The sequence below is a fragment of the Apodemus sylvaticus genome, chromosome 14, assembly GCF_947179515.1.
Source record: "Apodemus sylvaticus chromosome 14, mApoSyl1.1, whole genome shotgun sequence".
NCBI classification, from domain to species: domain Eukaryota; kingdom Metazoa; phylum Chordata; class Mammalia; order Rodentia; family Muridae; genus Apodemus; species Apodemus sylvaticus.
The window spans coordinates 12,904,920-13,045,782 of record NC_067485.1 but is presented as its reverse complement, the minus strand read 5'-3'; the positions used below and the strand labels follow the sequence as shown (position 1 = coordinate 13,045,782).

Genomic DNA, 140,863 nt, shown 5'->3' with positions numbered 1-140,863 from the left:
ATTGGTTGAGCTCCATTTGTCAGGACTCCATAGAGAAGCACACCAAAAAGCTTCTGGTGGTGTGCTGTGGCTTCCAAGGACGTGGGCCCTTTGTCAGAATGATGTCAGTTGATAACAGACTCCCGTGCTGAGGCAAGACCCATGGAGGACGCATGATGTCTGGAGGGAGTATAAACAGGACTCAACAGGAGAGGTGCCTAGTTGTAGAGCATGCCAGTTCTGCTAGCCTAGCTGTCTCTGCTAGGTGGTGCCACCACTGCTAATTCATGCTATCCCGATTCTACTGAACTAGACTACTGATATATTCAGGAAGTATTAACGAGTGGATCGAGCTGCCGCTGCTGCTGACCTGTAAACTGAACGGCTGATTTCCTGACCACACAGATGGGATTTACTCCAAAGAACAATTTCTAAAAAGGTCCACTTCCCCCGTACCCTTTCTTCTCCACTACCCCTGGTGAGTAGTAGCTAAAGGGAGGCTAAAGCATTTAAGAACCATCATTAAAAGTAGGCTTTGAAAAATTAAAAGCTGCAGGACTCACAGCAAACGTCATCCTCTCCACCAAAGAAGCAATGGCCATCTGTCCCACACTACTCACTGGCACAGCAGGAAGCATGGCCTCGTGGCCCTCAATCTTAATTTTACATTTTCATTTATTTACACAACAAATACTTACTGAGATCCCACTATTAAGACCGGCACTAGGTTAGGCATTAGCAATTCAATGGAAAACAATACAAACACAGTCCTCTCTACCATGAAATTGCTAGTGCAACTAGAAACAGAGATAAAGTGCACATTATAAAACAGAATTAAGAAATGCTTCCTGGGGCTGGAGAGATGGCTTGGCTATTAAGAGCACAGGCTGCTTGCTCTTCCAAAGAACCTGGGTTCAATTCCCAGCAACCACATGGCAGCTCACAACTACCTCTAACTCCAGTTTCAGGAAACCTGACCCTCCTATCCACCAGTCAGCAAGCACACAAATGGTGCATGGTCATACATGGCAGGCAAAACACCCATACATATAAATTTAGAAAAAGAAAAAAGAAGAACTAGGAAGGGCGTAAGGTACACTAAAACCTTCTAGTCTTGGAGAAGAGAGTAGAGGATGGAGTGACTCTGCTAGAGGGAAAGTGATATTTGAGCTGAAACTTTAAAACAGTGAATTAGCCACAGTTCAAGGTGCGTCAAGTCCCTGGGCGGGCTGTTTGATAACTGAACCTTTACAGCCTCGATAACAGGAAAATGTAATCAGTATCAGTACAAACTCAAAATCCAGAATGCCTAGGAGAAGGTAAGCTTTGTTTTTTGGGGGGTTTTTTTGTTTTGTTTTTAATATTCTCTATCTTTCAAGCCTTTTGGGAGAGGCTCCCAGCCAACTCCTCTCTGCACTTGGCAGGGCAGCCCATGCAGGGGTCACACAGAGGTCGTGCAGAGGCCCACCCACCCGCACCTGAGGATGTTGATGCAGCCGTTGCCGTTGGTGAGGAAGAACATGTTGTTGTCGTTGTTCCACGAGATCTCATTGACCTCAAACTTGAACTGCTCCTCCGCTTTGGAGCGGTGCGTCTTGGCATCGATGAAGGTCACGACATCGTCCTTGTTGCCCACGGCGATGGTCTGCCCATCGGGACTCCAGCAGATGTTGATGTTCTCCCCTGGGAACCCAGATATAATCCATCAGCAAGTTCCCCTCTGCCCATCAGCCTCCACAGCTTATTCTGCTCTCCTGGAAAGAACATCAGAGTGACCTTCAGCACGCATCCGTCGCCAAGTCAGTGCAAGGAAGCTCCCACGGACCAGGAGGCAACCGTGAGTCTAAACACTGGTCAAAAGCACCCCACCATTCCACCCTCCCACCCACGGTACCAGTCTCATCAAAGTCACGAGTGTCCATACTGAACACAGAAGTTAAATTTTCAACTTCATTAAACCAAAAACACCAATTTTTTTTCTTTTTTTGCATTTTACTGTCTGTATCTATCAGAAAGTGTATCAAGAATTCTTTTGTGGGAGCTTGGTGGTGGTAATACACACCTTTAAACCCAGCACTTGGGAGGCAGAGGCAGGTGGATCTCTTGAGTTCACAAGTCTACCATGGTTGACAGAGTGAGTTCTAGGATAGCCAGGGCCACACAAAGAAACCCTGTCTCCTTCTCATAAAAAATTGTTGCTGTTGTTGTTGTTGTTGTTGTTGTTAGCTGTTGGGTTAAAGATGGCTCAGTTGTTAAGAGCACTTGGGTTTTTTCCCAGGAGACCCAAGTTCAATTCCCTGCATCCACAATTCACAATTACCTATAACTACATTTATAGAGGGTAAGACACCTTCTTCTGGCACCTATACACATGTGGTACACACACACATACACACACACAAATAAAATAAAAAAATCTAAAATCAACAAAACTGCCTGCCCTTAGTCAGGGTCTTACTGCTGTGAAGAGACACCGTGACTGAGGCAACTCTCATAAAGACAACATTTAATTGGGGCTGGCTTACAGGTTCAGAGGTTCAGTCCATTATCATCAAGGCAGGAACATGGCAGCATCCAGGCAGATGTGGGGCTGGAGGAGCTGAGAGTTCTACATCTTAACCCAAAGGCAGGTAGAAGACTGGCTTCTAGGCAGCTAGGATGAGGGTTTTAAAACCCATGTCCACAGTGACACACTTCCTCCAACAAGGCCACATCTCCTAATAGTGCCACTCCCCGGGCCAAGCATACTCAAACTACCACGCTGCTTCTTTGAACACAGACTTTAAATATACCGCACAACTAAGCCGGGCGGTGGTGGCGCACACCTGTAATCCCAGCACTCTGGGAGGCAGAGGCAGGCGGATTTCTGAGTTCGAGGCCAGCCTGGTCTACAGAGTGAGTTCCAAGACAGCCAGGGCTACACAGAGAAACCCTGTCTTAAAAAAACCAAATCAAAAAAAAAAAGAAAAAACCACACAACTTTCCAGATCACCCAGGGTTTCTTAGCCATTGTAACCTGCCGGAATCTCCCAAATTCTCCATGCCTCTGCACACACTACTGTATGGCTTCTACTGCTCACCTATACATCTATAGCCTGTCAGAAAAGTGCCTGAATTCTGTTCTTGTCTTCTCCAGGAAGACATATACAGCCCATCCTGATAAACTGCACTAGCTACAGACAACACAATGGTTGCTGGAAAAAACAAAAACAAAAAACAAAACAAAATAAAACAAAAAACAAATCACATAACTTTTCTTCCTGAACACCCTCTCTCTGAAGTTACCTTTCGTGTTTACAGTGGCGATGCATTTTGTAGTCCTCACGTCCCAGATGCGAATGGTTTTATCTCCGGATGCGGTGACGAAGAGGTCAGGGTTGCTTGGATGCCAGCAAAGCTGATCCACGCTATCCCCATGGCCCCGGTAATTGTTTTCTTTGACCTTGGAAGAACAGAATCCACATGGCACTTTTACCCAAACAGTGGTGCCTTGAAACCAGCAAAGATCTGGATAATTCAAAACAGAAATCCAGCCCTTTCCCCAAAAGGTCAACTCCTGAGAACTCCTCTGAACTCCAACATTGGCCCTTCCTGGCCTCCCTCCTTTCTTTTTCCACCACCACTACAACCCACCTGTCCACTTCCAAAAGATGAGCTATGATTTTCAAATAAAACCCTCCTCTCCACCCTAGGGACTCTACCACCCCATCAGTCCCTATAGCCACTCCTCGCTGGGGATTCCTACCCAGAGCTCTTCTAGACCCTCACCACTCTACCACCTGACTTAAACGTCCCCTGGACGGCAGCCACGTCGCCACACCTCTTTACTACCACTAAATTCACTCTCTGCTCTCCGCCAGGCGATCTCACCATATTTGTCACCCCAACTTTTCCAGCACCCCAAACCCCTTCCTCATCACTGCCAACAACAAGCCATGACCCTCTCCATTCCTCCACCCCTCCTGCTTTCTCTCCCTCCACACAGGGCCCTCTTCCCAGCCAGGCCCGTGCACTACAAGCTCACCAGCCGGTCCTTCTCCAGCAAGAACACGCTGGCAGTCTTGTCGAAGGACCCCGAGGCCAAGCGACGGCCATCGCAGCTCCAGGCCACCGAGTGCACCTTGGCACTGTGCGCCGGGAACTCGCGCGTCTTGCTGTGGCCTCGGAACAGCTCCTGCATCCCGAGCACGTAACGAGACGGTCCGCTGCTCACAGAGCACCAGGGAGCCATCGACCCGGGGCCACTCTGGCCTAGGGCCGAGGGCCCCAGGACCGCGGCGGGCGCCGCCATACCTGCCTCCACTAGGACCGCGCGCCGGAAGCTGGAGACTCTGAGTCTGGCGCCGTCGCCGCGCGCAGGCACGGAAAAAGTGCCGCGTCGCTCCGCGCAGGCGCGTCTCACCCGCCCGGACTACAAATCCCGGCATGCAGAGCGCGTCTACCTTTATCTTGAAATTGGAATGAGTCCTCCTTAAATTCGCTTCTTCTTCTTTTTTTATTTATTTATTTTTCTTTTTATTTATTTTTTTAAGAGTTCAACTTTTATTTTAGTGGTCTTCTTACATGCTTTTTGGTAGCCTTGTTTATTCGAAAAAGAGAATCAAGATAGATCCTTCAGTTTACTTATAAGTAAAATACTTTTTTTAGAGTTGTTTTTCACTGCAAGGTCCTCATCGGGGCCCTTAAAGCAAACGGCCATAGCAAGTTCTCGCTCCAGAAGAAAGGTTAGTTGTTTGTGGAATGGAGGAATTGATAACAAGTGTGGATTTGTCGGTTGGAGTTGGGAAAGGTTGTTTGGTTAGTTTGAGATTTGATTTGTTTGTAGGTTTTTTGGTTTTTAGTTTTTGAAGACAGGGTTTCTCAGTGTAGCCCTGTCTGTCCTGGAACTCCAGGGTCACCACCATCCGATTGATTTTTGTTTGGTTGGGTTTTCCTGGCTTTTGGTTTTTTCGAGACAAAGTCTCTGTGTATCCCTGGCTGCCCTGGAACACACTCTATAGACCAGGCTGTCCTCGAAAACACAGAGATCTGCTTGCCTCTACCTTCCGAGACGTTTTGTCTTTTGATCTTGGTTGCTAAAAGATATTGCATATGCATGACAGTAAACTAAAAGAAATAGCGGGAAGTAAAATGACCATTTATGTATGACACTCACACATCTCAGATCCTCCCACTTCTTATGCCTCTCTTAAACCAAAAGATAACCAGATAGATAAAAAACAAAAACAAAAAACAAAAAAGCCAATGGTGCACTGCCAGGATGAGCCAAGAACTGGAGAAGAGCTGTGCAGGGACAGGGGACACCGGGGGAATATATTCAACATATATACTTGTGTGAAAATGTCCTTATGAAGCCAGCTGTGATGTCGCTGGCTTATAATAACCCCATCACTGGGGACATGGACGGACAGATCTCTAGGACTCACTGGCCAGATGTCTAATTTCCTTGGCAAGTCCCAAGTTAATGAGCGACCCTGTCTCAAAACAAGGAATGGTTCCTCTTGACCCACGCCCAGTCCTCTGGCCTCCACATACAGACGTGTACTCACACATGCGTATACATAAAATCATTTTAAATGGCTCTATCCCTGAATACCATGTTCTGTACTCAGCCTGGGACTGGAATTCTTCTGTACTTTTCCTGAGTATTCTCTTCTGTTACTTTCATTAACGGCTATCTCCCTACCTGAATATAATTCCTTGATATCAGTCAGTCATTCCATCGGTTTTTATAGCCCAGCAGTCTTGGCCCCCTCCACTGGTATTTTGCACATAGTAGGCACCCAATATTTACTAATAAAATTTAAAAAGTGAAAGAAAGAAATCCTTATATAACAGTACCATACACAATGAATATTCACAAGATGTGAACACATCATAGTTTGGAGAATTTAATGTTAGGGCCCTTTGCATTTATCCTGTTGGGATTGGGATTTTTCTGATTGGGGTGGGGGATACAAAGGGGTAGACACCGACATCCACAGGTGAGCATCAGGATGCATAAAACAAAAAGACAGAGAAAAATATAAGCACCGGCCCTACCCAAGTAAAATTTGTTAACCATGAAGTGAGCTATCCAATCAAATCTCAGCCCCACCTTGAGGCTGCAAGCTTTTGTAACTCTGATGTTTTGTTCCTATTAATTGAGTTGCTGATGTCAGAGAGATTGAAACAACACGTTCGCCAGACGTGGTGGTGCACACTTGTGATCCCAGCACTTGGGAGGCAGAGGCAGGCAGATTTCTGAGTTCGAGGCCAGCCTGGTCTACAGAGTGAGCTCCAGGACAGCCAGGACTCCACAGAGAAACCCTGTCTCGGAAAAACCAAAGAAAGAAAGAAAGAAAGAAAGAAAGAAAGAAAGAGAGAGAGAGAGAGAGAGAGAGAGAGAGAGAGAGAGAGAGAGAGAGAGAGAGAGAGAAAGAAAGAAAGAAAGAAAGAAAGAAAAAGAAAGAAAGAGCGTGTTCCCTAAGTTGGTATCCTTGATGATGCAGTAACCGTAGGCAATCAATAGCGGCCCTGTTATATGGTATAGCCTGTCAGGTTTTTTTGCTTTTTATTTAATAATGCAATGGCCACAGAGGGATAGTGTAAACCTTTAAATGTTACAGGCCCTCCGGGTAAGCTGATCATCAATGCACACAGCCATTGCAGAGAATGTGATGGCCACAGCCTCAGGTCTTGAGAAGAGGGCTATGTTATCACAGTCTCCAGGTAGAGGCTTGCTCTGCCTCTGACACTGGTGTCTTATCGGACTTTTTCGTCCTGGACTGTAGGAAAAATTATAGCCAGTCTGCTTAAACAACAATAAGTATTATGAGACAAATTAACAGGAATGTTATTCTAAATGTAGTGTTTAAAAGTAAAAAACCTGCCAGGCAGTGGTGGTGCACACCTTTAATCCCAGCACTTGGGAGGCAGAGGCAGGCAGATTTCTACGTTCAAGGCCAGCCTGGTCTACACAGTGAGTTCCAGGACAGCTAGGGCTATACAGAGAAACCGTGTCTCAGAAAAAAAAAAAAAAAAGGTAAAAAAAACATCCTTCAGGCAAAGGAATGTGGCCTGTCCCATTGAGGATGCCCTCAGTGTGGGGACAATTTATTTGTCCTTTGGGGGTGCGTTGGCATTTCTGGGTGCAGTTTTGTAATTTTAGTACATCATTAAGATGTGCTATAACAGAATTATGGAGTAATCATCTGGCGCTTTGTTATTAGAAGCCCATTCCCAATTGTAAGATTCTTTATAACTGATAGGCTTAGGGAAACCCATCTTAGGATTTCTATGGCTGCAATGAAACACCACGACCAAAAATCAAGTTGGAGAGGAAAGGTTACATCTCACTATTTATCACTAAAGGAAGTCAGGACAGAAATGTTGCAGGAAATATATATATATTTTTAAAAAGGCACCCTCCCACAATTACACCAGCCCTAGTGGTCTTGCTGCCCCCATAGCTAGCCCCATGGCAGCAACCGCCCATCTTGAGGGTCTCTTGGTAAAATCCAAATTCTTGAGGCTTATAATTTATCAGTCAGGTTTATTTTAGTAAATTCTCAACCCACAAAACGCCTACCCGATGAACTCAAAACTCAACTGATACAAACAGGAGGTACACACCTCGATGGGGCAAACGCACCCCTCTTAATATTTAATCATAGTTCTAAGAAATCCCCAATACTATGGCTCCCAGGACTGTGTGGTTCTGGCTTCTCTTCCTCTCCTATAGGTTCCATCTATCTCCTCCTCTCTGTCTCCCCCTCTGTCTCTCTGTCCCTCTCTCCAGCCCGCCTTCTTTTTCCACTGCCCAATCACGCGCTCTAGCCTTATCTCTCACCTGCCTTCACCTGCTTATGGACAGCAATCTACACAGAAACTCAGAGCAAACAGCTGAAGGCAGGAACTGATGCAGAGGCCATGAAGGGGAGCTGCTTACTGGCTTGTTCAACCTGTTTTCTTACAGACACGCCCGGGGATGGCACAGACACAACAGGCTGAGCCCTCCCCCATCAATCCCTAGTTAGAAAAATGCCCCATGGGCCTTGCCTACGGCCTGATCTTATGGCGGCATTCTCTTAACTTATGTTCCCTCCTCTTGGGTAACTTTAGCCTGTGTCAAGTTGACATAAAACTAGCCAGGACTGCTGCGGGGCAGTGGTGGCACACGCCTGTAATCCTAGCACTCTGGGAGGCAGAGGCAGGCGGTTTCTGAGTTTGAGGCCAGCCTGGTCTACAGAGTGAGTTCCAGGACAGCCAGGGCTACACAGAGAAACCCTGTCTTGAAAAAAACCAGATCCAAAAAACAAAACAAACAAACAAACAAAATAAAAAACTAGCCAGGACAGTAGTCAGTGCAGGAAAAAAAAAAAAAAAACATAGTAGAAAGGGGAACCAGGGTTGATAGTGCTTGGGAATTTTTATGTTTTATCTGGAAGTTGTAGACCTGGGTGCCCCTCTGCAGTCCTACCAGGTGAATTTAACCTTTAAAGGGTGCTCTGAATGAGTGATGGTCAGAAATGTCTGTTATCCACTTGAGCTGAGTGTGATGAATCCAGGGGTTGATCCCAACAATCTTAATAGCAATGGGTGTGGTGAGAGCCACAGGATATGGTCCAGGGAGGCTCGGTGTCTTTAGATGATGTCTCCTAACCCAAGCATCAAAGCATCATTGGCTTGGTAAAGATGGGGAGTCCAGTCTCTTGGCTGAGGCTCTCTCACAGTTTGGGGGACTGCAGAAGGGAATGGCTAGGAATTTCAGCTCAGTGTACATTTTATGCTCTAGGTAGAAGAGGAAGAGGTCAGCCAAAATGAATTTAAAATGGAGAAACACCCTTCAATAAGAAGTACATGGCAGAAAAGAAGATAAAAGTGAGCCAAGTGGTGGTGGCACATGCCTTTAATCCCAGCACTCAAGAGGCAGAGGTGGGTAGAGCTCTGTGAGTTCGATACTAGCCTGGTCTATATAGCTAGTCCCAGGACAGCCAGAGCAACACAGAGGGAAAAAAGTATGTTGGGCCCATAAGAGGACAAAGGGAAAGAGACATCCACCAACCCTTCACTGGTCTCTATTGCTGATTTTGTTAGAGGTTCCTTTAGGGTTCGATTCATCATTTCTACCTGTGCCAAGCTCTGAGGTCTGTAGGCAAGTTATTCCTAAGAATAACTTAGCCAGTAATTGAGAGATGTGAGCTATGAAAGCCAGGCCATTGCTGGACCTCGTTGCCAATAGGATGTCAAATCAGGGAACAAATTCCTGTACAGGCTTCTTCACAGTAACCTGTGCCCTTTGCAAGCTGCTAGGAAGAGCCTCTACTCAGCCTGATCAGGGGTCCACAAATATCAGGAAGTACTTAGACTCATTTTGACCTGGTTTCACCTCTGTGAAGTCCACCTCCCGGTGTTCTCCAGGAATCTCACCTCACTTCCTGATTCCTGTGGGTACCTTGGATGGTGGCTCAGTGGTTGTGTGGGTACAACGTGTATACCACCTGATGATGTCCCAGGTCATCATTACATCATTACGTGTGGCATGAAAAATTTGTTAATTCTGCTTCCCAAGAGGATTCTCATGATGGAGCTGGTGACAGGTTAATTCCCAGTATTTTGAGAAAGAAAAGGGATTCACCTGGGAGGGGCTCCCTTCTGGCCTCACCTTCAGTGGCCTGGTGCTGGGGAGCTGGCTCTTGTTCCTTTTTCTGCATATGTAGGCCAAGGAAATCAGACTTAGGCATGGGCACAATTATTTGCAGAGTCCCTACTTCTAAGGGAAACATCCTTAGCTGTCTAATCAGCAAAACCGCACCCTATGGCCTTGGGAGGATCAGCCTTTTAAAGTCCTTTATGGTGTATTATAGCCACTTTTTTTTCTGGTGGCTCTAATAGTAATTCTGGGATTTCTAGGATTTTTTTTTTTTTATTTCTTTTCCGCCTGATGTGTTAGGATAATCTCCTGTTCACTATGTAAATGTTGTCTTTGTATTATTCAAATGCTGATTTCTATACCAGAAGAGATTGGAGTACAAGCCAGACTTTGGTATTGTTATTTTTCTGAAGCATCACCAGAATCAGTGTTTTGTAAACATCTTCTCCATCACCTTCTGATTGCTGATTGGCTTAAAGGAAGGCAAGAGGCGATAGACAGAACTTCTGGGCAGAGAGAGATAGGAACCCAGGGAAAGAGCTAGAGGTGGGGAGTTTGCCAGTCAGACACAGAGGAAAAAGCATGTGCAGAGACGGAAGGAAAAGTAACAAGCCACATGGAAGAACATAGAATAGATGGGTTAGTTAGGTTATACGGGCCAGTTGGGAAATAGCCTAAACTAAGGCCTGAGCTATAATAAACAATTATCTGTGTCATTATTCAAGAGCTGTTGGTCAGAGACAGTCTGGTGATAATCATGTGAGGAGTTGGTCTCTCCTTACAGATATTTCCATGAACATGGCCTGTGGTAAAAGCATAACAGCTATCCATGCAGATGTTTTGTACTGCTCGCCTAGTCAGTATGAAGTCAAATAGTCCTCTGAGGGGGCAGTGAGGGTGATTATAGCAAAAACAGAAAAAAGATGCTATAACCAAGACAGCTCAGTCAGCCAGCGGGGTCTTAAGGGAGGGAGTGAGGATTAAAGAAAGAAAAGACAATTAGCATTATAATATGACCACAGCAAATGCTGATGTGGGTTTAATTTATTTCAGTTTACTTTTATACCAATCTAGGTACATGAAAAGAATACGGTCAGTTCTAGGTCAAAGACAAAGTAGTCAAGGAACAAACAACACATAAGCAAAGTAGTTACTTGCCCTAGCCCAATATCAAAATCTTGCCTGGGCCTACTCCCTTGTCCGAGCCCAAAGTAAATATTCTTGTCAATATCCTTGAAGCAGCACCAAGAGCTCTCCACAATGCAAGAGACAGATAATGGGAGGGCTGTGGGTCATTACACAGCCCCGAATGTATTACTCATGGCCTTTCTATACTTCAGTTCTGTGAGAAGCAAAGCCACAAGCTAACAGAAACAATTTGCTGAAATTTACACATAAGACATTTGTTGCCATCCAAAAGCCTCTCTGTTCCTTCCACCAAGGTCAATAGAATCTTCAGCCTCTTGTCTTAAACCCCAAGTGCACCTCCTCTTATCCTTCCATGCCTCAGCAGGCTGGGGAATCTGCCAACAGACACTGACCTGCCTTAACTCTGCCTGCCAGGCAGACTTTTCTCTTTGTCTTTTCCCTCTGCTTCAGAGAATCGGCAAACAGCTCCTCACAATGTTTACAGTCTTTCCTTGCCCATAGTGGATGGCCTGGGTCAAAGTCCTCTGAGCAGATACAATGCCTGAGCCCAAATGACCTTATATTGGTTTGCCAGGCTATGCCAGCATCCCATATCTCACCAGATACCCCCATCAGTGTACAGTACCTCATGGGGCTGAAGCCCAGGGGATGTTGGAGAGTCCTGGTCAAAACCTTTGGATACAGTGGGACTTTCTAGAACCCAGTGGTATAAATAGTGACACAGAGACTGCTGATGGCATTTGAAGCTGTTGTGGACTTTTACTTGGCCAGTTTCCCAGCTCACTCACCTAACTTAATCCAACTATATTTCTTATCTACAGCCTGCCACATGGCCAGCTCTATACCTCCTTGCTCTGCTCTGTTTCCGTACAAGTTCACTCTCAAATCTCTCACTTTTGCTTTCCTCTCCCTGCTGAACTCTCCCTTCTCATAAGTCCCGGCCTCTACTTCCTGCCCAAGCTATTGGCTGTCACCTTTTCGTGACAACCAGTCAGTATCGAGACAACCTTTATTACTGTTCCAGATTGCCCTTAGGCTGGTGGGGAAGAATGAACACGTACTATGTAGGAAATCCGGTGATGGGCCATAGAAATGATAATATCAAAATCCTGCCAGCACTTAGCTCTCTGCATACAGAATTAGCAGTTGAAAATACAGACAGGCCTTCACATGATGTAAAGGACACTTGGATGGCATGGGCCACTTCAAGGCAGTCACGGGGGTGACCCATTAGGGTCATCATCTGGGAGGATTGTGACTTGGATGAGAGCAGTGGTCTTCCCAAACTGGATGTGGGGCTGGTCAAGGATAAAGGTCTAGTACTGGGTGTCTATTGGTCAGGGGTGGTACAAAGGAGGGCCTCCACCACATGTGGAGAAGTCAGACTGAGATTCTGGCCTATTGTCCATTTGTCAGCCTCCTTGAAAAGGGCTGCTCCCTCTCCTTGGGTACCAGTCAGCAGCTACCAAGTTGAATCTGTTGGATATGTCAGTGTTAGGTCATCACTGGGGTCCGAAAGTTTGGGTTAGGACTCTCTTTGCTATTCCTGAGGTCTCATTTAAGAGCGGATGCAATGATATGGTTATGTCAGAGAGAGTCGGTGCTGGGGTGAAGACCTATTTTAAGATCTCAAAGGCCTCTTGTTCCTTTTCACCCCATGAGAGGAAAACAGCCTCTCAGTCAAAACAGGATAATGGTTTTGTAATTTCAGCAAAACTTGGAATCCTTAGTCAATAACATCGCACCATCCTGAAGAATTCTCAGGTTTGCCTCTTGGTCTCTAGCTGAGGGATTTCTAGGATTCCTAATGAATCTCTGGACAGAGTGTTTTCCTGTTTCCTACCTGTTAACCCAAGTAGCTAAGTTCTTTGGTACATAATTGGACTTTCTTGGCAGAGCCTTTTTAGCCACAGCCTTGAAACTTTCTCAATAGGCCTTCTTTGGCATGTTTATAATTGGCCACAACGTTAGAGGCCAGTAGTTGATCATCTACCTACTGTAAGAGCGTAATCTCTGAGTAATTCTGCCTAAAGACCAAACTGAAAGCCTTGTCAGACAATGTGGGCAAATTTTTAAATCCTTGTGGCAATCTAGCCCCAGTACATTTTCCATTAAACTCCCTCTTCCAGGTCCATCCATTTAAAAGCAAAATTAGGTCGGCTTACCCTAGCCAGCCACAGGCCAAAGGAAGCCTCCTTTAGGTCCAGAACAGTGTAGACTTATTTTTCTCAGGACAAGAGACTGAGGAGGGATGAATAATCTCTACCCATTTATTTTCCTCCCACAAGACTAAGACTGGCCTGTAATCATTAGGGTTGGGTTTAGGGTTCAGAGGACGCAGGTGTTCCAAGACGATTGGAACTTAAAGGCTGGTTCCGAGTCTCTGGATGTGCAGCTCCTTTCTATGCTTCTGTCCCCATAGGTCACTGTTCCACTAATACTGGGGTGACAGTAGTAGTCAGCTGAACTACTATTGGGGCTTAAAGCTTTGCCAGTCTGAATGGTTTGTTTCTGTCCCCTGGAATCTCTGCTTGTAATTCAGCCAGATGTGAGGTGGATCAGAGCTACACCAGGCATGGTTCAGACAATAACTGGTATTCTCTCACAATCAGACAAGTAACTAGTGAGGAAATTGTAGGCGAATTCTGTCTTATCTTCCTTGAAGGTGATAGTGGCCTGTAGTTTGTGTTTTAGGTCTCAGTCTAGTAGGGGATAGAGGCAGGCTGGCATAATCAGGAACATGTAGATGACTGTACTGTCCAGAATCTGATCAGTTGTCCAGGAACAGTCACTGGATTCCCCCATTGCACCTCGGACTTCGGTCTCTTTTTGCCAGGGGTCTATCAGGTTTCTTTAGGAAGTTGCCCCAGTGTCTACTGGGAAACTGACTGGCCTGCCCACCGCTTTCAGGGTTGACTTGGGCTTAATGGTCAAGCTCTGACCCTGTCAGGCAGCTTCAGTTTCTGATTGGAGGACTTTTACCTTGGGCTAATTTGAACATCATTCTTCCAATGTCTTCTTTACAATGTGCACACTGATCTTGGGCTAGAGGGGCTCTGAGTGGTCTTAATGCCTTGGTCACTTCTGGAGGCTTTGTCCATTACCTTCTTCTAGTGGATCTTCCATTTCTGTTCCTCCCAGTGTTAGCACAGTTGCCTTTCCATACATTCTGCCTGTCTATCTTCTGACAGGTCTCTATTTCTTTATTATTATTTTGTGTTTGTTTGTTTTCTCAAGAAAGGATTTCTCTGTATGTAGCCTAGGCTATCCTGAAACTCTTTGTAGACCAGGCTGGTATGGGACTCAAAGATCCAGCTGCCTCTGCCTCCTGAGTGCTTAAAGGCATGCACCACACCTGGCTAAATCTGTTTATTAAAGACTCTCTAAGCCAATTCTGAGGACTCTGACACCTTTCCCTCAAAGCCTTCTAGCTTGTTGAAATTCTTTTAATATCCAGGGCTGACCGGACCAGGTGAGAGCGGCTGTGCTAATCCGGTCTGTTCTCTGGGGCTTCCATCTCAGTGGGTTATAGGTCCAGTAGGCTTCTACCAGCCTTTCCAGAAGTGCGACAGGAGTTCCTGCTGGTCCATGTAACAGTTCACTAGCCTTAGTCAAATCTGTGGCCTGCCAAGCAGCCTTGCAGAGACCATTATCAGAGTCAGGCAATAAGTATCAAGAGCTCCCTCAATGGGGCTGGAGCAATGGCTCAGGGTTTAAGGAGCATTGGCTGCCCTTCCAGAGGTCATGGGTTTGCTTCCCAGCAACTACATGGTGGCTCACAACTATCTGTAATTGGATCCAATGCCCTCTTCACATAAAATAAATAATTTTTTTTTTTTAAAAAGAGCTCCCTCTCCTGGTTCAGTGCCTGGGTCCCACAGAAGTCTGATAAAAGGAAAACTAGCTTCCAGGATGGGAGGGGTTTCCTTAGAGACTGTGGTCTTCCTTGACTCCCACCGATCCCTTTTCCCTTCTGAGGTGAGGAGAATTTGTTTGAGCTGTGGCAGTCCTCCCAGGTAGGCTGGTGAGGATAAAACAGTCTTGAGAAGAGACGTTACACCTTGAGGTTTGCCTTGAGAAGGAAAGTTTGACTCTTCCGGTTATAAAATCGCTGGTGGAAATAGGAACATAGACCATAAATGGAGCTATAGGACGAATGTCATCATTCATCATTGCCTGAGGCTTTCTTTGGGGAAGGTGACCAAGGCGCTGAAAGGGTAACTGGTCTGGAGGTCAGGCTATACATGGGTCCTGTAAGGACAAGCCAGCGGGGAGGAAGCCTTGGATAAACTGAGAGCAGGAGGCAGGACACAGAAGGCTCCCCTGGGGTGCGGACTAAGGGTACAGTTGGGAGCAGTAGGTTCAGGAGGCTTCAGCAGGGGAGAGGGTGACAGCAGAAACTAGGGTCAGGGTTTTCTAGCAGTACAGGAGGCCTTTTCTCCCTCATGGCTAAGACCTTCTGGAGTCTTAGCAGCAATTGTGGTACTCCAGCAGCCAAGAAGACTGTGTTCCCAGGATTGGGAAACTGATCCAGGTATCTAGAACAATAGACCTAACCCTGGCAGCAACTTTGATTTTGAGTAACCAGGTTGACAGTGCCCGTGCAGCCACAGTACCAAGTATCGGGCGTAGGCCGGGAGGGGGGGGGGGAACTGACAGAAAACACAGACTAGGGTCATTCTCTAAGGAGAATGCCAAAGGTTTACTGAGGGACCAGCAATATATACTAGAGGCCAGGAAACCAACACGAAAAAACAATCATAGCCATAGGTCAGGCACTGGGAAGTCCCTGCCACACAGAGAAAATGGGAACCAAGCTAAGCTGCAGGATGTTTTGCTCTCAGGAAAACAGCTCAGCTGGGGGTGTTGAGCTCAGGTACCAGGCCAGCATACACTGAAAGCTGGCTGATGGGATTCCCTTGGTGAATAGAGCCTTATTGAGGTGCCTTGCTACCTGGCAGGAACTTGACATGGACCAATGTGAAGTTTCTTTCCCAGCCTTTGAGCGGGAACTCCTGTGTCAGCCATAACCCCCTCCACCTAGGGTGGAGTACTCAGACAAAGGTGAAGCCTATTGTTCTTGAAGGACCTGCAGTCTCCTGAAAAACACTAGCTACCTATGGAGCAACTGGACTGATTCTGCTGAGAAGCTTCCAGACTTTCCCCCTGCCTATATATACTGGGAGTTCTTCATTAAACGTTGAGACCTTGAATAGCAGGTGTTATCTTGGTCTCCATCTCTTTTTTGCCACCTTCCCACACATCCCCAGCTTCCTTTCCAGGTAACCCATTTGATGTAACTGCGGGCAGTTACACCTTGGAGAAGTGGACTACAAATTCAGATTCCCATGTTTTGAAGCCTGATTTAAAATTTTATAACATGCAATCTCGCAATCTCTCTCTCTCTCTCTCTCTCTCTGTGTGTGTGTGTGTGTGTGTGTGTGTGTGTGTGTAAGCATTGATGAAGTGCAGTTCCCCATGTCTGCCTATAACTGGAAAAGATTTTTGGGGTCACAGAAACACAGATAAGGGCAGAGACAAAAATGAAACCAACAGACACAGGGCACAAATCAGTGGCCACAAGACAGACCCATCCTGGCGGTGTGCAGTGGCATACCATGCCACATCCCAGACTTGGGAATGTTTATGCTGTGTCCAGTTTTTCCACGAGATCCCCTGATTGGCATCCCAGACGGGCCAGAAACACAGGTTTTTCTTTCCTCCAAAGGTCCTAGATACAGATACACAGGTGGACCCTTCAAAAAAGTTTAGGGGATAAGTTGGTGAGGGATAGTCAGCCGATTCCTGGGGTGGGGAATATCCTCACAGTGGCCTTCCCTAGGGCCAACAAGCTTTACCCTGGCCTAGGAGGAGCCCCACCTCTGGGGGTCTCCATGGAACCTCCAGATGTTATGGGACACCTAAAGAGAGACCACATGAGACAACCCTGACATAGCCACGTGACGCAGAGCCTTCATTTTCCACAGCAGGGCTGTCCCGATCAGAGCCATGGGAAGCAGCCCCAGCCTCCAAACTTGCTTGAGCTTCTACAGCAAAACCCGTAATCGTGTCACATATGTATGGCTGTGGACATCTGCAGGAAGCCAGCGAGTGTTGTTTACAGAAGCAGAAAGAAAGCAGTTAAGGGTCAGCCTGCTCTTAACCTTGAGGTCAGGGACACATTGTATAGAAATTTATGACCAATGAATGACAGTTTACCCAAGATAATGTTGGCATTCACAGTTCTTCTTAAGAATGCTTTCGTGAGATGGCCTACGGCAGCCCACGGAAGTTGTGATGGTGAAGTCTGGATTTTCTTGGCGATGGGAAGATGGTAGAGATGCCAGAGCTGCGGGATATCTGCCACGAAAAGCTTCAGACCGGGTGTGGAGCCAGCCCAAGAGAGAGATGTGCACTGCAGTGAGCAAAGCTGAAAAGACAGGAAGTCAGCTAAGCCCGGGTACTGGGCTAGAGCGCCAGGATCCCTGCCGAGCTCTGGCCTGACTGTGCTCCCTTCCCTACATTTTGCAATAATAATGTGTATCCTGTAACATTGTATATTGAAGGAATGTAACTTAATTTTTGCTTTTATAGAGGTCACAGCTGCCTCTAGCTCACAGAGTTCTTCATTTGCGATGTCACCAGCCACATCTGCCTCCGGAGTGCTGGGATTAAAGAGGCACAGCAGTTTTGAGTTACACTCTCCTTGGTCATCACACACAAACCCATTACAGATCCAACAGGCCTTGAGCAAAAAGTACCTCTAACAACATTTCTCCGTGCCACTGGCTGTGTCCGGTGTGGTGGCTCAGTCTTCTCCACAGCACCTCCTGCTGCAGTGATGAGCGTGGCTCATTCCTCTGTGGGCTGAGGAGTGGGAGGACCACCAGCTGAGGGAGAGGAACAAGTGAGTGACAGGCCTCTGCAGCCAGCCCCTGTGCTCTCCCTGGGAGTTGTCCCACCTCTCTCCAGGGATTTACTAAGCATCACTCCTGTGTGAGACCCTTTCATCTCCTCACGACCCATGGGAGCTCACTGATCGGAGTGGGTCTGGTGTGTCACTACTGGTAGGTTCAGAGTTAGAGGTGTCACCTGGACTGTGCCAGTGACAGGAGAAAAGGCAGCAGCTCACCTGCACTGCACCTGAGGCTGCAGTGCCCTCCAGTGGGTGGCAGCTCTGATTCCTACTTTTAGGGATGATGGTTGATATTCCATATAAAAGAATACACCATTGGCGGGGGCTGAAGAGAGGGCTCAGCAGTTGGGAGCACTGGCTGCTCTTCCAGAGGTCCTGGGCTCAGTTCTCAGCAACCACATGGTGACTCATGACCATCCACAAGGATCTGATGCCCTCTTCTGGCATGCAGGTGGACAGGCAGCAGGGCACTCACACATAAAATTAATTTATTAATTAATATGCTGTTGACAATAGAATTTGCCTTTCAGACAGTGAAGCAACTCAAAGACATTTTTTTTGTTGTTTCTTTTGAGACAGGGTTTCTCTCTGTATAGCCCTGGCTGTCCTGGAACTCACTCGGTAGATCAGGCTAGCCTCGAACTCAGAAATCTGCCCTGCCTCTGCCTCCCAGAATGCTGGGATTACAGGCGTGCGCCACCACACCCGGTTCAAAGACAACTTTTTAAATTGCTATTTTTTGGGTTTTGGGATTTTTGAAACAGGCTTTCTCTGTGTAGCCCTGGCTGTCCTGGAACTCACTTTTTAGACCAGTCTCGCCCAGAGCTCCACCTGCCTCTGCCCCTCAGCGTTGGGATTAAGGACGCGTGTCACCACTGCCTGACTCCTCTGTTTGAACTAGATCCATTCACAGCACCCCATCTCCCAACTCTCGACAGACTCCCACATACCCACGTCCTAGAGTTGGCCCCTCCTCTTCCTGCACCACTCCTCGGTCTGTAAAGAGAGCTGAATCTGCACAGAGCCCAAATCCGCCTACCTGTCCTCATGACTTCCTCCTGCTCACTCCTGCTCCCCAGCACAGCGTCCCACCTGGGGCCCAAGGGTCACGGCTTTATTAACACGAACGCTGGGGACTGAATAGCCACCACAAGGCACACGCGTCTGCCTCCTGCACGCTCGCCTCTCACTGTGCTGCACAGACTCCAGAGACACTTAGGCCCTCGCCAAAGATCAACAAGGAAAGGGACCAGCTCAGCCCGCAGGTGTGCTGTTCTTCGGCTTGCACCACTGTCTTGACTGTTTTTCAGAAGGGTTTGTACTTGGTATGGATATTATTTCCCAGTCTGTGTGTTGAAAACATGGTGGAGGAGGAGGAGAAAGGAGAAGCAGAGAAAGAAAACTTGGTGCCCACGTGGCAGTGTTAAGATGGGGTAGACGCTAAAGATGAATGAGGTGACACAAGCCTATAATCCCAGCCTTTAGGAGGTAGAAGCAGGAGGGTCAGAAATTCAAGGTCATCCTGTGCCACACAGAATGTTTGAGGCCAACCTGGGGTATATGTCTCAATCCTCTTTTCCAAAAAAGGGCCCTTAAGCTAGGCAGAGCGACCACAATAATCCCTGCAAAAAATAAAGAAGTCTGTGAATTAGAGGCTACCCCTAGGCTGGAGAGCCAGCTGGTGATGAAAAAACAAAAAACAAAACAAAAAAACGGAATGTGGGGCGTGGTCAAAGGGCACTCCCTCAGAGGAAGCTGAAGTAGCACCCGTTGGTTCTTCCTAGACTCAAAACCGCAGGGGCAGCGCCTGAATCCTTCCAGGGCTTCTTGCTTCGTCACATGGCCCTTCCTTCAGTCGCTCCCCCTCATGCTGACTCTGCAGCGGTGCAATGCATCCATGCAACGTTGCAGGAGCTAGTGCACCACAGCTTGGGCTCTCCGCTTCCCAAGGTGTGAGCTGAAGGCTCTCTTCTTTATGAGCTACTTTTCAAGTCAATATTTCATCATCGCCACGGAAAATGTGCTGATAGAGATCTCACTATAATCCACAGTGGGGCAACTTGGCACTGCCTGGGCTTTGGCCATTCCAGCCCGGTTACTGGCCCGTAAACTGACCTTACTACCCTGCCCTGTTTATTGCCAGTTAAGGAGGACAGCATGCAGATACGCTGGCACTGACAAATTAATAATTGACCAAACAATGAAGTTGTAAGTCTCGATCGCTACATGTCACTTCCCTGGCATAGCTTCAAAGCTCCTTTTCCTGGTCTTTTTCCGCTGGGCCCGATTGGCCAGCACTTCCCAATGGTCCTTGTCCCTTAGTGCCTGTTCCCCTGCACAGGTTGCCGGCATGCCTGGCCACGCTCCGCTTTCTTCCTTCCTTTCTTCCTTCCTTTCTTTCCTTTTTTTTTTTTTTTTTTTTTTTTTTGTTTATTTTCGAGACAGGGTTTTTCTGTGTACCCTGGCTGTCCTGGAACTCACTCTGTAGACCAAGCTGGCCTTGAATTCAGAAATCCACCTGCCTCTGCCTCTGCCTCCCAAGTGCTGGGATTGCAGGTGTGCACCACCACTGCCTGGCCATGCTCAGCTTTCATGTGGGTAGTAGGGATCCTTCCGTCTAAGCCGCAAGCAAGCACTCCTACCCACTCACTGAGCTAAGTCCCCAGCCTGTGTCTCTCTTTTCAAGAAATAGCTGACTGGCCTTGTCTTCACTTTGCTACCGAGAGGGGTTCAGTTTAAGCCTTGCCTTACATCCTGCAAAGGTCTCTTCCGGCTCTTTTCTGCTCCCATTTTTTAGTCTCTATTCTAATTCATATCTAGCCCGCCTTGATTTTTGTCTTGCTTACATATATTTATTTTTCTTGGTGTTTGATCCCTGCATTTCACAGAGCTCTTGATCACTGCATGGATGGTAGAATTATAGTCTTTAAACTACATTGCTGAGATATTTTCCCAATCAAAACTACAATATCTCCTTGTAATTAAATAGGTAGATGGATGGGTGGATAGGTAGAGATAGATAAATAGATAGATAGATAGATAGATAGATAGATAAAATTATGTAATGTTGGGTGGGATATGTGAATTTAATATCAGCTTTCTTCCTGGGATGGTACCGATGGCAAAAAGAGTAACTCATCCTAGCTCATCTTGATGAGTGAAATGGATTTACTTATGGATGCTGGACAACTACAGCCACTTGAATTTTCCCAAAGTCACCGACCTTCTTCCTACCTACCAAACTATCTTGCAACATTATATTAGTCAGGGTTCTCCAGAGGAACAAAAGTTACAGTGTGTGTGTGTGTGTGTGTGTGTGTGTATGTGTGTATGTGTCTGTATGTTGTGTGTCTGTGTGTGTGTGTCTGTGTCTGTGTGTTGTTTATCTGTGTGTGTATGTCTCTGTGTATATATGTGTCTGTGTTTATGTGTATGTGTCTGTGTGTGTCTATGTGGGTGGGTTTATGTGTGTAAACCACTAGTGACTGTCTACTAACAGAAAATCCCAGGATCCAGTAGTTTTGTTCAGTCCACGAGACTGGATGACTCAGCTGGTTTTCAGTATACTCCAAAATCCTGAAGAAGTAGGCTCTAATGCCAGTGAAGGAATGGATTTTCTAGTAAAGCAAGAGCAGGCAGGCAAAGACAGAGCAAGCTTCCTTCTTTTATGTCCTTTGTGTAGGTTGCCAGCAGAAGATGCAGTCCAGATTGAAGAGAGATCTTCCCACCTCAAAAGATAAGGATTAAAGGTCTATCTTCCCACCTCAAAGATACAGATTAGAAGTGGGTCTTCCCACTTCAAATGACTTAATTAATAACAAACAAATAAATAAAACCTCTCACAGGTGTGTCCAATCATTTGGATTTTAGTAAATTCCAGATGTAGTCAGGTTGACAACCAAAAATGGCCATCACAATTTACTCTGAGACTTTGAGGGGGAAGGTAAATAATGACTCAAGAGAGCTACAGGAAGTCCCTGAAACTGACCAGATTCACCAGGACCCACCCTGCTGAGTAAGCAGGAAAGCTGAATGCCTCTCAGGAGAGCAGAGCTGAGTTGCAAGGAAGCCTCCGAGACTAGAGCAGCAGTCGAAGTAGAAGGCAATCACACTGCCTGGAAGAAGTCATTTAGAGCAGCAGTCTGGAAGGAGTAGAAGCCAGTCACACTCACTGCCTGGAAGAAGTCACTTAGAAAACACGCTCCGGCTTTGGGAGCTGTCACCGATGCTGGAGTGGGTCTTGGTAATGCTCCAGTCTGAGTCATTTCTGCTCCTGTAAGTTACCTCTTCCCCATACTCCAGTAAGTAACCCCAATAAAACTCATTGGTTCACCAACTTTGGTGGTATCTGTGCTTTGGTCTGTCCAGGGGTCCCTGTCTGAGGTGAGCAGATGTGTGTTGAGTCTCCCCAGGAAAAGGTTTGTCACATAACACAAGCTCCTACTTACATGGCTCTACATCTACAACGGACTTGATGTAACCTGATAGAACTGGCCTTTACTCTTATTGGGGCTCATGCTGGTCTGGAAAATACTGCAAACATGACTCAGCAAATAAATGGTTCATGAGACAAATAAACAGTAGTTTGCAGTAAGGTGGGATTATTCTGGTAAGATTTGGAAGAGCATCTCCTCTGTGTGTGTGTGTGTGTGTGTGTGTCCCTGTCCATCTGTCTGTCTGTCACTCTCTTTTTCTATTTCTTCCTTCCTCCCTCCCACCTCCTGTGTGTGCACATGTGCACACACACAAGCATATCACAATTATGTATTTGTTTGTTGAGATAGGGTCTCTCTGCATAGCCCTGGCTATTCTGAAACTCACCGTGTAGACCAGGCTAGCCTCAAACTCACAGAGCTCTTCCTGCCTCTGCCTCCTGAGTGCTGAGATTAAAGGCACATACAACACACCCCACCACACAGCTATAAAAGCTCTACAGTCGTGGGACTGGAGAGATGCCCCAGAGGCTAAGTAAAGGCTCTGGCTGCTCTTACAGAAGACCCAGGTTAGAGCCCCAGCACCCACATCGCAGTTCACGCCTCAATTCCAGAGTATCTATCTAATGCTCTCTTCTGGCCTTTGTGAGCATAGCAACCACATGGTGCACAATAATGCAGGCAAAACACTCATACACATAAAAAAAAAAAAAACTAATAAGAAAGCACTGCCCTTTGTAGCAACTCCACTGGAGTTTGGTAGTGCCTCAGGAAGACCAGCAAAGCTTATCAGAAACCCCTTAGCAGAAAGCTGTGACTGGTGTTACCCACAGCTTAGAGCCCTCGTGTGGGCAGGAATGCTTCAGTTGTGATACAGGCTCTCTGGAAAGCAGATGGAACCACAAAGCTTTATACAGATCATAAACTCCTGTGGGAAGAGATTAGAGGAACTAATAAAACCAGTCTCAGAGCCCTGGGGCAAAAAAAAAACAAACAAACAAAAAACCAAACAAACCTCAAAGGCCCTCAAGCGGCCAGCTAATCAATTGCTAAAGCTGTAATAGATTTATGCTGTTACGGTGTGTGTGTGTGTGTGTGTGTGTGTGTGTGTGTTCAGGGTAGAGGGGGGTGGACCAGAACTCCCTCAGCCCTGGGGGTATGGAAGGGTATGGTTTCCTGATGTTGGAAATCACCGACAAGCAGTCAGTTTATAAATGTCTGTGAGGCTCATCAGCTCACAGGAAGCTGGGCTTCTGCCAGGGCCTCCTCTCCCTACATTAGGTCTGCCTACCTCTCCACACCTTCACCGGTTCTGCTTCTGTCATTATCTTATTTGCCATTTCGGTCAGCAGAAGCAGGCACCAACAGAGGTCTTCCGATGTCACAACTCTCGTGCTAAGGTTGGGGACTCACCATGCATCTCTCCAGGTTGTCTTCACAAACACCAAAACTGCTTTCCCTGGAGGAGCCCTCACACGACTATGCTGGACCACAGACCACAGGGAGGAGGCTGTAGCACCAGGCTAGGGTAGGTGCACTCCGTGATGTTTACATGACAGTATCACACGGTGGCACGTGGCTCCATCATTGTACTGTATAAAAGAACCTTAAATGGTGTCACTGGTGAATACTCTCTTTAGACCACTCATTAAGTTCTTGTCTACATTAGCTTAGTTAATCTGCTTAATAACCTGCAAGGAAAAGTACAGACAGCCATTATCCCCCTTGACAGAGAACACTGACGACAGAGCATCTATCACAAGCTAGCACATGCCAAGCTCACAAACCCTGGATTTGATCCCTGGAACAAGCACTCACCATGGAAGGAGATACCCAGCTCCCATGAGATGCTCCCTGGCCTCCACGAGTGTGCATATGCGTGCCTATGCTGTCTCAATTATTAACCTGTTAACAACCTAGAACAATGAACAATTATTGTGTCGTGTAATTTTTTTTATTTTTTTTTATTTATTTATTTTTTTGTGTGTCGTGTAATTTTTAAAGTAAGGAACCTAGGAGTCCTGTGGTTTTGGCTTAGAGTGTCTCACAAGATGCCAGGCAATACTCATCTTCAGAATGGTTGACAGGACTGAAGATGACCAGTCACGGCTGCTTTCCCCCAGAGTAAGAAGTCCAAGACAGAGGCGGAAGCCACCAATGCCCTCGACTACCCAGGCTTGGAAGCTAGACACCATTGGGTTGGGAGCTGAGAGGCGACCTTGGGGTTCTCCAGCTCCAGAGCAGCCAACACAGGGAAGGAAGAGAACCCGCAGCAGTGAGCAGGGGAGTCCTCCCTGTCTTCAACCAGAACATGACAGCAGAAGTTCCTGCCTTCAGAGAAAGGCAGGAGAGGCAGCCATTGCAGTGCCGATAGTAAGAATGAGGCCCACGTCAGTCCGGAAGATAGCACATCTCATCCAGCCCTGGACACAAACTTGCTAAACCGCTGGCCACCCTGTGTGGGAAACAATCCAGCACTCACAGATACAGTAACAAAAAGACTTGTTGGGACATCTCTAGTGATCAAAGTGATAAGCCCCAAGCCCTCAGAAGGGTAATAGTAGCATCTAAGATAAGGGGCCCTAGGGCACACACCATGACTGAGTCTTCTGGAACCTGAGTCAGGGAGAATCCTCAGCCCCCAAAACTTTACCTCCTTTGTGTTCTGATTCTGCTACAATAATCTCAAGGCAAAGAAAGACCTAGAGCTTTGTTCTGATAGGAGAAACAGTAATATATCAGAAACACACACACACACACACACAGGCTTCAAAGTTAGAATGTTTTCCCAGCCATCAAACAAAGGATTCTTTACCTACCTTACAATATTAATGTAATCAGGAGAATTCAGGGTGATAAGTACTAAAAGAGACTTACTTATCACAAAAATGATGGACAAAGGAGTATTGAAATTTTTTTATATTTCACAGCAGAGAAGAAATACAAAACTTAGAAAGTACATCAAAGAGATTCCCTCCCTTGGTGTCTGTCTAAATGAGCAATAAATGATAAACACACCATACACACACACACACAGCACACACCACACACACACACACACACACACACACACACACCACACCACAACCCCCATACACAGCACATACACCACACACACACACACACACACACACCACACCACAACCCCCATACACAGCACATACACCACACACACACACACACACACACACACGCATGCACACGTGAGCGTGTTCTCTCATCATCAGCAGACGAGACTGGTGACCAGGAAAGCTGTGAAGGTTCTGAAGCAAGTGGATCCAGCTTAGCTCAGACACAGAGCGAACATCACCACCACCCCGCCCCCACCTCGGTGCTCAGGAGCCTCGGCTGGCTTTGCTGGCAAGTTACCAAGTCCTCTTGCTAATGCTGGCAAAGCTGGTATGATACAGTGTATGGCAGCTCCCGTTCCTTTATCCCTGACTAGAAAGCAGCACACTGGCTGAAGAAACACAAAAGGTGTGAGGAGAACGGGGAGGCAATACAGCAGAAGAGAGTCGTCACACAACTACTCAAGTAAGTGGGGAGATGTCCCACAGAAGAGAGAAGAAAGAGAGCTGACTTTGAGAAGACTGTTTCAGAGCACGCTGAACGGAAGAGTCAGGGCCTCCCCAAAGGAATAATTGGAAACAGCTTCTATAGGATGTGACCTTGTGCTGGACTTTTCCAAGAGAAGCCAGAGAGTGGGAGGTTATCTGGGGATCAAGAGTTGTCAATAAAGCTGGGCTTGGTGGCACATGCCTGCCTTTAATCTCAATACTCAGGAAACAGAGATGCGCTATGCAGAGGTGGGCTGGTCTCAAAAAAACTAAAAGTGTTGTCAAACTAGGGCAGTTAAGTGTTTGGATATTTTTGTAGTTTTAATGTAGCAAGAGGGTTTCAGAAAGCCTAGAATTGTCATTGGTAAAAGATCTGTGTCACTCAAACAGCAGACCCGAGTGGAGATGGTTTTGTTTGGTGGTTCTTTCTTTCTAGTCAGAGTCACACACTGTTTATATCCCAACACTCTATAAATATTTCTTCTGCTCTGTGGAAAGCACTTCTGCCTGGCTGTCACAAGGGAGGCCATATCCTTTCTCAACAGTGGGTTTCAAATGACAACAGAAAATGCCTCTTAAATATCAGATTGACAAAAATTTAGAAACAGAGCCAGAATGGGGGGCACGCGCCTTTAATCCCAGCACTCGGGAGTCAGAGGCAGGAGGATCTATGTGAGTCTGAGGCTGGCTGGGGTCTACAGAGTAAGTTCCAGAATAACTGGGGCTAGCAGTGAGACCCCACCTCACAAAGGAGAAGGAGGAGGGGAAAGAGGAGCAGAAAGAGCCTGTGCTAAGGGGAACGTAATAGAACAACAGGTCTTCAAGTACACCAAAGACACAGGGTGACTTGTGATAGCTTCTTAAATAGATTGTTAAGAGAATAGGCATAGAAACACTCACCTACAACCCCAACTACTTGCAAGGTTGAGACAGGAAATGTGCCATTTCAAAGAAGAATTACTCTTTTTTTTTTGTTTGTTTGTTTTGTTTTTTTTTATTTGTTTTTTTTCGAGACAGGGTTTCCCTGTATAGCCCTGGCTGTCCTGGAGCTCACTCTGTAGACCAGGCTGGCCTCGAACTCAGAAATCCACCTGCCTCTGCCTCCCAGAGTGCTGGGATTACAGGCGTGTGCCACCACCGCCCGGCTACTCTTTTTTTTTTTTTTAAAGATGTATTTATTTATTATATGTAAGTACACTGTAGCTGTTTTCAGACACTCCAGGGATTTGAACTCAAGACCTTTGGGAAAGCAGTGTGTGCTCTTAACCACTGAGCCCCTGAAGAATTATTCTTGTTCTAGGGAATTTAGAGCATAAAGACAGTGGAACAGCAGATCCCATCATAGCAATTCCGGCCACTGCCAGGCTCATCCATGGTTCTATCCACTTCTCTCCCTCCAGTACTCATCTCTTTTTAAAGAATTGTTTATCATTTTATGTTACGAGTATATACCAAATACGTCCTGATGCCTGTGGAAGCCAGGAGAGGAGGGGCATGATGTCCGTAAATGTAGTTACAAATGGAAGTGAGCTACCCACTGGGTACTAGGAACTAAGTCCTGGATCCTCCACAAGATCAGCAAATATCCTAACTACTGAGCCATTTTGCCAGGTCCCTAAATCATAAAGTTTGCCTATTGTCTTAGTAAGGATTTTACTGCTGTGAACAGACACCATAACCAAGGCAACTCTTATAAAGACAATATTTAGTTGAGGCTGGCTCAGGTTCAGAGGTTCAGTCCAGTGTCATCAAGGAGGGACCATTTAGGCAGGCATGGTGCAGGCTGAGCTGAGAGTTCTACATCTTCACCTGAAGGCTGCTAGCAGAATACTGGCTTCCAGGCAGTTAGGATGAGGGTCTTACAGCCAGCCCTCACCCAGAGTGACACATTTCCTCCAACATGGTCACACCTACTCCAACAAGACCACACCTTCTAATAGTGCTACTCCCTGGGCTAAGCATATACAAACCATAACATCTATCAGTGGGGGAAGGGTTAATAAATATAAGTAAGTATGTCAGTACTGAGAAGTCATGTCTATAGAAAGTGTAGAAGGAGCTAGTGGTTGCCCTGACCAATTAAATTACATGAGAAAGGGCATTGTGGGGTGAGAGAGTAATATCCATATGTGTATGTGTGTACACATATATGTACTTTAAAATGTGTAATATATATTATATATATATGTAATATAAATGTGTATACAGAAGAAATATATATATTTCCTTCTGTAAAAGCAAATGACAAATTCACAATCTTTTTTGTATATTGAATATCTGTTTATTCCTATGTGTAAGAACATGCATATCTTTCCCAATGTTTACTTGATTATGGAGATGGGGGTATGAGTTTATAGCATTGAGCAAATGACATGGCTTACATGGTGGTGGTCAAGGAAGAATGGACAAGTGAGAGCATATGGGAAATAAAAACAGAAACAGATAAGCTAAATAGAGAATACAATATCTGTAAAGTGTAACGAATATGAATACATCAAACATCTAGCCATTCTGTTGCTGTCAATCTATTATATCTAATATGCACACAGTAGGGACAGAGAACCCCTTCATTTGTGTGGTAGATTTTTGTTCTGGGAGAAAAAAACAATCAATTGACACTTCACATGGTTTGTTATAAATATAACAAACCAGTTGCCGAATGTTTCTCTACTTCATTTTACCTGTCAGAGATGTGGATGCAGAGGCCACCTATTTGGGGGATTATGTTTGTGAGATGATGTTAATAAATTCAGTTCTTCAGGCACAGCTCATGCCTGGTTCAAACTGCCCTACAGGTTGTTGAATGCAGCGTCATCCTCAATGAATCACGTGAGGTAAAGAGGTTGGCTTCATGGCCACTAATGCAACCCACCAATTCCCACTGAGATCAGACGTGCAACACTGTCTCACTGCGCATTTCCTCCTGTACTTACTGCTGTGGACAGGTTATTAGACACAAAGAAATGTGTGCAGTCCAGCCTGCTCCAAATCTGGTCCTGTGTGCTTTTGGTCTAATGTATTGTTTTTATGCACAGGTTCATTAGAGCTCTGCTCACGACTTGAGTCCAGCAGTGCATTTGCCAAAAGGAATCCTTCTTCTCATTTTTTAGCAAAAGGGACATATGGCTTTCCCACCCACAAGTGACCGCGGTGCTCATCAGCATATCAAGGTCGATGCTAGACAAAAGGCTGCCTTGTCCCTCCTCACAAGTCCTCAAACATTTCAAAGCCCCCAGGGCAGCTCCCAGGTTGCCTTTCTCCCAGGTAGCCATGCCCAGATAGCATTGCCTATTGATTCCCCTCTACCTGCTTTCCTAAGAGGCTCCTGTCTGTGCGACTGGTTTTGGTTTCTTTACTTCCTCCCTCACCATCTAGTCTCAAAACAAACAAACGAAAAGCTGTTCTTGAAACATTATTGGCTATAGTAAAAGATATAAAAGTAAACCAACAAAAACACAGAAGCAAGCAAAGTACTTACCACAGGGAACTGCTTAAATAAATTGAGACACATCCTTTATTAGTAACCTTTGAATGTAGTCATTAAAAAAAAAGAAAGAAAGAAAGAAAGATAGCTCAATTTAAACATTACACAATGAATAATATGTACACTTTGTGTTTTTACCAAGACAGACAGATAAACATGTGGAAGAGCCCAGGGACAACCTATAGAAGCTGATTTTCTCTTTCCTCATGTTTGTTTGGGGGTGTGGGGGTTGAACTCAGGTCACCAGGCAGCAAATATCTACTCATTATCTCCTATGGCCAACTAAATATTTGCAACTTTTTACTATCAGTCTTCCGATTTTGTAACTTTGTGAAGCAATCTTTTCTGATCTCATAGACATGTTCTCTTTAACTTTAATGGCTGTCACATGACCCTCCCTAGGAGACATGAACATATGTGACTTCACACCAGGTATGGAACCAACAGATAGAAGAAACAGTTCTACCAAGTCCAGCTTTGAGTGAACAGTGAGGACCACTGGGGTCACCTACAAGAATATGGGCAACTGAAGAGCAACTATATCACTGAAAAGTCTCTCTCTCTCTCTTCTCTCTCTCTCTCTCTCTCTCTATCACAAACACACACACACACACACACACACACACAGACTGCCCTCCCAGCAACTGTTAAGGGCTTAACTATGCTGAAAAGGGGTGTATTGGCTGGTTTTGTGTGTCAACTTGACACAAGCTGGAGTTATCACAGAGAAAGGAGCCTCCCTTGAGGAAATGCCTCCATGAGGTCCAGCTGGAAGGCATTTTCCCAATTAGTGATCAAGTGGGGAGGGCCCCTTGTGGGTGGTGCCATCACTGGGCTGGTAGTCTTGGGTTCTATAAGAGAGCAGGCTGAACAAGCCAGGGGAAACAAGCCAGTAAGAAGCATCCCTCTGCATCATGGCCTCTGCATCAGCTCCTGCCTCAAAGTTCCTGACCCGCTTGAGTTCCACTCCTGATTTCCTTTGGTGATGACCAGCACTGTGGACGTGTAAGCTGAATAAACCCTTTCCTCCCCAGCTTGCTTTTTGGTCATGATGTTTGTGCAGGAATAGAACCCTGACTAGACACGTGTCAAGGCCTGTCTGCAGCTTTGTTAGTACACCCATCCCCGTCTTCCTTGAGGGAATGTTAGTGGGCCAGAGACCTGTCTTCTAAGGTCTCTGATGTCAAAAATCAACAGCCATATCAGCCTCATGTCAAGACAAACAACAGAGTTCCACAACACTGTTCGATTTCAGATACAGAGGATCAGGGAAATACAGAGGATCAGGGAATATGCTTCCCTCCCCCGCCACCCCCCCCCCCCCAGACAAGGTTTCTCTGTGTAGCCCTGGCTGTCCTGGAACTCACTCTGTAGACCAGGCTGGCCTCAAACTCAGAAATCTGCCTGCCTCTGCCTCCCAAGTGTTGGGATTAAAGGCATTTGCCACCACCGCCCGGGCAGAATACGATCCTTTTATGTGGCTTATTTTGCTTAGCACGATGCCTTCAGAGTTTGTTCGCTCATGTTGTTGCATACATCAGAACTTCAGTACTTCCTACATCAGTACTTCTTACGGCTGTTATCAAATCAAAAAACAAGAATCTTAAAGGATATGAAGTAGTATTTAATTGTGACTTCGCTTTGGATTTTATAAGTTTTTTTCCCAAGTTTAATTTTTAACTTAATTTTTTTTAAGTATTTATTTATTATTCGATGTAAGTACACTGTAGCTGCCTTCAGACACTCCAGAAGAGGGTGTCAGATCTCGTTACAAATGGTTGTGAGCCACCATGTGGTTGCTGGGATTTGAACTCAGGACCTTCAGAAGAGCAGTCAGTGCTATTAACTGCTGAGCCATCTCTCCATCCACCCGCCCCTTTTTTTGAGACAGGGTTTCTCTGTGTAGCCCTGGCTGTCCTGGAACTCACTCTGTAGACCAGGCTGGCCTCGAACTCAGAAATCTGCCTGCCTCTGCCTCCCAAGTGCTGGGATTAAAGGCGTGCCCCACCACCGCCTGGCTAATTTTTAACTTAATTAAGATCTATCTAGGGGGCTGGAGAGATGGCTCAGCAGTTAAGAGCACTGACTGCTCTTCCAAAGGTCCTGAGTTCAATTCCCAGCAACCACATGGTGGCTCACAACCATCTATAATGGGATCTGATTCCCTATTTTGGTGTGTCTGAAGACAGCTACAGTGTACTTATAAATTAACCTTTTTAAAAAAAAAATCTATGGTTTTTCTTCTCTTTTCTTTTTGTTTTTTTTTCTTTCTTTATCTCTTTCTTTCTTTCTTTCTGAGACAGGATTTCTCTGGAGAACAAAATGCACACTCAGAACACTGCTGTACCCCTACAATTATATGACTATTTTCATGCTGGAAAGTCATTCATCAATATTAGTCATCTTATCACAAACTCTTTAGCAAAGCAGTGGGCATTTAAAATTTTCCAATTAGTTAATATGTCCGTGGGTGACTGTTATATATCAGATGAGAAGCCATTACTCCCTCCCAGCTGAAGGAAATTGTGGCTGTCCTGCCTTTTCCATTCACTTCCCACAGAGCAAGGTTAAACAAAGTATTCCTCACTCCTTTTCTCAAGCTAAGAATTTGTCTGACCTATTGACCCATTGACTCTGGTGAGTCTGTGATACTCATGGGAGTAAAGGACTGGCAATGAAGAGAGGTGCTGAGATGGGAGCTTCCTGCTGTCCCTCCTGTCCCTTCCTCCTTGACTTATTTTAGGTTCTCCATCTTTGGGAGTCCCCTGTATAGTTCAAAAGGTGGCTGGCATTTCTCGAGAAGTTCCTCTGAATTCCTCAACAATCAAAGATTGTTAGCTGTCCCTGGAAGACACTGGTGGGAGTATCCAGGAGAAAGAGGCTGAGCCTGCAATCTCTCATCTCGGGAGCCAGAAAGCAACAATGTTCACACAGAGCAGGTGAAAGAGGCCGCCACACAATGGAGAACTGTTGCTGGAGACTGCAGGGTGACTGGCTTCAAGGACAGAAGGGCCCGGAACATTCCCTCTCCTTTGTTTTCTGTGTTTGAGAAAGGTGAGGAGGAGGGGGAAGAGACATCATACACCTTCACCTGAGAGCAATTGTTGGCCCAAACTCACCTGTACTAAAAGGACGGGAAAAGCTATGGATTAAACAGAAGATGAAATATTTTAATGGGTCATGCTGAAGTATTAATACCTGGAACCCCCCTGAGATAAAACCACAAGCTTTAATACCTGAAACCACATGAATGACTCTTGGACTGGGGTTACAGTGGGTTGTCTTCGGGAAAATCACTACCCAGAAAGCAAGAGGATTTCTAGAGAGAGTGGTAGTGATTATTGGTGGAGAAAAATAAAACTGTTCTGTATTTAAGCTTCTTAAGTTGATACCTCTCACCCTGACTGTAGACAACCAGGATTATCTAGTCTGTTCCCTTTAAAGTGGAAGCACGAGAGGTGAATGGAAGAGGCGGGACAGCCTAATTTCCTTCAGCTGGGAGGAAGTCATGGCTTGCCATCTGATATATAGGGTTTTCTAGTCTGTTCCCCTTAAAAGGACAAGCATGGAGAAACCAGGGCGGAGGCAGTTACCTACACTGGCATAGCTTTTCAGTGGGTAAATATAACTCTAGATCTAGATATAGATGTACCTAAATATCTATATGATCCAAAAACACACAGTAAGATATGTCTGTCTTTATATTTAGTTCACAATGTGCTTGGGGACCAAAAGTTTGCATTCCCCTCAAACCTATACGCTGAATACTTAACCTTCAGGGTGCTGGTCTTTGGGGATGGAGCCCCTAGGATGAAGCCTAGTTTGCTTTCTGCTGCTTTGGCAAATACCATGACCCAAAGCAACCCTGGGTGGAAGAAAGGGTTTATTCTATCTTATAACGCCCAGGTAACAGTGCATCACTGAGGGAGTTCATGACAGGAATTCAAAGGAAGCAACCTGGAGGCAGGGACTAAAGGATGAGCATGAAGGGGAACTACTCCAGGAGGCTGGCTCTCTTGGCTCGCTCTCCCCAGCTTTCTCAGCCCACTTTTTTTATATAGCCCAGGACCACGTGGCCAGGGATAGATAGCACCATCCACAGTGAGCTGAGCCCTCCCACAGCAATCATTAAACAAGAGCATGCCCCCCACAGATGTGCCTACAGTAGATACAATTCCTCTGCTGAGGTTTCCTCTTCCTTGGTGACTCTGGTTTGTATCATGTTGTCAAAACGAAGCAGCAAGGAGGTCCACATTAACTGACTTAGTGGGATCGGTGGCTTTGTAAGAGGAAGAGGGGGAGATTTTTCCTATCTCAGGTGACCCAAATAGGCCATGTAAGGACATAGCAATGAGGTAGCTGTGTGTAGCACAAGAGAGAAAATCCTCACTAGGAACCAAATGGACCAGCACCCACCCTTCCTCTAAGACTTGGAGAAATACATGTCTGTTGTTTAAGCCACACAATCTGCAGGGTTTTATTCCGGCAGATGGAGCCAATGGAGCCGACTACAGCAAAGTTAAGAGGCCTAAGGAAAAAAGATACATTCATAATTTTTGTTTGTTTGTTTGCTGTAGGGCCTAAAATGGCCTCAAAAGCCGGATGGCGGTGGCACACGCCTGTAATCCCAGCACTCTGGGAGGCAGAGGCAGGCAGATTTCTGAGTTTGAGGCCAGCCTGGTCTACAGAGTGAGTTCCAGGACAGCCAAGGCTATACAGAGAAACCCTGTCTCAAAAACAAAAAAAGGCCTCAAAATCTGGATTCTGTCTCTACTTCCCCAGGGCTGGAACGTCAAGAATGTGACACTAGCTGCGATTACATACTTTCTTAAAGACCACTTTGGCTAGTGAAGGAAAAAGGAGAGAAGACAAGTAGTTTCAGAAGACTGGGCCAGAGGTGACAGTAACTTAGCTAGAATCACAGCAGCAGAAGATAAAAGAAGTGCAAAAGACAGTCAGGAGGTAAAAAGGGACTTGAAGCAGAAATCAAGCTTGCTTATTTGAATAATTGCTGACTGATGATATTACAGTTCACTAACACTAGAAAATACTAAGAGAGAGCAGCCTGGCTTTTGTTTTTGTTTTTCAAAAGAAGATAGTTTTTGGTGGGGAGAAGAGAGCTGAGTTCAGTTGTAGATAGATGCCTAGAAACATGAATATCCATTTGGAGCTTTAAGAACAGGGCTGGGCTGGAGATAACATTTTGTGCATGGAGAGCATTAAAGAGGGTTGCTGAACCCTCAGTATGGTTGAGATTATATGAAGGGTGACCAAGCCAGTTCAGTCAACAGGTCCTCCAGCGCAGGAGCAAAGATTGAAAAGAAACAGACAATTTAGGGGCTCACTCCCCAAACTCAGTTTCTTGGTCAGAAACACTGGTGTGTGGTCCTGCAATCTTTATTATATACCCTCTGGCTAATTCAGACTTCCACTAAAGATTAAAAAACACTGCATTACACACTGCTTAAATAGCACACAACAGCTATGCCTGTAGGAAACCCCTTTTTGTTAAAGATATTTTAATTTATCATTCTATTTTTTTGAAGTTACTTGAACACAAGCAGCAGGATTTTTTTTTCAAATATCACATTTTTAAAATACCCATGGGCCTTATTTTGATTTAATGTCCCTACCTTACAACAAAGCAACCAAAGAATTCACTATTTACCAACATTTCCCTCTGATGGGGATCCAATTTTATCCTTATATCTTCTGCTTGTTCACAGCATTGGAGTATACAGGCACCCTGGGACCTTATAACTCTCTGCATGTGCCTTTTCAGTGTTTTCTGTCAACTAAGAACTCAACAAACTCTTACATTTGACAGTTTAAATTCCTGCGACACATATTGTTGGTGAAACTGCAAATCGGTACAACTTAGGATAATTTGGTACCATTTGCCAAAATAACAATAAAATATAGATTTGCTCCAATAATCCTGCCTCTGGGAATTTATCTAACTGCACACATAAGAATAGGTATCTATCTCTCTCCCTTATCTCACCCAGAAGCCCCAGTCAATAAAACCCTAGGTTCTGGTTACCCTTCCCAGCCCCTAAGGGTTTCTTTAACCTGAAGGAGTCATTGCTCCTTTTGCCAGGTGCAGGCCCCACTACCGGGTCAATTAAATGCTCTATCAGAGACTCCATCAGCCCACTCCTCTCCTTGTGAATCAAGCTGGTTGGCTAATCAACACCTCCTCACACCTGTAGCCTGGGGCTGGTCACCAGCACCGCCCACTGTGATCAGTTGAGAGCAGTGGTGAACAACCTCTCAACCTCAGCGTTGTTCAAGCCCGCCGATCACACAGCCCAGCCTCACAGTTCTATCCCTCCCTTCCCTTCCCTTCTTTCTCTCTCCTTCTCTGAGAGAAAGGGAGTCCGGCTCCTCCAGGGTTCTGTGACACTGCCCTGACCCGGGCGCGCGGCTGCCCCCGCGGTGGGCGGGGCTCGGGGCGGGACGGGTCCTCTGGGGGCGGGGCGCGGTGGGGGCGGGGTAATGGAGGGGGCGGGGCTGGCGGGGTACTAACCCCGGTGTCGGCGACGCGGTAGCTGCAGTCGCTTCAGCAGCTGGGACCGGAGTCGTGGTCTCCGGGGCCCTCGCCGCTCGCGCGTGGCTCAGCCGGGCCCGTAGCCATGGAGGACTTTATCGTGATTTCCGACGACAGTGGCTCCGAGAGCTCGGCCGGGCCCCGCTCGGGCAGGGCGCGGAGGCTGCGCCGGGCCCTGTCCCGGACCCCCGGCGCGCTGCCCCGCCGAACCGTGGTGAGTGAATCCACTGCCGTTCGCCACGCCCGACGGTAGTCGAGCGTCGCCCCCTCGGGGCCTCGGCGTTGCGTCCCTGGCTCCCCGCCGCCGTGTCTTCCCGCCTTTGGCGGCCTCGGGCCTCGAGGAGCGCGGCGGCGCGGCTGGCAAGGCAGGCCTCGGGTTGGCCAGCGCTGAGCCTTACAGGGCTGTGCCGCGGAGCCGGCCGAGCACATGGGCGACTCACTGAGCACCAGTGCGAGCTGCCAAGCGGTGGCCGGCGGTGGCCTCCGGCCCGAGCTGGCCCCAGAGCTTTGGCAGCGGGAAGAGTGGGGGTCCTGGCCAGGCCGCAGCCGCCACCCGGACCTCGAGGCGGGCGCGCGGGACCGCGTAATTGTTTGGCTTGTGATGGGCACAGATGTGTGCAAGGAGGTAACAGGAGCCCCGGCTGCGAGCGAGGGAAGCGCCGCCCTTGGCACGGTGGCGGCTGCGCTGCAGGGCCTAGTTCCCGAGCCAGGGCCCCGATTTTTGAGTCGTGGAGAAGGACGGTTTATTTTGCATTGCAGATGCGAATCAAATACAAAGCCCGGGGGCGGGGCACTCGCACCTTTGTTTTTTCTCCAGGTTCTTTATCTTTGTCCTTGTTCCTGGAGTGATGGAATAAAATTTTCTGTGGTCTCTGCCTTTCTAGAACTCTCCATAGAAATTTAGTGAACTCCTACCATGATCCAGATGCTGTGGCTTCAATTAGTTCAGGGATCAGTCTCTGTTCTTCTTAATATTTGTCCTAAATCAAGGTCAGCTACTCCATAAGCATGTGAATCACTTTTTGGGTGCTCGCTCATTCATTCTACGTTGCCTTTGGGAAGTTAGAGGGTCTTCCTACATCCAAAAGTAGGTGTCTTAGGATTACATTGCTGTGCTGAAACACCATGACCCAAAGCAACTTGGAGGGAAATTGGTTTATTTAATTTACACTTCGCTGTTCATACTAAAGAAGTCAGGACAAGAATTCAAGCAGGGCAGGAACTTGGAAGCAGAGGCTATGCAGAGGCCACAGAAGTGATGCTTACTGTCTTGCTACCTCTGGCTTGCTCAGCCTGCTTTCTCACAGAAACCAGGACCTCTAGCCCAGGGGTAGCCCCACCCACAATAGGCTGGTTCTTCCCACAGCAGTCACCAGTTAAGGAAATGCCCTACAGGCTTGTTTACAGCTAGGTCTTAGGACATACATTCTCATTGAGGTTCCTTTCTCTCATCTCACTGTAGCTTGTTTCAAGTTGATGTAAAACTAGCAGGTGTTCTCTCTTTCTCAGGAGAGGAACCTAATTTTGCATTTTTGTATTATCTAGCTTGTCAATATACCTTTATGCTAGTTTATCTTTTAACAGTACCTTTATTGTGGTATGATTCATCCATACAATATGATGGGTTGTACAACCATTGTAGCTAATAAATCGTTTGCTTCATCTGAAAGGAAGTCTTATTCTTAAGGTCCACAAACATCTTTGGAAACTTTTTACCACCTTGAATTATAAACATAATTTTAAGTAGAGATAAAAAAAATAGGGTTGTAAGCAATAACTTTACCATTCCCATTGTCTGGAGAGCTGCAGTTTGTGTGTGTGTTAGTGTTAGTGTTACTATAGAAAAATTTCCCTACATGCTCAAATGTATTTAAGTGTCTCTTTTTTTAATGGGGTTGTACTAAAATTTTTTTGAGGCAGGGTCTTCTGTAGTTCAGGCTAGCCTCGAATTTGTTGTGTAGCTGAGGCTGACCTTGATCCTCCTTCCACATCCTGAGTATTGAGATTACAGTTGTACTTGGTTTATGAGGTGCTGGGGATCAAACTTGGGGCCTCAAGTCTTAGGCAGGCATGATACAAACTGAGATGAATCCCCAACCAAGAGATTGTAGTAACTTCTAAAAATCTCTTAATAACTTAAGTGTTTAAATTAAACACCTCTACCATATTTAGATTATAGATTGTTTTGTTGATATTGGTGTTCCATGTATACATGGTAATTTAACAATTTCATGTTCTGACATTAAAGAAAAACTAATTCAACTGAGCCTCTTTGCTCTTGCTATTGATGATTGTGATGAGACTGTCTATAGAGTAAGTTCCTTATAATGGAATATGTGCTACCCCAGTTTTTAATTGGGTTGTTTTCTTGATAACTATTTTTTTGAGTTCTTTATATATTGTGGATAGTAGACTTCTATCAGATATGTAGTTGTTAAAAATCTTTTCCTGCCACACACCTTTTATTCCAGCACTTGGAGGCAGAGGCAGTTGGATCTCTAAGTTCAAGGCAACCCTGTGGTACAGAAAGAATTCCAGGACATCCAGGAATACACAGAGAAACCCTGTCTCAAAAAAAAAAAAATCTTTTCCTCAGTGACTGAGTCCTTTGCCATTCAGAAGGTTCTTGGTTTCCCAGTTATTAATTGCTGATCATAGTGCCTGCACTACCAGTGTTCTGTTCTAAAAGTCTCGTCCTATGCCAAGAAATTGAAGGCTGTTCCCCACTTTCTCTTCTATTATATTCAGTATATCTGGTTTTATGATGAAATCTTTGATCCATTCGGAGTTGACTTTTGTGCAAGGTGGTAAGTAGGAATGGATCTATTTGCATTCTTCTACATGTAGTCGTACAGTTTGACCAGCACCATGTGTTGATGTCTTTTTCTAGTATGTACTTCTAGCTTTATCAAAAGTCAGGTTCCTTAGGTATGTGGCCTTAATGTCTGAGTCTTCAGTTCGATTCCATTGATCAACATGTGTCTATTTTTGTGCCAGTGTCTACTATAGCTCTATAGCACAACTTGATATTAGGAATGGTGAGATCTCCAGCAGTTCTTTTGTTTGGGATTGTTTTAGCTATCCCGTTTTGTTTTTGTTTTTTGTTTTGTTTTGTTTTCTCCATAGGAAGTTGAGGATTGGCCTTTCAAGAATTATGTTAGGAGTTAGAGAGATGGCTCAGCCATCACAACCATCTGTAATGGGATCTGGTGCCCTCTTCTGGTGTGTCTGAAGATAAATAAAATAAATAAAAATTTTGGGGGTTTTTTTTTTTTTTTTTTTTTTTTTTTTTGGTTTTTCCGAGACAGGGTTTCTCTGTGTGGTCCTGGCTGTCCTGGAACTCACTCTGTAGACCAGGCTGGCCTCGAACTCAGAAATCCACCTGCCTCTGCCTCCCAGAGTGCTGGGATTACAGGCGTGTGCCTCTACACCTGGCTAAAATAAATAAATCTTTTGAAAAAAAAAGAATTGTGTAAGATGTTGATGGGAATTGCATTGACTCTGTAGATTACTTTTGCTATTAATCCTACTGATCCTTGAGCATGGGAAATCTTTCTATCCTCTAATACCTTCTAATATCTGCTGGAATTGGGGGCTGCTTCCCTGGATGGAGATGACTGCAGGTTTCCAGGGGATGCCTGCTGGGGTTGGGGGCTCAGATAAAGCAAAGAGTGGTGGGAAGGGGAAATCTGTGTGATCCACAGGAAATGGGGGAGGACGAGGGGGCGCAACAGGTATAACTACCTCATCTGGGGATGGGCTGGAGGACTGGATTCAGAGAAGGAAGAGTGCAAATCTGCCATTAACTAAAGTTTTTTGTTTGTGAGTCAAGGTTTTTCTGTATAACAGTCCCGGCTGCTGTGGAACTCACCTTGTAGACTAGACTGGTATGAAACTTACAGAAATCCTCCTGCCTCTGCCTCCTGAGTACTTGGACTAAAGGTGTGCACCACTACCATCTGGCTCTAAATTTTTTTTCCTGGCCTTTTGTTTTGTTTTTAGTATACTAGATGAGCTTATCAGAAAATTGGAAAACAGTGACAGAAGACAGGGAAGTTCAGGTCAGATCAATAGAAATGACCAAGTTCACCATCAATGAGCAGGAAGATTAAGTAAAACTCAATAACTACATAATTATGTGGGGTGAAGCAATCCAAAATATTTGAAATAGAGTCTTAAAAGAACAGGAATAGATTAGACAACTTAAAAAAAAAAACAGCTGATAAAATTTATCAGATTTGACTGGTGGGGATTAATTTACAGATCTATAAAGAAAAAAATAAGACATATGGAAGAATAAACAATGAAAACTCATTTTGTATCTATACAGAGAAAAATGATGTTACACACAGAAAACAGTGTTTAATCGAAAGAACACTGTATATGACTGGGGATGAGGCTGGGGCAGTAGATTTGGAGGAGAAGGAGAGGTGAAGATCGCCAGTAAAGACATCTTAAAAAATAGACCAAACTTTTCATTAGTACCCCTGCACTATAAGATTATTATGCTGAAAAGAAATGATGTCAAGTGGAAATACATATTTCCACAAAGAAATGAAGAGCACCAGAAATTCTAAATATATGCTGAAAAGCTAACACTTTAAGAAATAGGGGCTGGAGAGATGGATCAATGGACTGGAGTTTAATTTCTAGCACCCACATTGCAGCTTACTACCATCTGGAACCCCAATCCCAGGGGACCTGAGGATACCAGGACACACATACTGACAAAACACCCACACACACATTAAATGTGTGTGTGTGTGTTTTACTTTTTTAAAGAAAAGGACTGAAGAGAAAGGCTTAGCAATTAAGAGCACTGGTTGTTCTTTCAGGTGACCCAGGTTAAATTCCCAGCACCCACATGGCAGCTCACAGCTCTCTGTAACTCCATTTGTAGGGGATTTGACACCATCACACAGACACAAATGCAAGTAAAACATCAATGCACATTAGAAAGAAAAAAGAAATAGTTCCTTTAACAATAACTTGCTTGAAAGATGTAGTAATAAATATCTGTATTTATTGCAAGAGAGGTAAGACAGAATTGCCACAAATTTAAGGCTAGCTTTGGCTATGAAACCTGTCTCAAAAAAAAAAAGAGGAAAAAAGAAAACAAAAACAAAAATGAACAGAAGCAGAGTAATGTGGGGGTGTCTCTGTGGCCTTCACAGGCAGCAGAGTGACAAGCTGTGGGAGGCAAGAAGGCAGTTCAGTGTAACAAGACTCAGTAGCCAGTGTTGACTCAAACTTTGAGAGTCTGACCACCACATGGTTTATTTAAGCACTGCACAGACTGGGGAAAAGCACTCTTGTGAAGACTATCTGAACCCTGAGTGCGCACCCAAGCATTTCTGATTCTCTTTGAGGAACAAAGTAAACTAACTACAGATCAGACCTGACTACATCAAAACTACAAAGCACATGTGATACCTCCCATAAAGATAGTCTATAGATTGACTGAGGAAACAAGTTCATGAGAGGGATCAGGAGGAAGGTCCAGTGATGGAAAGTCCTTGGCCAACAGATCGGGTAAAGGTGACCAGGCTAGAAAGCACATCCACTCCAGCCTTCTAGGTGAAAAACAGGTTCTGCCTTTGTTCCTTTGAAGGAACAATCTTTTGTGCTTAACATTCCAGATTCCCCTACTGCATATCTATGAGCATAAGGACCTCCATGCCAACTACAGAGTAAAAAGTTGAGCAGCCGGGCAGTGGTGGCGCATGCCTGTAATCCCAGCACTTGCGAGGCAGAGGCAAGGGGATTTCTGAGTTTGAGGCCAGCCTGATCTACAAAGTGAGTTCCAGGACAGCCAAGGCTACACAGACTTATAATTTAAATAAGTTTACCTATTAGTGTTTAAAATATCACAAAACAAAGGGTGAGGAACAAGGTAAACAGAATATTTTTAGGGTTCCTCTACTTTTACCCTAAGTAATCCATTTTTTTCCTAAGCATAGTAGCACATACTGAATTTCTAGACTAATCCCAAGATCAATCACTGAAAATATAATTAAAAGATGTACGACAGCCTGGAGAGATGGCTCAGCAGTTAAGAGCACTGGCTGCTCTTCCAGAGGTCCTGAGTTCAAATCCCAGCAACCACATGGTGGCTCACAACCATCTGTAATGGTATTCCATGCCCTCTTCTGGTGTATGTCTGAAGACAGCAATGATATATTCATAAAACAAATAAATCTTTTTTAAAAAGCTTCTTAACAACAGGATTTGATTTGTTTTTTGTTTCTTAAAAAAGATGTATGCCTAGAAAAGCAAGAGGAATTCAAAAGAAAAAGTTAGAAAATCAAAAAGCGATCATAGTCCCTGCAAGTAAAAGAAAGCAGAAGCAAATATAAAACATTCTTGAGAAGTTTGGCACATTTGGGGACACATCATGTGATAGACTAGTAAGTACTAAGATTATAATGAACAACCTTAGGAATCTTGGTAAGGCATTTGACTTTAATTCTGGAGTTTGTGTCAAACTGATGATAGTTGAAAATGAGGGTTGACATGGTGTCAACATGTATGGGTGTATATGTTTATTGGGGGGCTAGGAATTGAATTCAGTGCCTTTTGTAAGCTAGACAATTACTCTATGACTTAGCTATACCTTCAATCTGGTGATGTAGCATTTTAGCAGTTGGCTATGTGGGATGAGTTAAATTCAAGCTCTGGAGTAGACTTTCAACTCTGTATGTTCACCTTGCTGTTGAGTATCATCAAAGGCACTGACTGATGTTGTCTGTCTCTTTCTTAGAAACTGAGGCTTTCAATTTTGCCAAACAGTTCCTATTCTAGCACTAGGTACATACCAGATTTTTACTTGACCAATTCAGAACTCCACGTGTTTGAATCTGTTGACAGTGGTTACCATGGCACCTATTAAGAGAAACAGCACTGAAGCAGAGGGGACTATTTGGAAAAAAGGGTAACCAACAAGGAACAGGGAAGATGAAGAAAGCAGTTCCTGACAACTGCAACCCAGAACAAAGTATAAAGATATGTATAAAAGTATAACAAAACACTTAACGTGCTAACTAAAAGAACAGTTATAAAATGTAAGAGAGAGAGAGAGAAATGGTATGCTGGTTATGGTGGACACCATTGCCAGACTGTAACATACCAATAGTAATGGTACCCAGCCAGGTGAGAAGACACCTAGAAACCACTACAATGTTATTCCAGGCTCATGGCACAAAGGTTGGTAACAGTGCCCCAAGTGTGTAGCCTGCCACTTTGTGCTGTTACTAATTTAATAAGGAAACTTTCTCACATGCTGTTACTACTATTATTAGGATGTTCTGTGCTTTGCTGTTCTTGGAAGGCAATCACAACAGAAGTCAGAACGACTTTCTAGAGTTAGCCACAATAAGCTTGGACCTGAACCAATACACCCAACAAATGGTATTTTGCCCCTGGGATGGAACATAAGAGACACCTGTACCTATTTAGAATAATGCTTCCATTTTGAGTAGTGGTCAAGTAAAGTTTAAGTCTCCAAGACCTCCCTGGGAACTATTATCAGAAAGAGACATGTAACAAATCCTTGTTGTGACAGTTAAGACATGAATGTGGCAAGTCTCCTGCTACAGTTGAATGTCCCAACCAATGGGGACAGGATAAGTGTACAACAAGGACATATTCCTAAGGAAATCCCCTATCCATATATCCTGATTGGTGAAATAACTTAGCACCAATGTTTGTGGATTTTAGGCTTAAAAGCCCTGTAGAATCTTAACTCATTATTACAGTTCAGCTTCCAAGTCTAGACCATGGCCCTGATTGATCAGCCTGGGGCAAAGGCTCAACAAATTATCCTTGTCTGACTGAGACCAGTGTTCATGTAGTTTGTGAGGTGACTCCTGGACTCCAACATTGTTATAGAACAAATTCTTTTTAAAGCTTATTATAGGCTAGGTGTAGTGGTACATGCCTATCATTTCTGAATTTAGGAGGCAGAGTCAAATCTCGAATCACACTGTGACCCCTGAGACTGTTACTTATTAGGGGAAAAAAAAAACTTTCTACTTTTGTGGCTCAACCCTAGCACACACAAGAACTTTGGATTTATTGTAAACAAGATTAATAAAGTCAATCCTTGGTTGGCAACCAGTTGTCAGAGAGTGATGGGTGGGGAAGGGGAGGGGAGGGGCATAGAGTAAAAGGAAGTCAGGAGAATAGATAGAGATTCACAAGAAGTAGAAGGGAGAGAAGGCTTTTTTTTTTTTTTTTTTTTTTGAAGATTTTGAAAGGGCATGAAGAGGGAGAGCTTTGTTTTGGAACATAGGTTATGGAGGAAGGTCATCTGGAGCTTTCCCTGCCGCTCAGCTACCAGGTCTTCACCCCAGCATCAGGCTCCTGAGTCTTCATTGGGAAAATCAAATGATTGAGATTTTGTTAAAAACATTTGGCACTCCAATGCATGGCACGACCATAAGGACAAATCACACCAGTCGTGGACAAAATGAGACCCGTCAGATTGGGTAAGTTACCTGGGAAGTGCTCAAGACTTAATACAAGGTGTAGGGCCCTGTGTAGTGGACTTTAGATGGCTTAAAAATAGAAGCAGGAAATGGAAATATAAATGACTTAACTGAGATTGACATAATGCGGATTATAATTACTAAGAGTCTGGTAATTAGTAATTTATCCTTAATAGCCATAGTTTTTTTGTATTAAATATGAAAAGTGGGTTAATAAAATGCAAGCCTTAGAAACATAAGAAAAATACTCAGACATAAACAGAAGAATGTAGACGAGGACCTACCACACCACCACATTAAAACTAAAGAGGGGTGTAAAAACTCAACCTTACTTTATCCAATAACTGTACAAGACCTACCAGGAGATAATAGGCACTCCTAAAGTTATAAAGAAGTTAAATGGATTTCTATAGACATTAGATTTAAAAATATTTAGGAAAGCAGTAGTTTCATATGGTCTGTACTTATCCTGTGTGAGGCAGATGCTATATTCATGGCCACCTCAGAACAGAACTGGTCCTCAGTCAAAATGGCAAACATGGGGAAAAGAGAAGGCTAGGAGCATAGAACAAGAAAACAGAGCTAGAGGGATTACTTTTTCCCAAGACCACTTGCTAGGTGAAGGGCAATTTGCTGTGACAAAGGCAACTTGTATTTGATAACCACAACCTGGCACTGTCCTATTACAGCTCTAAATGCTTGGGACAAGGTTGAATAATTAGGAAAGAGATCTGAGTTGTTTACTAAAATTTTACAAGACTCAAAGAAGCCTTCACTGAGTTTTTGGAAAGATTGACTGCAACTGTAAATAGAATAGTATCAGATTCAGAAGCCAGACAAATATTAATCAAATCTTTTGCTTTTGAAAAACTAGTTCAGAATACAAAAGAGTGATTAGACCATTAAAGGCAAGGTCAGCACCAATAGATTATCAGACTAGAAATATGGCTGATATTGGATCACAGATTTATGGTGTTACTCTGATAGAAATAATTTCTAAAAATTTTAAGAAACATCAAAATGTCAGATGTCTTGTGTCTCAAAGGTCATTTGAAAAGGGATGATAGCTGGGCAGTGGTGGCACACACTTTTAATCCCAGCACTTGGGAGGCAGAGGCAGGCAGATTTCTGAGTTCAAGGCCAGCTTGGTCTACAGAGTGAGTTCCAGGACAGCCAGGGCTATACAGAGAAACCCTGTGTCATCAAAAATACAAAAAGAAAAAAAAAAAAAAAGGATGGTAGGCAAAGCATTTTCTCAATGTCTTTTCTAGAGCTAATACAAAAAGAAAGCCCCCCCCCCTTTCTGGAGAATGCAGGAGGTATGGCAAAGGCTGGCATTGCATTAATGAATGCAGATCAACAAGGGAGAGAGAGGCAAGGCAACCCTTGAAATTACAAGGGGCGTGCAGACCCAATATCAAATTTGATTCAGTCATTCCTTGTCAGCATTGGAGAAACTCGTCCATAGTTTTAGGTCTGTTATTAAAAACAACACTGCTCTGGATATAATAAGGACAGAACAGCTTTAGTAGATAAAACGAAAAATTCTGGAGAGACTAGAAAACAGTTATTTTAGCAAACTGCTATAAATGATCAGAGACCAAAGCTAAAAATACAAACAAATGGCATTGAAATTGAAGGTTTAGTAGATACAGGAGTAGATGTAACAATAATGTCACCAAAATTTTGGCATCCAGATTGACCCCTTCAGGAGGTAAATATTCAGCTTCTAGAGATTAGAACTTTAGGTAAAACAAAGTGCAAGATGAGTCAATTTCATAGTGCCAGAATGACAAATAGGAAAATTAAAGCCATATGTGGCTAATATGACCACAAATTTATGGGGCCCTGATTTGTTGCAGCAATGCAAAGCACAGATCAACATTCCTCCAATCTCAGAAACAAGCCATAAAGAATGCTTCTGAGAAAAATATTAAAAGGTATTTTCTTCCTCCCCCCACCCTCCAGACAGAGTTTCTCTGTGTAGCCCTGGCTGCACTGGAACTCACTCTGTAGACTAGGCTGGCCTCAACTCAGAAATCCACCTGCCTCTGCCTCCCAAGTGCTGGAATTAAAGGCATATGCCACTACTGCCCGGCTAAAAGGCATTTTCAACAACAGTTATAGACTGTCCATTTGTTCATAAGCAGGACATGACAGATGTTGGTCTTTCAAAGGTACCAACTGCTTTTACTTTTAAAATGGCTGACAAAAGTGTGTGGTTGGAATAATAACCTTTGACTTAAAAAAAGTTACAGGTACTAGAACAGGAGCAGCTGAAGGCTCAACATACTGAAGAATCTACCAGCCTATGTAATTCCCCTGCATTTGTTATAAAAAAGAAATCAGGAAAATGGAGGATGTTAACAGATTTACAAGACATAAATAAGATGGTTCAGCCAATGGGCGTTTTACAACTTGGAATTCCATTGCCTTCTAAGTCATGGCCTTTGATAATAATTGATTCAAAAGATTACTTTTTCACAGTCCCTTTGCATGAACATGATAGAGAAAGGCTGTTTTTTCAGTACCAACTTATAATAGCTGTGTAATAGAGATATTGCAAAGTCTTACCATAAGGAATTTTAAACGGTCCTACCTTGTGCCAATATTTCACACAGCAGCCATTAGAAATAATTAGTAAGCACTTTACTCAATCTAAAATTTACTATTATGTAGATGATATCTTACTGGCTGATTAAGATGCAGATACCTTAGAAAAAATATTTCATGAAGTACAGAGTATTTTGCCTTGCTGAGGATTACAAATTGTTCCTCAAAAAGGGAGATTCTATTAATTATCTAGGATATGAGATAGGTTTACAGAAAATTCAACTGCAGAAATTAAAAATCAGAAGAGATCAACTACAGACTCTTTTTAATTTCCAAAAATTGCTGGAAGAGGGCTGGAGAGATGGTTTAGTGGTTAAGGGCACTGACTGTTCTTCCAGAGGTCCAGAGTTCATTTCCCAGCAACCACATGGCTCACAACCATCTTTAATGGGATCTGATGCCCTCTTCTGGTGTGTCTGAAGACAATAACTGTACTCACATTAAATAAATAAATAAACAAACAAACAAATAAATAAATAAATAAATAAATAACTCTTTAAAAATTTGTTAGCAGATATTAACTGGTTATTGCCCACAATTGGATTAACTACTCAAGAGCTAAGTAATTTATTTCAAACCTTAGAAGGTGATAAGGACATATTTGGGTCTAGGAATCACCTCACAAATCACTTGAACACCAATCTCAGTCAGATAGGGATAGTTTATTGATCATATGCCCTCAGACTGATCAACCAGGGATTCAGGAACTGAACCATGACCCCAAGTTAAGATTCTACAGGGTTTCTTTTCTTTTTTCTCTTCTTTTCTTTTTTTTCCTTTTTCTTTTTTTTTTTTTTGACAGCCAAATCTTTTTTTTTTTTTTTTAATTGGGGGAATGGGTTGCTAGGGGTTAGGTCTGGGGCCCTCACTGCACAGCTTGTTCATTGGCATTGCCTCCAGAATCCTGTGGATTCATCATATCTGGAAGCTCTGGAGGTCTAGAGAAGGGCTCTGTGCGCAGTTTCAAAGGTATCATTTGCTCAGAAGGTCAGGCCCATTGTGGCTGGGGTCTGTGGCCATGCTGTCTGACTAGTGAAGTCACACTCACCCAGAGACATCATCAAGGAGCTGGTCATCCTTATACAGCCACTGCTCCTCTGGCCGCTGCTTGAGGATGACCTTGACGATGTACTTCAGTTAAAACATGATGCTTAGCCAGGCGGTGGTGGCGCACGCCTGTAATCCCAGCACTCTGGGAGGCAGAGACAGGCAGATTTCTGAGTTTGAGACCAGCCTGGTCTACAGAGTGAGTTCCAGGATATCCAGGGCTACACAGAGAAACCCTGTCTGGAAAAAAACAAATCCAAAAAACAAAACAAAACAAAAAAAAAAAACAAAACAAAAACAAAACAAAAAAAAAAACAGATGCTTGACCCATTGGTGTCCGTAAAGATGGTGGTTTTATGGTGACGGATCATGAGATACATGTCCATCCCAGTGGCAGCTGCTGGCTTGATGCCCCTACAGGGTTTTTAAACCCAAAAATTCACAAACATCTGTGCCAAGTTATTCCACCAATCAGGATTTAGGAGTATGGGGTTTCCTTAGGAACCTGTCTTTGTTGTATACTTATCCTGGGGTACACTTATTGTTGGGTTATTCAGCTGTGGCATCGGTTGGGAGTATAGTCTACCAGGATAGGACTTGTCTTGCCTAACATTCATGTCTTAACTTGCCAACCAGGATATCAGTTCCCAAGGAGGTCTTCAGAGCTTAAACTTTACTCAACCAGTACTCAAAATGGAAGTCTTATTCCAAATAGTTTCTTACATTGGTGCAGATGTTTCTCTTATGTTGGGGTCCATCCCAGGGTCAGCTTATACCATAAAAGCTTATATACTAGTGAAGAAATGGGTATTTTTTAGCACACAAACAGTAAAAAAATTAAAGACCTATGTAGAAAAGGTTTCTGAATTGATTCTGAAAGGAAAGATGAGACTTTGTCAATTATGAGATTATAGACCCAACAGAAATTGTAGTACTTTTTATTAATGCTGAAATTGCCTCATTATGGGCAGAAAAATGAGCATTGGTAAAGAGCTTGCAGTAATTTTTTGGGAGAGATTAACAACAAATATGCCCCAAACAGGAGACTTCAGTTTATTAAAAGAACTAATTTTGGATTCTCCCTTGTACAGTAAAAGACACAAATTTCTGGAACCCCCTACCATCTATAATGATGCAAATAAATCAGGAAAGGTAGGTTATAAGTCAGGAAAAATAAGTAAATTGACTCAGGGCCCTTATGATTCATTTTCAAAAGCAGAGTTATGCCATTCTTATGGTATTATTAAGTTTTCCTGACTCAATATATGTAGTGGGAAAAGGTTAAAATATAGTTCCACCCTGCCAGGCCTCAGCTCCAAGTCCTGGCAGGTCTCTCTCTCCTGCCCAGCACCCACTCCTTCCAAGTATCCGGCAAAGCATGACTCTTAAACTTGAATAGTTAACCAAATATATTTATGTATATGAAACTCCCAATTACATAATGCCAATTTACAATGATAAAGTTTTATCTCAATATTTCTAATCTCTCAGCACACCAGAAACACATCTGACGCCATCTGGATCTGTGAGTCCTCCACTCCCTCGTGCAGCTCCCAGGCTCCCTCTCTCTCCACCCCTCCTCCTCTTAGCTCCTCCTCCTCTCTCCCCTCTAATCACTGGCCTCTCACTGCCTCAATGTGAATGGATAGGAAATATCTTGCATCAAATATAGTTATTAATTCTCAATATGCAGAGAGTTTGTTTTACATATTGAAACTACTAAACATATTCTGGATGATTCAACTACAGTAAGTAATCAGAAATAGAAATCATACTGTATATAACACATATCAGATCCCATTTGGGTCCATCAAACCCTCAAGCACCAGGTAATGAAGAAATTGATCCACTATTAATAGGAAATGTGTGGGGTCGGAGAGAGATGGCTCAGCTGTTAAATAAAGATTTTTCTATCACTTTGGCGACAATCCAAGGAAATTAATATAATAAGTATATTATATATACTTATTATAATAAGTATAATATAATGGTAACCAAACTCCATTACCTGCAGGAAGTAACCCAAAAGATACCCAAAGAAATGAAATATGACAAATGAATGTGTTTCATTTTGAAGAGTTTGGAAAATTAAGCTATGTGCACAGTATCAGAGTTAATGGGATTTCAGTGGACAACTGCTTTAAGTTCTGAAAAGACTGATTATGTAATTACACATTTATTAGAAGTTATGGCTATTATGGGAATACCTTCCAAGTTAAGGCTAGAAATGCTCCAGCATATGTCTCTAGTAAAATTAAACAGGTTTTTTTTGTTTTTTGTTTTTTGTATATTACAACATAAAGCATATTATGAGCATAGGACAAGCCGTTATAGAAAGATCTAATTTTCCTTTAAAAGATATACTTAGTAAACAGAAAGGAGTAATAAAGACTTGCAGAGATAGATTACACAGTGCTTTATTAACTCTAAAATTTGTAAATGCTAATGAAAAAGGAACAACAGCTGTGGAGAGACATTGTATAGTAGATAAAACTACTGAATCAAGTTAGTCTGTACATATCAAAGATGTGTTGACTTCAGAATGGAAACCGGTATGTCTTATGTTGGGGAAGAGGGTTTGTCTTTGTTTCCACAGAAGAAGAAAAGTTGTGGATACTACTGAGACTTATTAAAGATTAGATTTGAACAGGAGAAATCTTGTCAATAAGGAGAGTTGATAGTCCATCAGATAGTTTGGTCGCTCAGTCTAAACTAACTTAAAAAGACTAAAAATGCCCTTTTATTTGATCAGGCATGAGAAATAATATTTTCAAATAGTAATTTACAAGGGGCACTCTTGCCTTACTGGCATGAAATGAAAAATAGTTTTTCTTAAATCACATGTCTTAATTCCATGTTAGTAGGTTAGATTGTAGATTGCTACATGGTCCACACCATTTTGGACATCATCTTTTAAATTTTCTTCTTAAATAAGAAGGGGATTTTTGTTGTTTGGTATTAAAACTACAGTTTAAATTTTTAAATGAGATTCAAAATGCTTTAAGTAAACTCAAAGGGTTACTACAATTGTTTTCTAAATCTCCAAGAGTTTGAGTGGTTTGGAGATAAGATAAAATATTTGAGCAGTAGTAGCCCATGCCTTTAACTCAACAAAGAGAGATCTCTATAAGCGAATTGTTTTCTAAATTCTAGAGCTACAGAAAACAAGGCGGTGGTGATGCATTCCTTTATTTAATTCCACCACCCAGGGACAAAACCCAAATAAGTTCCTAATTGGTATGTTTGTTATGTTTGCACACTAGAGAAATCACATACCATATTTACAGATTCTTATAGAAACCCCTCTACAGGGTTACTAGAAAAGCAGCTAATTTCCAATGGGGACAGGAACAAAGAACAGCTTTTTTGACTACAAGTAAGCTCATCTCTGTGTCTGCAGCCTAACCAATATTGAACCAGATGATAACCTAATTATGGATATCATATTTATTGGCAGATTGTCAATTGGGGACAAATTGAAAAGGAGTTCACTAATATTTGCCTGTCAGTTTCTATTGCAGATGTTTTCTATATATGGAGGATAAATATATTCTTTCCTTGAGAAACAAACCTGGACATTTAATGAGGCAAGGAGAACCTTACACTCGGTCATTGTCAATGATCCTGTAGTCAGAAGGGCACCCCTTCCAATGATGGATTGGATCTATCTGAAGGCAGAGTCCTTCACAGACTTAGTTATGGAAGAAACGGTTTTAATTATAGTAGAACTGGTACCTATCTGAATTCCTTTGTGGCCAGGATGTAGTAGCAAAGGGGTCTGTGCCTTTTTACATGGAAGAAATAGCTCAGTTGCTTGTATTCCCCATCCTTAAACCTCTTACCCCTCCCTGCAAAGAGTCACCAGAATGGTCATAACATTTGGCTAATGCATGGCTTACTGATGGTTCATCAACCACTGATGGAACCAAAATTAATGGAAAGTGGCAGCCTATAGATCGGGAGGTGGAATGGCTAACACTGAGGAAGGACCCACAAAATCAGTGCAGCATATATTGGCTATAAGGCAAACAACTAGGAAAGGAAAAGAAAAATCTCTATTTTCTCCAATTCATGGTGCATGTGTAATGGTTTAGCTATAATCATCCAAATGGAAGACCACTAACTGTCAGATAAATGGCAAAAATATTTGGTCATAGGAGGCATGAATGGACATGGAAAAACATAGAAAAACTTAGCAAAGACATCAAATACTATATAATTCATGCAGGCAATACAAACAAAACCGTCAGAAAATAATGAAATAATGAAAAATGGCATGTTTAAGACTAGAATATTAAAATTTGCCAGGGAACAAATTCAGAATAAATTAGCAAGAATGATAAATTATACATTTGAAAACCTTGAAAGTTTACCCCTAACACTAAAAAATAAGGGGAAATGGGGAACCAAATTAAGCCAGGACAACTCTGAGAATAACTATTATAAGTGATTCATAACCAGGTAGTGACTGGTTTTAATCCGTTAATTCTAACACTTGGGAGGCAGAAGCGGGCACATACAAATTATAGTGATTTAAATTCAAAAGAATTTTTTACTGTTGCAGAAAAATACATCTTGCCCTAGGAAAAATATAACATGCAAAAAAAAAAAAAAAGAAAGAAAGAAAGAAAGAAAGAAAGAAAGAAAGAAAACCCCAGAGTTAATGTTGGGGCAGAGTTTGCTTTTATCATTCCAAGAGAATAAAAACATCCAACTAGGGAATCCAGAGACCACTGGACAAGTGAAACATCTGAAGAAAGAGAACTGATCTTCAAGAAAAAAAGATGGACCGAGTGGCCCACCGCCAGCTCACCTCTGCTGCCCTCTGCAGACTTAGTGGCAAGTGCTCCTTATGTGGTCCCAATTCAATTAAAAACTAAAGCTGACTTTGGCAGTGGAGCATGGCTCTCTCCTCTAAACCCACACAAGCTTGGAAATCCCAAATGTCTGTCTCAAATCAGAAGAGTCACCTGGTATAGGACGGAGGAAAACAAAAAATAAGGGACTGTTCTATTACTACTAATCTCATAATCTTGGTTTACATTTGACTCTCTAAAACTTTTCTTAAGGTATAAATATTATTTCAAAATATATAAGATTATTATGTATATCTTAAACTTTCTGTTGTGATATTAGTAGTCATACAGAATACTATTTCTAGAAATAAGCTTCACCTAGCTTCCTGTACTGTTTCCAGGTTTGAGTCTGAAGCAGCTAACTAGGATCAAAGTTTGTGTGCTTCACATGTACTTAATACATCTTTCAGAGATGTGCTGAATATGGCATTTAAAATATTTTAGGTTTTCTATCATCCAATAACAGTAACCTTTGAGGTATCTGTGAAGATGATAGGGCCCTGCAACAGCAAATCTATCTGCACTGTGGTAACATCAGCCACTGGACAAAATTGCCCCATGCCCCTTCTGCCGCCAGGTCCAGTGCAAACAGTGGACACCTTTGGGTTGACTGTTACATTCTACCTAGCCAGGATTGGTACTAAGGTGACAAACACCAACCCCACATCAGGTTGGGACTACAACCTGCTTAGGACATTGAAACTGCTGAGTTCATAGGAGACTGACAGGAACATTTTACCGAACTTTGAACTCAAATTACTTAATCCTAAGCCTGCCAAATACAATATCAAGCTGGACATTGTGGAAAGCTTGGCAGAAATGTCTTCATCATTGTAAAGTTTTACTTTGTTAGAATTAAAATCTTTCCTTTTTATTTAGACAAAATGGGGGAAATGTAGGTTTATTTGTTTTTTTAAGCGATCAAAGGTTTTGCTTTGTTTGCAGGCCTAGGATAAGGCAAAGATTTTTTTTAAGCTTTATTTATGTATGTGAGTACACTGTCGCTGATCACACACACTGTGAACGCCCCCCCCCCCCAAGATTGTGTTATTAACTAGAAAAAAGTTTTTCTAGTTGTGGTGTGGCTCAACCCTAACTCACATCTTTAATCCAAGAGCTTTCTGTTTATTGTACACAAGATTAAATAGGTTGAGAGGTAGAACAACCAACCAGTTGACAGGAAGTGAACATGGGGGTTAAAGACAGAGTAAGAGGAAGTCAGGAGGATATATAGAGATGCACAGTAAGTAGAAGGAAGGGACATTCAGTTTGAGGGTTTTTGACTGGACATGGAAAGGAGAACTTTCTTTTGGGATATCAGCTGTAGAAGAAGGTCATCTGGGTGCTTTTCTCTGCCTCTCTGAGCTAGCAGGCCTTCACCCCAGCATCTGACTCCTGAGTCTTCATTGGAAAAATCAAATGATTAAGATTTTCTTAAAAACAACACAGCCTGGTGTGCATAGAGAGTCCCAGACCAGCCAGAGCTTCATAGTGAGAACCTGTTTCAAAAAAACAAAGACGATAAAGCTGATTACATACTGGAAAAAGTTATACATCCCTAGGCCCTTAATAGGAAAGGCAGACAAGAGTGGATTTGAATATCTGCCGCTACTACTTAGCTGTATAGTCCTTGGGTAAATGACCTGGTCACTCAAATTTGATTTTGCATGTATATAATGGAGATGACAATGCTATCCTGCAGTATCGTTGTGAAATTTAAGAAGTCATAGAAAAGTGACGTGTGTAATCAAGGAGACAAGATGATGGGATATAAATTTATTTTATAAGTATGGCTGTGTTTTGCCTGTACTGTATCTGTGTACCAGATATGTGTCTTATGCCTATGGAGACCAGAAAATGGCATTGAGTCCCCTGGTATTGGAATTACAGAAACTTGTAAGGCATCCATAGGATGCTGGGAGTCTAACCCAGTCCTCTTAACTACTGAGCCATCTCTCCAGCCCATTGGATGTACATTTAACCTGATGGCTATGGCTTCTTCCCAGATCCGGACTGCACAAAATCCTATTCTTAGGATTGTGTTGTAGTCTGGATCTGGACTGCAGATCTTAGGATTGTACCTTAGTTGGTTGTGTTCTGTAATGGAAGTTAGCTATGTTCTACAGGAGATTCCAAGACCCAGAAGCCCCATCAACTTCTTTAGCATTCCAATATAGCTTTATTTTCACAATGTTGCCTTTAAGATCAATAGTTTGATTCTAAACATCCTGTGTTTAGCCAAACCTTTCCTCTGAGGCCCAAAACTGCCCTCCCAATATCCGGAAAAATTCACACATAAATATGAATAAGTCTAATGGAAAATTTTTCTTTGGCCCATAAAAACAAAACTATCAAGCTAAGTTGCCTATTTTCTTTCCCTTTTAAAAGTGTAATTTTGAATGTTTTCTTAGTAAATTATGTCTGTCCTTGAGAGCCTTCTCTAATGAAACCATGAACCTTTGGGACTCCCAAGTTCAGTGACAAACACTCAGAGTGTTCTTAGTATCTGGGTCCTCATATTAACTTACAGTCTTGCTTAGCTTCTGTTGCAAATTATTCTGGAAATTTGCTTTTCCAAGCAAAGGTTGCTTTCAATTTGTTAAGGGTGGAATTTTCTCTACTACTCACCTGTCTTTATTGAATTGGAGGGCGAAAAATTCCATTGCATTCCCCACTTTTAGCATTTGGATGATTTATGAATCTATAGAAGTTGCCAGCTTTGACACTAGCAAAATGTTAACTAAAGAAAATAAACTAATACTTATGATGCATAGAAGTCTGGAGATATAGCTCAGGTGTAGAGAGCATTTACCCAATATACATAAGTTCCTGGATTCAATCACTAGCCCTGCAAACATATGAAGAAATATCAATGAAATGAAAAAGTAAAGTGATGTTCACTGTTAAAAGCTAAAACCTTAGATTTCTCAAAACAAGTTACTGGGCTCTCCTCTCACTCTTCCTCTCTTCTCACAATCTTTAACAGGACTTCATTGACTTAACGAGAGAAACCCGAACAAGGGCAAAAGACAGAAATGGACTCTGTGTGATTGATCTGACAAGAAATGAAGAAGAAAATAGGCCTATTGCCACTCTTGATTTGACTTTAGAACCTGTGGCTTCCTCTCAGAAGGAGCCATCCAGTCTTCAGACATGTACCAGTCTCTCTGGCAAAGAGGTAATGGAGGCCCATGGAGATAGAGGCTCTCAGCCTGAAGCACAGAGAACCATTAGCAATGATCCTGTAGATTTGGATTTGTTGGATGAAAACCTGTTTGAAGGTTCTCGGCGCCCTACATCCATCAGCCAGGACTCTATTTATCCACCAGAACCAAACTGTAGCTCAATCACATATAAAGGTGACCTTAGCTTCTTGACACGCCTACAGCTCTCTTCAGACGTTAACTCCTTTTCCTCCACAAGCAATCAGAGGGCCTCTTTGCCATGCCCACAGCAAGATGTGCCTTGTCAATCACAAGGCTTGCTATGCTCACTACAGGCCTTATCATGCCCACAAAGAGCTTCACCATGTCCACCACGAGCTTCTTCTTGCCCACCACAAGCCCTGTCATGCCCACCACAAGCTTTGTCATGTCCATCACAAACCTTGTCATGTCCATCACAAACCTTGTCATGCCCATCACAAACTGTGCAGTGCCAACTCCAAGCTTTGCCTCAACCACCCCAAGAAGTGCCATGCTCTACCCAAAATGTACCATGCTCTCAGCAGAATATGCCAAGCACACCTCAAGGCTTATCATGGCATCCTCGGCACACCCTATACCCATCCCAAGACACTCTGGGCCTACCTCAAGATGTTCCAGGCCGACCTCAAAACGTGTCATATCCACAAGATGTGACACAACTGCAAGACATGCCATGGTCACTGCAAGACATACCACTCTCACTACAAGACGTGCTACAGTCACTGCAAGATGTGCCACCATTGCTGGGAGATGTGCCACGGTCACCAGAAGTGATGCAGTTACCAGGGTATGTGACACAGTCATCAAGAGATGTGATTCAGTCACCAGCAGGTGTGATACAGTCATCAGGAGGTGTGCAGTCATCAGGATGTATGATGCAGTCAAGAGGAAATGTGACACAGTCATTAAGAAGTGTGATGCAGTCACCAGGAGGTGTGACACAGTCACTAAGAAGTGTGATGCAGTCACCAGGAGGTGTGATGCAGTCATCAAGATGTGTGATGCAGTCACCAGGAGGTGTGATGCAGTCATCAGGATGTATGATGCAGTCACCAGGAGGTGTGACACAGTCACTAAGAAGTGTGATGCAGTCATCAGGAGGTGTGACACAGTCACTAAGAAGTGTGATGCAGTCACCAAGAGGCGTGATGCAGTCACCAGGTATGACACAGTCACTAAGAAATGTACCACAGTCATCAAGAGATAGGATGCAGTCACCAGGAGGTGTGATACAGTCATCATCAGGTGTGCCATGGTCATCAAGAGATAGGATGCAGTCACCAGGACACGTGCTACCATCATCAGGAAATATGATACAGTCACCAGGAGGTATGTCACCGGCATCAGGAGATGCGATACAGTCACAAGGAGGTGTGCCACGGTCATCAAGAGATAGGATGCAGTCACCAGGACATGTGCCATCAGCATCAGGAGATGCAATACAATCACCAGGAGGTGTGTCACCAGCATCAGGAGATAGGATACAGTCACCAGGACGTGTGCCATCAGCATCAGGAGATGCAATACGGTCACAAGGAGGTGTGCCACAGTCATCAAGAGATAAGATGCAGTCACCAGGAGGTATGCCACCAGCATCTGGAGATATGATACAATCACCAGGAGGTGTGTCATCGGCATCAGGAGATTCGATGCAGCTACCAGGAGGTGTGCCACCATCATCTGGAGATGTGATACAGTCATTATCAGGTGTGCCGCGGTCATCAAGAGATAAGATGCAGTCACCAGGAGGTGTGCCACCATCATCTGGAGATGTGAAACAGTTACCAGGAGGTGTGCCATCGGCATCAGGAGATGTGATACAGTCATCATCAGGTGTGCCACAGTCATCAAGAGATAAGATGCAGTCACCAGGAGGTGTGCCACCATCATCTGGAGATGCAATACAGTCACCAGGAGATGTGTCACTGGCATCAGGAGATTTGATACAGTCAGCAGGAGGTGTGCCACAGTCAGCAGGAGATACGATACAGTCACCCGGAGGTGTGCCACCATCATCGAGAGATGTGATACAATCACCAAGAGGTGTGCCACAGTTACCTAGCAAACCATTGCAGTCACCAGGCAATATGTCAGAGTCACTTGGAGATACACCAAACTTATCAGGAGATGCGTCACACTCACCACAAGCATTACTGGACTTAGCAAGAGATAGGCCGAAGTCTTCCCCGAATGATGTGCAGAATCGTGATACTCCTATGGATATCTCGGCTCCATCCTCTCCAAGTTGCTCTGCTAACCCACATTCTCGACAGTCTGAATTTAAATTAGAAAAAGTTCCTTGGCTCACTATCACAGATAGCTCATCCAGAAAAGAGAGACCACTGCCACAGCTTACAAACCCTGGGTCTGCCCAGATACAAGGACAAATACCACAAGTTGGGGGATACAATAGACCTTGCCTGCATAGACTGAAATACTTCTTACGGCCTCCAGTACATCATCTCTTCTTCCAGACATTAATACCAGATAAAGATACACGAGAGGTAAGCTAACATACTCACCCCGCCTTGGTAACTATGTCTTTGATAATGTTACCATGATTAGAGTCCATGCATTAGAGAATGGGCCAAAGATAAACATTTTTTTTTAATTTAAAAAAAAAAAAACTTGAGGGGGGAAGTAGATCTGTGTTCAAATCGCAGCCCACACTTAAAACCCAGTAGTGTGCAAGTCACTTTTCTTTGTAAGCCTTGGCCTCCCTGTCTGGAAAGCAGAGGTAAAAACACAACTCAGGGCACTAAATGAGGTGATATGTGTGAAGTGCATTTTGTGTCTGATTTGTCATTGGCCTTTATCAAATTCTTGTCTTCCATTCCTTTATCCTCCTCTTCCTGAGCTCCATACATTCCCATATCACACAGAGAAGATTCTTGTCTCTTTAATGCCTCAAATTACTCCTTAGAATTTAGGAGTAGAAATTTAGTTTCAGAACTTCAATGAGGTTACCATTTCCCATTTGTCTTCATTGACCTCTGAGAATTTAATTAACTACATATGGACAAAAATGTTATAATCTCACAGCATGAAACCTTTCTGTTATCCAGACCTTCACCCCAACCTTTAAATATGTTTAAAGTGGTTCTGGGCCAGCCAAGTGGCTCAGGAGGTAAAGGCACTTGCTGCCAAGCCTGACAACTTGTATTCATGGCCACACCCACATGAAGGGAGTAGAGAACTGACTCCAATAAACTGTCCTCTGACCCTGCATTGTGGTATGCACGTGTCCTCAAACACACACATAACAAGGAAATATGTAAAATGTAATAGGAAGGTATTCCTCTGCAGGCGTGACACTCACATGTATATTTCTTTTCTTTTTTTTTTTAAAGATTTATTTTTTTATGTATATGAGTACACTGTAGCTGTACAGATGGTTGTGAGCCACCATGTGGTTGCTGGGAATTGAATTCAGGGTCTCTGGAAGACCAGTCAGTGCTCTTAACCGATGAGCCATCTCTCCAGCCCCTCACATGTACATTTCTATACCTAGACACATGTGCAGACACAAAATAAAAATAAATCTTTTTAAAAAGTGATGGTCGAATGTGTTAAAGTCACCCATCATGCTAGCAGACAGCATAATTCCATGTATTCCCTTCCCAATTGCCTTTTTATACATGACTGTTTAATTTTTTTTTTAGCAATTAGGATTTCTTTTTAAACATACGTATTTGTTATTGTTTTTGTCATTTATAGAATGTAATGGTTAAAAACCATGCATGGTGGAGGTACATGCCTGTAATTTTAGTGCTCAGGAGCTGGAGGCAAGAGGATGGAGAGTTCAAGACCAGCCCCACTACAAACATAGTACATTCCATCTCATCCTGAGCCATGTGATACCCTCTCAAAAAGGAAAGAGAAAGGGAAGAAGGGAGGGGAAAGAAAGTAGTACTCATTCTTCCAGCATGACAGCATGCTAAAGCTTTCTTGTCTGTATTAAGGTGTGTAGTATATCTTTGCCCCTACCCCTAAGTCTCTTGGCCTATAATCCCAGCATGTAGAAGGTGGAGGCAGGGCGATCAGGAGTGCAAAGCCCCTGCTCTTAGCTCTTTGGTGTTTTTCCTTTCTGTTACATTTGAATATGGATGAAGTCATGTCCTGTCTTTTAAATTCTAGAATTTAGAATTTCTGTCTTTTAATTTCCCCACATCATTAAGAAGTTTTCTTTTTTTAAGTAGAGCTTTCTTGTTTCTATTTAATAAAATATTTCAAATGCATAGAAAACATTGCTGTCTTCAACCTATTGCAGAACCTCTTGCTTTTAGGAAGTGTAGAACCTGTCCTGATGCCTATCTATCTCTTTGTCTCTACAGAGCAAGGGTCAGAAATTAGAACCCATCCCTCATCGAAGACTAAGAATGGTGACAAACACTATTGAAGAAAACTTCCCTTTGGGGACTGTGCAGTTTTTAATGGACTTTGTTTCACCCCAACATTACCCACCCAGAGAAATTGTGGCTCACATCATCCAGAAAATCCTGCTCAGTGGCTCTGAGACTGTGGATGTCCTCAAGGAGGCCTACATGCTTCTCATGAAAATTCAACAGTATGAACCATTACAGCTGGTTGGCCAAGTCTTCTAGGGAACCCAGATTCAGGGCACAACTTCCCATGTCTAAGCTTTTATTCAGCTGACCTGGGAGCTTCCTTAATGTTAACTGCAAGGGGACAGGAAACCCAATCAAAACTGGCTTCAATTGCTAGTAAAAGGACGTAATGACTTATTTTCACTAGAAACCCGGGAATGTTATTTGATACTGTTTTTATAAATGGCTTCTGGGACCCAGTTTTCAACCCTGCCTTGGTTCTATAGTGTTTATCTTCAGATTTTTATAGTATTTCAGGTTAGAAAATCAACTTCAGTAATTATACAAACTGAGTTGTGTTATAATTGTGTTAACATGACATGAGTCCATTTTTGAGACATTCATAGTGAATTAGAAAGTATTGTAATTAGCTCAACGAATCACATGCTTCATGCAGTCCTAGTAGGAAAAACTCTCTGGCAATGAGCTGGCCTTGCCAACGTGCTGTGGTCCTGGAGGGGAGGCTAGGTCGCTTATGATAAGAAGAGGCTTTTTGCCCCATTACCTTCTATATCCTTTCTGTCACTAAAGTCTCCAGAATCCTAATTGACATCACTTGACTTTCAGGCTGCATCCAGCCAATGCCAAGACAGTGGAGTGGGACTGGAAACTGCTCACCTATGTCATGGAGGAAGAGGTAACATAAATTATAAAGACATACCTTTTGCAGAGGAATTTTAAATTTGCATTTGTGTGTGGGTTTGAGTATGGGATGTATTTAGGAGCACTGTGGTGTGTATGGAAGTCAGAAGACAATTCCTTCCGCCTTTACCACTGACCCATCTCACTAGTCCACAGAGGAAAATTTAACTACAAAGTAGCAAAAAAACAAAAATAAAACTGTTAGTAATGTCTCTGTCATTATTTCCTCTTGATAGTCCTACCCTACCAAAAAATTGGTTTTAAACCATGCTGTCTCCCAACTCGTATTCATGCTTTCTCTACTTGAGAGCCCAAACTAAAAATATTATTAAAAGGGTTAGCGATACAGCTCAGTGGTAGAGCACATGCCTACCATGTATGAGGTCTGTGAGTTTAATCCCAAATACATAACATTAAGATGCTAGTAAATAAATGGAGAAAGAAAGTTTTAAGTCATAGCTATGGAAAGGATGAACAATCCTTGTGAATAACATTCAAGAGATCTTAGGAAACCATCAGAGTGATTAGTGATAAGACAGCCATGAGCTAGCACACAGGTGAAAGAGACTGCCATAGCCAGGGAGGGGACGCTTCACATTAGAGCACCACAGAACTTTGCTACTCAGAAAGGCAATCTATCTGCAGAGCAGTGTGAACGAGTTCTATAGATGGTGAGGAGGTTTCTGCTGAAACTCATTGTGTGAAATTGTCAGCTACTACACTCTGGAGCATGATAGGCAAAATGTCTCAAGGAATGGCATGACAAAAACAATCCAGAAAAGAAATTGTACTTTCTGTCTTTACTGACCTCCGAGTTTAGCTGTTAGCATTCTGTCTGTATATCCTAAGGTAATTCAACAAAGGAATTTCTACTTCTTGTCAATCAAACTATGAGTTTTAGGTATGAGGATAAAATAAAAGACGTGGGCTGCAAAGAAGGCTCAGTGATTAAGGACACTGGTTGGTCTTGCAGAGAACCCAGGTTCAATTCCCAGCACCCACATAGTGGCTCACATCCATCTGCGAGGTGGTTTGAATACAAATGACTCCCATATGATTGAATGCTTGGCCATAGGGAGTGGCACTATTAGGAGGTGTGGCCTTGGTGGAGTAAGTTTGGTCTTATTGGAGAAAGTGTATTGCTATGGAGGCGGGCTTTGAGGTCTCCTGTGCTCAAGCTACACGCAATGTGGCACACAGTCTCCTGCTGCTGCCTGTGGATCTAGATGTGGAACTCCCAGAGTTGCCTTAGTCACAGTGTCTGCTTACAGCAGTAAAACTCTAGGACAGTCTGAAACTCCAATTCCAAGGGATCTGACTCCTTCTGACCTCTGTGAATAACAAAAACACATGTGGTACACATACATACATGCAGGCAAAGATATTCATATATGCTAAATAAACAAATACATTTCCAGATATCCAGATATGCAGGAAATTGAAACTATATGCTCAGACACTGTTTCTCAGGAGGTTGAGTGCCAAAATGGGGACATATGGGGTCCCAGGCAAGGCCTTAAGAAGGAGGAGGGAGACATCAGCAAGATGGCAAACTAAGAAGCTCCAGGCCCTTGCTGTCCAATAGAGACACTGTGTTAACAACACATCTTACTTTTCTGTTGCTGTGATGAAATGCCATGGCCAAGGGCAACTTAGAAGGAAGGGTTTATTAACAACATATAACATCAGAGGGTAAGAGCCATCACCATTACAGCGGGAACATGGCGGCAGGCACACCCTTAGAGCAGCAGCTGAAATCTCTCATCTGGATCTACAAACAAGAATCAGGAGAGCCCCCTGGGAATGGAAGGGGGCACCCCGCCTCCGTGATACATCCTTCAACAAAACCACACCTCCTAGTACTTCCCAAACAGTTCCACTAACTGGGGACCAAGTATTCAAGTATATGAACCTACAGGGGCCAACCTCATTCAGACCACCACCTTTCATTTCCTGGCCGCCACAGTCTCACGGCCATATCATAATGCAAAAGACATTTTGTCCAACTTCAAAAACCCCATAGTCTTTCAGTCTTACCACCATTTAAAAGTCTAAAGTCTCTTCTGAGACTAAAGGCAGTCTCTTAAGTATAAGCCCCTATAATCTCTCTCTTTTTTTTTTTTTTGGTTTTTTTTGGATTTGGTTTTTTCGAGACAGGGTTTCTCTTTATAGCCCTGGCTATCCTGGAACTCACTCTGTAGACCAGGCTGGCCTCGAACTCAGAAATCCGCCTGCCTCTGCCTCCCAGAGTGCTGGGATTACAGGCGTGCGCCTATAATCTCAAAGCACACATTATACACTTCCCTTTACAATGGCACAGAATATACATTACCATTCCAAAAGAGGAAAGAGGGCCTAATGAGGAAACGCTGGACCACAGGGAAACAGCAGAGCAAACTCCACATCCTCTCCGACTTCGCTGCCTGCAGCATGCCTCTTCCTCTTGAGCCCGTCCATTGCTTGCATGCAAGTCCTGGCATCTCCGTGTAGTGCAGGCTTCACGCTCACAACTTGTGTAGTGACCTCTCAGGCTTCCATTCAGGGGCTCCCTTGATACACGGTTGCTCTCAGCAGCTCTCCTTAACTGTGGAGGAAGATTCACAGCCCTGTACTGTGTATCCTTTTTGCCTCTAAAGCCAAAACTCCATGGACAATAATGCCAAGTTTGTCTGCTTGCTTGGATGAAGCTGATCCCCTTGAATCACATTTGCAGCAGCTTCTATTACTGTTTTTTTTTTTTTAAGATTTATTTATTTATTATATGTAAGTACACTATAGCTGTCTTCCATCTTCAGATACCCCAGAAGAGGGCGTCAAATTTCATTACAGATGGTCATGAGCCACCATGTGGTTGCTGGGATTTGAGCTCAGGACTTCTGGAAGACCAGTCAGTGTTCTTAACTGCTGAGCCATTGCTCCAGCCCCTATTACTGCCGTGTGTGTGTGTGTGTGTGTGTGTGTGTGTGTGTGTGTGTGTGTGTGTGTTTGTGTTTTTTGGTTTTAAAGACAGGGTTTCTCTGTGTAGCCCTGGCTGTCCTGGAACTCACTCTGTAGACCAGGCTGGCCTCGAACTCATGACCACAAAGGTTCTCCATCTACAGAGGTAGTTTGTGCCATGCTCCGGTACTTCCCTCACTCAGTGTGGAAGCTAGACCTAGAGCAAAACCACTCCTTCCTCAGTTCCGTCCTAGAGGCAGGTTTACCATACTCCACATCTGTCTGGGGATTGCTGAGATTAGTTTTGCCCTGCCTGTGTCAGAGCACAGGCATAGTCTCACTGTGTTACAACTACTGAAAGTGCATGCAGGTCCATACGCAGGTAGCAGGGAAAGCAACGGATTATGAGGTTTGGGAAAAAACAGGAACAAGCCATTTGGGGGAATTAAAGAAAGTACAGTACTTAGAGGCTAGCAAGAGAGTTCATTGGGTAAAAATGTGATATCCTGAGTTCGATTCCCAGACATTTGTCACACTGCTCCTGGTGTTGCAGTCTGTCATCCCAGCACTGCTGTAGTGAGCACAGTTGAGAATGGAGACAAGGAGTCCCCCTGAGATTGGGAGTTAGGGAGACGGGAATAAACACGAAGGCAGGTGAGTCAAGGAGAAGGACGCAAAGGACTCTCAGAAGTTATTCTCTGACATTTAACTGTCACATAAAGTGGGTTTTACTAGAAAAGGGGCGACGGTTCCAGAATTTTATATAAATGTAACTTTTCTTCTCCTGTTGAAATAGTCGCCTCTGAGCTTACTGCCTCCACTGCTAACCTAAGCCTAGTTCTAGAAACTCCTAGCCTCCATACAGTCTAATCCAGGTCTAGAACGTTTTCAGCCTCTGAAATTTACTGCTGAATAGGCTCACTATTTCTAGTTCTTTCTGAATTCTAGCTGGCTGGTTCAACTCAGCTGTTCTGGCTCAAACTCTGAGCTGACTGATTCAATCTAACTACTCTCTTGTTGCCCCTGAGCTGCTCTGCTTAGCCTTGTTCTAACTTTTGTCAGTCTATTCTAATGTTCTGGCTCCTTCCCATTCTCTGGCTCATCCGTCTTCACCAGTGTCTAGCTTGTTCACTCTCTGACTGTTCTGGAAAACTGCCTCTTCTTTTCCTCACTTTTTTGCCTCTCTTTTCTGTGGTGCTCCCTTAGGTAGCCTCTTTTTCCTGTCTGTTCTTGTGAGAGCTGGGAATATCCTATTCTGTCAAATTTCTGATTAGTCACTTTGTCTGCTTTCAAACTTGGATGCTTCCTTCTACAAACCAACACTACACTCATTGTTTTGGATTAAGGGTGTGTCTATATTCCAGCCAGAGGGATTAAAAGTGAGTGCTAAGGGCTGAGCCACACCACAACTAGAAACAGGTTTGGTGGGTTTTTTTTTATTTGGTTGGTTTTTTTGTGTGTGTTGGAGGGGGGCGAGGTTTCAAGACAGGGTTTCTTTGTATAGCCCTGGCTGTCCTGGAACTCACTCTGTAGACCAGGCTGACCTTGAACTCAGAAATCTGCCTGCCTCTGCCTCCCAAGTGCTGGGATTAAAGGTGTGCGCCACCCCTGCCCAGCTGTTTTGTTTTTTGTTTGTTTGTTGTTGTTTTTTTTTTTAGTAAATAACAAAATCTTGGAGTTCACAGTGTGATCAAATATCCTGCAACAATTTCAAGCCACGCTGATTGCCAAATGCCTTAGCCTAAATAAATTCAATCTATACATACTAGAAAAGGTACTTTCTTCAAATAACTAATTCTCAAGAAAGGTTACTGCCCAAGAGTTCATTCTCTAAAAAATAAAAATAAAGCCCTTAGCTAGATTAAGAAAAAGGTACAAAATACTTAAATAAGAGATGAAAAAGGAGCTAGCACAGTTGGTGCCATGGAAGCATAGAAGTTCATTACAGATTAGTTTGAACAACTGTATGTCCCCCCCCCAAAAAAATGATCCTAGGAGAAATGGATAAATTTCTAGACATATATCTTCCTATAAGTAAATCATGAATAAACTATAACTACCACCTCCTGTGATCCTATAAATGCTCATACTAAAGGCTTTGTAGTGAAAAAACATAGAAATATAAGCAAGTGTTTTGTTTTACTCCCAGGTGTGGGGATATGGGGCTGTGTACAGCAGCTGACAATGATTTACCTGGTGCTCTGTCAAAGGTGTTATTTTGCCAATTGCAGATAGCTTTTTGGGATTATGTGACATTTGGAATTCTGGCAACTTTTCAGAGGGTACATAAATGCAAGGGCCCCTAGAGGCAGGATTGGTGGTTGTCAGTCAGTGGGGGCAGGGGTTGGTTGCTTTTTGTTAGTGCTCAAAGAAGAAACAAAAGGAAAGAAATTAGATTCAAGACTATCCCCCTACCCCCAATCCTCCTTTCTCTCTTATGAAGGGGGCTTAAAAAGGGAGAGTATAGGGGGTTAGGGGAGTGTGGCTCGGTGGCGTGGGGGAAGGTGTCCAGGTGGGCCCTTGCCTGGGCATCTCTGCCCCTGAGAGACCATACACACACAGGCATAGTATAGAATAGAGTTTATTCAGAGTAGGGATGGGAGTTAGTGGGAGAGAGAGAGAAGAGAGAATAGAGAGAGTAGAAAAGTGGAGTGGAGAGAGAGAGTGTGTAGAAAACTGGAGCGGAGGCTGGCCATGACCACATGGAGGGTGGGGGGAGAGCCCAAGGGGCAGAGAGGTGGGAGAATGGGAGAGCGGAGAGCAAAGAGGGAGAGGAGGGTCACTGTCACGTAGCTTCTCTTATAGTGGGCCAGATCTCTGGGGCGGGGCATACCTAGCTATTGCCAGGTAGGTGTGGGTGGAGCTTAGACAAAATACCAACATCTTATCTCGTGAGGCAGGTAAAGTCAGGAGGGTGTGGGTTGGGAAGGTGAGGACATAACGGGTAGGAACAAGAACCTACAAAGTAGCAAAGACCTGCTAAGAGATTTTGTTCCTAGTTTGTAGATTTGGTCCCTAAATAGTGACTAAATAGAGGGCAATAGTGGCACACACCATTAATCCCAGCATTCTGGAGGCAGAGGGAGGTGATCTCTGAATTTGAGGCCACCCTGGTCTACATAAAGAGTTTCAGGACATTGAGGGTTATCTTGAAAACAACAACAAAGTGAGGGAGTGATGGCTTTTAGTCCATTGGCTGGTTTATGGTTGATGGTGTTAGAGGAGGTTGGTACTGGCTTGAGGATGTTGGATGCAAGAAGCATTCTGGGACATTCCTTGGAAGAATGTATCTTATCCCACTGTGAGGTGGTCCTTTGGCCATGATGTGTCTTCCTTGCCAAGAACTAAAAGTGAAGAAAATCAAGAGGAAAGAAGGTAGCCATGACTGGGACAGAGAAGAGTGGGGAATGAACAGCTATTGTTTAGTCAGTTTTGCGGGCTGAAGCTTTTGTAACCTTGTGCATGCCTATGAGTAAGCTGAATACCAACTATATCAGACTGCCCTCACGGTGACAAATACTAACTATATCAGACTGCCCTCACGGTGACAAATACTAACTATATCAGACTGCCCTCACGGTGACAAATACTAACTATATCAGACTGCCCTCACGGTGACAAATACTAACTATATCAGACTGCCCTCACGGTGACAAATACTAAGTATATCAGACTGCCCTCACGGTGACAAATACCAACTATATCAGACTGCCCTCACGGTGACAAATACTTGAAAGAACGTAAAAAGACAGATTTATCTGAGCGCTTGGTTTCAGAGATTTCAGTCCATGGCTGGCTGGTTCTGTTGCACAGTGTAGTGAGGCAAGCATCCCAGCAGAAGAGCATGGCGGTGAGGGAAAGTGGCTTGCTTAATAATGTTCAAAAAGGGAAAGCTGGGCAGTGGTGGCACACGCCTGTGATCCCAGTACTTGGGAGGCAGACGCAGGCGGATTTCTGAGTTCGAGGCCAGCCTTGTCTACGGAATGAGTTCCAGGACAGCCAGGGTTACACAGAGAAACCCTAAAAACAAAAAAGGGGAGGGGAGAAAGGGGGACATGGACAAGTAAGAGCCCCCTCCCTCAGCAGGCTCACTTCTCTGCAGGCCCCCTCCCTCAGCAGGCACGCTCCCAGGGCCTAGACCCCATCTCCTTAAAGCTTCAAAGCTTCTAAAATAACACCAGCTGAGGACTCCTTCAAAACATGTGAAGGATATACATCCAAACTATTAACAGTATTTTAAAACGACTAAGATAGAAATTTAATCTAGTATGTATCTTACCATAGACTTTTAGGCAAGAATGTGAAGAAATAAGTCTGAATCATTGCTAGTGAGACTGTAAATGGTCCAGCCCCCTTAGGAAGCTGTTGGTAGTTTCTATTGCCATGACTCAGAATCCCTGTTGTCTCCCAGAACTCTTCTCTGATGCAGATAAACATGCTGACTCATGGCAGCCCACACTTTCCTGCCATCCAAGAGACTGAAAAGCAAGCCTGATTTCTCATTCCTTCTTCCTCAGGGACAAACGCTACCTGGACGAGTTCTCTTTCTACGCTACGTAGTGCAGACCCTGGAAGACGACTTCCAGCAGATCTTGAGGAGACAGCGGCAGCACCTGCAGCAGTCCATCGCAAACACTGTTCTGTCATGTGACAAACAGCCGCACAATGTCAGGTAATCAGATGCTAGAACTCTAGTGTGAGGAGAATACAGACTGCAGTTGTAACAAGTGAAGCACAGTGTGTCAGTCAGCTATGGTTGCCAGGACACCTGTGGAAAGACACTCGACACAGAAAGGATTTGTTTAAGTCCACAGATTCAGAGACGTGGATCTTCATGGCAGAAGCAGCCAGGAAGCAAAGGAGCTAAGAGGAAAGGGCCAAAGCAGCAAACAGCCCCAGGGCCACATGCCCCGTGATCCACTTCTCCAGAGAGGCCCTTCTGCTGTCTCACTATCACATTTGCCTATTCAGATTTTGTATCATCAGTAGATTGGAGCATTCCTTAGAGAAAAGTTTCATGCTTATGAGGTCCTCTCACAGACACTAGCCTGCTAGGTGCTTCTCAGTTGCTCAAGATAAACCTAGAGAGACTATAAGGGGGTGAGATTTTCCTCATTACTAAATACCATAAATGGGATAAATACCACCACTGTGGAGAATCCGAAGAAACTTCTCTAAATTGACCAGGCTGACTCCTCAATAACAAGGATTACTCCTTATTCTGAAGAATATATAGAAAGGAAAAGTTTTGAGAGCTCATATGTCTGAAAATACCTTTTTTCTCTCATGTTTTGACTAGTAAGTAGGCTAAATATTTTTAGTTTAGTTTACATATTTAAAAATAACTTTTATGCAAAACTTTAAGGGACTTGTCTTCTAGCTGCCATAGGTGCTGTTAAGAAATCAGAAGCAGGCTGGAGAGATGGCTCAGTGGTTAAGAACATTGACTGCCTTTCTAGAGAGTCTGGGTTTGATTCACAGCATCCACACAGCAACTCACAAGTATATGTAACCCCAGTTCTAGGAAATAGGACCCTGCCTTCTAGCTACTTGGTTACCAGGCACACATATGATGCACAGACATACTTGTAGGCAAAACAAGTATACACATAAAATGAAAAATAAAGAGCTGCCTAAATTTCATCAGTCATAACATATAGAAAAAAGTCGGATGGTGGTGGCACTATCCTTTAATTCCAGCACTCGGGGGGAAGAGACAAGCGGCTCTCTGAATTCAAGCCAGCCTGGTCTGCAAAGTGAGTTCCAGGGCAGCCAGGGCTGTTACACAGAGAGACCCTGTCTCAATAAAACTAAACAAATCAAGAAGTAAACAAAAAAAGGGACTGAAGAGGTAGCTCAGAGGGTTAGAGCACTTGCTGAGGAGGACCCGGGTTTGAACCCTAGTACCCGTATGGTGGTACACATCCATCTATAACTCCAGCTCCAGAGGAGCCAACACCCACTTCTGGCTTCTGTAGACACCTAGCAAATGTGGTATACACACACACATACACATTTGTGCAGTGCATGCAAGCGAATAACCATATGTATAAAATAGATAAAAAATGTACTTTTTAAAAAAGGGGTCTTAAGCTGAGCATAGTGGCATATGCCTCTAATCTCAGTACTTGGGAGGCAGAGGTTGAATTTGAGGCCAGCCTGGTCTACATAGTGAGTTCCAAGGCAGCTAAGACTATGCCTTGAAACCTTGAAAAAGAAGAGGAGGAGAGTAAGCTATTTGGAAAGGACTCTGCTTGTTGTAGGTCTTCAGTCATACACTGTGCTCAGCATCCTGTGGGCCATTTTAAAGTGAAAAATGATCCTTAATTTCTGTAAAATATATTTTCCAAGAGGTCACCCTATATGTTTCTATTTAAAATTAGCAGATAATATTCCAGTTTTTAAAGCTGGAACCCAACATATTTCTCTCTCTCTCTCTCTCTCTCTCTCTCTCTCTCTCTCTCTCTCTCTCTCTCTCTTAAATTGACAATTTTTGGAAATTTTTACATATAAAATGGTAGATATAAAAACTCTTTCTAAATTAATTGAAGGTGGAATTAGAAACATTTGTGTGCCGGGCAGTGGTGGCGCATGCCTGTAATCCCAGCACTTGGGAGGCAGAAGTAGGTGGATTTCTGAGGCCAGCCTGGTCTACAGAGTGAGTTCCAGGACAGCCAGGGCTGCACAGAGAAACCCTATCTCGAAAAACCAAAAAAAAAAAAAAAAAAAAAAAAAAAAATTGTGATAAAATTAAAGATTTACATTGAAAACATTTTTGATAGAGGAAATATATAGAAAGACATATTAAAATTGAAGATTATCATGAAAAATAATGCAGATAAAATGGTAGATATAAAAAATTACTAAATTAAAAGGGGAATTACAAACATTTTCTGATAAAATTGAAGATTTACATGAGAAATATTTCTGTTAGTCTATGTCTTTTTATTGGGGAGTTGAGTCTATTGTTGTTAAGAGATATTAAGGAATAGTGATTGTTACTTCCTGTTATTTTTGATGTTATTCTTATGTTTATGTGAGTATCTTCTTTTGGGTTTGTTGGAAGAAGATTACTTTCTTGCTTTTTCTAGGGTATAGTTTCCCTCCTTGTGTTGGCATTTTCCATCTATTATCCTTTGTAGGGCTGGATTTGTGGACAGATATTGTGTAAATTTGATTTTATCGTGGAATATCTTGGATTCTCCATCTCTGATGATTGAGAGTTTTGCCCAGGCTACTATACCCACATCTCTTATCTTTTCTAATTGTCCTCCAGTTTTGTCCATTTTTCTTCATTAGTTGCCTTTTGCAGGGGCATGGGGTTTGATTATTTGGGTCTCTAATTTCTTTATTTGTTTTTGGGTTTTGAAACATGGTCTCTCTATTTAGTCTTGGCTGTCCAGGAACTCACTGTGTAGACCAGGCTGGCATCAAACTCACAAGATTACCAGCCTCTGCTTCCTGATTGCTGGAGTTAAAGCCATGCGCCACTGCACCCACCCAGGGGCAGTTCTTTACAACTTGATTTTCTCTAGGGTTAACAGTGGTTTTAGGAGGGGAATAATTTAGTGTATATATTCAGTGCCGCTTTAAAAAACAAATCTTGGTTTCTTAAGCAATTAGTAATCGTCAAAATAAATATTAACTGTACGAGATGTTTTTGCCTTCCTGATAGAGCCTAAGGCCTAGATAAAGGGTGACTGCAGTACACATTCTCTGAGCCCCGTTCTTACCTTTAGAGATCATGCATGGTGATATGGTCAGCGAGTCCTTCTTCCCACCTAGTTAGCAAGTGTCGCTGATTGAAAGGTCATCTTTGCCTCCCTGAGGTGCTTTCCATATTATAATTTATAGGAGCCAGTTGTGATTGTCCAGTATTTGGATTAGTAAAGCACTTGATGTTGTTTCCAGAGACAGGCAGACCTTGGGGGCTCTGCCCTGATGAATGTCTCAATTCTGTGATGAGTTCACAATCCACATTATTTGGAGGTGTTGGCCTAATAGACGGCGTAGTCACCCAGAGCTTAGCTCATCCTGGACACTGCCTGCATCCCCATAGCTCACCCTGGACACTGCCTGCATCCCCGTAGCTCACCCTGGACACTGCCTGAATCCCCGTAGCTCACCCTGGACACTGCCTGCATCCCCATAGCTCACCCTGGACACTGCCTACACATCCCCATAGCTCACCCTGGACATTGCCTGCATCCCCATAGCTCACCCTGGACACTGCCTGCATCCCCATAGCTCACCCTGGACACTGCCTGCATCCCCATAGCTCACCCTGGACACTGCCTGCATCCCCATAGCTCACCCTGGACACTGCCTGCATTCCCATAGCTCACCCTGGACACTGCCTGCATTCCCCATAGCTCACCCTGGACACTGCCTGCATCCCCATAGCTCACCCTGGACACTGCCTGCATCCCCATAGCTCACCTTGGACACTGCCTACATCCCCCATAGCTCACCCTGGACACTGCCTACATCCCCATAGCTCACCCTGGACACTGCCTGCATCCCCATAGCTCACCCTGGACACTGCCTGCATCCCCATAGCTCACCCTGGACACTGCCTACATTCCCATAGCTCACCCTGGACACTGCCTGCATCCCCATAGCTCACCCTGGACACTGCCTGCATCCCCATAGCTCACCCTGGACACTGCCTGCATTCCCATAGCTCACCCTGGACACTGCCTGCCTCCCCATAGCTCACCCTGGACACTGCCTGCATCCCCATAGCTCACCCTGGACACTACCTGCATCCCCATAGCTCACCCTGGACACTGCCTACATCCCCATTTCTCTGGGGTTTTTAATCCACCAAGAAGTAAAAACAGCCTCTGCCACATGCTGCCAGGATGTTGTGCCTGACGGCACCGGTCCAGGCCGCCACTGACTGAACCCACTAAAACTGAGCTCTTACCTCCTCTCTCCAAGTATTCTGTCAGGTGTTTGCCACAGCAAAGATAAAATGTTACTAATTATATAACTTTTGGAAAATGAGGTTCAGCTCACTGGAAGAATGCGTGACAGACAGGCATGCCCAAGGTCATAGGCTCAGTTCCCAGTACCACAGAAGGAAAAAAATGTTGATATTTCAGTTAGCTTTTATAACCATGCTTCAGTTTAATGTGTGATCTTTGTTAGACTTGCCGAAATACTGAAAGTAACCTCAAGGTTCTCTTGGTTACCTTTGGAGGAATCCCCTGGTCTGGGAACCCAGTGTATGCCAGAGACCAGGTCTAAACTCTGTAGGCACAACAGCTGTGTATACCTTTCTTTCTTATCTCTTCTGTGTTCTAGAGATGTTATCAAGTGGCTGGTCAAAGCAGTGACTGAAAACGAATTAACTTCACCTCAAGATGAGACTCAGACCTCTCCAGGATCAGGAGTCTTGAAAACTAGCAGTGACCATCTGTCTCCCCGGCCTAACCTGACTAGGAACACCAATCAGCTGTAAGGAGCAGGCAAAGAATTGTCTCCAGGCTTGGAGGGTTTGTTGTCTAACAAATAGGACTGGTCCTACTAGTCTAGGAGTGTAATTATGTAGAATTCTTGTGCGGCATACACTAGGACCTAGGTTCCATCCACAGAAAGGTAGGCCAGGTGCTTACAGGTTCTCACTGCTGAAACTTCTCCTTGGAGTTCTGATTCAGAAAGTATCTCCCCTTTCTAGCTCCCTTTTGTGGATCCTAACCCAAGTCCTGAGCCCGCTCTGCTGGACCCTGCTTCCTCTAAAGACACCCATCCCATCCTGCGTAGCCGTTCAGACTTCTACTGACTTGCCCTCCTGCTCCTTGAGACTTGTAACTCTGATCCATCTCCTGCCTCTTAGCCGCTGGGACCTCCAGCTCACCTGCTCTGTTGTTTTCTTTTAAATACTAATGAAATTGTCCTATTTTAAAAAAAAAATCAAAGCACCTGATCAGATTTGGACAGAGCCAGTATAGCAGCTTACAGGTGTCTTGTCACAGAGTCAGAAGCTGGCCTGCCTTGTTCTGTTATTTTTGTCACTATCTGCAGTTTCTCTGAAAGCAATGCTCTTCTACCATATACTACGTGTTTAAGTGAGTTCTGTCAAGCCAAGCTCACCTTTCTGAAGTGTTGCTTACCTCCCAGTGCTGTGTCTGCCTCTCTCCCATATTTGTGTGTGATGGGAGAGGGTGAGGATCCACCCCTGGAAATCCTGAGGCTAGTCTTAGTAAGAACTGCCATGTCGTAAAGAAACCACTAACAGAAAATATACATAATGAGGCTGGAGAGATGGCCTAGCAGTTAGAGCACCTACTGCTCTCCCAGAGGAACTTGGTTCCCAGCACCCAGCTGCTCCAACCATCTGTCACTCCAGTTGCAGGAGGTCTAGGGCCCTTTGTTGGTCTGTGACAGCAGCAGGCATGTGCGTGGTACATAGGAGTAATTAAGAGGTGAAATAAGTAATTGAAATTATTAAAAATTAAATGACCAATGCATGTCTTCTACAACAAAGAAATTAAAATAATGTTAGTCACCTTGGACCTGTTTTTTCATTTACAAAATAGAGAAGTTCCAGCATCAATGGTCTTTACTGTTCTCTAGACCCTTAGGATTGTGCCTGCTTTAAGCATCTTGCTTACATAGCTCACCTTCAAATTCTAGAAGTTTCACAAACGAGCTGGCAGAATTCAGAAGGACAGATAGCTGAAGGGAGCAGGCTAAGGGCTGGGTGGCTCTCCGGCTGTGCGCTGTGAGGATCTTCTGGTAGTCTCTGTTCTGGTGTTGGTGTTGGTGTTGGTGTTGGTGTTCACTTGCTTTTTTGTTTTGAGATAAAGTCTCAACAGGTAACTCTAGCTGGCCTGAAACTCACTATGTAGATCAGGCTAGCCTGCCCGTCTCTGCCTTCTGAGTGCCAGAATTAAAGGTGTGCCCCTGCACACCCTGTTGTCTCTGTTCTCGGTACTCTGGTGGGGACCTTCTCCTCTTCAGGAAGCCTCTCTCCTGTCCTCCCACTCACTTGTCTTCTGTGTTCTGGATCCAGGATTGTGTGTCAGCTTCAGAGGATGCTGTCCATCGCTGTAGAGGTGGACAGGACTCCAACCTGCAGCTCCAATAAAATAGCCGAGATGATGTTTGGCTTTGTGCTGGATATCCCTGAGCGGAGCCAGAGGTGAGTGTAGTTCCATCCACTTGTTTTGGTTTTGGTTTCTCCATTAAAAAGAGGACTACACCAGGTGGTGATGCACGCCTTTAATGCAGCACTCGGGGAGGCAGAGGCAGGCAGCTCTCTGGGAGTGTGAAACCAGCTTGGTCTACAGAGTAGGTTCCAGGACTGCCAGGGCAACACAAAGGAGCCCTGTCTGAAAGTCATTCATTTTTAAATTAACTTTTTCATCTCTGCCTGCTAGAAACAGAATTTCAAGGAAAAAAAAAAAAAGCCAAGTGCTAGACCGGCATCCTGGAAGTGAAAGGGGGTGTGGAGATGTGATGAGAGCCCAAAGCTGCCCACTTTATAACTTTTTGCTCTTCTGGGGCTAGAAGTTTCCGGCTTCTGACAATTTAACTCTTGCTGATAGTAGCAGGGGATTAAGAAAAAAAGCTTAAGTTACCTGGGCTGGTTTCTCTCTTACTCAAGTGCCCCTTGATAGCAAGGCAAGAGAAGAGGCTCAGAGTTCCTTACCACTTCGTGAGCCAGAGAGGTAAGGAAGGAAGAAAGTGCACGCGCGCGCGCGCGCACACACACACACACACACACACACACACACACTCACTCACTCACACTCTGGCCAGACTATTTCATCAGTTTCACAAGTGCACATGTATATGTATATACATGCATATATACATACATTTAGTGGGTGGAGCAGAGCCCCAACAGCTGTACTTTATTTTTTTATCTCAGCCTTTTCATACCTTTTTTTTTTAAAGATTTATTTATTGTTATATGTAAGTACACTGTAGCTGTCTTCAGATACTCCAGAAGAGGGCATCAGATCCCATTACAGATGGTTGTGAGCCACCATGTGTTTGCTGGGATTTGAACTCAGGGCCTTCGGAAGAGCAGCCAGTGCTCTTAACCACTGAGCCATCTCACCAGCCCCCTTTTCATACCTTCTTAAACAAAAGTTCTTTAAAAAATTGCCTCATAGATAAGACGTCACACACAAGGGGAGTTTCAGAAGGATGTCCATGGTAAGCTCAAAGCAGCATTTCCTTCTGTAAGCTCATCATAGGTTCGAAGCCACAGTGTCACATGACCTTGCTTTACCATAGTGCACACCTGTGGCCTCATCCCTGGGCCTGACCTAGAATGAATGCTTTTCCTTGATCACAAATCTGTCCCAAGCTTATGTCTCTTCTTAGTGTAACTTATGAAAGCTCATCGTATTCCTTATTATGCAGCCTTTGCTTACCCTCCTATGAGGAGGAGGCACATTCTGTTCTTGATCCTAACTTTATTATACCTCTCTGGGAAAACAACTAAAACCATCTCCTTAAACTTTCTTCCTAAAATTATTTGAATCAAATTAGGAACTCATTAATTCATCTAAACAGCATTAATTCATGAAAGGTCATCTTCATGTTGGTCTGTAGGAAACGTGCCCAGTGGGGTGGTCAGATGCCCAGGAACCCTTAGGCTATGTGATAGAGGTGGGAAAGGCTTCTCAGCAGAGAGCAGTCCTGGGATGACTCTGGGACTGTGCATCTCCAGTGTGCACCCATCTAAGCCATGGAAACAGTGGGGCATCTCCAAGAACCTCAGTTGCATACTATGGCCTTTCCTAGATGGCTATGGTTAGAAAAAAACACAAACTTTAATTAAAAAGGGAAGAAAGGGGTAGGATCCCAGGTAATTGATATGTAGTCGAGGCATAATTTCTTCGGAAGAAGTGGGACGCCATCAGATCCAAACTCTCCCTACCATGTCAACCTGATTAACAAGTCATCCTTCAAGTTTAGACTTGGAGTAGACAAAAACAGTATAAATAAGAACTAAGATTTTTCTCATAAGTGGCAAATTGGTAACCCATCCAAATTATACTAGAAGATACATATAGTGACCCTTACTTTTATTCATTATTAATTCAAGTATAGAGCTGGAGAGATGGCTCAGCAGTTCAGAGCACTGACTGCTCTTCCGAAGGTCCCGAGTTCAGCAACCACATGGTGGCTCATAACCATCTGTAATGAGAATGTCTGAAGACAGCTACAGTGTACTTACATATAATAAATATTTTAAAAATAATAATTCAGGTATAATTGGCAATTTTACTTTCTTACAGTTGCATTACGCAGGTTTACATAGAGAGTATTCATTTTCCAGGGACTTGTTGGTAGTACATATAGTCTTACAAGCTTAGCAGGACGGCTCAGGAGGTAAAGGTGCCTACTGCTAAGCGTGACGGTCTGCGTTCAGTTACATGGTGGAAGGAAAGAACTGATTCCTGCAGGTTGCCCTGTGGCTTCTACCCACACACCTTGGCATGAACAGACATTCGCACAGACAAAGTTAATAATAAAAAAATGAAAAGAAAAAATCAAGATGGAAGATAGATTACTTGTTTAAAAAAAATCTTGCAAACCTGATAAATTCAGCTATTCTAATAGGAATATTTTGTCCTTTTTTGTAGTTTTCAAAAAAATTATGAGCTGGAAAGATGGCTTAGTAATTAAGAACACTTCCTGCTCCTATAGACAACCCAGGTTTGAGGCCCAGCACCCACATGGTAACGAACAAAAGGAGTGTGAAAGTCTCCTTTCCAACCTGTGTGACTTTTGTCTGTTTCTCTCACCTTGCTACAACAGAACTTTCAAGTAGAATGTTAAGAGAAACCATGCAAGTAGATATCCTTGCCTTTCCCGTCCTAGGGAACCATGCAGACTTGAGCATCACATATAAGGGGACCTGGAGATGATGGTGGCTCATAACCATCAGCCTGTCAGAATGAGGACGAGGCCTATTTCTACTTGACTTGGTATTTTTCTAAAGAATAGATAAGGATTTAGATGGATGAGAATAGATGAGGATTTCAGCCTCTGTTGATATAAATATAATTTTTCCTCTTTTTTCTCTGGATGAGAGTTGTGTTAATTTCCCTTTTTTGTGTTTTTTTTTTTCCCCCAAGACACGGTCTCTTATATAGCCTAGACTATCCTGAAACTCACTCTTTAGATCAGGCTGGCCCTAAACTCAGAAATCTGCCTGCCTCTGCCTCCTAAGCATGGGACTAAAGGTGTGTGCCACCACACCTGGCTTACCACATTGTTTAATTTATCTTGATTTCTTTTTAATTTCACCTTCATTTGTGAAGGGTTTTTTGCTGAATATAATTCCTGATTGCTAAGTAATTGATGTATTTTAAAGATGTTCCATTTTCCTTGAGTATAGCATCTGTAATGATGCATTAGAAATTTCAGGTCAGCCGGGCAGTGGTGGTGCACACCTTTAATCCCAGCACTTGGGAGGCAGAGGCAGGTGGATTACTGAGTTCGAGGCCAGCCTGGTCTACCGAGTGAGTTCCGGGACAGCTGGGGCTACACAGAGAAACCCTGTCTCAAAAAACACACACACAAACAAAAAAAAAGAAAGAAAGGAAGGAAGGAAGGAAGGAGGGAGGGAGGGAGGGAGGGAGGGAGGGAGGGAGGGAGGGAGAGAGAGAGAGAGAGAGAGAGAGAGAGAGAGAAGAAAGAAGAAAGAAAGAAAAAAAAAAAGAAATTTCAGGTCAAGGGTACATCCCAGTGACAGAGCACAGGGCCCTGGGTTCAGTCCCCAACTAGCTGATCTCAAGTTCATGATCCTCCCTCCTGCCTAGCACAGGACTTATGGGTGTATTCCAGGATACCTGGCTTTGCTTTTTTTCAAATGCCAAAGATTGTTCCAGTATTCTATGTTACTGGTTTATTAATAAATCCATTTCTGTCTACAAGAATTGCGGGTTTTGTAGACTCCATTACGTTAGAACACTCAGCAACTGCTGGGCAATGTCTCTTTAAATGTGCTTCTGCTTGACTGCCTGTTCTCCACACAGGGAGATGTTCTTCACTACCATGGAAAGCCACCTTCTGCGATGCAAAGTGCTAGAGATCATATTCCTCCATAGTTGTGAGACACCCACCCGTCTCCCATTGTCTCTGGCCCAGGCCCTCTATTTTCTGAACAACTCCACGTCCCTGCTCAAGTGTCAGGTAATCCCTCCTTCAGAACACTTTCTCCTGATCCTGCTGTTTGGCCATCATGTGAGAGATTTGGAAACCATTGATTTTCCACTGCATTTCCTGTCTCTGCAGTCAGATAAAACCCAGTGGCAGACATGGGATGAGCTGGTTGAACATCTGCAGTTCCTGCTGTCCAGTTATCAGCACGTGCTTCGAGGTAAGGAGAGCGTCTCAGATAACTAACCCTCACTTGCTCATGTAAGTAAAGGACCATTCCTAGCACCTAGGAAGCTGAGGCAGGAGGATGAGGAGTTGAAGCTTACATAGTGATAGTGTGTCTCAAAAAAATTATATGAGCTGGAAAGATGGCTTAGTAATTAAGAACACTTCCTGCTCCTATAGACAACCCAGGTTTGAGGCCCAGCATCCACATAGTAATGAACATTAGTGACTCAAATGCCCTCTTTTCTCCTCCATGGGTACAGCATATAATGTGGTGATTACACAGAGCACATTAAAGCACCCATACATCAAATAAAAATAAGTACTTTTTAAATAATAACTTTTAAAGCAGTGTTCCTTGACTACACCTACAGAGAACATAGTTGGAATCACTGTGATGACAGGAACGTTCCTGTCTCGTCACAGATGATGATAACACAGTGTTCCTCCTGGTCATTAGATTGTATAGGTAAGCAGGACCCCAACCGTGAGAGCCCTGGCTTCTCATGACACCTTTGTTGGATCAGTCGTTCATGGACTACAACATCGTAACAGCTCTCAGTCAAATAGAGAATAGAGTATATTCCTCTTCCAGAGAACTGCAGTCAGTTTGGAGACCCTGTATCAGGCAGCACACCTGCCTACTTCCGTTGAATGGTGGCCTCTGGGCACTCACACACGTGGTGCACACAGACACACATGAGTTTTAAAATATCTTTAAGAAGTTTATTTTTCTTGAGGCAAGGTCTATTTCGTTCTGGCTATCCTAGAACTCTTGGTGTACACCAGGCTGGGCTGAAATTCAGAGATCCACCTGCCTGTCTTACAAGTGCCGGGACTGAAAGCATTCACCTCCATGCCCAGCAAAGTCGGTTTTTCTTGACAGTGAAGCAAGAACAGAGACCTTTTGGAAATGGGGCTCCCACAGTAACACACATGGCCTTTTTGTCTTGTCTCCTAGTAGCCAGGCACCAGTCCTTACCTATAAAATTGGACTTTAGCTTTTAAAAACAGATATTGTTTGATTCCTTCCCACTTGCAGAGCACTTACGGAGCTCAGTGATTGACCGGAAAGACTTAATCATTAAAAGAATTAAGCCCAAGCCACAGCAAGGAGATGACATCACGGTGGTGGATGTGGAGAAGCAGATTGAGGCCTTCCGCAGCCGTCTGGTCCACATATTGGGAGAACCTTTAGTCCCCCAGCTCCAAGACAAAGTGCATTTGTTGAAGCTGCTGCTCTTCTATGCTGCAGACTTGAACCCCGACACAGAGCCTGCTTCAGGGCACTGAGGCAGCCAGACTTCTAAGCACTGAGCACCAAAAATACCTCCTGACTGTTGCCAGCTACTCAGAAGCCCTGAAGTATGAACATTAGTTAGGAATATCATAGGACCAAACCTATCTTATTTATCTGTAGGTTGTAATAATCTTATAACTCTTCAGTATATATCTTTTTTTATAATCTTTATCCTAGCCTATTCAAATTTGGCTTAAATATACAAGGTGTATATATTTTTTATTAAATTATTTATCTATGCTTTTGAAACAGGCAGTGATATGCACTGTATGTCCAACATTTCCATGCAAGATGTAAAGAACCCTTCTGAACAATCCATCAAGGTACTGACGGCCTATTTCTGGAAAAAAAAGGTAGTTTTTCCTGAATAGACCACAATCCATACTAGACTTTTTATATTGCCCATGAATATGACTCTGTGGCCAGTTTATTAAACCTAATATAACAAGGCAGGCAAAGAAACAAGACTAGAGCCTGTTAAACATGTGCTGTTAATAAGATAGAATAAAAAGTTTACAATGCTTGGACTCCGCTATGGCAGAATAGACAAGACAGACATGGGCTTGAGAAAGTAGTAAAGATTTTTATTTGTCAGTACAAGATAACACAAATAAATTAATTTTTACAACAATCTTAGACTCCAGGGCTTCTCTATGAGGTCAGCTCATTATGTAAACAGACTACTATCTAAAATGATCGCGCAATTGTGAGTGTTCAAGACCAACAGACCTGTGAACGAGACGACACAGAAGGGCACTTCCTTGCCTCCCTTCCTCCATAAGATGTGTTACTGAACATATGAGGCTGACTTGGTGGAAAATGCTCTCAATGTTATTAGAATACAGTGGCACCAAGTTCATGTGACCCTGAAGACTGTAATCCACTTGTACCTATCGTCTTCTTTAACAAAAGCTTAAGCTGGGTACAGCTGTGTCCACCTCCAATCCCAGCACTTGGAGGCAGAAGCGGGCACATCTTCTCTGTGCATCTACTGATTGAGTTCCAGGCTAACCACGGCTACAAAGGGAGATGCTGTCTCAAAATACACACAACTAAAATAGCGTAATATCCAGGAACCTAGGGGTGGCGCTCAGTGGTAGAGCACTTGCCTAGCATGAGCAAGTCCCTGCCTGGGCTTAGTCTTCAGTAATAGAATGGGAGTGAGGAACTGTTTTGAGTATGAAACCAGCATACTGAATTAGATGGTAAATTAATTTCACATTAAAGTACGAAAGAGCAAAGGGGCTGTCCAAGACCTAGTGATGTCCTGTGACACAGCAGATACACAGCCCTCCAACTGCAGGGGCCAAGAGAACAAAGTGGTGTGCTGGACTAGCCAAGAAAAAGAACCTGAGCTGGGCAGTGGTGGTGCATGCCTTTAATCACAGCACTCGGGAGGCAGGCAGATGGATCTCTGTAAATTCAAAGCTAGCCTGGTCTTCAGAGCTATTTCCAGGACTACACCTAGAAACCCTAGAAAGAGAGAGAGAGAACAACCTGTAGTTCAGTTTACAGGGTCCTGCAAGTGTAGCCATGAGCTGTGCCCAGCTCTCAGAGTCCAGGCTAATGCATTATCAGGAGGCCTCCACTGTGCAAACTGGTTGGTGGGCACCTCTACCATGATTTGTCAGCGCTCATAGTGATCAAGGGAAAAGAATCAAGAAGCCTTAGTATTGGAAGCACTCCAGCATAATTTACCTAGGAAAGCAAGGATCAGAATCCTTCTCTAGAATAAATGATTTAAAAAAATAGTGAGGTCCTGACTCCACACCACTGACATTTTCCACCAACCTGAAAGCAGTGCAAAATGGTTTTTCTCACTCATCCAAGGACAATCTGCACAGTCACTCAGGCCTCAGCCCCATCACTCCTGTGTAGGAGCCCAGGGAAGTTACAGACCCTGGACACAAAGATTCTAGAAGCCAGTGGGTGTGAGCACATTCAGGTCACGGGGTTTGAGATTATGGGTTCGAAGTGGTTGTTGTTTCTTTCCTTCTACCATTGGGATATCCATATTTGGCGGCTTAAAGGTAGCTGGTTCTTCACCTACTCGTGTGGCCTGGGAACGCATCAACTCCATAGGAGAGGGTTTTGCAGCACCTTTGTAAGCCTGAATGGCAAAACCTGCCAAGGAAAACAACAGATTATAACCGCAGCCCACACAGTAGCCGGTAGCCTTGATGGTCTCTCTGAAGCTACCTTACCAGGATCAGATTTCTGCAGAGGTCGTGGTCCAAAGAGACTCCATTTGTCTGCTGAGTTCCTATCATTTCCACTCCCAGGATCCATGGTGTGAGGATTCGGAGCAGGTAAGGCTGAGGAGGAGCCAGACGAGAACCAGCCCCTGGAACAGAGAAGTAAATACATATCCTATATGCCATCTTCCCCTGTCACTACAGTGTCTTACACCAATGCTAAGAACCCATAGGCCGGAGGCCAGCATCGTCTCAGCACTGGCTTCCCCAGAGATGCCGGCACACAGGGTCCGGGGAGACTTACCTGGATTTCTGCTTAGGGGATGAGTGAGGGGTGTTGCTCGGGGTGGACTGGGCTGATGCAGGGTGCTTCTCTTCTTTTGTTGTCTCTCCACTCTGCAGCTTTAGTTTCTGTCCCAATGGGTGAAAAGAGACTTTTCAAAGTGAGATCAGATGCACAGTGGATCAGTCTGGGCATCAGCCCTATGATGCGCATTCTAACTTGAGGCAGCAGCGATTCTGTTCCTTCCACACCACACGGATTTCATGTTTCTAAAGAACTGTACTCTATAGCATCTTAAGCACTCCTATACTACAAGCTGCACACTAGAACTTAGGTTGCCAACAAAGCCAAATAGTCTATGGAGAGAGCCACCAGGCTGCTGACCCTCAGGCCCAGCCTTCAATTCTGTTCCTGTCTCACAGTACAGTCTCTGCCCTCCTCAGAGGTTCAAAGCCAAGGCAAGCTTGCTGTCCTCTTTAGTGAAATGCTTCTCCTGAGAAACATACCCCATTGTGCCCGCTTTTTCCCATAATCAGCCACCTCCACAGCATTATCAAATTACTGCTGACAGATTGGTGGCTTAGCAGGAGAGTCAGAGCTGCTGCTTAGGTCTAGGCTGAAGCTCCACAGTAGTATGAACTAGTCTGCCCTCCAGAAGGGACACGCCTCTGCTGGACCTCAGCTGACTTTCAACACAGCAGTTTTTGTAAGTTAACAATCTGGCCAGGCGGTGGTGGCGTACGCCTTTGATCCCAGCACTTGGGAGGCAGAGGCAGGAGGATTTCTGAGTTCGGGGCCAGCCTGAGTCTACAGAGTGAGTTCCAGGACAGCCAGGAATATACAGAGAAACCCTGTCTCGGAAAAAAAAAACAAAAAATCTGTTAGCCAGGCTGTGGAGGTGCACGTCTGTAATCCCGAGGCAAAGGCAGGCAGATCTACGAGTTTGAGGCCAGCCTGGTCTACAGAGTGAGTGCCAGGACAGCCAGGGCTACACAGAGGAAACCCTGTCTCGAAAACACCAAATCCAAAACACACACACACAAAAAAAAAATCTGTTACAAAAATGAATGGCAAAAAATGGAGTACCTGCCTTCAAAAGCATCTGTCTTGTCAAGGTTCAAATGGTATCAGCTCAACATGATTTCTCACAGGAGTGGCTTTTAAACTTAACCTGCAGATTCATCTGGAATATGCACGCACAATGCAGGCCATCCACGGTGTCCTTTACCTTCCCCTACCCTACATACACACTGTGCACCATCACCTGTGTTTTTGATGTTCTCCCTATGCCCAAAGGAACTTGTAAGGGCTACTTCAATTTTCTTATCATTTTCATTCTTTGTTAAAGATGTATTTTTACTTTTTTCTGTGCACGAGTGATTGCCTCTATGTATGTATGTATATGTACTGTGAGGGGAAGGTGTGCATGTGAAGATCAACCTCCTGGCACTAAGCAAAAGCCATCCATCTTTTGGGTAGTTTTCTCTTTTGTTTTGGCTTTCTGAGACAGGGTCTCACTGTGTAAGATCTGCCCTGGAACTCACTATATAAACTAGGCTGGCCTCAAACACAGAGACCCGCTTGCCTCTACCTCCAAGTGTAAGAAGTAAAGGTTTGCATCCCCGTGTCTGAGACCACTGTGGTTTTTTGTTTGGGGGGTTGTTGAGCTCATCTCTTGCTCGGACCTGGAGCTGATCAGACAGGCTGGGGGCCAGCGAGCTCCGGGACTGCACCTACCACTGCCTCCCCAGCCCTGCGGTGGCCAGCACCACCAGATCTGGCTTTATACATGGTTCTAGGGAGCAGTCCTCATGCTTCTGTACCTAACTGCCTGGCTTACCGGTCCAGTATCATCTTTATTTACACAACAGAATAAAATATCTACTCCAAGGATCAATGTCAAGATTATGTGACACAGAGCACCATTTAGTAGAAAGCCGCCTCTCTAAAAGAATCACGTGAACACCAGAGATGGGTTAATGGGGAAAGGCACTTGCCACTGGGCTGACAATCTAGGGTGGAAGGAAAGAACTAACACACAATAAATAAATAAATGTAAGAAAAATGTATTTAAAGTCATTAAAATGTTATCAGTAACCCCAGCACCAGAGGCTGAGGAGGGAGAACCATGACTTTGAGGCCAGCCTTAACTACACAGAAAGCTACATCCCAGCAGTTAAGAGCAGTAGCTGCTCTTCCAGAGGACCTCAGTTCAGTTCCCAGCACCCACATGCAGCTCAAAATCATCTACATCTCCAGAAGATCGGATGCCCTGTTCTAGCCTTTGCAGGGACCAAGAATAAAAGTAGTGCATAGAAATAATTGGAGAGCAAACACCATGCAGAGAAAATAAATACGTAAGACAAACACAGTGAGAGGGAGGCTGGAGATGTAGCTCAATAACAGACTGCTCCCCAGTAGGCACAGGGCCCTGGGTTCGATTATCTGGTAGCACAAGGAACATTCTATCCATCATTAAATAAACTCTCACCAAAATAATGTAACCCTAGTCTAAGACAGGTCCCCTCAATGTCCTGGAACTCACTAAGCTGACCAGGCTGGCCTTGAACCCACAGAGAGCCTCACCTGCCTCTGCCTCCCAAAAGCTGGGATTAAAGATGAGCACTATCACACCCAGCTCCTGAAGTAAAGTTTTAGAAAGTTAAGTATTCTCTGGGAATGGTGGTGCATACCTGTAATCCTAGAACTTGAAAAAAGAGGCAGGAGGATCACAGTTCAAAGCAGACCTAGACTTTGGTTTTGTTGTTTTTTGAAACAGGTTCTCACTATGTAGCCCTGGGTAGCCTGGAACACTCATGCTCCCATACACACTGTGATTAAGGGAGTATGCCACCATCCCAGCCTGAGTTTATAGACAAAGACCCTGTCTCTAAATAAACAAGCAGATAATGGTGATGTTGCTCAGCTGAGTTATAAACTCTGGGAACTGTGGGATGCTCCTTCCCTCAGAGCCAGCCACCCTGGCAGACATAGAAACAGCCCACAGCCCACAGTTCTCATACACGCCATACATAAGCAAGGCATGCCTTACTTTCCAGACCAGAAGCAAAACATCTGCAGCTAAGGCGTCCAGGCCTTCAGCCAGGACAGCCACCTTAGAGGGCAATCCAGGTCTGCCTGCCGTTCTCTTCCTGTTACTCTCCACAGTGGTTGACAATTAAGCTGGAAACCCGTAAACCACAATCACAGCTTGCCATGATGGCCCTGCTTGCTTACGTGGAGTGCTTCTGCCACTCGAAGGTACTTGGTCTCCTCAGTGGTAAGGCCCTTATGGGGTGTGTAGCCAACATCTCTCAGTCCTGCCTGTTGTTCAAAACGCTGGATGCTCTCCTGGGTCTGCTCTGAAAAGAGAGGACAAGTCACACTCAACCCCTCACAAGTGGCAAACCAGCCAAAACCAGCTAGGTCAGTACAATTCTTGTTCTCCCCAGAGGCAAGAGGCCACAGTGAGCACTGGAGAGTCAGGGGTACCCCAGACATGCCCTGACACAAAGGCTCCCTCAGAAGCCAGCCTTCCCTCATAGCACACCAAAAAGCAAGCTGCTTGAAGGGATCCTGGATCCATCCTTACCTCGCTCACTCAGACTTCGACACGGCATTCAGCAAGAACAAGTGGAAGGCACCAGAGGTATGGACAGAGTAAGAGTCCCCAAGGCACTAAGCTCCCTGAGAGAATTCCCGCCCACACAGAAACTCGGCCACAGGGACGCACTCCTGCCAGCTGGCACGAAGGTACCAGCCAGAGTCACAGCACAACAACCTGCCTTGACCCGGCCAGGCCTAAAGACTAAAGTTTCTTACATATGATCTACCTGTTACTGTCCCTGGCCAGCTAACCATGTCCTTTCAGCTTGCCTTATATGTCACAAGTTGCTCACTATAGAATGAACAAGAGATTTTTTTCTTAAGCTACAAACTTTGCACACTACACATGAGCATGGCAGCTGTGGGCTGTCCCCACACCAGGTGGACTTTGGGTTAGACACTCCACTTCCTTTTTCATGTGCACCCCATTCATGCCCAGTGCTCTCGGAAGCTAGAACAGTCAAGCTACAAAATCCAAGTAGGAGCTGCTGCTTCAAATAGGTCAATGACAGAAAACCAAAGTGGGTCTGGACTTTGTTTGAGGAAACTTTCCAGAACTGACCTAGAAAAAGAGTTGCCCTCCTGGAGAAAAGAAGGAGCTCTGACAGAAGAGCCGACCAAGATGCAGCTCTGTGCCCCTCAGTGCTGGTGTGGGCATTACTGCAGAGCTACGGACTGAATAATTAACTTCCCGCACTTGCCAGAATGGGCCTTGAGAAGGAAAAAGCTTAGGTAGTAACTTGTAACAAGTCTAAAGTGAAGATCTGGAGAGATGGCTCAATGGTTAGAAGTACTTGCTCCTCTTTCAGAGGACTCAGATCCTGTCACCAAGACTGAATGGCTCACGATTCTCACTCTGGCTTAAGGGGATCTATCTGGTGACTTCTTTAGGCCTCCTCAGGTGCACACATAAACGCGCGCACACACCTACTTCCCCACACTCAAACACACTCAAGCACACAGAATATATACATAAACACAAATTGGTTTTTTGTTGTTGTTGTTGTTGTTGGTTTTTTTTTTTTTTTTGACTTTTTTGGATTTGGTTTTGTTGAGACAGGGTTTCTCTGTGTAGCCCTGGCTGTCCTGGAACTCACTCTGTAGACCAGACTGGCCTCGAACTCAGAAATCTGCCTGCCTCTGCCTCCCAGAGTGCTGGGACCGAAGGTGTGCACCACCACCGTCCGGCCAAATTGTTTTTAAAATAATAAACTTAAAAAGAAAAAACTGGCTGTCACATCAAGTCTCATTAGGACTATCACGACACATTCTAAAGAAACTGAAGCCCCGCACTTGGACTTCCTGGTAGGCAGGCATGGATAAGGTCTTGGTCAGCACTACCAAAAATCCATTTGTTAAAATATATATAACTTATTTATAAATGCTAAGTAAAAAAATTTTTAAAGTCAGTGGTCCACGACTATAATCCCAGCTCTTAAGCACTGCTGGCAAGGTGGCTCAGAGGTTAAAACACTACTTCCAGGTCCTGAGTCTCAGCAACTACACAGTGGTTCCCAACCACCTATAAAGGGATCTGATGTTGTCTTCTGGCATGTAGGTGTATACATGAAGACAGAGCACTCCTACATTAAAAGATAATAATTTAAAAAAATAAAACACTAAGACAGGAGGACTATTTTGAGTTTAAATCAAAAGGGGTACACAGCAAAACTCTGTCTCAAAACAAAGCCAAATAAGCATGTACTAGTGGAAGGCCATATTGTCTCCAGCACACCTAGGGCAGCAGATCCAAGCTCCTGCTAATGAAGTAACTATTCAACCTCACCATCAACTTGCCAGCTAGACCGCTACTTCAGAAAAGTGGGATACAGTATCTACTATTAAGTAATTTGTCCAAGACCACACTGGTCACAGCAGGAAAATGAAGACTGTATCAAGCAACAATTGCCTTAGGAATATACCTAAGCCAATGAGAAACTTAATAGTCAACAAATCTTCCTTCTGCTGAGGGGTTCAGCAGCCACTCATATGTGAGGTCCCATCTGCAGCTGAGACCCAGCTCCTTCCCCACCCCCTTTACTCTGCTTACTTGTGATCAGGGAATTCATGAGGACATGGGTAGCTTTAGCCTTCACCACAGGGGCCTTGTCTGTACTGCCAGTGGCTGTTGATGGAGTCGCAGCAATGGAAGAGACACTGGCCGCTCCTTCCTCTGTCTGCTCAAGAGAGGAGAGTAGAGGAGGCGCGTGAGCAGGGCAGGGGAGCCACACAGCTAAACTTACATCTTTGGAGAAAGTCACAAGAATATGTAGTCCACTGAGTGAAGAAATATTTGAAGGGGACAGCGGACACCTCTACTCGCCAAGGTGACAACGAGACTGGACTCATGGAAGAGCCTGGGACCACATGAGGAAAGGCAGTTTTGGGGCCCTGAGGCCTAGCTTTCAGCTTCTGTCTGCCCCCAAGACTACAGATGAAACACGGTCTGATGGCACGCACATAATCCCAGTGCCAGAGAAGCTGAGGCAGGAGAACTGGTGTGAGTTCAAGACTAGCCTGGGCTACATAGTGAGTTCAAGGCCAGAAGGCTGGAATACCTACCAAAACCGAGGAAGCATTAATGAGGGATAGAGAAGAAAGGACAAAAAGGGCAAAAACAAAATGGAACAGACACCTCCTACAACCAAGTCTTATTCAGCTGAGAGAATTCCCCTCAGACTCAGCCCCTCTTCAGTCCCCGAGTGCTGGCCAAACACAATTCAGGCTGTGTGGTAGGTCAGGGCTGTGGAGAGATGAGCCTCGGCTCCACCTCTAGGAGAACATAAACAGAGTGCGGTGCTGCCCCTCAGCAGGCCCAGCACTCTCTGGAGGCCAACCTGGCAGCACGGAAAGGCACACACTCACAAGCAACACAGCAGGCGTTCAGAAGCCTGTGCTGATGCCAATCACAACACAGCCTCTGAAAAGTTTTCTGAACTCTATGCAGACCTTCAGCTTAACACTGCAATGCAATACAGGCTGAGAATCACCGTTCAGAAGCCTGAGCTCTCAAGTCCCCCAATCTGAAATGTGCATACTGCCACGACAAAGAGACAGCAAAACTTCCCAGGGTAAAACTCCATCTAGTACATAAAAATGTGACTACATAAAAGTAATAAGGCTGCGAGAAGAGGCTATGCATACAACATAATAATTTAATTTCATATTTAGACTAGGGTCCTTCTCCCCCACTATCTCACTGTGTCGATGCAAATATTCTAATGATGCTATGGCTGGATAACAGAGAAGCTACAAGGAGGTAAACAGGACTCAACTTAGACACGGAGGTTCTGGAGTTAGGCTTCTTAGTTGGGGAAGCAGAGTCTAGAAGAATCTCTTCTAGGTAACACGACTGTTCAAGTTTTGGATTCGAAAAAAGTACAGAAGATGTACAAAGGGAACAAATGCGCCTGATTTTGTAGGGACTGAGAACCACCGAAGCTTCCAGGACAGGAGGAGAAAAAGGGGTGAGTTTGCCAGAAGCCGTCAGCAGGGTAAGGTACCTTGTCAAGATGCTGATACTTGCGCTCTGGAATCACTGGCTTCCAGGGGATGCTGCCCATGTCCGATGGAGGAGGAGTCATGGGCGCAGGGTCCTCTAGGGCATCATCATAGCTGAATGCCCGGCGGCACATCCCGATGGGCAGGGACATCTTGCCTAGAGGCCCGCTGGGAGCAAGAGCTAAGAACAGAGACACCTGTCAATGTGGGATATCAACTGAACAGACTATTGGCTTTAAGTTAATCTGTAGATGAGAAACTTGCAAAACTTAGGGGACAACTGGTCCATTCAAGGGAGCAGTAACAGCACTAACAACAGCGCTCCTCACCATCCTTATCCACAACACGCTATGACATACAGTCTTGCTCTGTAGTCCTGGCTAGCTGGTCCTCACTGTATAGCTTGCACAGCTAGCCTTAGTTCTGTCAGTCTTCCTGCCTCAGGGCTACCCAAGTGCTAGGACTATGAGCACATATCACCACACCAGAGCTTAATCAAGTTTCAGAGAATAAAGAACCTTAATTAACCTAAAGTTAAATTCACCTATGCGAAGTCCTGACTTCAAAGCACAATTTCCAGTAAAAGAATCAAACCTATCTCATTTCAAAACTTGCATGCTAAACTCTCAGTCATAAAAGACTGAGGATGAAAGTGACTGAAGATATCATTCTGTTTTCTTCCCTCACCCTGTAGCCAGTCTTCTATCATTTGATGAGGAAACTAAACCGTAGTGATGAAAGGAGTTGCCTCAGTTCATAGAGAAAATGGCTAGCTAAGGCTCAAAAGCTAAGGTTCAAAATCAAAGGGTTGATAAAAGATTTTCTGTTGCCTCCTGATGGTGTAATACTATTTATTAGTAACTTACTGACCAGAGACTGCCGTCTGTTTGCTATAGCCTCAATTAGAGGAATGACAGGTGCATTCTGGTCTCTTCTAAGAGAAACACTAAACTCTTAAATACTGTCATTAATATACATTAGTTTATTAGAAGCATCATTTTCCAATAGTTATAACTTCAACAGGTTTCATCATTCAGTGCTAGATAACAATCCATAAATATAAAAGAAAAAAAAAATCTATGTTTTTCCACACTATTTCAAACAGGACAAAATGATGGGGAATCTGAGCAAGTTCATGACGAACATGTGCCTTATGTCTCCCCTCTAAAGAGAATAACAGGAAAGAGCTCCTAGTCTGTGGTCTGGAGCGGCCTCTAGTTTCTAGCATTCAGAGGATTAAACACTTCCATCACAGACATTACTGACAGGCACTCTCACCAACACCACATCTTGCGCCTGCCATTCCTGTCCAGGACAACTGACTGCTGGAGCGCGTGTCCAGCTGGGTGACAATGGCGCCATTGGTCAAGTGTACTCTCAGCTGTGCCAGAGCAGAGAGCAGGGCTCCTTCGTCTGGTCACTGATGCAGAACCTGCCTTCAAGGTGAGACTTTCCTGTTACATAATCGTACTCTTCAAGGTGTCAACCTGCCCGGCAGCAAGTGCCAAGACCCGGAAAGTTTCACTTACACAGCACAGCAAGGGGACGCAGAGCTACCACGTGACTACCACCAAGATTAATAACTAACAAGCCCAAGAAGTTACTGGTTGCCAAGGGCTAGGGAGAAGGCAATGAGATGGATCTCCTAATGGGCACAAAGTATTTCTGGGGGCATGAAAATGCTTTGTAAGTAGATTAATTTGATGGACGCATAACCTTATGAACAGACCAACCATAAAATCACCCACTCTAGGTGAATTTACAGTATGTACATTGCTATCAAAAGGAAAAAAAAAAAGACATGCAAACAAAAACTACCTGGCACTGAGAGCCCTCCTTGTATCTAATCTTTTCCCATTTCCCAGTTCAGACAACATAAGCAAAGTCACACAACTAGCAGATGCTTCCAGCTATAAAGCCTCACCCTCATGAGCGCAACACCATAGCTCTGCACGGTGACAAGGACTTTATGAGTGGAAGACACACGTGATGGTAGAGACAAATGGTATTAGGGAACATGAAGGAAGCTTCCATTAACCCACCTAAGTGGGGAGCGATTTCAAACCATGTTTAACACCTTGCCCAATGGCTTCATAAAAACAATAGTAATAAAGCAATAAAGTCAGCTGATATCTACTACAAAATGTGTTCCTACAAAGAGATCAAAAACTTTTGGGGGGGTTGTTTGTTTGTTTTCTTTCTTTTTGTTTTTTTTTATTTGTTTTTTTTGTTGTTGTTGTTGTTTTTTTGAGACAAGGTTTCTCTGTGTAGCCCTGGCTGTCCTGGAACTCACTCTGTAGACCAGGCTGGCCTCGAACTCAGAAATCCGCCTGCCTCTACCTCCCAGACTGCGCCACCACCACCCGGCTGTTTGTTTGTTTTCAAGACAGGGTTTCTCTGTGTAGCTCTGGCTGTCCTGGAACTCACTCTGTAGACCAGGCTGACCTCCGCCTGCCTCTGCCTCCCAGAGTGCTGGGATTAAAGGCGTGCACCACCACCACCTGGCAATCAAAAGCTTTTTTGAGCCAGATGTAGTTAGTATACATGCATTTAATCCCAGCACTCAGGAGGCAGGGGCAGGAGGATCTGTGAGTTCCAGAACAGCCAAGTCTACAAAGTAAGACTCTGTCTCAAGACAAACCCTTTTGTGAACAGTAAATGTGGATTTTGCAGCAACTTTTAACTTTACTTACAACTTTTTTTAAGCTGGGTATGGTGGCTCGTGCCTTTAAAGACAGCACTTCGAAAGTAGAGGATGAAAGAGCTCTGGGAATCCAAGGCCAGCCTGGTCTAAATACAGTTTCAGGACAGTCAGAACCACACAGAGAAAATTTGTCTCAAAAAAAATCTAACAAACAAAAAGTGTTTCCTCTTCACAATAGACCTTTGCCATACACTTAAGGGAAGAGGCCCTAAGTTAAGATCTGGGTTAATACCATGGCTGAGAAGGTGATGACATAATACTAAACGAAGAAAATCACTAGGAACCAGTACTAAGTGATTGAGAGAAAATAAGTTCTCTGAGGGAAAAAAAAACAGACTTAACCAATAAGAACTTAAGTTTACCAGGCACTTCTGGTTGTCTTGAAGCCATTGAAAGATTGAGATCCAGGTGTTTTTTCTATACAGAATTCGGAGCTGAAGCTGAGTCCCTTCCACCTAATAAAAATAACAAAAGGGCAATTTCTAATGCTGAAACAGCAGAGGGTCATTCCAGTGCTGTTCTTTTGACAGACACGCAAGGATTTATGATCTGTTTAAAAAAAAAAAAAAAAAAAAACCCGTACACACACTAGAACCAATGAGCGACAAACACACCCCCAAAAGGATAAAGTTCACTAGCTGGCCAGTATCCACTGGCTGGCTCATCTGAGGATAAAGACAGACAGCAGTGAAGACAAGACACCTTACCACAGTGAAATGATGTGGGACTATGCGGACAGACAGATGTTAATGAGGAGCATTGCCCAGCTTCTGCAAGTTAGCAAAGCTTCTGAGGAAGGGTCCATCCAATCCAGATCTAGTAACAATAAACAATCAAGGTTTTTAAAGCCAAGGGTGCGCTGTACTGCACAGCAGGCATTACTGGTCCAAATTTTGTCCAAGTTCACAGGGGCCACTCGCTGCGGCCCAGAGGACATCCGCAAGCCAGACACACGTCCTTCCCCTCTCCCTTGGCGACCCCAAGCCCACGACTCTCCTTCGAGGAACAAAACAAAGCCTCTGGGATGTGTAACGCCTGTCCCGACCTTCCTTCCCATGGTCCCATCCCTCACGGCGAAGCCCACAGATTCGCGGCGAGCGGATGCTCCAAGGCTCACCGGGGGATCTTTCTGGGGTCCCTCGAGTCCCGCTAGGGTGGAACAAGGCCCCCTCCCGGTCCCGAGGGCGCGGCGCCCCGGAACTCAGGCTGCCCCCCAGCACCGCCAGGCCGCGGTCGGTTACCTGCTCACCCGCCACCTGCGGCCCGACTTTCCGCACTAAAGAGGTTCCGAGGCTCCAGATGGCCCAAGAGGCTGCGGGGCTGAGCAGAGCCGGGCCATCGTGAGAGCGCGACGAACGCTCTCCGACGGAGGACTGTCGCCGGCCGGCTGCCGAACCGCAAAGTAGCCAGATGCCACCGCTAGTCGCGCGAGACTTCACTGGGGGGGCGCAAGGGGCATTCTGGGAGTTGTAGTCCGGGATATGAGATTGTTTACCCCCAGATCCACCACCACCACCTAACACCATCAAGCTGCCCTGTAGGTTGGGCTCTCAAAAGGAAATCCCACCGGGTTCCCAGAAAGGAAGTCACACGTTGCCAGCATTTCCTCTGAGCTTTTTACACGATTACAGAATTGTGGCACTTGGAGGCTGAGACAGGAGTTTTGCATGGATCAAGGTGTGCGGTAGGGGCTGGGGGTGAGAGGAGAGAGGGGAAAAGAATGAAAATCGAGGGCTGGAGATGGTTTAGCAGTTAAAACAGCAGCTACTGCACTTGTAGAGGACTTGGGTTTGCTCCCAGCACCCACGTTTAGTATCTCACAACCTCTTGCAAATACAGCCCCGCAGGGTCTGCTGCCCTCTTCTGGCCCCCAAGGACACTGCACTTGCTTGCACATTCCCACATAATACAAGAAAAATTAAACTTTTAGAAAACAAAGACAGAAAGCCCGGTGTGGTGGGCTTTGATCCCAACAACTTTAATCCCAACAACTCGGGAGGCAGAGGAAGGCAGATCTCTGTGAGTTCAAGGCCAGCCTGATCTACAAAGAAAGTTTCTAGACAGCCAGGGGTACACAGACAATTCCTACCTCAAAAAACAAACAGCCAGGCGGTGGTGGCGCATGCCTGTAATCCCAGCACTTGGGAGGCAGAGGCAGGCGGATTTCTGAGTTCGAGGCCAGCCTGATCTACAAAGTGAGTTCCAGGACAGCCAGGGCTGCACAGAGAAACTCTGTCTCGAAAAAAAAACAAATCCAAAAAAACGAGAGAGAGAGAGAGAGAGAGAGAGACAGAGACAGAGAGAGAGACAGAGAGAGAGACAGAGAGAGAGAGACAGAGAGAGAGACAGAGAGAGAGAGAGAGAGAGAGAGAGAGAGAACAGACTTGGGGGAGAGCCTCAGTGAGACAGCTCTTTATTTATTTATTTATTTATTTATTTTGATTTGGTTTTTTTTTTTTTTCTGAGACAGGGTTTCTCTGTGTAGCCCTGGCTGTCCTGGAACTCACTGTGTAGACCAGGCTGGCCTCGAACTCAGAAATCCGCCACAGGCGTGCTTCACCACCGCCCGGCTGAGACAGCTCTTTTAATGGAGGAAAAAAAAAGCTCTCTAAACCTTTGCGGGGTGAGTAGAGGCTTTCGAGGTGAGTGTACATCATTGGCCAGGGCCAGGCTGCTGGGGATGCCTCATTAACATGAGGAAGGATTACAGGTGCTGCAGCTGCAGCGCTGTTGGACATGACCTTATAAGGGGTGTCTGTTCTATTCCTGCACAAACATCATGACCAAGAAGCAAGCTGGGGAGGAAAGGGTTTATCCAGCTTACACTTCCACATTGCTGTTCATCACTAAAGGAAGTCAGAACTGGAACTCAAGCAGGTCAGGAAGCAGGAACTGATGCAGAGGCCATGGAGGGGTGGCTTGCTTCCCCCGGCTCTCTCTGCTTGTTTTCTTACAGAACCTAGGACCACCAATTCAGAGATGGCACCACTCACAATGGGCCCTACCCCCTTGATCACTAATTGAGAAAATGCCTTACAGCTGAATCTCATGGAGGCATTTCCTCAAGGGATGCTCCTTTCTCTGAGATAACTCCAGCCTGTGTCAAGTTGACAGACAAAACCAGTCATAACCAGAGAAAGCATAGCCTGGCTATGGCTACTCGGGCTAATAGCCTCCTGGGGGCAAGGGGCAAATGTGGGGGTGCAGGGCTACATGTGCTGGGACACACAGGCTCCATCATATGCCTGTCCATCTCAGGATGAGATTTTTGGAGTTTGGACATGCCTTGACCCCACTCTTGTCCCTGGCCTGTTCTTCTTAGTCTCACAGTTCCCAGGCCTTAAATTTGGATATGCATATTTTAGAATAAGTATTACTTAATCAGATCGACAGTAATAACTTGAGCTGGGCAGTGGTGGCTCATACCTGTAATCCCAGCACTTGGGGAGGCAGAGGCAGGCGGATTTCTGAGTTCGAGGCCAACCTGGTCTACAGAGTGAGTTCCGGAACAGCCAGGGCTATACAGAGAAACCCTGTCTCGAAAAAACCAAATCCAAAAAACAAAAACAAAACAGTAATAACTTAAAATTAGCAAATGAAAAGACAAAGAATCCTTTGGTCTAGCTTCCTGTCTGTGTATATGTGTTTATGGAGTGTCTACACACATGCAATGCCCTGTATATGACACCGAATTGGTTTATAAGTGAGGGCTCACATAAATTGAAGATGCTCCATTAACCTTGATTCTTTTTAGTCCACACTGTAAGTGGAATTTCAAAACACAAGTGTTGGCTTTTGCAACCCCAGTCCAGCGGGCAGGTCCGTCTTTGCTTGACTTTGTGCCCTGTAAGCAGGAGGCACAAAACCCTGTAAACCCTGGTAGAGTGAGAAGAGACAGTCTTGGGTGCTGACTGTCGGGCGTTCCTGGAATCTAGGCTGAAGGCAGATTTAAGAAAACAACTTTTAGGGGATAGAGAGTTAAGAGCTCAACAGTTAAGAGCACTGACTGCTCTTCCAGAGGTCCTGAGTTCAATTTCCAGCAACCACATAGTGGCTCACAACCATCTGTAAAGGTAGCTAATGCCCTCTTCTGGAAGACAGCTACAGTGTGCTCATCATATATAAAATAAGTAATTAAAAAAAAAAAAGAAAGAAAGGGAACAACTTGACTCTATATTTAGTTTCCTTCAGTGTTTACCATGCTTGTCAACGGAAGTAGTAGATGAGGCACTGGGGAGATGACTTAGCAGTCATCTTGCAGAGGACCTGGGTTTGATACCCTGGTAAAGCCCTTGAGTTTGATCACCAGGACACACATCACAGAAAAAGAGAACCACTAGTGTCTGTTATCCTCTGACCACATAGACACCCACATGAACACAAAGTAACTAAATAAAATGTAAAAATAAATTGTATCTTGAGGCAGGGTCTCTCTACGTTTGGCCTCCAATTTAGAGCAATTTGCCTATCTCTGCCTCCCCAAGGCTGGGATTAAACACGTACTCCACCACGTCCAGCAAAATGATAAGGGCTTTTTGGCCAGACAAGGTCATTAGAGGTTGCACAGATCTGTAATCCCAGCAGAGAAGAAAGATCTTTGTGAATCTGAGGCTAGTCTAATCTACAATAATGAGTTCCCCACCAGGACTACATAAACAAACCTTGTCTTAAAAAAACAAGCACTCTGTGAGTATATATATGAGTGTGTGTGAGTGTGAGTGTGTGTGTGTGTGTGTGTGTGTTTAATTTATTAACAGCAGTATAAGAGAGGACTGGAAAGATAGCTCAGGAGAACACTGACTGTTCTTGCAGAGGGTCTAGGTCTGGTTCCCAGCACCCATATGGTAACTTACAAGCCACATAGCTCCAGTTCCAGAGAATCCAGTGCTAACCCAGTGCTCTTTTCTGTCCTCTTTGGGCATTGATCCTGACTTTCTTTTCTTTTTTTCTTATTTTATCCTTTCCATCTAACTGTTGTAATTTTTTCTTTATTTTTTAAGATTCATTTATTAATTATATGTAAGTACACTGTAGCTGTCTTCAGACACTCCAGAAGAGGGCCTCAGGTCTTTTTATGGATGGTTATGAGCCACCATGTAGTTGCTGGGAGTTGATCTCCAGACCTCTGGGAGAGCAATTGGTGCTCTTAACCACTGAGCCATCGCTCCAGCCTCTGATCTAAATTTTTAATAATTTATTTTTATTTTATTTACATTGGTGTTTTTACTGCATGCATGTCTGTGTTAGGGTGTTGGGACCCCTGGATCTGGAGTTACAGACAGTTGTGAGCTTGCCATGTGGGTGCTGGGAATTGGAAGAGAATTAGTGCTCTCAACCTCTGAGCCATCTCTCCAGCCCTGACCTTCTCATTGGAGGCCTTTTGCCTGTCTTGTCAGTGAGACAAGGTCAAAGAAAATGAGAAGCAACATCACTGGTGAACTGAAGCCAAGATAGTTCCTGTAAGTCTTCAGTTTCTGATTCAGTTTGCATTCTTTATGTATGTGAGTACACCATTGCTGTCTTCAGGCACACCTGAAGAGGGCGTCAGACCTCATTACAGATGGTTGTGAGCCACCATGTTGTTGTCAGAAATTGAACTCAGGACCTCCAGAAGAGCTGTCAGTGCTCTTAACCATTGAGCCATCTCTCCACAGTTTGCATTCTTTGTTGTTGTTTTTTTTAAGATTTATTTATTTATTATATGTAAGTACACTGTAGCTGTCTTCAGACACACCAGAAGAGGGAGTCAGATCTTGTTATGGATAGTTGTGAGCCACCATGTGGTTGCTGGGATTTGAACTCAGAACCTCTGGAAGAGCAGTCAGTGCTCTTAACTGCTAAGGCATCTCTCCAGGTCCAACACAGTTTGCATTCTTACACTCTAAACCACAGCCCACAAACGTTGGCAGTTAGCTTTGGGAGCTTTTAGGTTCTAAAGGCATGTATTACATTCACACACACACACACACACACACACACACACACACACACGTTTGTTATCAGGTTACCCTGAGCAACAACCTTTTGTGTTTTAGCGTCTTTAGTTCATTCTGGTGCTGGTAACAAAGTGAAGTCATGTTTGGCAAAACTCAGTGCAAGTAGTGCTTTAAGTAAACCTAATAATTGATCTCTTCTACCTTATTATGCTTCATAATGACCCCCTGGGGTACATCTTCAGGGTCCTGGAATGATGTTTGTGTTTGGATAGCAGACAAGCTGGCAAACATGACAGTGCCTGCCTTTAGTTTTAGTATCTAGCAAATCTCTCTGAGTTTGAAGCTAGCCTGGTCTATAAAGCAAGCTCCAGGCCAACCAAAGCTAAAAAAATAAAAAGACCCATTCTCTAAAGAACAAAGCTAAAAAGGCAAGGCAATCTGACAAATGATAGGCCCACCTCTCAACAGACTGTCATTTTAGCTATAGTACCGGCTGTGTTAGAAAGCGGCTTGGATGGATCCCAACAGATCACACCAGACCCCACAAAAAGAGGTTTTATTGGGGGAAAGTGAAGAAGAGAAGAGGGAAAGGGGGGCGAGGGGTCAGGAACTCTGTTTTGTATTTGGGCCTTGATGTAGATGCCAGATAATCAAGCTCACCACCACACACAGGTGAGGTGCACAGATGAGGCGTTGGGAGTGAGTGTGGCGGTTGCCACGGCAACAGACACTAGAGGGTCTTCGGTGCCTAGGGGTGACGTCATCTGTATTGGAGGCTGACCTTAAAACCAATGCCCACAGTTCCTCCTTTGGGGGTGTGTGTGGTGGGGGGAGAGGTTCTGAAAAGTTGCAAGGTTTTGGCACCCGTTTCAACCTTTCTTTCTCCGAACATGAGACTGAGTACTGGCAGCCGAGGGCTGCTTGCAGTGGTTACTGCTGGAAGCTGCCGTGACTACCCAGGATATGGCCTGTGGAGGAGGAATGGTTCAGGAGTCAGATGCTTTAATATCATTTATGAGAGAGAGAGAGAGAGAGAGAGAGAGAGAGAGAGAGAGGAGAGAGAGGGGGATGGCAGTTTTAAAATAGCTACAAAACAAAGCAATATGGAGTAGGAGATGAAAAGATGAAAAGATAACTTGAGTTTTCCTTGTGTGCAAAATGATTTTCCCCCAGCACCAGAGCTCTCATGAAGTACTATAATTATCTAAAGGTCATCAAGCAAAGGGGCTTTAATCCGTGGGCTACTTTCAATCCAAGTCAGGAGCCTATGAGCAACTGTTAGAGTCAGATCTTACTGCAGATCTTACCTACTTTCTCTTGCTCCTCCTTCAATTCCCAGGCAGGGATAAATTTCAATTTCTCAGGGTCCATTGAGTCAATAGCCTGATAGCAAAAGCGAAGGCTGTATTTAAATGTTCCCTCCAAGAGGGGCACTGGCTCAGCACCTTACAACACATCACTTTTGCAGAGGAGTCAGATTCAATTCCCAGACTCCAGTATGTCTGCTCAAAATCATGCAGCAACTCCAGTTCTAGGGGCTACAGAATCCTCTTTTGACCTTGGGAGGCACCAGGCACTCCAGTGATATGCAGGCACAGAAAAAAAAGGAGAGGGGAGGGGAGGGAAGGGGAGGGCAGGGAAGAGAAGAGAAGGGGAGGGGAGGGAAGGGAGGGGAGGGGAGGGGAGGCAAGGGAGGGGAGGGCAGAAAAAGGATCTTTCTCTTGCTAGGGAGGCAGGAACAGTAAAGCCCAGGTTCTCAACCTGTGGGTCGCGACCCCCCACAGTATTTATTCTGCAATTTGCAATGGTAGCAAAGTTACAGTCATCAAGGAGCAAACAAAGATTTTTTTTAAATTTAATTTTATTTATTTATTTTGTTTTTTTCGAGACAGGGTTTCTCTGTGTAGCCCTGGCTGTCCTGGAACTCGCTCTGTAGACCAGGATGGCCTAGAACTCAGAAATCCGTCTGCCTTTGCCTTCCAAGTGCTGGGATAAAAGGCGTGCGCCACCACCGCCCGCCCTTTTTGTTTGTTTTTTTTTTTAAAGAAAATCTTATAACTCTGGACACCACAGCATGAGTAACTGTATTAAAGGGTTGCAGTGTGGTTGTAAGCCACTGCGAGTAAAACCTTTTATACTGCTCTATTTCCTTCTGCTACCTCCAGACTTTGATTATCAAATAAGCAATAGGAGTTGCTCCCCCAAAGAGGTATTGCTATGAAGATTTTTTTTTTTTTTTTGGTATAGGTATTTTGCCTGCTTGTATATCTTGGCACTGTGGCATGACTGAACATGGTGTTTGTAGAAGCCAGATGAGACGGCTCAGCCGTTAAGAGCATTGACTGCCCTTCCAGAGGTCCTGAGTTTAATTTCCAGCAACCACATGGTGGCTCACAACCCTCTGTAATGGGATCCAGTGCCCTCTTCTGGTGTATCTGAAGACAGCTATAGTGTACTCATATAAATGAAATAAATCTTTAAAAAAAAAAAAAAACCTGCAGTTACAAAAGGTTGGGAGCAACTCTGTGTTTGCTGGGAATCAAACTCAAGTCCTCTGGAAGAGCACCCAGTGCTCTGAACCAGTAAGCCATATCTACAACCCCTATAGAAATATTTTTTAAAACTAAGAAACAAGAAGTCAAGATAGAAGAAGCAGCATAGATACGTAGCCAAAAGTAAGGCGACCCAAAAAGAACAGAGGCTAGGGCACAGAGAAACTGGCTCTCTAAGGAGTGTGCAGTGTGTGCTACTTTAAAGAGGCAGGCATGGCTGGACACTGGGAGTCATGGCCTCTCTCCCATTATCCCGAAGGCACAGTGAAGGCCATAGGACTGCCGTAGTGTAGCCTGAGGTACCATTTTTTCCTGTTCCTCTTCTGTCTGACAGGGTACTTGGAAGTCCTGCAGTCTCTAGCAGCGGCTAACAATGTGATTGCTCTAAACTTTCCTTACCTGACATTCTTCCTCGCTGTTCACAGTACCACAAGAAGCCTTGGCCTCCAGGAGGCTACCAACGAAGTTTTGGAAGTTGCTTCCTTCTGCCATCCCACTGACGTGTGGTCCCATATATAATTAATTTTGAGATTTCTCTTTGTGGTCCTGAGAGATACCCAGGTGACATAGATTGGGTTTAAAGGCAAATCTAGACTATGGTGCAACCTTGAGCAACTGAATGCCTGCTAAATCTCAGTGTTTCCTTCTCTGGAGTACTGAAGGGGCTCAACAGGTCCGCACAGCCTCACCTCTGCCACACCGCGTAGGGAGTGGAAGATCCACCCAGGGCCGAGCCCCCTGCTCAGAAAGCCCATCCCACCCTAGTACCCCTCCCATGCCGCAAGATGCCTTCGCTGGCAGCGAGCAGTGCATTGTGGGGCTTGTAGTGTGGCGGGGTCTGGCTGGTGGGCGCGGCCACAGCACCATCTTCCACTGCAGGCTGCTCTGTCTTGCTCCCTGGCCAAATGGCGCCGCGGCCACTGGGCCCCTTGGCGCTGGCCCTGGGTGGCGCCGCAGCCGTGCTGGGCTCGGTGCTCTTTATCCTTTGGAAAGCTTACTTCGGCCGCGGCCGGGAGCGGCGCTGGGACCAGGGCGAGGCCTGGTGGGGCGCGGACACTGCCCGCCTCCCTCAGTGGGACGAGTGGGAGGTGAGTGCGAGCCGCCGGGGACTGGGAAGCCTACGCGTGCTGTAAGCGCGGAGTGCAAGCGCGAGGGCTGGGACAGGGGGCATCGGGCTCGGAAGCCCCGAGGGCGCGGCAGGAGCCAGCCAGGCACCAGTGCAGTAAGCGCAGTGGCGCCGCCCCGGGGATGCAGCGTAAAGAGCCCTAGGCCCGGTGTGACCGTGAGATCTTGGGTTTGTCTTGGGCTTCTCAGTTCGTGGAAGCCAAGGATTTGTGATGGGGAAAAATGTGCCAGAGATCACGAGGAGTCAAAAAGAAAAGTGAAGCTTTTAGTTTAGGACTCAAAAAGCAGCTCCTGCCCTGCGATTTCAGGCCACAGGTGCCTGCCCTGGGACGCGTGGAGGGCGTGCACGTGCACGGACACCGCCACGCATTCCGTTGTCCCTAGGGAAGGAAGGGTCAGGAGGGAGGTTGGAGATTGCAGCATTCATCTCTGCCCCACAGCCTGAGGACGAGGAAGATGAGCCGGCATTGGAGGAGCTGGAACAGCGCGAAGTGTTGGTGCTGGGCTTGGATGGCTCAGGGAAAAGCACGTTCCTGCGCTTGCTGGCCGGGAAGCCACCGGTGGAAGGCCACGTCCCTACCTGGGGCTTCAACTCAGTTCGGCTGCCTACCAAGAATTTCGAGGTGGACCTGTTAGAGAGTGAGCAAGAGACCCCCCTCCCCCCACCCCTACCTTCTCCCCATCATCACAGCTGGCCCAGGGCCTAGATTATTTGGAGGAATCGTAAAATGCGTTTTAATCAGGACATTTCCCCTTTATGAAATCCTTCCTGCTTCTCTTCAGGACACAAGATACAGAAGATGCTGGCACTTAGGGTTCTTCCTTGTCCTGTGTCTCCAACTGGTCCGCCTACCCTTCGCCACACATGCCTTATACTAGCCAGCTAACAGCCATGGGCTCATATGCCAAGCATTTGACAGGCATTGTTTATCCAACTCCCCCAGACAACTCCATAAAACCACCATCAGTTAATCTGCTTGTTAGATACTTGCACAAACAGGTTTCTGACAAGTTAGATCACGAAAGGTTCCCCAGTGTTTCAGTGTTCTAATGCAGGAAGCCCTGTGCGCTTGTGAAGGGTACTTGTTTCTTACCTGTTCTGGGCACGCACTGTTTCTCTGCTTGGAACGCTCGACACGCTACTACCACTCATTCTTTAAACTGGATTGTGTTTCTTCCCTTAGTCGGGGCTTTGTCGTTCATTTGGGATGCTTTCATGGTATTGAGGCTGGTCTTGAGCTCCTGAACCTTTCTTCTCCACCATCTGGGTGTTAGGGTTACAGGTACACACTGCCACAACCAGTCTTCAAGTGTGGTTTGTGACTGACATCCTTTGAAGCTTACTCTGCCCCGCCCCACTCTGGTCCCCTCCTGCTGCAGGATTTATCACATCACATCACCCTCTGTCCCTGATGAGTCCAGGAGCACCCTGGCCACAGAGTGTATGATCCATTTCTGGTCCAAAGGCCCTTCAGTACATATCTGAGGGGGCTTATTGAGTGAGTGGTCTGAGAGAGGATCGAGGAGACCTACCTGCGGACATTGGCCTCTTGGGATTTTGGACGGGGCCACCTGGGTCTAGCCTCAGTCTCTGAGGAGTTACTAGAGGGGACTTCGAGGCACAGGACTAAAACCATGAAGCCGGGATGTGCTTGTTTAAACACTAGGGATAGAACTGAGCTTTGAGAACCACACGCCTGGCCTGGATGGGCCTCATGTTCTTCCTTCTGTTCTTAGGCAGTTGTGGTGTGGCCCAGCCTGGCCATACCTTTTCTCCATGGTTGTAGCAAATGTCGATCTTTACTTAGGACTTTGGACCCTCCCATCAAGCTTTCTTTGTCTCTTCTTGGGTCAAGGACATGAGTTCAGTGAGGGACTGACAGAAGGAGTGTTCACTTTCCCACCCAGGTGAGGTGCTCTTCTCACATGCCTATGTTCTGACAGACATCAGGAGTCAGACCCAGATGGCTTTCAGGCATGGTGGTTCACACCTGGAATCCGCAGCCCTCAGGAGGCGGTGGCAGGAAAGCTATCAATCAAGTCCTAGAGCTTTCTTCACCCACGACAGTCCCTTCACATGGTCTCAGCATCCTGGCCTGGGGACCAGCTGAGAATACACACTGTGGCAAAGCTGGCAAGGGAGCGGATATACTGCTAGTAACACCTTCCGTAGCGCACCACCTAGGAAATCGGCCGTACTGGGGCTGTAGGCTGGGCGCTTGCGCAGACATCTTACTCCGTCCGCGGCGGCCTGGTTCAAGCCCCTTCGTCTCTGCCATCTAGAACTACAGTTGCTCCCTTGCAGATCGTCCCACAGTGTGCCATCTTTCAGAAACACGGTCTGGACCCTTGAGGGCCAGCCTCCGCCTTTTCTCCTTCTCTGGAGGAGCCTTGTTCTCCACCCTTTCTCTCTCACATGCCCGGAGCTTGTTCTTTGCTCTGCCTGGAATGCTGGCTTTTGCTCCTCCCTGTGGCTAGCTCCCCATCCTCCTCTCAGCTCACATCCAGCCTCCGTGAGGAGACGCTTCTAGACCACTCAACCCATGACCAACCACAGACTCCGGCCATTTCCCCTAGTTTTTTTTTTTTTCCATGTTTTTGATTCTGTGCTTTCTAGAATGTCTTTTCTGATTGCCTGGTCCATTCTGGCTAGGGAGGGAGTTCCTTGAGAGCCGGGACTTCAGCCTGCTTGTTTCCGTATCCCTGGCACCCAGATCAGTGCTTGGTACCTGATGAGCACCTCCTGTGTGCCAAGGCATTGTGCTGAGGCTTTGGGGGGATTTAGAGAGGAGATAGAGACGCAGAACTACAACAGCATGCAGGGGAGCCAAGGGGAACTGAGCAGAGCAGCAGAGGAACAGAAAGGCAGCCCAAGCTGAGGGCCTAGTGCTGCTCAGCAGGACGCTGTACAGTGGCCTCGAGGGAAGAGGAAGGGCTGTCAAGCCTCAGTGGGATAGAGCTGGGGTGGCACGCTGGCAAGGCAAGGGATTCTAGCTTTTCTAGACTTAGGGACCCCTGGCTTCTTATCAGTTACCACTCACCAGGGAGGAAGCTAGGAACCGGTAAGAGGCAAGGCATTCCAACAGACAGCTGCAGCCCTATGAAGGGAACATGGCAGACGGTTTCTTTGGGATCTGCAGACACCTTGTTCAGTAAGAAGAGACTGGTACACAAGGGTAAGCACCCTCTCGAGAGTTCTGACTGGCCCTGTACTATGGCACTGTCTTTATCCCAGAATAGTGGAACCTTAGGAGCTGGAAGTGGGTTGGGGGTGTGGGCAGAACCATGCTACAGGGAGCTCTGGGCTCTGAGCTGGCCCGGCCTCTCTGTCTTCAGTTGGTGGCAGCCAGAACCTGCGCTTCTACTGGAAGGAGTTTGTCAATGAGGTGGACGTGCTGGTGTTCATGGTGGACTCGACCGACCGGCTAAGGCTGCCCTGGGCTCGGCAGGAGCTGCAGAAACTGCTAGACAAGGACCCAGACCTGCCTGTTGTTATAGTGGCCAACAAGCAGGTGAGTGCTTTGGAGTTGAGCCAGCTGGTCTTCTCACAGATGCTTGGGCACAGTGACAGGGTGCACAGGGTGGGAGCCTGAGCAAAATTACCAGACAGTGTGTGACATACAGTCCCCGCCCTCCCTCCCAACCTGCGTCTTCTCTGTTCTCTGTCCTCTCCACCTCGTATCCTTCCCTCCTGTGTCTTTTTTCCCTTCCTCTGTCTTCTGTTGGCCTTTAGAGATATAAGAAATGTAAGTACTTACTGTATGCCAGCCGCAGTTTTCAATGTTTTATTTTCCTGGACTTTCTGAGACATCTGTCTTGAATGCTTTATGCAGCCCAGGCTGGCTGGAACTCATAAATAACTCCATCCCCAAGTCCTGGCACTGTAGGTGTGGACTACCACACCTTGCTTGAGTGACATTATTGGCCTAATCCAAGGTATACAGCCCTGTTCACTTTATAGGTGGGGCTGCTCCAGCTCAGGGTGTTTGTAGTCTCCATGGGGACATACAGGAGGGTGGAGCTGGGTTGCCCACTTCCAGAAACAGCCTGCATCTGCAGAGCTGAGAAGTGAGAAGTGGGGTACATTAATAGAATCAGCAGTGTCCAGGCACAGCGTGAACACCTGACAGCTGACAGTCATCGCCAGCTTCAGTCCTGCTACACCCCACAACAGCTCTGTTGTTTCTTTTAAAAATAAAAAAAGTAAGTACACTGTAGCTGACTTCAGACACCCCAGAAGAGGGCATCAGATCCCATTACAGATGGTTGTGAGCCACCATGTGGTTGCTGGGAATTGAACTTAGGACCTCTGGAAGAGCAACCAGTGTTCTTATCCGCTGAGCCATCTCTCCAGCCCCAGTGCTGTTGTTTCTATGTGCCTGGAGTTAACTACTGGAGCAAACACAGAGTTGAGAATTCAGACTTTCCCCAGAGTTTGTGTTGTTGGCCTGGAGTGGAACTCTGTGCGGGAAGTTGCTTGTTTGGTATTTTTGAGGCCCTGCGTTCTCAATCCCCAGCTCCCACAAAAACAGCTTTCCCCTGAAAACAAATAGAGATTTGTCTTTGGCACTATACCTTCTGTGAGTCCAGAGGGCTACTCTGGGCCCAGCGGCCCTCAAGATCACAGACTTCATGTGGATCCTCAACTCCAGGACAGCCACCACAGAACAGAGCACTAGGAGCTTCTTGGGCTCAGGCCCCTATTTCTAACCTATCTCTTTGACCCCAGATTTGCCCTGTCAGGAGACATGATAATTATTTATAAATATGGCTGCTGTTTGTCCTGGTCTACCTGGGACAGTACCCAATTAAGCCTGTTCTACTCTAACTTATTTATTTGTGACAGGGTCTTGATAATGTAGACCAGGCTGTCTTGGGACTCAATATGTAGACCAGGCTGGTCTCAAACATAAAGAGATTCACCAAGTGCTGGGATTAGAGGCTTGTGCCATCAAGTCCAACCTCGGTGCCACTATTAGTGGTGTTTCCTTGGAGCCTCAGAAATACCCAGGGCACTGGATATTGTTACTGTTCTCATTTATAGCTGTTATTTTAGGGCATTTTGAACCAACAGGAGGTGTCTCAGTTACTTACCTGAATGATCTCAGATATTTGTTGTGAAGAGACACCATGATTTAGGCAACTGATAGAAGAGTGTATTGCTGGCTCGCTTACAGTTTTATTTTGAAACCTTGAAGACACTTCTACACTTCCCCTACATACCCGCACTTCCTAACCCACCCAAACCGTTCTGCTGACCTTGGATCAAGCATTCAGAACTGTGAGCCTGTGGGGGCCATTTTCATTCAAACCAGTACAAGAGGCAACGAGGGGGTCCTCCCATGTAAGGATTGCTCCAAGAATCCTGAACCAATGATGAATTAAAGGGACCAGCTACATCGGTAATAGCCTTTTCCCTTTCCCCAACCCCAAACTGCCTGGGAGTTACCCCACTGTATGCTCTTACATTGTGGGCGTAAGACAGAGTAGGGATTCCAAAAGGTTCCAAAGCGTGGTCGTTAGTATGAACTTGGAACCTAAATCTCCTTTTATCACTGCTGGGAGCTAAATGACTTCACTGAAGCAGCTTCCTCTTCAGTTAGGTGGACTGTGAGAATCAAGGACTTGGTAGGCAGGCGCCATCTTGGTGCCTAACAAGCAGGAAGGGCTCCGATTCATGTGACACTGGTAGATAGCTCCATGAAAAGTGGATCCACAAAGGACAGTCAGAAGGAAGGAGGATGAGTTTCTAGAGGATCTGGAGGCACCTCCTGGGATTTGGGGTCCAGAGTAGTAGCTGAACATGTATGTCTGTCATGACTGACAAGGGCGGTGTCACACTGGGAACACGGGTCTGACAGCCATGCCGTGCTGGCTTGTGTTCACTGCAGGACCTGAGCGGGGCCATGAGCATGGTGGAGCTGCAGCAGGAGCTGGGCCTCCTTGCCAGTGACAACCAGAGGGAGGTTTTCCTCTTAGCAGCCAGCATTGCCCCTGCGGGATCTGGCTTTGAGGAGCCCGGCACTGTGCGCATCTGGAAGTTGCTCCTGGAGCTTCTGTCCTAAGATGGACCCACCCACCTGCTGCCCAGCCTTGGAGACCACAGTTCTGCCTTCTCCTGCATCGTTGTTGCTAACCTAGGCCTTGGGCAGGAGCATCATAGCAGCGCTTCTTCTCTCCCTCAAGAGCAAGGCCAGATCCATGCAGAAACCTTCCTGGTGGGGCTGAGGTGGGGAGGACAGTGACAGCCTCACTTACAGGCCACAGTGTAGCTCCAGCTTCCTTGCCTTCCTGCAGGGTGATGATCAGCAGGCTCAGTGCCTCCTCCCTGCAGGTCCCACTGGTTGAAGCAGTGTGGATGTCACAGGTACTTCTGAGCCTTTGTCCCCCATCTCCCGGTTCACTCCTGGTGACGTCATGCACTGTCCATGTGGGAAGGTTCTGGGCAGAACACAGCAAGTCCTTGCTCCTAGTCCCTCATCATCCCCCAGCCCCTGCTCTGTCTGTGGCCTTGTTTCTGCCTTCCTAGCCCCCAGGCCATTATTTTTAAAGGTGATTTCCATGGTTTTCTTCTAAATGGCAAACCTGAAAACCTTAGCAGAGTCTTCTGAACACCTCCCTGCTGCGCAGGCCTGGCCTTGCCAGCCTTTACTGACCACAAAGTGCAGTTCACTGAATAGGGTGAAGGGTGGTTTTGCCCAGGCCCGGAGACAACCTGCTGCTTTTGTACTAACTGTGCCAACGCCCATGTTTACATAAGTCTAGAGAAGGAAGGAGCCTGAGTTCTGGAACAAGACTGGAGCTGGGGACGGGGGTGGCAGCCTCAGAATGGCATTTTATTTATTTATTTATGTATTTATCAAAGGAATGGGCCAAAGTTCTAGGTTCTGTTTCTAGGTGCTGTAATGAAAACCCTAGGAGACTGTCATAGAAAATTTGAGGCTTTGAGAACTGTCTAGAATCATAATTGAGATTAGGCAACCTATGTGCCAGCGGAGACACAGAACTGTAGCTTTCCCCTCCCCCAAACTGGCCTTGAGACCATGACTGGAAGCAAGTACCTCAAGGAAACCTAGTACTCATGGCCCAGGACACAGGACTAGAAGAGCCAACAAAATGACTCTTCCTGTACCCACAGAGGGCACATCACCAAGACTTCTGGGATCATTTATTCGCCAGCCAAAAACAGAGACTGAACTTCTTTCTGTATTCTCTGAAGCGAACATTCCATGCCTGGAGATTAGCCAATGCAGAGCTGGGCCCCATGGCGACCCTGGTGCAGGCAGAGGAGCCTTTGGTGGGCCAGGGACACTGAATGAGAGCAACACTCAGTGGACTGCCGTTTTGGGACAGTGTCACTCTGTAGTTCAGGCTGGCCTTGAATTCATGTCACTTGTCCTTCCTCAGCCTCCCCTGTGCTAGGATTATGGAAAGCATTGGGTCATCACGCCGGGCTTTTGGCGTGCTGTTTGAGGATGCACTGTGTGTGCTGTTTGCCGACTGCCCAGCAGACAGCCCAGGAAGCGGGAAGCTTCCGAGGTGAAGTGAGCACAATCATGGGTGGGGGGTTATGCTATGCCCTGGGACCCCATCCCACAAGAGTGAAATTACTACAAACTGATCACTCTCATTAGAAGTGATTTTTCTGCTTTTGTATTAAATATTTAAAGAACGACTAGGATTTTAGAGTATTTAAAATTTTGTTGGACACTGTATGTCTGCTCTGAAGATTCCACCTCACTCTTCAGTGCTAAAGTTACCTTACAACCAGACTTGTTGAGAGGATTTCTTTTTCCTAACTGAACAACCTTTGTCTAATGAGTTGCATCATGTACAATTGTCATATTGTCCAAGGTTGGGGGGGATTTAAGAATAAAGAATTTCACTGTGTCTCCTGAAGTAACTTTACTTGAGGCTAGCTAGACCTAGTGGTCTGTGATCCCAGCTACTCTGGAGAAGGCACAGTTGAGGTCTACCTGGTTTACAAAGTGAGTTCAAAGACAGCCTGGACAATCAGGCTGGGTCAGGAGGTAAAGCCTGATGGAGGAGTCTGGTCCTCAGAAACCATGGAAACGTGGATGGAGTGAGCTGAGCCCTCAGAGCAGGTCTGGGATGGAGTCCAGTGACAGATGCTTACCCAGCATGCACTGGGCTCAACCCAGTACTAGAAAACAAACAAACAAATTAGCACTCTCTGGGCACTGTGCCTACACTATTTTAGGAGGAACTACCCACACAAGCCAGCTGTAGGACAGTGGCACCCACGCCCCAGCCACAGGGCTGGACCTCAGACTAGATTCAGGTCTCCGAAGATACTTTACCCCACAACCTCAGAGGCCAAAGTCCTTTCTGGCAATCAACTTTCCCCTGCTCTTACACCTGTAAGATGACCGACTCCAGCCCAGGAACCAGCAGCAAGGGGCCACCACCGACAACTGGTAAAGTGGAGTGTCACCAACTCCCTATGGTGAAATAACAATAAACGCCAGAATGGGTATGTTCAGGGCAGCCTCTTCATCTTGAGGACGTCTGGTGCTTATAGTGCCAGTTCTGGAAAGCGATAGTTCTCACACAGCGAGTTCCAGTCCCTTACCCTTTGACCTTTGGGACAGACAGTGACTCAAAGCCTTCTAACACTCAGAAAGGGATCTAACTGATGGGCTCAAAAACCAGCTCAAAAGTCTTCTGCCAGCTGGGCAGAATGGACCAGTCTTTAATCAAAGCACTCAGGCAGGTGGACCCCTGAGTTGAGTTGGAGGCTAGCCTGGTCTACACAAAGAGTTTCAGGACAGCCAAAGCTACATAGACCATCTCCAAAAAAATGTCTTCTGCCTCCATACTCAGGCCTTGGAGGCAGGCCAAACACATGCCTTGTGCCAGACACTAGAATCCCTTGTCCAGAGCTCAGCTGGGCAAAGACATCAGGCAAATTAAAGGCACCGTTGATGAGAGTGACAAGAAGGCTTGCACAGGGGTTTTATCTCCAGCAACTGCAAAATCAGACAGCTCTGGCCATGATGTTTACAGGCCATGATGTTTACAAGCCCTGGGAGCAAGGAAGATGGCAGGGATGGCTTCTAGAAGCTGGCAACCAAATTCTGTAAACAAGTTGAGGGACCTTCTAGCAAATGACAAGAACTTGGATTCTGTAGAGGGCAGAAGGGTACAAAGCCAAATGACAGGCCTTCAGTACCTACTGGATCCTAAGGACTGTTCTAGGTACCTAGGAGACTCTAGGGCCTTCCTGATACTGTAGGAAGGACGGACTACCTTCAGAACAGACTTGATGTCACATCCCACACCTACTTTGGACACCTCTGACCTGGTTCCCTATATCAAGAATAAAAGTGCATCTTCCCAAATGTCATAGGCAATGTATAAAACACGTCTTTCAAGAGCGCAGGAGGTTTTCCCACCATTCACAGTTGGGGTTGGTTAGGCTTTAAAATGCCCAGCTCACCCCGTGCCTATGTTCCTATTGCAGAGCAGGCATCACATTCTCAAGCCCCTGCTTGCAAGAGGCCTGCCATGGAGGATGGCCACGCTATGGAAAGCCCACTAGTGGCACACAGAGTGGTACCTGGCAATCTGCCAGTTCCAGACAGCAGGTTTGGGTTCCTGATGTTTGATTTAAGCTACAGCCACCAAAAGCAATCCAAAGTGAGCAGACCTGGTTCCTTACCCTTCTACTGTCAGCCCAGGCTTCACGGAAAGTCTCTAGAGGAAAGCAAGGCCTGGAGCACTGAAGAGGAAGTCCGTAAGGCAGTGCCTACAAAAGCCCACAGCTGAAGAACTTACTGTTGAGCTAATGATCCAACTCCACTAATAAGCTTAGCTTTCCCTGGGACAACTCCAGAGCTTAGCTGGGCATAGGAAACACAAGAATATTACACAAGTGTGCCTTTAATCCCACCCAGGGCTACACAGAGAAGCCCAGTCTCAAACAAAACAAAAACACCTAATCATGTTACACAAGTAAAATATTCCTTTATCATGTTATCATGTACAGAACACACTGAAATAGAGCATCCCTTCTGAACACAGACCAGAAGGCCCTGGCTTTCTGTGTAAGCTCCCAGCAGAACATAAGCCATGGCCTTGAAAGAGTTCCTTCTCATCCCGACGACGGTGGTGGCGCACGCCTTTAATCCCTGCACTTGGCAGAAGCAGGTGGATTTCTGACTTCAAGGTCAGCCTGGTCTACAGAGAAAGTTCTAGGACAGCTAAGGCTATTAGAGAGATGCTTTTTCTCAAATAAAACAAAACAAGAGTTCCTTCTCCAGAAGGAAGGAGGGGGACAGCGAAGAGACAGACAGCGTGCATGTAAAACCTGATTCCATAGGACTTAGCCAGCATCATCTGAAGCTACACAGCCCTTGCCTTACAGCCTGGGTCTGGTTTCTTTGGTCCAGTAGACCTGGGTCTGAGGGGATGCACCACTCAGTCTACCTCCATCTTCTTACTCTGCAAAGAGTCAATGAAGGCTTGCCATTCCGTTGGGTAAAAGCGCTTGTAGACATTAATCTTATTCCGAATCTGTTTTGGGGTGTCTTGATAGTAATTCTTCTCATCCCGGGCCATGGCCTATAAAGAAAGGGCAACATGTAGAGGGCTACACAGGCAGAAGTTCATGGCTGTCTATAACTCCAGTCCTAAGGAATCCAATATCCTCTTCTGACCTGCACATGTGTACCAGGCACACATGTAGCGCACATACACATACACACAGGCAAAACAAACATAAAGACATCTTTAAGCAATGTGATTCTTTCCTAGACTTTTTCTTCTTTTTTCTGTTCAGCTGCAGATCAGGCTGAGACACTCCAGTGAGTTTCCCCAACAAGCCCACGTTCTTCCCGGCAGGCAGAACTCACCTTATAGTTCTCCCCATGATTCTCCACCATGTACTGAACATAGTCAATGAGGTCCCGAGACAGGGTATTTCCTTTCTTCTCTGGGAGGCTGGCTTCTGCCTCCAGGTCTGGGGGAAAAGGAGCCAGGGAAACGGAATAAGGCTTTCCGGTTTGCACTGTTTGCACTGCCCAAGCATCTATCCATCCAATTCCAGGACACAAGAGCTGGTGTACAGCAGCACTTTCCCAGATCCAAAGCCAGAACTCACGGTCTCAGGCCCTAGAATCCAAATTCGGCCTTCTACCCATCAGCATGGCAACTCCTGAAAACCAATTCTCAAGTTGTGATTTAAAATGAAAAACACTAAGCTTACCAATTTTAATTAGTGCCAGGCCCCAGGGGCAGCAAGATGGAAAGTGGGATTCCTGCCCAGCTCCTCTACCAACAGAAAGTCTCTTCTTGGTGTATTATGGAAGCATTTGAAATGGGAAGGTCTTAGCACTACGTGGTTAGACCCAGGTACAGCACTGCTACATGTGAGGGGAGAATCCTGACCATGGACCCAATCATTGTTATACTTTTAAAACAGGTAGGAGGGGGCTGAAGAGATGGCTCAGTGGTTAAAAACACTTGACTGCTCTTCCAGAGGTCCTGGGTTCAATTCCCAGCAACCACATGGTGGCTCACAACCAACACTTTCTGGTGTTTCAAAAGACAGTGACAGTGTACTCACATACATAAATAAAGTCTTTAAAAGTATATTTAAGCACCCGGGCGGTAGTGGCGCACACCTTTAATCCCAGCACTTGGGAGGCAGAGGCAGGCGGATTTCTGAGTTTGAGGTCAGCCTGGTCTACAGAGTGAGTTCCAGGACAGCCAGGGATATACAGAGAAACCCTGATTTAAAAAAAAAAAAATTGTGTGTGTGTGTGTGTGTGTGTGTATTTAAAACAGGTAGGAAGTACCAAATACCAGCACTTTGGAGGCTAAAAGCAAGATGATCTCAAGTTCATGGTTAGCCTCAGCTACATTACAAGAGGCTGTTCAAACAAAACCCACAAATAAAAATAAATAAATAAATAAAAGCCAGACAGAATGAGTACAGTTCAGGAGCAGAGCATGCTTTACTAACATGAACAAGACCCTGAGTTCAGTCTCAAGCGCAGCAAGGAAAAGAAATACTAGGCAAATGGGCAAAACACAGAAATGACGTGGGCTAAGTGTGAGGAACTGAAACTTCTTACAGCCAAAGTCATCTCTGACCTGGTGGTTAGACAGTCTCAGCTTTGCAAAAACAAAGTTCAGGGGTTGTATATGGAGCAGTGTGAATACATGCACCCAACACACTTGTACTTTTTTTTTTTTTCTTCAAGACAGGGTTTCTCTGTGTAGCCCTGGCTATCCTGGAACTCACTCTGTAGACCAGGCTAGCCTCGAACTCAGAAATCCACTTGCCTCTGCTTCCCAAGTGCTGGGATTACAGGCGTGCGCCACCACTGCCCAGCTGTACTTTTTTTTTTAAGACAGGGTTTCTCAGTGTAGCCCTGGCTGTCCTGGAACTTGCTCTGTAGACCTGGAACGCAGAGATCTGCCTGCCTCTGCCTCCCAAGTGCTCGGATTAAAGGCGTGCGGTGCCACTGCCAGAGCTGTGCCTTTAACACCAAGGTAGGTGGATCTTTGTGAGCTCAAGGACAGCCACAGCAACATAGACTACATCCAGAAAAAACAAAAACAAACAAACAAAAAAAGCACCATTATCTTACCACTTAAGCATTGTGGCTTTGTATAGCTACAGAAGGGTGTAGGAATTCTTCTCTCCCCACACTGAGCTGTCGAAAATTCTAAAGGGGAATCAGCCAAACGCAGGACTCAAGTAATTTTGTCTGTCTCCTCAAATCAGGAGATGTGAAAACATAACATCACCTGAATGGAGGGGTGGCTAAAAGGCTGAGTGTACACTCAGCAGTCAAGAGGCAGGCCCAGGGCTCAATTCCCAACACACAAATAAAAAAATAACAACAAACCTACAACAGGTAGGGAAAGGGTGGGTAAGAGCTGGAGAACGCTCTCTTCCCTGCAGGGTCCACAGCAGGGGCACACGGGGAATAAATGATCACTGGACAAACTAAATGACAGGACAGGCTCGCAAACCATGAGGACCTGGGCACAAACCAAGACTTAGTGCTTTCTTCTCCACCCTTCCAGACCCCAGGCTCTAGCTGTTATGAGCATCTCTCTTCTACCTTGGTTCATACATTTAAATCTCATCAATATTAGCTGGAAAACATCTCAGCCAGGACATAGCACTACTTGTGAGTCCTGAACCATTTGTTTTTCTCTCTGAATCTTGGTCTCTGGCTGTAGAGTGAAGAGACTGAGTGTCCTTTCTACCTGTGAGAGGACAGGACTGTCGCCTAGAAGAACACTGCCCACACTTACCATTTACCACATAGGGTTTCCGTACAAGATCTCTGGGTCTCTCCTCGGTGTCTACCTCCATGGCCTTTATCTGTAAAGAATAGGTTTGAGACCAATAGACGACACCTTTGAGCAGAGTTTGACCAGTGTTAAGGAAAAACATCATTCCCCATCAAAACACAACTGTTTAGTATCAGAAAATCCCTGCCCAAGGTCAACTAGAACTAGACCACACCACACATGGTATGTTCATGCCCACACTCACATCACACCACACTCACATGTCACACCACACTCACATGTCACACCACACTCACATGTCACATCACACTCATATCACACCACATTCACATCACACCACACTCACACCACACAGGGTATGCTCATGCCCACATTCACATGTCACACCACACTCACATCACACCACACACAGTATGCTCATGCCCACACTTACATGTCACACCACACAGTATGCTCATGCCCACACTCACATGTCACACCACACACGGTATGCTCATGCCCACACTCATGTATCACACCACATACGGTATGCTCATGCCCACACTCATATGTCACACCACACATGGTATGTTCATACTCACATATATCACACCACACACAAATTACTCACATGTCACACACCACAAACGGTATGTTCATGCCCACATTCACGTATCACACCCACAATATTATTTTTAACAAGCAATCCATCTTTCTTCGACTATCTATGCCTCACTTACTCTGCTGGGTAGTAACACTGCAAAACCATGTGCATAAAGAGTGCTTTATAAGTTACAGAGAGCCATGTCCAATATCTTCTCGTTGGGGAGGACTTACCTGACAATACTTATGGTTTTACGTTTGCTTTAAAAACTCTTGGGCCATTTTCCTCAGGCATGGGGAATAGAGAGAAACTTGCCTAAGGTCAATGGAGCAAACTCACTCAGCAAGCCCATTCATTAGGTTAACTAGCATCCTAGAATCCTGAGAGTTTAGTAAGAGAACAAAACGCAAGATCACATGACGGGACTAAGAGGCACATTCAATATTCAGATGTGCAAATAAATAATATATCATCATGTAGTTATAACTACTGTGAGCTACTGTGAATTAAAAATAAAGCAGGAAATAAAGCTAGTGGTTGACGCGGGTGCTACTTTTGAAAGCTTCAAGGGGTGGTCCAGAACGGTTTGTTGGGAAGTAACTGGATGTCTCAAGTGAAAGGTAACCAAAGGCAGTATAGAAAACAAAAACCTCAAGGCCTGGGGAGTCAAGGACATTCTAGGAAATTCCACCGACCCGAGAAGAAATGGTAAACAGAGGAGGAGGTGTTAAGGAGGTCGTTAAAGGGATTTGACCAGAATTAGTGCAAGCAAAACGACTTTATCACAAATACGGGAAGAGTGTGTGTGTGAGAGATGAAATTCTGAAATTCTGCTCAGTGAAAGAAGGTCAGGTAGGGAAGGGCTAATGTGGAGATGAGGAAAGTGCCTGGACCTTGCTTTATCAGTACCTTCCTCTTACGGAGGGGAACCGCCTTGTTCGGGTCCATGGCCAAGCCCATCTCCGCCAGGTTCTGTCGCACGGATTTGGTGTGGTCCCAGGCATGTCGGATGTGGGAGCTAACGGCAGAGAGAGAGAGAGAGAGAGAGAGAGAGATTCTGTCACCTCACCGGCTATCCCAGCCGAGAGCACCCCGCCTCCGAACTGGCCCCTCACCACTCGATCCGTGGCGCTGCCTTCCGACGAGCATTCCGGTTCAGACGCTTTCGGTTGACATTGTAACCGAACTTCTGCCTCCGCGTCTTTCCCTTAGCTTTGGGCATCTCGCAAACTGCCGCAACTGCGCCTCAAACTCTGAAACTGCAGCTCAAACTCCGAATCACGCTCTCAGAGCCGCGTGTTAAAAGTCTGGCTCGTCCCCTACCCCCAGTGCACGCAGGGATTCTTGGGAAATGTAGTTTTAGTATTAGCGCCTCCACATTAATTTAATATAACTCCCAGAAAGCACCGGGAAATAGCGCCTGCGTACTTCACTCAGCAGGCTATTTCCCGCCCCGTGGTGACCTCATCAGAAGGCGGGGTCCGGCGTCCGGATTTTTAGTCGTAGCTGTTTCTGTGCTGGCGGGTATGGCGGCTCCTCGTCCTGTGAGTCCGGAGACGCCTTTTGATCCGTCCAAGGCCCCGGTAATCGAGGGCTTCAGCCCCACGGTCTACACCAATCCAGAAGGCTTCAAGGAAAAGTTTATTCGCAAGACCCGTGAGAACCCAATGGTGCCTATAGGTAAGTGTGCTGTAGGAACGGAAGACCGAGGGGACAGAGGTTTCGCAGGGGAAGGAAATAGGGGAGGACCAAATACATCTTGGGTATGGGAGGGGAGCGGACCAGAGGTCTGACGGAAGGACGGTGCGGGGATGACTGAAACGAATCGGAACGCGTTGCGGGGCTTGGGGCCGGTGAAGCGGACTCTAGAACAACCCATTCCCGCCCTCCTGTTGTGGCTCTGGGAAAGCAAGAATGGGGACCCAACCTGTTGCTTCCCGTGTGTGTTGTCCTCTCCCCAGGCTGTCTGGGGACGGCGGCTGCCCTCACCTATGGCCTTTACTGCTTCCACCGCGGCCAGAGCCACCGATCCCAACTAATGATGCGCACTCGGATCGCTGCCCAAGGTTTCACGGTCGTAGCCATCTTGTTGGGGTTAGCGGCATCCGCTATGAAGTCTCGACCCTGAGTGTATGGCCGGGTCTTGAAAGCTCCTTGGAAATCATTTCAAAACCCAGGAACAACAAACAGTCCTGTCAAACTTGCTCCCAACGATTCTGACAGGGCCTTATTGTTATTTGGGTGAGGAAGTGGTCGATTTTGTGACTGATTTGCGCCTCCACCCGCACTCCCATCCCAAAATCCCAGGTTCGTTTCAGTTGGATTGCATGCTTCTACTTGTGATGAGTCCCCTTAATTACATAATAAACGCTTATTACACTTGTATGTGATGAATTATTTCTTAATCTCATTCCTACGATCAAAACTATGATTTTTCCACTAAGTTTTTAGGAGGGAACAGGCTGTTGGTAGGATTGGCCTTTAAAAATCAGCTAGGCCTGATAGTGCATGCCTATAGCCTCAACTATTCTGAACTGAGGAAGAAGAATCTTGCTTGCGCATGACTTCAAGAGGTCAAGATCACTCAGAGTAAGTTAGATTCTGTATCATTTAACATGGCATGAGGCCACAGCTGAACTGAACAATACCTGGTCTTTGTGAGGCCCTAGATTTATTCGATTTATTCTCCAGTTGTGAGCGAGGAACATAGAGCCTAGTGCCATCCAAACTTTCCTTGTCACTGTCAAGTTACTTGGGGTACTAATTAAAAGTACAGATTCCCAAATGCTCATTCTTGGATCCTAGTTCAGTGAGCTGTTTGACATAAGGGGAGGAGGGGCTTGCCAGCAATTCCCAAGTTTCTGTAGCCTTTAGATGAGCCCTGTCATGGTCCTGTTGTTGAGTCAGGTCGTTCAAACCCACACCACCACCATTCTTTGACCACTTCTCTTACTCCATTGCAGCCTCCTTGGAGACCCTCCACTCCGCTGATCTATTTACTACTCCAGCTTTTGGCACAAAAGTCTCAAAGGCATTTGTGATCTGTGGTCACTGTGCTGCTTGAGGAGCTGACTCCTCCCATGGGTCACCCTGCCCCTCTGAACACCCAAAGGGAGAAGGGAAGAAAGGAAAGAATCATTTTATGGGCCCTGACATGTTTTAGATCTCTGAGTGGGAAGTCTGTGACTAGAGTCAGATGTTTGCAGCTCTATCATGATCTTAACCATGAGGCATATTGCCAGTGTGGAGCACTGCATTGTGAAGCCCACCGGATGCAAGAATAGGATAAAGAGCTGAAGATGGCCCCATATTTAAAAGTAATGTCCACTGTTAGTGTGATTATACCCACCCCACATTTAAGAGTTGAATTCCAACTCTTAATTCTTTAGGCCTTATTTGGCAGTAGAGACTTTACAGCCATGACCATCAATAGTTAAAATACAGTCTTTAAGGTGGGCTTTAATCCAGTAAGACTGGTATCCAGAAGAGGGCATCAGATCCCTTTACAGGTGGTGGTGAGCCACCATGTGGTTGCTGGGAATTAAACTCAGGATCTCTGGAAGAGCAGTCAGTGTTCTTAACTACTGAACCATCTATCCGGCCCCTCTTATCCATATTTGAAAGAAAAAAATTGGACACAAAAGTCATATGTGGAAAGATGGTGAAGGCAGACAACCATGTGAGGGAGTAGACAAAACTGGAGAGCTGTATCTGCAAACCAAGGAATGCCTGAGCTACTAGAAGCTACAAGAGGCTTCAGCCTTAGCTTCTGAGGTGTGGTGGGGGCGTGGCTAGGTCGTTCCCAGATTCAGGACTTGAGCCTCCAGAACTGAGACATGTTTCTGCTGCTCTAAGGCAGCCAGGTTTCTGGGCTCTTTAATGGCAATCTTAGGGAACTAATACTGTCGGCAGTTACAACATCATATAGATCATAATGGCTTAAATGTCCTGGTTTACGGCCTCTGCTGAGGGGGATGATGGTGTGGCCACTGTTGCTTCAACTGAATAGCCGAAGAGGGAAGCACACCTGTACTGCAGCAGGCCTGCGAGCTTGGGCAGATGCTATATTTGCCGTCCTTACTCAGGTCTTAGAGCATGCTGGCTGGCCTCACCTCCTTTCTACACAAAAGCCAATTAATTCTGTTTGGGGAGCCTTAGTTTTCTTAGCTATATATGAGGACAGCCGAGTCCTCATCTTCAGATTTGTTTAAGAGCGTCACAGAAAGCAAGGTTGCAGACCTTTCCTGTGAAAGTTTGCCTTTCTTCTTGGCGGGCAGACAGCAGACACAGGTAGGTTGGGGTTCCTGCTTCCAGCTGCGAGCTTCTAGGTTTCCAAGAGTACATCCTCAACTTTTTAAGGACATGGAGCTAGGAAAGTTCAAAAGCACAAACTGAGCCCTGACACCACTCGAGGCTTCCAAAGAAATGAGGATACTAATAAATAAATGTAAAAAGAGTTAACACACCCTTTAAGCCAAGAAAAATACATCAGGAGGGACAGTCACAATGGAGTGGGCTGACAGGAGTCGGAAGGAGGGGGGGTGAAGGGGGTAAGGGTACACTTCCCAGCTCCCAGAGACTGAGGAACAGAACAGGCTGCGAATGGCGGCTGCCGGAGGAAGTTCCGCCCTGGCTGAAGCAGCCATTCCTCTGCCCCAGCAAGGCCCATGTGCTTCGCGGCCATTCTCATGACAGGCACCTAGCGGGACAGTGGTGTCTGCTTCAGGGACATGAGCACCGAGCGCAGTCGGGACACGTCTTTGCACTGCTTGCTGCTCTTGGGATTGAAGTCACACAGCTGGGCTACCTTCTCCCACTCTGTGCCTGGGGTCTCCTCCTTGGATTCTTTCACAAAAGCCTCTTCAGATGCCCTGAGGGTAGAGAAAGGACAGGCTTTTGTGGTTTGTCTTCTCTGGAGTCACTAATGTCTTGCTCCCACTCTGTGGTGTGCAGCCTACTCTGGGACATTAGCCTGATGTCTGTCTCCATGGCTGCTGGCTGTCTTGAGGGTCAAACCTAAGCTCCTCAGCTTGGCATAGAGAATCCAGCCCCCTAGTGGAGGCCACCGGGCATTGGCTTCCATTCATCCCCACAAACCCAGCCAGTCAGTCCTCCCCAGGCCTCTGCCCGCACTGCTTCTCTCATATAGTGTCCTTGCCAACCCTTGCTACCCGGTAAATTCATTTTTAACTCTTAAAGGTGTAACTGAGGGTCATGAGTCTCTGAAGCATACACTGGGTTCCCAGCAGAGAATGTGGCTTCCAACATTTGTGATGTATTCCATCCCATGAGCAACTTGCAGGGAGAGGGCTGCCTGTCTCTTCTCTATGTCTGACCAGTGACAGGGATAGGTTGAGTACCAGCAGGTTTGGGTCAGATGGGAGGAAGAGGGGGTGGGCGGGAGGAGAAGCTGCCGCATCCTGCCATGCCCTGGGTGTGTTAAGAGGGCAGAGGGCAATAGAGGCAGCTGTGGTGTGGTTCAGCAAGGCCTGGTCCAGCAGGATCGGTAGAAGGTAGAAGGTGTGAAGTAAGGAAACTTATACTCAGGAATCACTGTGTCTTCTCCCCCAGTACCTCTGTCCATAACACACTGCCTGTCATCTGGGGCTGGTGTGAGAAGAAACCTAACTGACATTCCAAATCTGGAGCCAGACTCCAAACCCAGACATGGGAGAGGAGCAGCTGTGCAGTGGGCAGGGGCTCGTGCCCAAGTCAGTGCACTTAGGGGTGGGGCAAGGGCAGACTTATAAAGACTCCTTGTTTACACCTTCAGCATATTGTGCTTGGTGTCCCCCCCCCCAAAAAAGAGCCTTTTATCTCACCTACCCCTCCCCAGGAGGCTTCTCAGGGAACCCCTCCCATGGGAAGCTGGCTAGTGCATTCCTTCCTTCGCCCCGACTTGGGAACTCTAATGGGTAAAGTTCCCTTCAGCTTGCTGGCAGGACAGAGATGGCAGGCTGGAAGGCAAGAGCTGGTGCCCACACCAGCCCTGGAGCTCGTCTCCTGCCCCAGCCATCGCTCTGAGCTCAACCACATTCATTTATACCACACAGACAAGAGACTGCAGAGCCACTGCCGGGCTGCCCTCCCCCGCCCGCGGCCCCGCAGGCAGCAAAGGACGCACGTACACATAGCCAATGGTGTCGGCATCTGGCTGCTGGTAAAACGCTTTGTCAGCGATCCTTGAGGAAAACCATTAGGAGAAGGAGTTAAGTGGGGAAAGACAGACAACAACAGGCAGGCACAGGGTTAAAGAGAAAGAGAAACAGTGGGTTAGCACCTCCAAGAGGAGACGGGTTAGGAAGTACAATTTAAAACTAAGTTACCCCTAAGAGTGGGGAGGCCCCAGCTGCTCACTGAAGTCTCTTCCCAAAACCATTCCCTCTATACTGTGACTCCCTGTAGAACCATGGTCACCCCTCAAAGACAAGTAAGTCTTTAACCGAGTGGTTCTGACCTTCCCAATGTTATCATTCCTTAATACAGTTCCTCATGTTATGGTGACCCCCAGACATAAAATTATTTTCATTGCTACTTTATAACTGCACTTTTTCTACTGTTAGGAACTGTAATGCGGAATTATCTGATGTGGGCCCTGGGGTCGCAGCCCGCAGGTTGAGAGCCGCCGCTCCGGGCAGTGGCGCTTCTCCAGCATGCACATCCATCGCTTCTGTGGTCCTCAGGCACAGGGCCCACTGGATGCAGGCTGGGCTCTGTGTGTGTGATTCTCTCTGAACTCTGAGGATACAGAAGGGTCCTCGCCTGACACCCAAAGCCTGGCTTAGCACGCAGCAGTTTAATTCCCTTTCCCTTCGGGGAAGATCTTGTACCTTGAAGAGCACAGCATCCAAAGCAGGAGAACATCCGTTTCTACAGATGTGTTCTCTAGCTCGCACCCATGCTCTACCTTGCTTGTATTTTGCAGGATCAGCTGCTCCCACGGCAGTCCCTGCGGTTTCGCTAGGACTGGCCCAGCCCCCATAGCAACCCAGGGAATGGGACTTTCACCCTGGCTGGGTCCTTTGGGAGCAACCCTGCTCCTGTCTACTGGTAGGGTCACACAGCCCAAGGCAACTCTGGCAAGAGCCACTAGGCACTTGCTATTTTCACAGGGCTTGCCCGGATCGTAGGGCAGAGGCCCGACGCTGCTGTTCCCACACAGGGACATGAGACCAATGGAAGAGCCAGAACCGAAGGAAGAGAGCTGGTGGCAGAAAGATGAACACTGACTGACGTCACTTAGGTCCCAGTGCCACCGTCCTGGCCTTTTCATCCACACAGGCCACTAGTCTTCCCTTCATCCCTTAGTCACAACTGGGTTGAAGTACTGTCATTTGACATGAAATACTGAGGCTGACTCTTCCCTCCCTGCCAGGCCCGTGGCCTCTCTGAGTTGCCCACAGAGGACTGAGGTCCCTAAAGAGTCTAGTTACTCCAGGCCCCAGTAACCATTCTGCTTCCTCTCTGTCATGGAGAAGGGGAAAGGCTTAGGAGTGGGTGTGCTATCAGGAACCCTGGGGTGCCAGCAGCCCCACTCCTCACTGCATCACCCATTCAAGGCAGTCCCCAGCCCCATCCATCACCCCCATGGTGCCCTCCACCTTCTCAGAGATGCCCTCGTGTTCTATGATTCCCTTCATGTTCTCACTATATCCCCATGGCTTCCCCCGGCCTCCTTGGCCCCCCTTAGGTCCCCTGGCCTTCACTCACCTGTTGTTGATCTTGTTCTTCTCAACCTGTTCACTTTGGCGTTGGTTCCACTCCTCCAGGTCTTTTTTGGCCTTCTCCCGCCACTCCTGTTCAGTCACCTTCGAGGCAGCATCTGTGAGTCCCACAGGAGAATGGTGTAACAAGTTTTCTGTAGAGAACAGCCACCGCCGCCGCCGCCACCCTGGCTGCTCCACCCCTGGACAGCACCCCCAGGACCCACCCTTAGCCACACGGGCCTGCCTTGACTGCCTAGTCAGGATTCCAAGGCTGCCTCACTCCACCAGCAGCCAGCCCTGCTAGAGTCACTCTCCCCCAGGTGTGCCCTCACCCAACTCCTGCAGCCTTTTCTTCTGCTCCTCTCTCCACTTCCGGATGCTCTCGGGCTCCTGAGTCAACCTGTCAGCCTGGGCAATCGCAGCATAGCCATCGGCAGGCCCGTTAGCCTCCTACAACAAAATCACAGTGTTCCTGGCCCATCATGCCTGCCCTGTTGTTATGCTGTTCTGACTGGTACCAAGATAGCCCTCAAACCGGGACACCCAGACAGCAGCCGGCAACCTCGACCCACACTAGCACCCAGTCCCTGAAAACTACATCCTACCTTTACACTCTGTTCCCCTCTGCCAGAGACACTGCTCCCTGTGTGGCCTCAGCCCGCTCCACCTCTCAGGGCCTGACCATCATCCCTTCCAACTCCTTGACACTCCCACTCATTCACTGAGAAACAGGATAAATTATAACACTCCCATAGGATTGATACAATAACGAGATGAGTCTTAAAACTAAACTGAGGACTGAAGAGATGGCGTCATGATTAAGACCACTTGCTGCTCTTGCAGAGGACCCTAGTTCAGTTCCGAGCACCATCATAGCATCTCACAATTGTCTGCCCGCTTCTGGCCTCCGAAAGCATTTGCATGCAGGTGGTATGCATACATCTGTGCAAGCAAGACACTCATACACATAAAACAAACCTAAAAAGAAACTGTAAATGCCATGTCTTGCACACAATGCTTGCGTGCCTTGTGCTGCCATCATTAAAATCTATCTGTTATAGTTCTGTCACATGATAAAACTTACAGTCCAATAGGGCCTCGTTTCTGCTCATTAGTCCATCAGAGTGTCACCTTTGTGACACTTGTCCGGTGTTTCCCCAACAGACAATAGACTTTCCCCAAATGAACATGCAGCCCAGCAACAGGCAAAACAACCATGACTAAAATTCTGCCATGGCCAGGTAGTAGAAACACACAGCACTCAGGAGGCAGAGGCAGACAGATCTCTGTGAGTTCAAGGCCAGCCTGGTCTACAGATCAAGGATCCAGGACAGCCACGGCTATGCAGAGAAACCCTGACTTGAAATAACAAAACAAAGTCAGACTTTGCTATGACAGTGAGGCATGCAACAGTTGGAGAGAAGGCTCACCAGGAAAGAACATGGCTGCTCTTCCAGAGGACCCAAATTTGCTTCCTGGCACCCACAGGGCAGCCCACAATGATCTCTAGCTCCAGTTCCACAGGATCTGGAATGCAGGCTCTAGGCACACACCTTGCAGTGGTGTTTTGAATGAGTACAGCTCCCATATTTGAATATATTTAAATGCCTGGTCCCCAGTTGGTGGAACTGTTTGGAAAGGATTAGGAGGTGTGGCTTTATAGGAGGAGCTGTGTCTCTTGGGGGGTGGGTGTTGTCTTGGAGGTTTCAGAAGCCCTCTCCAGTGCTAGTTAGCTCTGTCTGTCTCATGCTAGCTAATCAAGTAGCTCTCTGCTACTGCTCTAGCACCATGCCTGCCTGCCCTCTACCTGCTGACCGCCATGATGGTCATGGACTCTGACCCTTTGAAACTGTAAGCCCCAAATAAAATCTTCTTCTCTAAGCTGACTTGGTCATGGTGTCTTAATCACAGCAATAGAAAGTAATTTAAGACACAGGCAAAATACTCTTACACATAAAATAATAAAACTTTGCTGTGGTAAACTTGGACTCTAAAACCCATTGCTGAAGCTGCAAGATGTGTGTATGTTTTCCTCACTGAAAATAGTCATAGTAAGATGACCTCAAATCTCAGACCTGATGCTGGGATTTGATGCAACAGAATTTGTAAGGTATTTATTTTTTGTGTAGAGACAGGGCTTCATGGAGCCCAAGATGGCCCAGAACTTGCTTCATATCCTAAGGTAACCTTGAACTTCTGATTAACCTGCCCCTGCCTCCAGAATGCAGCCACCAGGTGTGGGCCACCACACCGGGGTTGTGTCCTGTTGTGTCCCATTGCATGAAATCCAACGTGCATGCCTAGCAAGCCACTGTCCCAACTGAGCTACATTCTCAACTCTGTCTGCCATAGGATGACTGACAGCTCAGTGGGTGGGATCACATTACCATTCTTTCTCTTTAATTATATTTCTCAACTTGTGTTTGCCAGAGAGGACCTGACTGGAGGTCAGAGGACAACTTGAAGGCGTGGGTTCTCTCCTTCCCTCTGCAGGTTCTGGGGCTGAACTCAGGTCTTCAGGCTTAGCAACAAGCATCTACTGCTTTTCCATCTCCCCAGCCCATTACCATCAGTTCTCATTCCCTTTGTATAGAAGGAACACTGAGACCAAGAAAGATGGACAGACGTAGTGGACAGGGTTCAGCTCTGGTGACAGAGGTGATAGAGCTTGGGATAGAAATGTTGGGGGTTGTGCACTTGGGTCACTGTGGATGGGACACCTCTGGTCTGAGAGACCCTTTCTCTCTGAAGGATGGGCACACAGGCCCTGCCACCATGCCTGGCACCTCCACTCTGCCCTCCACATTCCTATGGGCACAGACCCCATAGGGCTTCTGCTGCCGTGCACCCCGCGTCCTTCCTCCAGCCACTGAAATCTTCACTGTATATGGACCTTGGAAAATCTTACTGCCGAGCCACATCACAGCCTGAACACTTGACCATTTCATTAAAGTCACTTGAATTCTTGGGCTTTTATATCTTCTAGGGTGCTGGAACTGACCCCATCTGGATCCCAGCAGAGACCACAATTTATTGTCCTCAGAGTGCTTGTTGCTGTCTGAAATGGCTTGCCTGTTTACATGGTTACTTTCTGTCCCCTATTCCCAGCCCTCTAGCCACCTAAGAAAGTATGCCCCATAGACCTAGAGACTGACTGCCGCCACACAGCATCCAGAGCATGAAGGCCGAGACGAGGGAGGCTAGAGATGTAACTCCATGGGAGAGGGTATCCCTACCTGTCAGAAGACCCTGGGTTCAAGTACAAACCAGAGGAGTAGGAGAGGAAGAAGAGTGAGAGGAAGAGATAATTTATTAAATCCATATGCATGGAGGTCATGTACAGGGATGGACAAGACAGCCTGTCTTCTGATTGCTTGAGATGGGGAGTCTCTCAGAGATGAGGACCATAGCTGATGGGTATACTGTAGTACAGGGCATGTAAGAGGCCAGACAAAAATGGCATGGCTATTCTTGCCTAGGAGCAAAGAGCAGCAAAGGATGAGAGAAAGGCATTTTATGACAAGAGCCAGCAAGCTAAAGGACCAAACAGGGCAGGCGCCTTCGGGAAGCTCTTAGGTACAGAGGAGGTAACGCAGGCAGAAGGAGGGGAGTGAAGAGGCCTGGAGAAGCATCCCTGGGCAGGCACCTGAGACCTACGCCTAACAAGTTAGGATTCCACAGCACTGGCTAGGGAACGGATGTCTTTGATCTTTACAATTCCACTTGGAAGGTTTTATTTATTGCCCTTGTTTTGTAGGTAAGGGGACTCTAGTTCCAAAGTGCCACAGTCAGCCTTGGCAAGCCACTGACAGAGCCAGGTTCAGACTGAATAGCTGGGTGTGAACGTCCCTGCCACAGAACAGATAACAGGAACACTGCATGATTCCTGCACCGCCCTTGTCTTCTCTATGGGTTCTCTTGCCCCCTATCACCCCTGTGCTGGGGTCTGAATGCAGGGCCTTGGGCATGCTCAACAAACACTACCACCCAGCCACTCTCCCAGGCCCCAGCCTGGCTGCTGCTAAGTGTCCTCAAGATTGAAGACTTTGTCCAGGGCTGGAGAGATGGCTCAGTGGTTAAGAGCCATCTGCTCTTCCGGAGGTCCTGAGTTCAAATCCCAGCAACCACATATAATGAGAACCATCTATAATGAGATCTGACACCCTCTTCTGGGGTGTCTGCAGACAGCTACAGTGTACTTATATATATATAATAAATAAATCTTTAAAAAAAAAAGGCGTTGTCCCTTCAGGGACCCTATCTCCCCTACTACACCCCCATACACCTCTCTCCTGCCTCCAGGCCACTCCTAAACCCACTTAGTACACACATCAATAATGTATAAAGTTGTCTTTGTTACAGAGTGCTTTTTCCCAACAACAGGGCAGGGCCTTGAATCTCCATTTTGCAAATGAGAAACCAAGCTCAGAAAGGTTAAGTTAGTAATTCAAGATCATCCAGCAGGGAAAAGCCAGAAAATGAAGTCTACTTCCTCTGCTGCCTGAGGTCTGGGTATGAAGCCCCGGCAGCCCTTGAAGCAGTGCCAGTACACACCCAGGGCACGAGGCTCAGGGTTCTACAGCACCTCCCATGCCTGGAAGTAGACATGGCCTGTTCCAGGTCCAGGGTATGCCGTCTACCTAAGCTGGGACTACCTCCTACACAACAGGAGAGGCCACTGATACGCCATGGTAATCCTAGCACACAATCCTATCCAGCCCTGTGTCTCTGGCCTCGTGGGGCTTTCCTGACACATGCCTCTTTGCAGCAGACTCCATAGGCTCCCAGGATGAACCGTGAAGCAACTGTCTTAGCTCCTGTGCCTTTACACATGCGGTTCCCCCTCAGCCAGGGCCAGCCATGCTTCCGAGAGCAGCTTTGAAATCCACTTCCCTGTGACTTCCCCCCTCACTCCCCCTCCTTGGACTTCCAGCTCCTGTGTAACTAGAACAGCTATTAAATCTCCTTGAGCAAAACGGGGATAATAAAAGAAACTGCGTACTGGGTGTTGGGAGGATTAAGTAGGTTAATCCCCGTAAAGCCTTCAGTTGTTTTCAGACACAAAAAGAACTCAAGCTGTTTGGATTTGTTTTTTTTTTTTTTTCTTTCTTTCTTTCTTTTTTAATAAGGGCCTCAAAATGAAAATGTGCCCCACACTAGCCTTGAACTTATGACCCTCCTGTCTCGAATCCAAGCTCCTGAGCTATATTCTGATTTCTTTCCAGGGTTCCTGGGCCTTCCCAGAACTGCATTAGAAGTAAACTCTGGGGACAAACTGTCCATCGGCTTTGCCTTCACATCCACCACCACAGCGCAGGCCTGGCCCCTGAAGAATGCGAGCTGAGAAATGAATGAACAAACGGCTGGTTATAAAGCTAGAGGAGGGCCCAGGAAAGGCGCTGGACGCTGTATCAGAGAGGCCTGGCTTACAGTGCCTGTCCTGCCATGCACCAACCGGGTGGTGACTGTTGAGAAAACCCTTTCCCTGGGCAACCCTGAGTTCAAGCCTGTGAAATGGCAGCACGCTCGCTGCTCAAGGCATCTAATAAGGCTCATAATGAATGCAAGAGCCATGAGATCTCCCCACAGGCCACTCGTGTTAAAAAGCAGGACTACTGTGGCTTACTGTCACCAGGTACTTAGGGCCCTCACTACCAGACAGCGAGAGCATAGCAGGGTTGCCGGCAGGCAGGCCCTGAAAAGTACCTCACTGACTTCTCTCCAGGTTGCTTTGGGTTGATTTTCCTGCCTGTTCCAGTGAGCATCAGGGGCCACACCAAGGCTCATCCATGCCTCTCTGAGCCTTCGAGGGAAGAGATGGGGTCACCTCCAGAAGGTTTAGCAGCCCGGGGCTGTAGTGGCCATACTAGTAGCCAAAGAAAACACAGAACTCCTCCAAAGTATTATCGAGGAGGAGAGGGCCAGATATGGCCAGAAGCAAAAGAACAAGAGGCCACAGGCAGGCCAGCTGACCACCCAGCCTCCTGGCCCCCTCTTTTGAGGGATGTCTCTGTTGGGCCCAACTTTGAAAGCTGGGCTTTCATGTTGGCCAAGTGCATGCTAAAACTAACTTCATGGCTGGCATATCCGCCTTCAGGATTGAGCGGCTCAAGCTAAGCTGGGCTGAGCAGTTGATTCCTCTAAGTAGCTCACAGGAGGAGAAGAGATAGAAAGGGGGTGGGGCTGAGGGGAGGAGGGGGGGAAAGGAGACCACTTCTGCGGGGTCCTCCAGGCCTGTCCCTGTCCCCGAGTAGCCAAAGGAGCTGGAATGGGTGTTATTTGGCTTACCCTCAGGCCTTGCTGGGGATGAGGTTTGTAGTTGGTCACTGACCTAGTCTACTAGAAAAGACTGAGACACGAGGCTCTACCCACGGTGGTGGATGTGCGGAGCTTGCACAGGCCAAGGCTTTTATTCTTGAAAGTGCATGCCACACACTGCTCACTGTGCTTATCCTACAGATAGTTTCCTGGGTCCAGCAGCAGAGCAAAGCACTGTTCAGAGTGTATGCAGGGCAGGCAGGAAGGAGCTTGGCTGCTAAGCCAAATAAACTATCTCTTCTGTAACCTTCCCTTGCCCAGGAGAATTCTAGGGCAGCGAGGGCGTGGCGAGATTCTAAGATCAACATGCCTCAGGGCATTGTGATAGCAAGAGAGTAAGAGTTACTCCTGAGACTGCAGTGTCCACATCTCTTAATGGACAGTGATGCTGAAGGAGGCAGCAAATGGCCAGGAGAGAGAGCCAGAGCCGGGAGAGCCAGGGCCAGGAGAGCCAAATTGCTCAGGTGAGGAAAACTCCATCTGTGAATTTCTTCAATATCTGCTGAAATCTCAAGCTTCCCCTCCACTGAAGAGTGAGAGTATGTGACTCAGAAAGTTCTAGATACTTGTGCAGTTCCAAATGCTGCCCCAGCATATCCACTGCAGAACAGAGACCTTTTGAGCCATTAAGGTCTTTGTGGGTGTTCCTGGAGCCCAGAAACAGCCTGACCAAAGTCCTAAGAGCAGAAGAACAACACTTACTCCTTAGCTCTGCCATACTCAGCTGGACACAAAGCGGCCAGGGTCCTAGGGAGAGACTTTTCATTGTCTGTTGAGTCATTTTCCAGAAATGGGGCTAGGCCAGTTTTCCTGTGTTAGGACGAGCCCATCCCACTTACATAAGAAGTATTGTTTATTCTCCCAGGATCCAAGAGGCCAACGCCTCCACAGGGTGGGGCTCAGGAGATCCGGAAGCTGCAGGCCCCAACATCAGCTCTTACCTGCCCAAGTTGAGAATTGAAGCTCAGCCCCACCTAGACATCCGGGGTGGCTTTGGGGATACCACTGGCGTGTGCATTCTCTTGTCTGGGTGTTTTGTTTTGTTCTGTTGCTGTGGTCCTAAGGATTTAACTCAGAGTTTCTCCACTGCACCCCCATCCCCTGATGGCCTTTACACCCTCTCCTCTCCTATCCACAGGGTTCCAGCCCCTGTGACAGAAAGAGGAAGCGGGGCCTCCTCATACTCTCGGGTCCAACCACTGCTAACAATTGGAATGCCTTTTCCAAATACTTTGTGCAAACACTTAAAAATATATATAATGGCACATCATTCATTCTGCAAGTTGCTTTAATAAAGGCATGCCTACAGGGACAGGAAGCTCTGACAGCCCTTTGGAACAGTCGGCCTAGACCCCTGATTCTGGACATGGAGGTCATTTCTAGTTCATTGGCTGTGGCAAATCATCCTGCAGAGAATCTGGGTATCCTTTTCCAATCACGTGCGTAGGGGAAATTTCACATGTCATCTCCCAATCAGAGAGGCTACCCAGTTAAAGTACCCACGGGTGGGGGAGACGGCCCAGTCAGCCTCCCACCTGAGGCACCTGCCCAGGCACAGCTACGCTTCCTTCCCTCCACCCCAGGCCACTCCTTCCTGACGCTAGACACCTGAGGACAACCTGAGCAGCTCCTCATCAGTCCCTGTCCCCGCACACAAGAAGAAAACAGTCAGTGTAGCAAGCGTGGTGAGCCCCAAATGACCTCCAATGGAGAAACTGACTGAGCCTGGGACGGTCCAGCCCACCTCTGCTTACCTGAAACACATCTCCATTGACTGTAGTCCCCATGTCCTCTGAACCTGCTGGAAAGAGCAAAGAGACAGTATCACTCACAGTCCAGCTTACAAACACACAAGGGTCCTATTTTGCTTCTCAAGCCAACCTGTGCACACGCCCACGGGTACACTGATATCCCCTGTGCCCCTGAGATATAATGAATATATAAACAATGACGCTCAGGCTGCGACTGTTCCGATGTGCACTTACTGTCATCCCTAATATTTGCCACAGCCCTGTGATGAAGCTGCTAGTGACCCATTTTACAGATTCTCAAGTGGAGGCTCAGAAGGCTACCGTGATCCCTCACCCACCTGAAGTCAAGCGTGGAGCTGGGACCTCGTGAGGCAGCAGGGGCACTGTGAGTTTAGGGAGAGGCCACCGGGGATGAGGAAGAGAGGGGTCTGTGTCTCTGCATGTCCTGCTGGAACCTTGAGCAACCGCTCTGCCTGGGCGAGCAAGACTCACAGCTCCCCCTGGGCAATGCTTGGCCTATTTTTCCTCCCTGTGCCCCTCCCAGGGTTCCACGTTGACTTCACAGTGGCTCCTTGTCATCCCTTTGCCCGATATCCAGTTAGCCACAAGCGACCTGTAGCTTCAGCTGCAATGGCGACCCTCACGGTTGACTTCCCGTCACTCTGATGAGGCCCAGGCAGCCTGTGCACTGGCCATCTCAGACCTACACTCCTGCTTTGGTTGTCTGTGGTGCTAGTGGCAAAGGAGAGAGCTCTGTGGCTTGGAGCCACGCCCATGCATGGGGCCTGGGCCTTGCTACAGTTCAGTCATTAGATGCTGAATAAATAAATGCATTTTTATTGGTGTGTAAGTTACCTCCTACAGGGCCTTTGCCGGCTTCCTCTACTTCCCTAGGCACTAAGAGAAAGTCTCGTCTCTGGGATACACCGGAGCACTGCACGGGTGTCCCACTCTCCTACAGTGACTTGGCATGCCCCAGGGCATGTACTCCTTACCCGACTCTGCATGCATATTTTTTCCCCAGCTAAAGGCTCCTGCATAGAACAGATGAGCAGAGACAGTTGGCCAAATGGAGTTCAGTTGTTCTTTGGGGCTCATTGCAATTGGCAAGGCCTCTCTGAAACTGTCATCCTCCTAGCTGTGAGCCACAGACAGACCATCAACCCTGTATGGGATAGACTGACCTCTGAGGAACAGCAGTCCTTCTGGCCTCAGCCTGACAGGATTCAACGGGGGCCACCCAGCCTCGTGTCAATCATCTGTCACTGATTTAAATTATAACTTATTTACCTCCAAGGAGTGATTAATCCTGATCCACTATGACAGCGCTCACCTCACCCCCTCTGGTAGGGTTTCTACAGTACGGGTGGCTTGCTCATACCTCAAAAGGGTATGAGCATCTCCGTCAGAGGGGCTTCTTCTAGGACATCTTGTCTACCTAGTCTTACCTCTCCAGGGTCCATTCCAGACCCTATGTATGTGTCTATGGGAACAGCCTTTTGGGGACATTGCACTCTCTCTCTCTAACCTGATCTGCCTCCAGCAGACCCCTCTTTGCCAAAGCCACATGGATTTCCTCTAGGCCTCCAGAAAAATGGTGCACTGTTAGCCTCTCTGGGACTGCATACACGCCCACTCTCGAATTACCTGTATCCCACAGGCTGATTGATTCCAAGTCTACAACAGAGCCCACAGAAAAAAATACATCAGGGCAAATAGTGAGTCCCCAGGATAAGGTTTTTGGTGGCCTCCTCGGGAATAAGGGCAAAGGATCCAGAACATTCCTGTGAGCTTACTGAGGCCAGCAGGGGCAGTAGGATTACACAGAGCTGCCCATAAGTCACAGTCGGGCCAGGAGCCCAGAGAACTGGTGTGAAAGCGTAGCGCATTAGGGCACTGCCCAAGGCTGATGAATGGAAACAAAGTGTCCAGGGCCCAGGCCGGCTGCGGATCCGCCCGCCCAGAGGAGAAGGCTCAGTGGGGTTCCGGTTCAGGCCCATACCAGACACAGCTTTCCCCCAGGCCCCCCTGAGAGCCAGCCGAGCCAGCCACAGTGAAACTGCATTGAACTTAGCAGGAGAGCTGCTATCAGAAGACCTCTTTGTCTCCGGGAGGTGACTCAGAGGTGTGCATTGATGGCTGCTGTTAGAACCAGCTTCTTTCCAGCTCCCAGGAGGCCCAGATGGTTCACCTCAGACCACCCAGGTTCCTAACATTCCCTGCAACGCAGAGGGAGATAGGTGCTTCCCACTGTCTAGGCTTAGGAGAATCAGGTCCGTTCTATTTATGCCTGAACACCCGCCGAGCTCCCCTCCCGAAGTACCTCCTTGTTCCCCAAACTGCCACTCAGAACGGCAGCGGGGCACCTGCATCATCCGGGAGACTCTCACAGGGCCGTGCCCCTGGCAGCTCCCCTAAGGATTATCACCACTGTCTCCCTCCCGGTTATCTCATACCTAGGGCCGGTCAGTGCCCTACCCACCAGACTACTTGCAAACTTGCAAACTCCCACGCTCTTATGGCTCTCCTCAGCCCGACCTGCATCTGTCTTTCTCCTGAGCAGCTAACAACTTGGAACCTCCTAACGAGGCAGGGTAGCCAAGTGAGTTCCACGCAGGAACCCAGGCGCCTTCCCTTGGACAATGAAGGGCCCGCGCTGAGGAACCGAGAGCTGCTATTTCAGACCTGCACGGCTGGCTTGGGTAGGCCCCTGCTTCTCCTTACTGTATCCAATCATCCCCTGAGGAGACTAGCACAGCTGCCCTTTGGAAGAACTTAACGAGGAGGCCTGAAATCAATGCCCCAGACCTATCACTCATGGCTGTGTGGCCCTGGACAAGACATTAATACTCCAGTTTTTTTCTTTTTAATTATTATTATTTACATTGCATTTACTTGTGTACACACACACACCACACACACACACACACACACACACACACACACGTATGTGAGGTCAGAGGACAATTTGTGAGAGTGAATTCTCTCTACCACATGGTTCCGGGAACCGAGCTCAGGTGTCATCAGGTTGGGTTGATTTACATTTACTCAACACACAGTCCTGATAACCCCCCAAACTCCAGTGTCTTGTATGTTACTAAAGGCTGATTATACTCTTATGTCAGAGTTCATTCAACCTCTCGGCCATAGATACAGTTTCTTCCTTCTGTGTTCCCAGTGGGGATGGCAACCCAGCAAATGTTGATTGAAAGAAAGATAAACATATACATACAATATTTATTTCCAACAGGACCACTAAACCTCTTTAACATCACACCGAAAAAAAAGAAACAAGATCTATCAGGAGGATCACCAGGAAGGCCCATATTTTTACTAAATATTTAAATGTGTTTATAAGAAATTGTTCCTTGGGGCAGAAGTATCAATGATAACAAAGCAGAAAACAGGCCCTGAACCCTTATGTCTGAAGCCACCCGCAGTGGTCCTGGGCCACCTTTGTAAATCCACTAAACAAACAGTTACAAACAGGAAGGGCACAGCTCATGACCATTTGTATCCCTGTCCAGACTTACTGTCGGGCCCATGAGAGACTGTGCGGTCTGGACAGGAAAGACTTAGCATCCGACAGAAGGGGTTTAATTCTTGATTGCTACTTCCTAGTTGTTTTAATAATGTACCCTTTGAGGCCAGTTGTGAAATGGGCTCAGTATCGTGTATGAAATTATTATAGGTAATTAACATTGTCTCCCGCACTGCTGCAGGACGGCAGGTGGTCCCCAAGGATGAGCTGCGAGTTCTCCCAGCGCCCCCTGCTTCCCTGCAGGATGGAAACCCAAGCCCTGGGTCAGGAGGACTGTATCCGCCCCACACCTGTACCACTTAGCTAGGACACTGGGACAGTCGCAGAAACTGAGCAGGGGGAGGGTTCCCGAGCCAGACGGTGGAGGAGCTGGCCTGGGGATGAAATGTCACGACTAAATTCCTGTCCCCAGAGTCAGCAGACCCAGTCTCAGCGCAGACTCCAGCTCATTCTCCGGCTCCTCCCTCTTTTCCCAGGCCTCCCGGATACACGCAGCCCCTCGGGGTACCCTCGGTCACCCTGGACAGCCGGGCTCAGACTCCTGCACGGACCCAGGCCGGGTCTAACCGAGCCTGGGCCTCCCGTCCCCGGTGGTGGCCTCAGCGCCCCCGTTCCAGGCCGCTGCGCTGACTCACCCCCGCTCGCGAGTCCCGGCTGCGCAGAGGCCACCTGGCTGGCGGCAGGTGCCCCGAAACCCTGGTCATTCTCGATGCCAGCAATCTCGCTCTCCTGCTGGGCCAGGAAGGCGGCCGCCGGGTCCTCCTCGGCGGCCTCGGGGGCCCCGCTCTCCGACGACGAGAAGAAGCCGAAGTCCTCAGCCATCTTCCCCGCGTGGCTGCTGTCACCTCCCGCCCGCGCCCGCGGCCCGCACTTCCCGTCACCCGCCCGGCTTGCCTGTCACTGCGGCTGCAGCGGCGGCGGGAGGAGTCGCGGCGGGAATGTGGTGACGTCAGCGGCCGAGGGCGGGGCCCACGGGGCCCGGTGGTCGCCCCGCCCTCGGTTCGAGCCCCCGCAGCCCACCTTCAGCTCCTGAGCGTGCAAGCCGCGCGGGCCTGGCGCCGGGTCCATTCGCCTAAAAGTTTCTCCCAAAGCCGATTTTATGGGCTGCGTGATACGAGCGTCTTCTTCCTGCGTGGGAGAAGGGCGTTGAGGCTGGGAAAGGCTTGAGCGCCCTCACCGTGCGCGCAGCAGAGCCTTGTTCTCTCGGCCCAGGACTGCACCCAGCATCCCGCCGCCCTATCTGTGTGACGATCCCCTGAAATCAGAGACGGTTCCTCTTTCTCTGTGTCTGGTGACATTGATGTTCATGAAAGCAACTGGCCGATTGTGTTGCCTCTCGATTTGAGCTCTTTCCTTAGTTATTCAGATTAAAGCGACGCGGAATTCTTAGAACAGGAGGTCAATGTGTCCCATATTGATTATTCACGTTTATACTCAGTACAGTTGGACCGTCTTTCTCCACAGTAAAGTTGTCGTTTTCTTTGGTAATTAATATATGTATTGAGACAGCAGATTGTATGCCATTCCTCAAACTCATTGCAATCATTTTCGCTTTTTTTTTCTTTTTAATTTAGCCTATCTGACCTCGAATTCTTGTATAGGTGAGGCCGGCTTCAAACTAGTGACCTTTTTTCAAAAATGGAGTATCTTTTATTAGTTGTGTCTTTTTTTTCTTTTTAAGATTTATTTGTTTTGTGTATATGAGTACACTGTAGCTGTCTTCAGACCAGGAGAGGACATCGGATCCCATTACAGATGGTTGTGAGCCACCATGTGGGTGCGTGCTGTGAATTGAACTCAGGGTTTCTGGAAGAGCAGTCAGTGCTCTTAACCACTGAGCCCCGTGTCTTTGTTTTTCAAGACAGGGTTTCTGCATGTACCCCTGGCTATTCCTGGAGCTCATTCTGTAGATAAGGTCGGCCTCAAATTCATGGAGATCCCTGTGCCTCTGTCTCTGGGGTGCTGGGATTAAAAGCATGCACCACCAAGGCCAGGCACGTACTTCTCTTTATTCATTGACAATTTTATACATACAAGTAATGCATTTTGATCATATGCTGCCCCATTGCATATTTCACGATTTCCAGATATTCCCTCCCCAACAGTTCCACTCCCTGCCCCTTATATTCTCTCCGTTTTTATGTTAATAACCACCTGAGCTCAATTAACACTGCCTGAAGGGATGATCATGTGCAGGCCCTCATAGCCGCAATGAGTTCGCAGTGAGTTCCTGGTTGGCTCAGTTGATGAACAGCACTTCCCAGCATGCACCCTTATCCTCTGGGTCTTACACTCCTCCCTCCTCCTCTTCCGCATTGTTCCCTGGCCCTTGGCTGGTGATGTTGACACAGGCATCCCATTGGGGCAAGTCACTTAACAGCCACTTAAAATTCTCAGCACTTTGAGTAGTTATAAGTCTGCACCAACAGCTAACCACTGCAGAGGGAAGATTCTCTGGCCAAAGGTTAGAGCAACACTAACTCATGGTTATAAATATAAATATTTAGAAGGCAACAGTAGTAAAATCCCTCTCTGGTCAGGTGTCTAGTTTATACTACAGGGAATGAAGTATGGCTGGTCTTTGCTACTTTGTGGGTTCTTCTTCTTCCACCCTTTATCCCCCATCCTTGCTTCAGCCCCTATATCGAGCCCTTATAGAGGAAGCGGGAAGGAGATCTGAATTTAATCTCTTTGTTCTTGTTTCTTCTTTGAGCACAAACTGCAACCAACCTACCTAACCAACCAGTATTGGGGCGCTTGCATTTATATAATCTCTGAAAAGGTCCCAGGACTCCCAACATCACACGACTGTGCAAACTATCTGCAGCTGGCAAAACCATGCCTCTGCTAGAGCACCAGGCAAATCATAGTCAGCTACGGTGGACAGTCCGAAGCAGACCCATATCCCCACACCTGGGATTAAAATGAAAACATATTCTTAAAATATGTATATTTGGGCTGGAGAGATGGCTCAGTGGGTAAGAGCACCGACTGCTCTTCCAAAGGTCATGAGTTCGGGTCCCAGCAACCACATGGTGGCTCCCAACCACCCGAAAAGAGATCTGAGGCCCTCTTCCGGTGTCTGAAAACAGCTACAGTGTACTTACATATAATAAATAAATAAATCTTTAAAAAAAAAAAAGAATACTAACAACCAGAATAATCTAAAAAAAAATGTGTATTTTTTTTTAAAGAAAACAACGTTCTAGAATTATCATACAGTGACTCCTGGACTGTGGTGCAGCCTCAAGTCCAATCCAGAATCAATTGTTTACTCCTATAATGTTCATGCCACAACTTCACCAGTGAGAACTTAAGTCAGAAGGGTCTCACTCAGCGCTGGCTGGACTTGAGCCTGCTGTGTAGACCAGGTTGGCCTCAAACTCACAGAGAGTCATCTGATTCTGCTTCATGCATGCTTTTAATTTATTTTAAATTATTTTTAAATTATGTGTTTGTGTGGGTAAGTGCATATATGTGCAAGTACCTACAGGGGCCAGAGGTATAAGATACTATGTAAGATACATTGTAGCTAGAGTTACAGGAGGGTGCGAGCTGTCAACAGGATGCTGAGAACTGACCTCAGGGCTCCTGCAAGCCTAGCATGCTCTCTTAACTACTATCTTTCCAGCCACAGTGGGATGCCTGGAAGGTTGACATTATAGCATGAAAGATGCCTACAGGGAGACTGTTGTCTTTTCCACCGCAACAGCCTGAGCAGCACCTTCTAGCACCACAGAAGCTCTGTGCCCTGAGCATAACGACTAGCTCAGTGAGGAAAGGAGGCGCACCATCGCCTGGAAGACTGCTTGTGCCCTTTCTCAGTGGGCTTCTGCTTCAGCCCACTCCCAGGACACCAGTGCTCTGCTTTCTGTTACTGGGGAGTGCTTTCTTCAACAGCTCATCCCTGCCATTTTCATTTTTAAAAGAGCCCCCTGTCTTTGGGCTGGAGAGATGGCTCAGCAGTTAAGAGCACTCACTGCTTTCTCAGATGACCCAGGATCAGCTCCCAGCATCCGCATCAGGTGGCTCACGGCTCTAATTTCAGGAGATCTAATGTCATTTCTCTGGTCTCCGTGGGCATTGCATGCATATGGTACACATATAGACCAGCACACACACACATAAATAATTTCTTAGATTTATTAATTAAGATTAATAAATCTTAATTTAAAGATTTGTTGTATGTGCATTAGTGTTTTGCCTCATGGATGTGTGTGTGTGTGAAGGTGCCAGATACCCTGGAATTGGAGTTACTGACAGCTGTGAAGTCCATCCCCCCCCACAAATTTTAACATTTTTAAAAGATTTATTTATTTATTTTATTTATTTTATGAATATGAGTACACCGTTGCTTTCTTCAGACACACCAGAAGAGGGCATCGGATCCCATTACAGATGGTTGTGAGTTACCATGTGGTTGCTGGAAAGTGAACTCAGGACCTCTGGAAGCCGTTGGTGCTCTTAACCACTGAGCCATCTCTCCAGACCTCCCCTGCCAAAAATTTTTTAAAGATTTATTTATTATATATAAGTTCACTGTAACAGTCTTCAGACACTCCAGAAGAGGGAGTCAGATCTCCTTACGGATGGTTGTGAGCCACCATGTGGTTGCTGGGAATTGAATTCAGGACCTTCTGAAGAGCAGTCAGTGCTCTTAGCCACTGAGCCATCTTTCCAGCGTGCCCCCCCCCCCAAATTTTAACCTATCATTTGTGTGTGTGTGTTCACAGGCCAGAAGAGGCCAGTGTCCTAAGTCACTTGTCATCTAACCTTTGAAGCAGGGTCACTCACTGAGTTTTTCCTCAACAGTTATTTCTGGTTGTCGCTGTATAAATCTTCACCTCTCTCTCTTTCTCTTTCTCTCTCTCTCTCTCTCTCTCTCTCTCTCTCTCTCTCCGCCCCCCACTACCACTTTTTGTCACTGTGACAAAACACTCAGAAAACAACTTAAAAAGATGCTTTGGCTTGTGGTTTCAGTCCAGGACTCCACTGCTTTCCGGCCTGTGCATAGTA

At 46.0% G+C, this 140,863-nt stretch overlaps 7 protein-coding genes and 1 pseudogene across 12 annotated transcripts in view; 3 read left to right on the top strand and 5 right to left on the bottom strand.

Moving 5' to 3' along the window:
* The window catches only part of Thoc3 (THO complex subunit 3), a 10,281-nt gene extending 5,963 nt beyond the window's left edge, over positions 1-4,318 (bottom strand). The window contains exons 1-3 of the mRNA XM_052156998.1: positions 4,004-4,318; positions 3,265-3,421; positions 1,458-1,662 (exon numbers count right to left, since the gene is read on the bottom strand). Coding sequence (XP_052012958.1) covers positions 1,458-1,662; positions 3,265-3,421; positions 4,004-4,270 — 629 coding nt within the window. The 5' untranslated portion in view covers positions 4,271-4,318. The remainder of the gene's footprint in view (positions 1-1,457; positions 1,663-3,264; positions 3,422-4,003) is intronic.
* A 31,358-nt stretch (positions 4,319-35,676) lies between these two features.
* Simc1 (SUMO interacting motifs containing 1) lies at positions 35,677-81,384 on the top strand. Of its 2 annotated transcripts, XM_052156244.1 has the most exons (10): positions 35,677-35,916; positions 55,691-58,414; positions 60,245-60,477; positions 61,085-61,154; positions 68,614-68,768; positions 73,406-73,558; positions 75,117-75,245; positions 79,105-79,261; positions 79,364-79,448; positions 80,496-81,384. In XM_052156244.1, exons 1-10 carry the CDS (start codon positions 35,788-35,790, stop codon positions 80,744-80,746), a joined length of 4,086 nt encoding a protein of 1,361 aa, XP_052012204.1. In that variant the 5' UTR covers positions 35,677-35,787; the 3' UTR covers positions 80,747-81,384. The 2 variants fall into 2 exon arrangements, with proteins under 2 accessions (XP_052012204.1, XP_052012205.1); XM_052156245.1 differs by lacking the exons at positions 35,677-35,916; positions 60,245-60,477 and having other exon boundaries at positions 58,393-58,414.
* Positions 47,667-48,234, bottom strand: LOC127664362 (elongin-B-like; annotated as a pseudogene).
* Kiaa1191 (KIAA1191 ortholog) lies at positions 81,317-94,457 on the bottom strand. Of its 4 annotated transcripts, XM_052156247.1 has the most exons (9): positions 94,284-94,457; positions 93,750-93,858; positions 93,405-93,497; positions 90,341-90,519; positions 88,888-89,014; positions 86,469-86,593; positions 83,253-83,359; positions 82,958-83,097; positions 81,317-82,877 (listed from the first exon to the last, which is right to left on the bottom strand). In XM_052156247.1, exons 3-9 carry the CDS (start codon positions 93,430-93,432, stop codon positions 82,669-82,671), a joined length of 915 nt encoding a protein of 304 aa, XP_052012207.1. In that variant the 5' UTR covers positions 93,433-93,497; positions 93,750-93,858; positions 94,284-94,457; the 3' UTR covers positions 81,317-82,668. The 4 variants fall into 4 exon arrangements, with proteins under 4 accessions (XP_052012207.1, XP_052012209.1, XP_052012208.1 ...); XM_052156249.1 differs by lacking the exon at positions 93,405-93,497; XM_052156248.1 differs by lacking the exon at positions 93,750-93,858.
* A 7,926-nt stretch (positions 94,458-102,383) lies between these two features.
* On the top strand, positions 102,384-110,545 carry Arl10 (ADP ribosylation factor like GTPase 10). Its single transcript, XM_052156586.1, has 4 exons — positions 102,384-102,618; positions 103,096-103,294; positions 105,992-106,167; positions 108,547-110,545. Exons 1-4 carry the CDS (start codon positions 102,436-102,438, stop codon positions 108,718-108,720), a joined length of 732 nt encoding a protein of 243 aa, XP_052012546.1. The 5' UTR covers positions 102,384-102,435; the 3' UTR covers positions 108,721-110,545.
* A 2,072-nt stretch (positions 110,546-112,617) lies between these two features.
* Nop16 (NOP16 nucleolar protein) lies at positions 112,618-117,885 on the bottom strand. The gene is made up of 5 exons (XM_052156588.1): positions 117,647-117,885; positions 117,441-117,549; positions 115,949-116,018; positions 113,530-113,636; positions 112,618-113,239 (listed from the first exon to the last, which is right to left on the bottom strand). The coding sequence occupies exons 1-5, from the start codon at positions 117,751-117,753 to the stop codon at positions 113,096-113,098; spliced, it is 537 nt and encodes a 178-aa protein (XP_052012548.1). The 5' UTR covers positions 117,754-117,885; the 3' UTR covers positions 112,618-113,095.
* Positions 117,886-117,992: 107 nt separating this feature from the next.
* On the top strand, positions 117,993-118,916 carry Higd2a (HIG1 hypoxia inducible domain family member 2A). The gene is made up of 2 exons (XM_052156589.1): positions 117,993-118,211; positions 118,493-118,916. The coding sequence occupies exons 1-2, from the start codon at positions 118,058-118,060 to the stop codon at positions 118,657-118,659; spliced, it is 321 nt and encodes a 106-aa protein (XP_052012549.1). The 5' UTR covers positions 117,993-118,057; the 3' UTR covers positions 118,660-118,916.
* A 2,057-nt stretch (positions 118,917-120,973) lies between these two features.
* Cltb (clathrin light chain B) lies at positions 120,974-136,789 on the bottom strand. Of its 2 annotated transcripts, none has more exons than XM_052157129.1 (5): positions 136,483-136,789; positions 132,310-132,353; positions 124,570-124,687; positions 124,242-124,353; positions 120,974-121,402 (listed from the first exon to the last, which is right to left on the bottom strand). In XM_052157129.1, exons 1-5 carry the CDS (start codon positions 136,667-136,669, stop codon positions 121,231-121,233), a joined length of 633 nt encoding a protein of 210 aa, XP_052013089.1. In that variant the 5' UTR covers positions 136,670-136,789; the 3' UTR covers positions 120,974-121,230. The 2 variants fall into 2 exon arrangements, with proteins under 2 accessions (XP_052013089.1, XP_052013088.1); XM_052157128.1 differs by having other exon boundaries at positions 132,310-132,356; positions 136,483-136,788.
* Positions 136,790-140,863: the final 4,074 nt, after the last annotated feature.

What these genes read in the sequence shown, in the direction of transcription:
- Arl10 (XM_052156586.1), top strand. Translation starts at nt 102,436, where the DNA reads ATGGCGCCGCGGCCACTGGGCCCCTTGGCGCTGGCCCTGGGTGGCGCC. An exon ending in CTCAGTGGGACGAGTGGGAG is followed by an intron (nt 102,619 to 103,095) that starts GTGAGTGCGAGC and finishes TCTGCCCCACAG; the next exon opens with CCTGAGGACGAGGAAGATGA. An exon ending in TTATAGTGGCCAACAAGCAG is followed by an intron (nt 106,168 to 108,546) that starts GTGAGTGCTTTG and finishes TGTTCACTGCAG; the next exon opens with GACCTGAGCGGGGCCATGAG.
- Cltb (XM_052157128.1), bottom strand. Translation starts at nt 136,669, where the DNA reads ATGGCTGAGGACTTCGGCTTCTTCTCGTCGTCGGAGAGCGGGGCCCCC. An exon ending in GAAAAGGCTGCAGGAGTTGG is followed by an intron (nt 124,354 to 124,569) that starts GTGAGGGCACAC and finishes TGGGACTCACAG; the next exon opens with ATGCTGCCTCGAAGGTGACT. An exon ending in AAGAACAAGATCAACAACAG is followed by an intron (nt 121,403 to 124,241) that starts GTGAGTGAAGGC and finishes CTCTACCCTCAG; the next exon opens with GGCATCTGAAGAGGCTTTTG.
- Higd2a (XM_052156589.1), top strand. Translation starts at nt 118,058, where the DNA reads ATGGCGGCTCCTCGTCCTGTGAGTCCGGAGACGCCTTTTGATCCGTCC. An exon ending in GAACCCAATGGTGCCTATAG is followed by an intron (nt 118,212 to 118,492) that starts GTAAGTGTGCTG and finishes TCCTCTCCCCAG; the next exon opens with GCTGTCTGGGGACGGCGGCT.
- Kiaa1191 (XM_052156247.1), bottom strand. Translation starts at nt 93,432, where the DNA reads ATGGCTTCAAGACAACCAGAAGTGCCTG. An exon ending in AAGACAACCAGAAGTGCCTG is followed by an intron (nt 90,520 to 93,404) that starts GTAAACTTAAGT and finishes CTCTGTTCTTAG; the next exon opens with CTCTTGCTCCCAGCGGGCCT. An exon ending in TCCCCTAAGCAGAAATCCAG is followed by an intron (nt 83,098 to 83,252) that starts GTAAGTCTCCCC and finishes TCTCTGTTCCAG; the next exon opens with GGGCTGGTTCTCGTCTGGCT.
- Nop16 (XM_052156588.1), bottom strand. Translation starts at nt 117,753, where the DNA reads ATGCCCAAAGCTAAGGGAAAGACGCGGAGGCAGAAGTTCGGTTACAAT. An exon ending in TTCCCCTCCGTAAGAGGAAG is followed by an intron (nt 116,019 to 117,440) that starts GTACTGATAAAG and finishes TATTCTTTACAG; the next exon opens with ATAAAGGCCATGGAGGTAGA. An exon ending in GAAACCCTATGTGGTAAATG is followed by an intron (nt 113,637 to 115,948) that starts GTAAGTGTGGGC and finishes CTTTTCCCCCAG; the next exon opens with ACCTGGAGGCAGAAGCCAGC.
- Simc1 (XM_052156244.1), top strand. Translation starts at nt 35,788, where the DNA reads ATGGAGGACTTTATCGTGATTTCCGACGACAGTGGCTCCGAGAGCTCG. An exon ending in CTTCTCATGAAAATTCAACA is followed by an intron (nt 60,478 to 61,084) that starts GTATGAACCATT and finishes CTTGACTTTCAG; the next exon opens with GCTGCATCCAGCCAATGCCA. An exon ending in TTATCAGCACGTGCTTCGAG is followed by an intron (nt 79,449 to 80,495) that starts GTAAGGAGAGCG and finishes TCCCACTTGCAG; the next exon opens with AGCACTTACGGAGCTCAGTG.